This window comes from Saimiri boliviensis, chromosome 8, assembly GCF_048565385.1.
Source record: "Saimiri boliviensis isolate mSaiBol1 chromosome 8, mSaiBol1.pri, whole genome shotgun sequence".
In the NCBI taxonomy this organism is placed as follows: Eukaryota; Metazoa; Chordata; class Mammalia; order Primates; family Cebidae; genus Saimiri; species Saimiri boliviensis.
The window spans coordinates 72,926,215-73,062,097 of record NC_133456.1 but is presented as its reverse complement, the minus strand read 5'-3'; the positions used below and the strand labels follow the sequence as shown (position 1 = coordinate 73,062,097).

The 135,883-nt window shown below is 53.0% G+C and overlaps 8 protein-coding genes and 1 non-coding gene across 41 annotated transcripts in view; 2 read left to right on the top strand and 7 right to left on the bottom strand.

The window, feature by feature from the left end:
- Positions 1 to 22,534: 22,534 nt before the first annotated feature.
- CHRD (chordin) lies at positions 22,535 to 33,189 on the bottom strand. Of its 8 annotated transcripts, none has more exons than XM_039478720.2 (23): positions 32,662 to 33,189; positions 32,365 to 32,468; positions 31,790 to 31,919; positions 31,458 to 31,586; positions 31,267 to 31,366; positions 31,077 to 31,164; positions 30,575 to 30,716; positions 30,332 to 30,472; positions 30,168 to 30,250; positions 29,944 to 30,091; positions 29,677 to 29,783; positions 29,457 to 29,576; positions 28,738 to 28,894; positions 28,192 to 28,412; positions 27,319 to 27,432; positions 26,714 to 26,989; positions 26,534 to 26,627; positions 26,365 to 26,421; positions 25,995 to 26,098; positions 25,439 to 25,541; positions 23,605 to 23,759; positions 23,358 to 23,460; positions 22,535 to 23,007 (listed from the first exon to the last, which is right to left on the bottom strand). In XM_039478720.2, exons 1-23 carry the CDS (start codon positions 32,807 to 32,809, stop codon positions 22,952 to 22,954), a joined length of 2,880 nt encoding a protein of 959 aa, XP_039334654.1. In that variant the 5' UTR covers positions 32,810 to 33,189; the 3' UTR covers positions 22,535 to 22,951. The 8 variants fall into 8 exon arrangements, 7 of the variants coding, with proteins under 7 accessions (XP_039334654.1, XP_039334655.1, XP_039334652.1 ...); XM_039478721.2 differs by having other exon boundaries at positions 22,535 to 23,004; XM_039478718.2 differs by having other exon boundaries at positions 22,541 to 23,007; positions 30,168 to 30,472; positions 32,662 to 32,869.
- A 119-nt stretch (positions 33,190 to 33,308) lies between these two features.
- On the top strand, positions 33,309 to 41,149 carry THPO (thrombopoietin). The gene is given in 11 exon segments (XM_074404637.1): positions 33,309 to 34,894; positions 34,896 to 34,924; positions 34,926 to 34,994; positions 36,588 to 36,745; positions 36,973 to 37,100; positions 37,385 to 37,471; positions 40,014 to 40,181; positions 40,419 to 40,499; positions 40,615 to 40,732; positions 40,735 to 40,844; positions 40,846 to 41,149. Coding segments are annotated over 11 exon segments (1,317 nt in total). The 5' UTR covers positions 33,309 to 34,720; the 3' UTR covers positions 41,041 to 41,149.
- Positions 41,150 to 44,652: 3,503 nt separating this feature from the next.
- POLR2H (RNA polymerase II, I and III subunit H) lies at positions 44,653 to 50,774 on the bottom strand. The gene is made up of 5 exons (XM_003926970.4): positions 50,278 to 50,774; positions 48,617 to 48,700; positions 48,440 to 48,533; positions 46,553 to 46,636; positions 44,653 to 45,036 (listed from the first exon to the last, which is right to left on the bottom strand). Exons 1-5 carry the CDS (start codon positions 50,486 to 50,488, stop codon positions 44,919 to 44,921), a joined length of 591 nt encoding a protein of 196 aa, XP_003927019.1. The 5' UTR covers positions 50,489 to 50,774; the 3' UTR covers positions 44,653 to 44,918.
- A 564-nt stretch (positions 50,775 to 51,338) lies between these two features.
- On the top strand, positions 51,339 to 69,078 carry CLCN2 (chloride voltage-gated channel 2). Of its 4 annotated transcripts, none has more exons than XM_010337653.3 (25): positions 51,339 to 52,406; positions 54,652 to 54,808; positions 54,972 to 55,103; positions 55,559 to 55,687; positions 55,774 to 55,907; positions 56,011 to 56,088; positions 56,169 to 56,247; positions 56,379 to 56,504; positions 56,599 to 56,683; positions 56,769 to 56,870; positions 58,034 to 58,118; positions 58,247 to 58,402; positions 58,783 to 58,852; positions 59,091 to 59,201; positions 59,432 to 59,645; positions 59,944 to 60,077; positions 60,310 to 60,482; positions 60,584 to 60,698; positions 60,920 to 60,993; positions 61,264 to 61,314; positions 61,424 to 61,462; positions 61,638 to 61,742; positions 67,354 to 67,440; positions 67,555 to 67,665; positions 68,770 to 69,078. In XM_010337653.3, the coding sequence occupies exons 1-25, from the start codon at positions 52,341 to 52,343 to the stop codon at positions 69,076 to 69,078; spliced, it is 2,922 nt and encodes a 973-aa protein (XP_010335955.1). In that variant the 5' UTR covers positions 51,339 to 52,340. The 4 variants fall into 4 exon arrangements, with proteins under 4 accessions (XP_010335955.1, XP_010335954.1, XP_074260735.1 ...); XM_010337652.3 differs by having other exon boundaries at positions 61,261 to 61,314; XM_074404634.1 differs by lacking the exon at positions 68,770 to 69,078 and having other exon boundaries at positions 67,555 to 68,143.
- FAM131A (family with sequence similarity 131 member A) lies at positions 68,080 to 77,710 on the bottom strand. 8 transcript variants are annotated; one of them, XM_010337654.3, is made up of 9 exons: positions 77,500 to 77,710; positions 76,406 to 76,889; positions 76,260 to 76,320; positions 75,913 to 76,119; positions 75,106 to 75,248; positions 72,153 to 72,246; positions 71,720 to 71,902; positions 71,427 to 71,543; positions 68,080 to 69,836 (listed from the first exon to the last, which is right to left on the bottom strand). In XM_010337654.3, exons 4-9 carry the CDS (start codon positions 75,998 to 76,000, stop codon positions 69,361 to 69,363), a joined length of 1,101 nt encoding a protein of 366 aa, XP_010335956.1. In that variant the 5' UTR covers positions 76,001 to 76,119; positions 76,260 to 76,320; positions 76,406 to 76,889; positions 77,500 to 77,710; the 3' UTR covers positions 68,080 to 69,360. The 8 variants fall into 8 exon arrangements, with proteins under 8 accessions (XP_010335956.1, XP_074260736.1, XP_010335957.1 ...); XM_074404635.1 differs by having other exon boundaries at positions 76,713 to 76,889; XM_010337655.3 differs by lacking the exon at positions 76,406 to 76,889.
- A 560-nt stretch (positions 77,711 to 78,270) lies between these two features.
- EIF4G1 (eukaryotic translation initiation factor 4 gamma 1) lies at positions 78,271 to 100,069 on the bottom strand. Of its 10 annotated transcripts, none has more exons than XM_010337646.3 (34): positions 99,944 to 100,069; positions 99,071 to 99,127; positions 98,757 to 98,850; positions 98,385 to 98,471; positions 97,865 to 97,885; positions 97,105 to 97,281; positions 96,784 to 96,883; positions 94,430 to 94,542; positions 93,530 to 93,622; positions 93,259 to 93,325; positions 92,152 to 92,973; positions 91,803 to 91,891; positions 91,526 to 91,712; positions 91,315 to 91,448; positions 91,068 to 91,226; positions 90,715 to 90,903; positions 90,337 to 90,534; positions 89,977 to 90,123; positions 89,239 to 89,475; positions 89,003 to 89,107; positions 88,748 to 88,907; positions 88,436 to 88,536; positions 87,762 to 87,864; positions 87,412 to 87,514; positions 86,951 to 87,183; positions 86,708 to 86,826; positions 86,412 to 86,584; positions 85,703 to 85,828; positions 85,475 to 85,556; positions 83,125 to 83,223; positions 82,886 to 83,020; positions 82,685 to 82,766; positions 82,429 to 82,569; positions 78,271 to 78,898 (listed from the first exon to the last, which is right to left on the bottom strand). In XM_010337646.3, exons 3-34 carry the CDS (start codon positions 98,814 to 98,816, stop codon positions 78,717 to 78,719), a joined length of 4,824 nt encoding a protein of 1,607 aa, XP_010335948.3. In that variant the 5' UTR covers positions 98,817 to 98,850; positions 99,071 to 99,127; positions 99,944 to 100,069; the 3' UTR covers positions 78,271 to 78,716. The 10 variants fall into 10 exon arrangements, with proteins under 10 accessions (XP_010335948.3, XP_003926994.3, XP_074260731.1 ...); XM_003926945.4 differs by having other exon boundaries at positions 90,715 to 90,900; XM_074404630.1 differs by having other exon boundaries at positions 98,385 to 98,531; positions 99,944 to 100,068.
- On the bottom strand, positions 88,616 to 88,691 carry LOC120367662 (small nucleolar RNA SNORD66). The gene has a single exon (XR_005581986.1). It is a non-coding gene; the product is annotated as a small nucleolar RNA SNORD66 (small nucleolar RNA).
- A 6,157-nt stretch (positions 100,070 to 106,226) lies between the features above and the next one.
- PSMD2 (proteasome 26S subunit ubiquitin receptor, non-ATPase 2) lies at positions 106,227 to 117,055 on the bottom strand. The gene is made up of 21 exons (XM_039478711.2): positions 116,862 to 117,055; positions 116,355 to 116,411; positions 115,821 to 115,985; positions 114,613 to 114,734; positions 114,209 to 114,433; positions 113,754 to 113,912; positions 113,454 to 113,598; positions 113,215 to 113,275; positions 112,818 to 112,964; positions 112,540 to 112,646; positions 112,216 to 112,343; positions 111,890 to 111,977; positions 110,057 to 110,219; positions 109,832 to 109,933; positions 109,497 to 109,642; positions 108,843 to 108,926; positions 108,024 to 108,192; positions 107,842 to 107,936; positions 107,534 to 107,660; positions 106,683 to 106,801; positions 106,227 to 106,572 (listed from the first exon to the last, which is right to left on the bottom strand). The coding sequence occupies exons 1-21, from the start codon at positions 116,994 to 116,996 to the stop codon at positions 106,390 to 106,392; spliced, it is 2,727 nt and encodes a 908-aa protein (XP_039334645.1). The 5' UTR covers positions 116,997 to 117,055; the 3' UTR covers positions 106,227 to 106,389.
- A 7,680-nt stretch (positions 117,056 to 124,735) lies between these two features.
- ECE2 (endothelin converting enzyme 2) overlaps positions 124,736 to 135,883 on the bottom strand; it is an 18,568-nt gene continuing 7,420 nt past the window's right edge. For 6 of the 7 annotated variants that reach the window (XM_074404625.1, XM_003926958.3, XM_010337633.3 and 3 more), the window contains 12 exons: positions 134,066 to 134,254; positions 132,572 to 132,714; positions 132,091 to 132,205; positions 130,631 to 130,741; positions 129,465 to 129,563; positions 129,282 to 129,359; positions 128,337 to 128,440; positions 128,026 to 128,136; positions 127,833 to 127,900; positions 127,463 to 127,653; positions 127,254 to 127,349; positions 124,736 to 126,625 (listed from right to left, as the gene is read on the bottom strand). In XM_074404625.1, coding sequence (XP_074260726.1) covers positions 126,449 to 126,625; positions 127,254 to 127,349; positions 127,463 to 127,653; positions 127,833 to 127,900; positions 128,026 to 128,136; positions 128,337 to 128,440; positions 129,282 to 129,359; positions 129,465 to 129,563; positions 130,631 to 130,741; positions 132,091 to 132,205; positions 132,572 to 132,714; positions 134,066 to 134,254 — 1,482 coding nt within the window. In that variant the 3' untranslated portion in view covers positions 124,736 to 126,448. The remainder of the gene's footprint in view (positions 126,626 to 127,253; positions 127,350 to 127,462; positions 127,654 to 127,832; positions 127,901 to 128,025; positions 128,137 to 128,336; positions 128,441 to 129,281; positions 129,360 to 129,464; positions 129,564 to 130,630; positions 130,742 to 132,090; positions 132,206 to 132,571; positions 132,715 to 134,065; positions 134,255 to 135,883) is intronic. The other variant, XM_074404626.1, reaches the window with a different exon arrangement.

Below are 135,883 nucleotides of genomic sequence, written 5' to 3'. Positions count from 1 at the left end.
GAAGGTGGTAAAAAGCCAGTTCTATTTGGACCCCAGGAGCACAAATAGTTCAGGGATTAGTGGCACCCGGTCCTCTAAAAGCCAAGAAGAGGAGGCCGGTAGAGATGGAGCCAGCCACAGGAGGACTGGGGATTGGCCCCTCCCCGCACCTCAGCTTCTCCCACGCCTTCTACAGGCTTGGGTGTTTTTCTTCTAAAAATGTAAAATCGAGGATCTCTGAACTAGCACATCAAGCAGGGTGAGGGCAGGGCCACCACAGCAAAATGGGATCAAACAGGAGTTGCAGGTGGAGAACTGGACTATCCCCATCCCCACCTCTTCTGTGTCTTCTCCCCAGTACTGCCAGCCAGGTTCCTAACCCTGCCACAACCGGAAGAGCCATCTGCAGGAACCCAACTAGTCCATGAAGAAAGCCCTCAAGAATCTGATATCCAAACTCCGCATTAAGCAGCCCAGCCCAGCCCGGCCCAGACCATCCTGCAGCAAAGCTTGACACGGAGCATCCTCCCTTCATCCCCACATGCACACTCACATAAGCAGGAAAGCAATCAGCTCTGTGCCTGGAAAGCGGCTGCCCCTAGGAAGCAGTGAACTGGGGTGAGTGGGGGGAGCTGGAGAGGAAGGATGGGAAGAGGCTACTGTTTTTGGTAAAATGTCATTTTGAGTTACTTGACTCTTTACATGCAGCCAGATTTGGTGGCTCATGCCTGTAATTCTAGCACTTTGGGAGACCAAAGTAGGCGGATCACCTGAGGTCAGAAGTTTCAGACCAGCCTGGTCCATCTCTACTAAAAATACAAAAATTAGCCAGGTGCGGTGGCGGACGCCTGTAGTCCCAGCTACTAGGGAGGCTGAGGCAGGAGAATTACTTGAACCCGGAAGGCGGAGGTTACAGTGAGTCGAGACACCATTGCACTCCAGCCTGGGCAGCAGAGTGAGATCCTGTCTCAAAAAACAAAACAGCCAGGCGCAGTGGCTCACACCTGTAATCCCAGCACTTTGGGAGGCTGAGGCTGAGGCAAAACCTGTTTATATTGAAACAATACAGGCTTTTTGCTTCTGCAATTCCCTGACACCAAGTATTTAAGGCTGGTTCTATCAGGATTCCACACGGCATCATCTGCAGTGTAGCTCCTGAGGACTGGCTTCCATGGCTCTCTCAAAGGTGGTGATGGTGATTCCTTGATAATGATTACCAGTGCAAGGTCGGGAGTTCAAGACCAGCCTGACCAACATGGTAAAACCCCATTTCTACTAAAAATACAAAAATTAGCTGGGCATGGTGGCATTTGCCTGTAGTCCCAGCTACTCAGGAGGCTGAGGCAGGAGAATCGCTTGAACCTGGGAGGCGGAGGTTCCGGTGAACGGAGATTGTGCCACTGCACTCCAGCCTGGGCGACAGAGCAAGACTCCTTCTCAAAAAATAATGATAATACTAATAGCATGTACATAGGTACCTCCTATTTGTCCTATTTCTCCAGAGAACACTGGCAAATGCAAGCTCCAGATGAGGCAGGACTGGCTGGACATGGTGACGCAATGACTTTGGGGGGTAAAGAATGGGGGGAGCCAAGGACAAGACCCTGGCTTATAGCCTGACACCTGGCTGGGGCTGTTCACCTGGTCTCAAGAGACTGACCCATGTGCCTTTCCCAGCAGTCTCTTCCTCCTGACTTGGGACTTTTCCTCCCCAGCGCCAGGTCTCTTATGCCCTGCATACCTCTTATTCCCCGTGTCTACCTGGTGCGTGGGGCCAGGCTGGTGTGCAGGCACGGGATGCGGAGTCTTGATTCCCAAGGGCAGGCAGTAACCATTCCCTCAAGGCCAGGACGGATGGAACTTCCCACAGGGGTGACAGGTAGGAGGTCTGTGGTCTCTCAAGTACTTCCCAGGGCGAAAGCACTCGTAGGATTTGCAGGCCCTGGGCAGATACATTTTGTGGACTCCTGTAAAGAATTTCATTTTATAACACACTGCAAAAAGTCAAAGTCATGGGTCCACATGAGCAGTACGAATTGATTAAAGAGGTCCTTTTCTGTTTGTTTATTGTCCAGTCAATGAACATGAAGATTCTTCTTTTCCTGTTGAGTCCAGAAACCATCTCTTCACATTCGTTATTTTATTTATTTATTTATTTTTGAGGCAGAATCTTGCTCTGTTGCCCAGGCTGGAGTGCAATGGTGTGATCGTGGCTCACTGCAACCTCTGTCTCCCAAGTTCAAGCCATGCTTATCCCTCAGTCTTCCAAGCAGCTGGGATTCTAGACGTGCACCACCACACCCAGCTAATTTTTCTTTCTTTTTTTTTTTTTTTTTTTTTTTTTTTTTTGAGAATGACGCTCACTCTTGTTGCCCAGGCTGCAGTGCAGTGGCACAATTTCAGCTCACCACAACCTTCGCTTCCCAGGTTCAAGCGACTCTCCTGCCTCAGCCTCCCGAGTAGCTGTGATTACAGGCACGCACCACCATGCCTGGCTAATTTTGTATTTTTAATAGAGATGGGGTTTCTCCATACTGGTCAGGCTGGCCTCGAACTCCCAAATTCAGGTGATCCGCCCACCTCAGCCTCCCAAAGTGTTGGGATTACAGGCGTGAGCCACTGCACCTGGCTTTTTTTTTTTTTTTTTGAGATGAAGTCTTGCTCTGTCACCAGGCTGGAATGCAGTGATGTGATCTCAGCTCACTGCAACCTCCGTCTCCCAGGTTCAAGTGATTCTCCTGCCTCAGCCTCCCAAGTAGCTGGTACTACAAGTGCCCGCCACCACCCCCGGCTAAGTTTTTGTATTTTAGTAGAGATGGGGTTTCATCATGTTGGCCAGGATGATCTAGATCTCCTGACCTTGTGATCTGCCTGCCACAGCCTCCCAAGAAAGAAATCACCACACATGAGGAAGTGTCCAGACTCAACACCTCAGAGCGACAGTCAGAGAAAACAGAAAAATCAAGGTGCCCTGGGAGGCTACTCCTGAATCCTACAAACTCACCTCCCTCCTGGAAGGCAAAGATCTGAGGTTAATGAGGCAGGAGGTGGGGGGAGCAATGATCTAATGAGGAATCCACTCAGCCACATTCCCTTGGAATACTACTTTACTTCTGTGTACCTTGTTTTCCTCATCTGCAAAATAGGGATGGGATGGCAATGCTAACAACTTGCTACCATCAAGCCTCCTCCGGTCCTACAGGGGACCACGTGTATGTTACGCTCTCATCACAGTGCTCTCAGTTCAGGAGACTCAGTACATGGTCATGATGCTGATGATGGAGAAGGAGGCATGCCTCCCTGCAGAAGGCCGCGGAGTAAAACCCAGTGGCTTGAAGGGGAGGACCACCATTAGGAGCTCAAGCAATTCTGCTATGAAACACGTGCATCCACTTCCCCCTTTAAAAAGCTGAACGGGCCAGGTACGGTGGCTCACACCTGTAATCCCAGCACTTTGGGAGGCCAAGGCAGATGGATCACCTGAGGTCCAGAGTTCAAAACCAGCCTGACCAACATGACAAAACCCCATCTCTACTAAAATTAAAAAAAAAAAAAAATTAGCCGGGGGTGGTGATGCATGCTTGTAATCCCAGCTACTCAGGAGGCTGAGGCAGGAGAATCACCTGGATCCGGGAGGCGGAGGTTGCGGCGAGACGAGATCGCACCATTGCTCTCCAGCCTGGGCAGCAAGAGCGAAATTCTGTCTTTAAAAAAAAAAAAAAAAAAAAAAAATGCTGAACTGAACTAGGAGGACAGTGGGTCCCAGGAGTCTGGGGATAGATGACAAAGATCTCAAGGTGGTGATGACAGAGTGAGCATTGCCCCACAACCCAAGGACCAAGATGAGGGCAGGCTGTCATCTCCACATGCAGCAGGCACTGAGGACCAGGGTGACAGATGCTTGTCAGAGATGCAGGACATGGCCAGAGACTGATGGTCAGAGGTCACCAGCAAACAGCAGGACAGAGGCCCACGCAGGGCTTGGGGGACAGCGGCCGATAGAGCAAGGGATGGTGAAAGCAGCAACCGAGAAGAAGGACCTCCATTAGTCCGGGGCCCTGTTCTAGTTTCAATGAATTCTCCATCACTATTTCCACTCTCCAGACCTCGAGAGACCCACGCGCCTCAGCCTCCCAAAGCGCTGGGATTACAGGCGACCATGGCTTTTAAGCAGGGTATAGCAAAGTCACTGCCCCCTCCCTGGCTGGTTGCTCTGAGGGAGAGGTCTGCACCGAGGAAGGGCCAGTCACAGCCCTGCCCAGGCCTCTAACCCTGCCTGGATCCTATCCTTCACCTGCATCACAGTCTTCAGGGAGCTTTTGAAAAGTGTCGCTGCCTGGACCCCATCCCCAGAGATTCTAGTTTAGAAACAGAGCATCAGTGTCTTGTAAAAGCTCCCAGGCCAGAACCACTGCTCTCCATCTGTACCTCGCAGAGCTCACCAAAATCTACAGTGAAGCAGCTACAGCTTACTAGAGAGCGCTGTGGACTAGACAAGGCCCCATGAATCCTTCCTCAAAGGGACCTGGATCCTGGGCACTGAGTCTGTGGACCCTGGGACAGCTAACCTCCCCCACCTTAAAACTGAAATGACCCCTCAAATCCATGTCCCACAAGTTCCTGCCTTTGAATCCTGGCTCAGCCACTTACTAACAGTGTGTCTCTGCATACCTTACCTAATCGCTGTAAGCCTCAGTTTCCTCTTCTATAAAGTGGGAGCGATAGTACCTACCCCAGAGCATTATGAATTAAATTAAGAATGGAAAGTGGGGCAGAAGAATCGCTTGAACCCAGGAGGCAGAGGTTGTGATGAGCGGAGATCATGTCACGGCAGAGCCCAGGCTCATACCTATAATCTCAGCACTTTGGGAGGCTAAGGCAGGAGCCTGCAGTGAGCCATGATCACACCACTGCCCTCCAGCCTAGGTGACAAAGCATTACCCTGTCTCTAACAATAAATAAATAAGCAAATATAAAAATAAAGAAATTAAAAATTCATGTCACAGAATAAAGAGGCTTTACCCCACATACCCAGGTGGGTCATTCTCAGAGTAAATTTACGTTTATGTTTAAGAAGTACATTTTGTCGGCTGGGCCCAGTGGCTCGTACCTGTAATCTCAGCACTTTAGGAGGCTGAGGCAGGTGGATCATGAGGTCAGGAGTTCAAGACCAGCCTGGTCAATATGGTGAAACTCCATCTCTACAAAAAAAAAAAAAAAGAAAAGAAAAGAAATACCTTTTATAAGTCATAGTGTCTCACACCTGCAATCTCAACACTTTGGAAGGTCAAGGCAGGAGGATCACTTGAGTCCAAGAGTTCAAAACCAGCCTGGGCAACCTAGTGAGACCCCATCTTTACAAAAAAAATTAAAAATTAGCCAAGCCTGGTGGCATGTGCCTATAGACCCAGCTACTTGGGAGGCTGAGGTGGAAGGAGCGCTTGAGCCCAGCAGGTCGAGGCTGCAATGAGCTGTGGTCGTGCCTCTGCAGTCCAGCACGGGAGACAGAGTGAGACCCTGTCACCAGAAAAGGAAGCAGCACATTTTGGTAGCTCCCGACAGGATCCAGTGAAAAACACAGAGCACCTCGATAGACTATTCCTGTCACACACTTGAACCAGAATCCAATCAAGGCTGCATTTAACTTTCAGTTTACAGGGGACATGGAGGACGAAGGAACAGGTTAGACGACAGTGTGAGTAGGCAGCAAATATATCTAAGCAATGGATCATTCTCTAGAGACAAATCAGCCAGTTTCCCCAACAAATCACTGGTGTGGAACAAAGGGGGAGAAACGCTATCAGAATGAAAGGATTTGAGAACCATAATGAGAACAAAAGATGCAGTTTGACAGCCGAAGTCACTTTAAAAAATTCTAAAATGAAACAGAGAATTGCCGTATGATCCAGCAATTCCATTTCTGATATCTATCCAAAGAATTGAAAGCAGGGACTCAAACAGATACTTGTACACTAATGTTCATAGCAGCCTTATACACAAGAGCCAAAAGGCAGAAACAACCCAAATGTTCATCAACAGGTGAATGGAGACACAAAATGTGCACGCTACAGTCAGCCCTCTCTGTCTCCATGGATTTCCCACCCAGGGATTCAAGCCACCACAGATCAAAAATATTTGAAGACAGCTGAGTGCGGTGGCTCAGGCCTGTCATCCCAGCACTTTGGGAGGCCAAGGCGGGCAGATCAGTTGAGGTCGGGAGTACAAGACCAGCCTGGCCAACATAGTGAAATCCCATCTCTACTAAAAATACAAAAATTAAAAAATAAAATAAAATAAAATAAAAAATAAAAAATAAATAAAAAATAAAAAATAAAAACAAAAAAAAATACAAAAATTAGCCGGGTGTGGTGGCACATGCCTATAATCCCAGCTACTAGCTACTCAGGAGGCTGAGATAGGAGAATCATTTGAATATGGGAGGCAGAGGTTGCAGTGAGCCGAGATTGCACCACTGCATTCCAGCCTGGGCAACAGAGCGAGACTCCATGTCAAAAAGTATATATACACATACACACACACACACACACACACACATATATTTGCAGACTAAATAAAATTAAACAGTAACAATATAACAGTAAATAATGATACAACATAATTATTTATATAGTTTTATAGCATATTAGGTATTATAAGTAATCTATAGAGGAATTAAAGTTATATAGAGGATTATGTGTATGTTATATGCAAATACTGTGCCATTTTATATCAGTGACTTGAACATCCTTGGATTTTGACATCTACGGGGATCGTGGAACCAGTCCCTCATGGGTACTAAGGAATGATCGTACAGAAAATGGGATATTATTTAGCCTTAAAAAGGAATGGGATTTCGATGCATACTACTATACAAATGAACCTTGAAAACATTATGCCAAGTGGAGTAAACTCAACACAAATGACAAATATTGTATGATCCTACTTATATAAGGTGTCTAGGATAGAGAGTAAGCGAATGTATAAAGACAGAAAGTAGAATCAAGATTATAGAGGTTACCAGGGGCTGGAGGGGGTGGGGTGGGAAATTACTTTTTAATGAATACAGAGTTTCTGTTTGGGATGATGAAAATTCTAGAAATGGATAGTTGTGATGGCTGCACAGTATTGTTAAGGTACTTAATGCCACTGAATTATACACCTACCTAAATGTGGTTTAAAAGGTAAATGTTCTGTTACATATATTTTATCACAAAAGTGAAACTTCACTTAATTCATCTCTTGAAAAATATTAAAGGAGGCGGAACATGGTGGCTCACGCCTGTAATCTCAACACTTTGGGAGGCTGAGGTGGGCTGATCCCTGAGGTCAGGAGTTCCAGACCAGCCTGACCAACATGGAGAAACCCCATCTCTGCTAAAAATACAAAATTAGCCAGGTGTGGTGGCGCATGCCTGTAGTCTCAGCTACTCAGGAGGCTGAGGCAGGAGAACCTTTTGAACCCAGGTGGTGGACGTTGAGGTGAGCCGAGATCACACCACTGCTCTCCAGCCTGGGCAACAAGAACGAAACTCTGTCTCGAAGAGAGAGAGAGAGAGAGAGAGAGAGAGAGAGAGAAGAAAACTATTAAGCGAGAACTATAAACAGCCCAGAATGGCAGAATCTCTTTGCTCTCATTCTGCTCCCCTCTCAGTCACACATGCCTCTGCAGACTTCTCCTCCGTACCTGCCCGCCCCCTCCAGCCCTCCAGCCCTCACCCCTGCACCCCACCTCTCTTCTCTCACTCTTGATCAGGCACATTGATAGCCTCACTCCTAGCAAGAATGTTTCCTCTCTCGGGTGGGAAAGGAGGGTGGGGAAGAGGCTGACTCCAGAAGATTCCCTTTGAAAGGTAGAAAGGCTGTGGTCACGCCCACAGTAATAACTTTTGGCCCACGATGTAACAGAAGCTGGAGCACGGAGTCCCCTCCACCCAAGAGTGGCCTCACCCCGTCACAGGCATGGGGAGCACCTCACACCTCCCCAGTATTCTCACACTCATTGTCAGATTCAATTGCAGTGACAGCATTCGGTGCCAACTACACACCAAGCGGGCACATACATTTTCTACTATCCTTATGGCAATCATGCAGGCAGCCATTATTAAGATCATGTTGCAGGAAACTGAGGCTCAGGTATGGCAAATGATTTGCCAAAGTCACACAGCTAACAAGTCTCATTCTCAGTTCATACCACTCTCCTGAACTGCTGTCAGCTCAACACTGGTCATGTTCCCGGGAAGTTTTCACAAGTCGTAAACAGGTGACTGTGGTCAAGTAACCAAGTCACTAGCAAAGCACACTTCCCTGCCTCCCTTCTCCTCGAAGAACATCAGCCTGCAGAGGCCCACATCTACTCAGCTGAGCCTTCTTGGCAACCAAAATGAATACACACATTGCAAACTATTAAGGTAACCACAGCTATGTGGAGAGAAGGTGTCCGGCCTTGTAGCAGCTTTGGACTGATCTCAGGGGCAACCCCTCCTCCCTGGAAGTCACGTCTCAGGCTCTTTCTGTCTGTTGCCACCTCTTGGAAAATAAACAGGGAGCTGGAGCTGGGAGCTGCACCCTGCCACCTTTCATTTAGGGTGTCCAACCCACTTCTTCACCAAGGCACAGTCTCGAAGTACCTGCTTTGCCCTCAGCTGGATGGGGCTCAGCCTGTGGGGTTTCAGTGTCTTCATCCAGATGTGCAAACACAGCAGCCACCTGGCATCGTTTCTCTTTTTTCTTTTCTTTTTTTGAGACGGAGTCTCGTCCTGTCGCCCAGAATGCAATGGTGCCATCTCAGCTCACTGCAACCTCCACCTCCCGGTTTCCAGCAATTCTCCTGCCTCAGCCTCCCAAGTAGCTGGGATTACAGGCACGCGCCATCACGTCCTGTTAATTTTTGTATTTTCAGTAGCGACAGGGTCTCGCCATGTTGGCCAGGCTGGTCTCAGACTCCTGACCTCAAGTGATCTGCCTGCCTCAGCCTCCAAAAGTGTTGGGATTACAGGCATCAGCCACCATGCCCAGCCTGGTACCATTTCTCTTAAAACTCCAATAATCTATGGCAAAACTTACATGGGCGGTAACAGAGCTAAGCAGAGAAAGGAGATGTAAAACGACGAACATAAGGCAAACTCAACAGAACACACAGAAAGAAGAAAAACTCCAAAAGACTCTGCATTCTCCACAAAGAATTTGTCCTAGTTTGTTTTGTTGTTTGATTTTTTTAACCAAATTTTTTTGCTTCAAGGAAACATTTTTATAATTAAAAAGCATGATTCACTAAAAATACCATCCGAAATTTTGAAATAAATCATGGCATAATAATGTTCACGATAAAAAGAAGGGTAAAAAACTCAAAGGTAAATGAGGCTCATTCTGAATTGCAGTTCTAATTTTATTAAGTAATTAGATTTTCTTCAGTTTATGCTTTGGCTATTTTCTGAAAATTTTCCAGTGAAGAATCGTTATATCTATAATCAGACAAAAATTAAGTGTTATTATTTGTTTTTAGCCCTGACAGGGCATCTCCTCACTCACCTATTTTTGGAGGAGGGGAGGGGGAAAAAAAAAAACAACTACTTTTGGGCAGGTTGGTGGCTCACTCCTATAATCACAGTGCTTTGGGAGTCGGACGCAGTTGGATCACAAGGTCCAAATTTCAAGACCAGCCTGGCCAATATGGTGAAACCCCATCTCTACTAAAAAAGTACAAAAATTAGCCAGGCATGGTGGTGTGTGCCTACAGTCCCAGCTACTTGGGAGGCTGAGGCAGGAGAATTGCTTGAACACAGGAGGTGGAGGTTGCAGTGAGCCAAGATCACACCGCTGCACTCCAGCCTGAGTGACAAAGTGAGGCTCTGTCTCAAAAAGCAAAATAAAACGAAAAACAAATACTTTTGAAGGTCTTCCCTCATGCCATTTCCAGTGGTACCTCGACTGGAACCTATGAGAAAAAAAGTTCCTTCATAATGATGTCAGCTTTGCTTTAAAAAAAAAAAAAAAAAAAGTCTCTAAAACTCATGAAAAACACAGTTGATGTGAATCATATGTCTGAGTGGCAGAGTTCCCACTAGCTATGTGAACACACAGATGTGCAGGACAGAAATTCCTCCCCGCACAGCGACTATTCCTCTGTGGAGCTGTTGAAGGTAAATAGCGCAGCCCCATCCATGTTCCCGCTGGCTGCGAAGTCCCCATGCCCCCACCTCCTTACCCTTCAGCTATCCAGCCCTTTCTCTAACTCTCCCTCTGATCAAAAAGCAATGGGGTGCAGTGCAGTGGCTCACGCCTGTATTCCTAGCACTTTGGGAGGCCAAGGTGGGCGGATTGCCTGAGCTAAGGAGTTTGAGACCAGCCTGGGCAAGACGGTGCAACTCCATCTCTACTAAAATACAAAAAAATAGCCGGGCATGGGGCGGGCACCTGTGGTTCCAGCTACTCGGGAGGCTGAGGCAGAATTGTTTGAATCCCAGAGGCAGAGGTTGCAGTGAACCAAGATCATGCCACTGCACTCCAGCCTGTGTGATAGAGTGAGACTTCGTCTCCAAAAAAAAAAAAAAAAGGCAATGGTGGCCAGGCACGGTGGCTCATACCTGTAATCCCAGCACTTTGGGAGGCCAGTGCAGGCAGATAACTTGAGGTCAAGAGATCGAGACCAGCCCGGCCAACATGGCGAAACCCTGTCCCTACTCAAAAATACAAACCAGGATGGTGGCACGCATCTGTAATCCCACCTTACTTGGGAGGCAGAGGCAGGAGAATTGCTTGAACCCGGGAGGTGTGGTTCGCAATGAGCCAAGATTGTGCCACTGCACTCCAGCCTAGGTGACAGAGCCAGACTTTGTCTTATAAAAAAGAAAAAATAAATAAAATGGGATCTGACAATAATCATTCACATTTGTTGACTGATAGATTGTACTTTAACAGATGATCTTAACCAGTTATTAGCATTTTAAAGCTTTAATCTTCTAGTTGCAGAAAAAAAAGAAACTTCTGCTGAAGGGATTTCAGGCATCAGCCAGCAGGTGTGGTAATGTTTCTGCCAAAGGGAGGGGTGGTGGGGTCCTGAAAGAATTGTACATCTGGTGTAGATGTACTCGGACCTGGGTGGGGGTGTCAGAAGGAAGGGTGCTGGGCCTCTCCCCAGCTGAGCCCCTGTTCCCCTGGGAGGAAAAACGGGCTGGGCTGTTTCCAGCTGCTGTAGCTACTGGGGGAGAAAGAGGCATCCTTTGTCCTCCAGTATCTATAGCCCCCCTTCCGAGGCGGTCCACTGGGTATCTCCCCTCACCGCCTTTCCTTTGTTCCCCTTCTTTCACATTCGCCCTGTGCCTCAGAGCTTCCAGGAGCTTCTCTGTGTTTTCTGGCCCCGTGCTACTTTAGCTGGCACCCGGTGAGATTTTCACACTGCAGCCTCCCTTGTCTGCCAACCTGGAAACCAATTTGTGCTTCATGTGGCATTTTGGCCTCACATTTCCGACCACAAACTATGTGCTTAAATTGCACCTCTTCTTGAATGGAGATTTTAGGATGGGGTCCCTTCCTAGTCCTAAGTAGATCCCCCTCCCTTCTTCCCCTTTTTCAGACTGGCAAATCCCTGGGTGGGTTGTATCTTGTAAGCACACTCATGCAAGCATATCTGATGCATGAATGGATGTGACCTCATTGTACCAGGTAGGAGCTACGCTTTAACGCTCACTCCGGTCATGTTTCATCTTTACACAGTGTATCATTTAAATGTTAGATGAAACACCATGTCCTTTGAGATTTAAATAGAATTGAATCAAGACCTTGTCCTCCATTTTTGCAGCGCTCCAGTTCTCACCCCAATATCCCCAGGGACTCATTTTCTCAGAGTCCTCTGCTACTGTGATATCTACAGACCTGTTGATTTTACGTGAATCTCACCATTATGCCAGATTTCTTTCCTTCATTTCTCCTGACAAGGAACTTAGCCACGTTCACGAATTTTAAAAAAGTATTCTATATCCCTGTGGCTTTATTCCCACGTCACCTCATGGGGGCATTCTCTGACCACCCCTTTTAAAATTGCAACCAGATAAAAACTAAAACAAAAATAAATAAATAGCCGGGTGCGGTGGCTCAAGCCTGTAATCCCAGCACTTTGGGAGGCTGAGGCGGGTAGATCATGAGGTCAAGAGATCGAGACCATCCTGGTCAATATGGTGAAACCCCGTCTCTACTAAAAATACAAAAAAAGTAGCTGGGCATGGTGGCACATGCCTGTAATCCGAGCTACTCAGGAGGCTGAGGCAGGAGAATTGCCTGAACCCAGGAGGCGGAGGTTGCGGTGAGCCGAGATTGCGCCATTGCACTCCAGCCTGGGTAACAAGAGCAAAACTCCGTCTCAAAAAAATAAATAAATAAATAAATAAATAAATAAATAAATAAAAGATTTTTTTTTTTTTTTGAGACAGAGTCTCACTCTGTCACCTAGGAGTGCAGCAGCATGATCTCTGCTCACTGCAACCTCTGCCTCCCAGGTTTAAGCGATTCTCCTGCCTCAGCCTACCAAGTAGCTGGAATCACAGGCATGTGTGACCACGCTTGGCTAATTTTTGTATTTTTAGTAGAGATGGGGTTTCACCATGTTGGCCAGGCTGGTCTCGAATTCCTGACCTCAAATGATCCACTCACCTTGGCCTCCCAAAGTGCTGGGATTACAGGTGTGAGCCACCATGCCTGGCTGAAAAGAGATTTAAAAATAAAGCAAAAAAATAAATAAGCCGGGCGCGGTGGCTCAAGCCTGTAATCCCAGCACTTTGGGAGGCCGAGGCGGGTGGATCACGAGGTCGAGAGATCGAGACCATCCTGGTCAACATGGTGAAACCCCGTCTCTACTAAAAAAAAAATACAAAAAATTAGCTGGGCATGGCGGCGCGTGCCTGTAATCCCAGCTACTCAGGAGGCCGAGGCAGGAGAATTGCCTGAACCCAGGAGGCGGAGGTTGCGGTGAGCCGAGATCGTGCCATTGCACTCCAGCCTGGGTAACAAGAGCGACACTCTGTCTCAAAAATAAATAAATAAATAAATAAATAAATAAATAAATAAAACAAATAAAATAAAATTGCAACCAGCTCCTCTTCCTTTGGAATTCCAGTTCTCCTCCTATTCTGTTTTTTCCATAGCACTGTCTTCTTCCGGCACACGATGTAACTAACTTATTTATTATCTTTGTTGACTATCTTCCCTCACTAGACTATAAACTCCACATGGGCAGGCCTTTTTGTCGGTTTAATTCACTGCCAAATCCCCAGCACTTAAGACAGTGCCTGACAGAAGAAGATGCTCAATAAATATGAGTTGAGTGAATATACTTACTTACAGGGAGCTTTATAGCGTGGCGGATTTTGCTAGAAATGTCAGTGATGGGCCGTCCACATCCTTGTTACTCTTGTATGCCCTGCACCAGCAGAACACCTGGCAGCTTCTCAGCAAGGCAGGATCCCAGGACTCGCCCCAGACCTTCCAATCAGCATCTGCATTTCAACAAGACTCCCAGAGATTCACATGCACATTCATGTTTAAGAAGCACTGGTCAGGGAGCCAGGCGCGGTGGCTCAAGCCTGTAATCCCAGCACTTTGGGAGGCCGAGGCGGGTGGATCATGAGGTCGAGAGATCGAGACCATCCTGGTCAACACGGTGAAACCCCGTCTCTACTAAAAATACAAAAAAACTAGCTGGGCATGGTGGCACGTGCCTGTAATCCCAGCTACTCAGGAGGCTGAGGCAGGAGAATTGCCTGAGCCCAGGAGGCAGAGGTTGCGGTGAGCCGAGATCGCGCCATTGCACTCCAGCCTGGGTAACAAGAGCGAAATTCCGTCTCAAAAAAAAAAAAAAAAAAAAAAAAAGAAGCACTGGTCAGCTGGGCGCAGTGGCTTACAGCTGAAATCCCAGAACTTTGGGAGGCTGAGGCGGGCAGATCACGAGGTCAAGAGATCAAGACCATCCTGGTCAACACGGTAAAACCCCATCTCTACTAAAAATACAAAAATTACCCTGGCATGGTGGAATGTATCTATAGTCCCAGCTACTGGGGAAGCTGAGAAAGGAGAATTGCTTGAACCCGGGAGGCGGAGGTTGCAGTTAGCTGAGATTGCGCCACTGCACTCCAGCCTGGCAACAGTGTGAGACTCCGTCTCAAAAATAAATAAATAAATAAAATAAAAAGCACCGGTCTAGACCATGCACGCAATGGCTCACGCCTGAAGTCTTAGCATTTGGGGAGGCTGAAGTGGGAGGATTGCTTGAGGAATTCAAGACCAGCTTGGGCAACACAGTGAGACCTCCTCGTCTCTATTTCAAAAATAAAAATAATACAAGCCGGGCGCGGTGGCTCAAGCCTGTAATCCCAGCACTTTGGGAGGCTGAGGCAGGTTGATCACGAGGTCAAGAGATCGAGACCATCCCGGTCAACATAGTGAAACCCCGTCTCTACTAAAAATACAAAAAATTAGCTGGGCATGGTGGCGCGTGCCTGTAATCCCAGCTACTCAGGAGGCTGAGGCAGGAGAATTGCCTGAACCCAGGAGGCGGAGGTTGTGGTGAGCCAAGATCGCGCCATTGCACTCCAGCCTGGGTAACAAGAGCGAAACTCTGTCTCAAAATAAAAAAAAAAATAATAATAATAATAATAATACAAAGAAAAAATAAAGAGTAACACTGGTCTATATGACAGCAATGCAAACAACTTAAACTTGGCTCTTAGACATCCCTGTTTTTTTGTTTTTTTGGGTTTTTTGAGACGGAGTTTCGCTCACGTTGCCCAGGCTGGAGTGCAATGGTGCAATCTTGGCTCACCACAACCTCTGCCTCCCGGGTGCAAGCAATTCTCCTGCCTCAACCTCCCAAGTAGCTGGGATTACCGGAATGCGCCACCTCGCCCAGCTAATTTTGTATTTTTAGTAGAGACGGACTTTCTCCATGTTGGTTAGGCTGATCTCTAACTCCCAACCTCAGATGATCCGCCTGCCTCAGCTTCCCAAAGTGCTGGCATTACAGGCGTGAGCCACCGCGCCTGGCCAGACATTCCTGTTCTTAAAAGGTTTTTTTCTTATATGGAAGAAATTGGTAACAATGAGTATCTCCAGGGAGTGGATTTGGATGCCTGGGGGATGGCAATGGGAGGAGAAAACTGTTTCCTAGATATCACTTTGTACCTTTTACAGGCAATTATTAGCTATTTAAATGTGATTACATCGTAGCCTGGTGCGTTGGCTCACACCTGTAATCTCAGCACTTTGGGAGGCCAAGGCAGGTGGAAACTTGTTTCTACTAAAAATACAAAAATTAGCTGGGCGTGGTGATGCATGCCTGTAATCCAAGCTTCTCAAGAGGGTGAGGCAGGAGAATCGCTTGAATCCGGGAGGCAGAGGTTGCAGTGAGTGAAGATTGCGCCGCTGCACTCCAGCCTGGGCAGCAGAGGGAGACTTTGTCTCAAAAACAAACAAACAAACAAACAAACCAAGTGTACATTGACTGCTTATAAGATAAATAATACATAGTAAAAAGCTTCTGGCTACTTTTCAACGGGACAGTTCTCCCTGGCCTCTTTTCTGGCAGCCTCTCATCTTGCTGCTTACTATTTATCTCCCACCCCAATTCCCCCTCCAGACCAGCAGAAAGAAGAATACGTCTCTATGGCTACCTGCATAGAAGGCAGAAAAGACCACAGAAGGTTTGGGTTTAAAAGAACAAATTCTTGTGTTTTTTTTCCTTTGTTTTCTTCTTAAAAGACAAGTTATTTCCTTTTTCTATATTAGTGCTGAGGAGAATGCCCCTGGCTTCCCTCCCTCTTCCCTACCTTCCCTCAGAGTTGGGGCTGGCCAGGGACCCAGGCCACCATGTTAAAAGCTGCCAGGCCACCAGGAAGACTGGTAGCATCAGCCAGCCTTGCGCGCGATCTCCAAGGTGTTCTTGCCAGGAGTGTGGAAGGTCACAGCCATGGCCACCTGCTCCAGTCTCATGGGCATCTTTGCCAGGCAGGCTCATGAGGCCCGCCAGCTGCTGGGCTGGAAGCACATGTTCTAGATGGAGCTGTCTGCTTCCCAGGACCTCAACAGCAGCCTCTCTGTCCTGGCATGGAGAAGTACCCAGTGCGATGCCTGGCAGGCAGCTCCCTTCCACTGGCATTGGCTGCCTCTGTCTGTGCCCCTGCTTGTCCCATGGCACAAAGGAGAGGCTGAGGAATCTCTGCTCAGTAGGCCTGGCACCTCAGTGGAGCTAGGCGAACTCCAAAAGAGGTTGAGCCACAGTCTCCCTGTGAGAGGAAGGAAGAGCCACAGGGAGCCAGCCCAGCCAAGGCAGGTAGATGAGAAAAAACTGTGAATGACTCCTCCCGAGGAACGGCTGGGGCCCTGGCCAATCTCTGCTGCTCAAATGAGGCGAAGACAACCTCCAAGCCTGCTCAACACCCATCAGCTGAGAAGCATGGACTCCCCTGGGGGGCTCTAGCCAATTTCTAGAAAATTTGCCAGATTTTCTAAGCTTAGGAAAGATTTGTTTCAAACTTTCTACTTTTGTACCTCCGTGGCCATTTTCAATGCAAAAGGTCAGATTTCCCTTAAGTGTACTCCATAGCGTTCCCTGTTTGTGAAGGAGGAAGTATGCTCTGGCTCCTGAGCTATCGTACAAATACCCCATGCTGGGACGCCACAGCCGCCTCGCAGCTGAGGATCCAGGCAGGTGCTGCAGAAGGCACTGTAGGGGCCGAGCCTGGTGTAGGAGTGGAGTGGGGCCAAAGCTGGGCAATGAAGTTTTCACTAACTAAAACTTAGAATAATACTGTGATTTTTTTTTTTTTTTTTTTTTTTTTTTTTTTTTTTTTTTTTGAGGAGTCTTGCTCTGTCCCCAAGGCTGGAGTGCAATGGCGCAGTCTCAGCTCACAGCAACCCTCTGCCTCCCGGGTTCAAACAATTCTCCTGGCTCAGCCTCCTGAGTAGCTGGGATTACAGGAGCATGCCACCACACCCGGATAATTTTTGTATTTTTAGTAGAGATGGGGTTTCACTATGTTGGCCAGGCTGGTGTCAAACTCCTGACCTCAGGTGATCCACCGGCCTCAGCCTCCAAAGTACAAGGATTATAGGCATGAGCCACCACACCTGACCATCAGTGATTGTTTTTTTAAGAGTGGTTGGCTATCCAGCAGTTGGAATAACAGGTGAATTTTTCTTTCCGTCTCACACGTTTGTATATTACCATAATTGTTAAGAATGATTTACTTTTTTTTTTTTTTTTTTTTTTTTTGAGGCGGAGTTTCGCTCTTGTTACCCAGGCTGGAGTGTAATGGCGTGATCTTGGCTCACCGCAACCTCCGCCTCCTGGGCTCAGGCAATTCTCCTGCCTCAGCCTCCTAAGTAGCTGGGATTACAGGCACACGCCACCACGCCCAGCTAGTTTTTTTTGTTGTTGTTGTTTTTTTTTTGTATTTTTAGTAGAGACGGGGTTTCACCATGTTGACCAGGATGGTCTCGATCTCTCGACCTCGTGATCCACCCGCCTCAGCCTCCCAAACTGCTGGGATTACAGGCTTGAGCCACCGCGCCTGGCTAAGTCCTCCCCTTTTGTCATCCTAACAGTGTATTGCCAACATTCCATAATACCCTCTATGTAGGCATTCCGTACACACAGGCTTTTCCCTTCACACGTCGTCTCTGACTACCTGATATTCGACAAGTGAAACTGTCTCTTTCAGCACGCCCAGTGAAATCCTTCTTTGCCTTAATTTTATCACATAAGGAGACCGCTCCTTTCTGCCACTTTTGTTGTGTCCGAAGTGTTGCCAGAAAAAGGGGTCCCCATCCAGTCCGCAAGAGAGAGTTCTTGCATCTTGCACACAAAGGAATTCAAGGCAACTCGCAGAGTGCGGTAACGAGAAACATTGAAAGCTACTCAGTTTCAGCGCAGAGCGTCTTCGGAAAGCAAGAGGAGGAACGCCTCTTCTAAGGTTTTCTTTTTTCTTTTCTTTCCTTTTCTTTTTTTTTTTCTTTTGAGACAGAGTTTCCCTCTTGTCGCCCAGGCTAGAGTACAATGGTGTGGTCTCAGCTCACTGAAACTTCCCGGGTTCAAGCGATTCTCCTGCCTCAGCCTCCCGAGTAGCTGGAATCACAGGCATGTGCTTCCATGCCGCCTAATTTTTGTATTTTTAGTAATGATGGGGTTTCACCATGTTGGCCAGGCTGGTCTCAAACTCCTGACCTCAGGTGATCCACCTGCCTTGGCCTCCCAGGCATGACCCGTCACGCCCAGCCTAAGGTTTTCTTATATAAGGGTCTTACCTATGTAAAAGCTAAGCTATGCCTACATGTGGGGGGCCGACAGCATGACATTTATTATGTTGCTGATTTAAAGAAAACTACCCTTGGCATTTTAGTGCATAAGTACATCAAAGCCTGACTATAACGTCGTAAAAACATATATTGTTATGTGATACGGGGACATTTGGACATTCTGCTGTCATACGAGTTTCTCTTTGCAGACATTGTGAAGCTGTTTCCTCAGCTATAAACATATTATGACCATGGGTCGTGGCTGGCAAGGAACGTACCTGCTAGTTTTAAGATGAAGTTGACTTTATTTTTTATTTTGATTTAATTATTTTTTCTTTTCTGAGATGGAGGTTTTTTTTCTGTTTGTTTGTTTGGTTTTTTTTTTTTTTTTTTTTTTTTTTTGAGACGGAGTTTCGCTCTTGTTACCCAGGCTGGAGTGCAATGGCGCGATCTCGGCTCACCGCAACCTCCACCTCCTGGGTTCAGGCAATTCTCCTGCCTCAGCCTCCTGACTAGCTGGGATTACAGGCACGCACCACAATGCCCAGCTGATTTTTTGTATTTTTAGTAGAGACAGGGTTTCACCATGTTGGCCAGGATGGTCTCGATCTCCTGACCTCGTGATCCACCCGCCTCGGCCTCCCAAAGTGCTGGGATTACAGGCTTGAGCCACCACTCCTGGCCTCTGAGATGGAGTTTTGCTCCTGTTGCCCAGGCTGGAGTGCAATGGCGCAATCTTGGCTCATTGCAACCTCCACCTCCTGGGTTCTAGAGATTCTCTTGCCTCAGCCTCCCGAGTAGCTAGGATTACAGGCATGCACCACCACGCTCAGCTAATTTTTTGTATTTTTAGTAGAGATGAGATTTCATCAGGTTGGCCAGGCTGGTCTCAACTCCTGACCTCAGGTGATCCACCCATCTTAGCTCTCCCCACTCCCATGAGGTCCCTGGAACCCCATCTGTCTCTCTGCCCTGTGGCAACTTCACACATCCATGGCTGAGATTTGAAAACTATGGTTTGGGGGTTTCTTTGTTTTTTGTTTGTTTGTTTTTGTTTTGTTTTTTGCATTTTTGTTTGTTTGTTTTTGAGTCTTGCTCTGTCATCAGGCTGGAGTACAGCGGAGCGATCTCAGCTCACTGCAACCTCCACTTCCCGGGTTCAAGCGACTCTACTGCCTCAGCCTCCCAAGTAGCTGGGACTATAGGCACGCACCACCACACCTGGATAATTTTTTGTATTTTAGTAGAGACAGGGTTTCACCATGTTGGCCAGGATGGTCTCAAACTCCTGACCTCATGATCTGCCCACCTCAGTCTTCCAAAGTGCTGGGATTACAGGTGTGAGCCACAGCGTCCAACCCAAAAACTATCCTTCTTAAGTCATTGCACAGACTCTGCTCTGGTGATGTGGGCAAACGTGAGCTGATGGCTGTAGGCAGCACCACCACTGGGCGCCGTTCATTGCCTACCTTAGCACACTCTGGATTTGGTATATTACACGCAGGCAAAGAATGTCACTAGGGATTGCCTAGGGTCACACAAGGAGAATTTGGCAAAGTGGATCACTGTACATGAAGGAGTTTTTCTCCAAAAATGGTGTATCAGGACGACCCCATTTATCCAGCCAAGCAGGTATATATTCCCTTCTGTCTGGAGAAGCTCGGAGGTTGAGTCAAACCCTCTGCAATGTAGAAGGCCTGACTGACCCCGGGGTGAGAGATTGAATTTTGAATACCGCGGGTAATTGTTTTGACACACTGAAATAATCCACCCAGGAAAATGGGCCTCTGCTTGGATTCTGCTGCTGTTGTTTAGGGGTTTGGGTTTGGTTTGGTTTTTTTGGAAAGGGAAAGGGCTCTCTGACAGTTATGTGGTTGCCTGAAGGGGAATAAATGGGCCATTGAATGGATGGGAGCAGTGAATGGGGCATTGAATGGCTGGAAACAATGAATGATGTCCTTGAGGTCTCTGAACATCAGGCTTCCAAGAAGTCTGAAATGCAGTCCCTCATACACGGCTCAGGGCTGTCCTGGATCACTGTACCCCTTCCGCGGGGCTCGGGCAGGGCCTGGAGACTGGCTAGCTTTGGTTGAAACACAGGCTAGGATGGGAAAGGTGTTTCACGGGTTTTTGTGTAAAGAGGACAGGGCTCTGGCTGGACCCATCATCCTCTCGTTGGCTCACTCAGCTGACTCAGGCTCACTCAGCTGACTCAGGCTCATGCACTGAAGCCTGCTCTCAACCCCCTCTGCTGCCTGTGGCTCTGGCTCTGTGGAGCCCAGCGAGCCATCCTAGAGTGACTCACCTGCCTTTATCCTTCTTCCCTGGTCTCGTGAGCATCAGTGACAAACTCGGGTTAAATCCAAGGATCAAGGCTGGGCGCGGGGGCTCAAGCCTGTAATCCCAGCACTTTGGGAGGCTGAGGTGGGTGGATCACGAGGTCAAGAGATCGAGACCATCCTGGTCAACATGGTGAAACCCCGTCTCTACTAAAAATACAAAAAAAATTAGCTGGGCATGGTGGCGCGTGCCTGTAATCCCAGCTACTCAGGAGGCTGAGGCAGGAGAATTGCCTGAACCCAGGAGGCGGAGGTTGCGGTGAGCCGAGATCGCGCCATTGCACTCCAGCCTGGGTAACAAGAGTGAAACTCCGTCTCAAAAAAAAAAAAATAATAATAATCCAAGGATCACAATTTCTCTTTCCAACCCTTTTTCCCACCAGACCCTCACCGAGGACAACACTGTCCGCACACGTTTCTGGGCCAAACCTCCGTCACCCCGCCCCCCGTGCCTGACTCCTGCGCTTCACCCCGTGCTGAATACTGCCGCTTTCTCATCCCTATCTGGCCCTCATGATCCTCCTGTTAACAGCCGGGGCTCTGGCCCAAGTCTTTATCCCCATCTTTATCATCCCTGCATCCTCAGGCCAGCCCCTCCTCTCCCCTAAGCATTCTGCAGGATATCAATTGCCAAACACAACTGAAGCCGGTGGCCACCCTCCTCCCTTCGGTTCTCCTGCCTTCATTCCAAACCTGCTCCACAAATCCCGCTGCCTTTTGCTTCGAATACATGCCAGGCACCGAGCTGTGCGATGCACGTGTTCTGATTGAATCCTGTGAGGGGGATATTATGTTTTCTATGAAAAGGAAACAGGGGTTCGTGGAAGTTAAATAACTCAGCTAGTTAACAGCAGAACTGGAACTCAATGCTTCAATGGTCCATGACAGCAACTTTGTAACCATACACAGCATGCCTGACACTCTATAAGGAAGCTGTGATTTCCCTTCCCCCGCCCCACCAGATCATAACATCCCAGATTCATTTTAGCCCGCATCATTTATATGAAAGATGGATCTGCAGCTACACACGTTCGTTAGATTTCTGTTCTGATGCCCTCGTTTCCTAGAGCTTGTAAAAATGCCTGGGTCCTGATGGTAGGAATAAGGGAGGGGAGAGAAGAGGGTAACAGGGCAGGAAGGTCTTGTCTTACTCTCTACATAATTTGGTCTCAAAGTAATCTCAGCCAAAAGCTGGACCAGAGCTGATGCCAATCTACTCTGACCCAAGTTTGCCCCAGAACTGGTCCAGAACATGTGTTTCTAGGAAAGTGTTTGCCTCATTTTAGACAAAGAAGACAGAGGCTGGGCTAGGCATAGTGGCCTATGCCTATAATCCCGACATTTTGGGAGGTCAAGACAGGAGAATCACTTGAGGCCAGGAGTTCAAGACCAGCCTGGACAACATAGTGAGAGCCCATTGCTGAGAAGGAAGGAAGGAAGGAAAGAGGGAAGGAGGGAAAAAGGGAAGGAGAGAGGGAGGGAGGGAGGACAAAGGAGCAAAGGTATTGGGCTTCCCATGGGAGAATGCAAGCAGGTCGTCCATGCCACCCCTTCCCCAGCTCAGGCCCCATCCTCTTGGTCATGAGGGAGGGGAGGAAAAGAGGGAGGGAGGGGCTGGTGATGCTTTTGTTTCTCTCTTTGAAGCAACTTCAAACATGAAGTCTGCAAACATGCCAGCCATGTGGGAGACTACACTTGAGTCAAAATCCCGCTTCTACTTCCCCAAATTCTTGAGGCTCTAGACCATCTCCAGGACCATCCCCAGCCCGCCACAGAACCCAGGTATGCTGGCCAACCCCAGCGCTATCCTCCGCCTCTCCAGGTCTCTTTCAGCTCACCAAGGCTCAGGGTTCCTCTCTCTCAGCTCCTACTCCTGCCCCTTCTCCACCGGGCCCCACTCAGGTTCCTGGACGCAAAGAGCCAAACTCATGCCCAAAGACTGAAAAAAGAAACATTTTAATAAATACAAAACTCTCCAATAATGACTCTGCTCAGCTCAGGGGCAGCAGGAGTGGAGTGTCGGGGGCCCTTCGTGCTGAGTGAGGATAAATTAAAAATCCTAACAAGCCAGTGACATTATGTACAGAAGGAAAGGGGTGGGGCTTCCAAGACAGAGGCCGAGGGTGGCAGGGCAGGAGCTGGAGTGGTCACGGCCTCCGTCTGGCCCAGCTGCCCCACAAGGGGCAGCTCCTTGTGGAGCTGTGGTTCCCAGAGGTAGCGGGGGTAGGAGAAGAGGCAGGACAGAGGAGCAAAGGCACTGGGCTTCCCATGGGAGAATGCAGGAAGGTCCTCGACGCCACCCCTTCCCCAGCTCAGGCCCCAGCCTCTTGGTCATGTGGCCTTCCGGCTGCTCCCTAAGAGCCTTCAGCTTCTTTCTCCAGCTCTGGAACAGTCCTGGTCTCTGGGGCTGCTGGAGACAGAAGGGAGGGAATGTTGGAGGAGGGGAGAGGGAGTGGAAAGGCACAGAGAGGCATGGAGAGCAGGGCAAAGCCTCCCTGCCCTGGTCCCGGAAAGGCAGTGCACACAGCTGGGGCACCTTCATCTCATTGCTTAATCCCTCTGAGCTTCAGAAATCCCATTTGTAAAGAAAAGGTAAGAAATAACAATTCCAGCAGGTAGCTGTGAGGGTGGATTGGAACGGCACTTGTGAGGCAGGCTGCCCTGCTCCTGCACGCAAGGAGTGCTCCTTTCCCTGACCAGGAGTCTCATGGGCAGTCAGCCCTCGGCTCATAGCTGCCGACCCTGGACTCCTTCACTTACGCCGCCGGAGGGCCGTGCAGTGGGAACAGCATCGACTCTCCTTCCCCGAGCCGCAGGACACTGGCAGTGAACAGTCATCCCGCTCACAGTGAGGCACCCCTGCCTGGTACAGGACAGAGCAGACACTGAGGGTCCCCCAGAGGCACTGGGACACAGTGGCCTTCAGCCTCTTCAGGGACCTCCCTGGGAAGGTCTCCCTACTCCAGACCAGGCCTCCAGTACCCACAAGCCTCTGCTCCCCACTTACCCCACATCTGCAGGTGATACAGCTCATCTCTCCAAAAGGGGGCACTGATGGGTGCCAGCTCTGGCTCTCTGGGAACCACTGCCCAGCAAAACGGCAGCCCCGGGGCCCATCAGCCTGCATGGGGTCCCCCAGCTGAAGGTGGGCCCCTGACCCCACTGTTGAGAGGAAAAGAGAAAGAGTCAGCCCAGGCAGGCCAACCAGGTTTTATGAGTATTCTCTTGGAATCCCCAGTATCTAGCAGTTTCTGGCACTTAGTAGATGATAAATTTGGATGGGTGGGTGGACAGATGGATGGATGGATGGATGCATTGATGGGTGGATGGATAGAGGGGTGGATGGATAGATGAATGGATGGATGGATGGATGTGGATGGATGGATGGAGGGATAGATGGATGCATCAGTGAATGGATGGATGCGTGGAAGCATGGATGGATGGATGGATGGATGGATGGATGGATGGATAGATGAATGGAAGGATGGATGGATGTGGATGGATGGATGGATGGAGGGATAGATGGATGCATCAATGAATGGATGGATGCGTGGAAGCATGGATGGATGGATGGATGGATGGATGGATGGATGGATGCATCCATGAGTGGATAGATGGATGGTTGGATGGATGGATGGATATATGGATGCATCAATGGATGGATGGATGAATGGAAGGCTGGATGGATGGGTGGGTGGATGGATAGATGGATGCATCCATGGGTGGGTGGGTGGGTGGATGGATGGATAGATGCATCGATGGGTGGATGGGATAGATGGATGGATGGATGGATGGATGGATGCATCAATGGATGGTTAGATGAATGGATGGATGGATGCATCAATGGGGGATGGATGGATGGATGGATGCATCAATGGGTAGATGGATGGTTGCACTGATAGGTGGATAGATGGATGGGTGGATGGATAGATGAATGGATGGATGCATTGATGGGTGGGTGGATGGATGGATGGGTGGATGGAAAGATGAATGAATGGATGGATACATCAATGCGTGGATGGACGGATGCATCAATGGGTGGATGGATGGATGCATTGATGGGTGGATAGATGGATGGGTGGATGGATAGATGAATGGATGGATGCATCGATGGGTGGATGGATGGATGGATGATAGATGGATGGATGGATCGATCAATGGATGGATGGGTGGATGGATGGATGGATGCATCAATGGGTGGATGGATGGGTGCATCGATGGGTGGATAGATGGATAGATGGATGGATGCATCAGTGAGTGGGTGGATGGATGGATGCATTGATGGGTAGATGGGTGGATGAATAGATGGATGCATCGATGGGTGGATGGATGAATGAATGGATGGATGGATGCATCGAAGGGTAGATGAATAGATGAATGAATGGATGGATGGATGCATCAATGGGTGGATGGATGGATGCGTTGATGGGTGGATAGATGGATGAGTGGATGGATAGATGAATGGATGAATGGATGGATGCATCAATGGGTAGCTGGATGGATGCACTGATGGGTGGATAGATAGATGGGTAGATGGATAGATGAATGGATGGATGGATGCATCAATGGGTGGGTGGTTGGGTGGATGGATGGATGGATGGATGGATGGATGGATGGATAGATGGATGAATGAATGGAGAAGGAATCAGAACCCATCATTCCCACTGTATATGAATTCCCAGAGTATATGACACTCTTCCCACTGCATTCAGAGTGCTGGCTCCAGGCTAGGCACAGAGCAGTGCTCAGTAAATACACAACTAGCGAGCACCCTCCCCTCACCCAGAACAAGGCCTGCCTCAACCCAAAGGTGAGGCTCAGTGCCCAGCCACCTCTCTCACCTGGACACTGTTTGCAGCAGTCGGTGGGGTTGACACGGACAGGCTGGGCACAGGCCAGCCGGGGACACTGTACCTTCTCACAGTGTACCTCTCCAGTGCCCCCCTGTAAGGATCCATTGAGCAAAGAGTGTCAGGAAGCAGGGCACATAAGCTTCCTGCCTGCTCCCTCTCCTGTTCCACACCTCAGTGTAGTCTCTCTGTGGCCTTTCACTCAGAGGCCCAGGCTTGCTTTATAGACCTAAACTCTGCTCCTCATCGGAACCCTGCAAGGTAGCTGCCATCACATCTGCTTACAGGAGAGGAAAGTGAGGCTCAGGGACAGAGGATGCCTAGGGTCACTGGAGCTAGTTAGCTGGCATAGCCAGAATCCACACCCAGGTCAGCCCCATCCCTTTTCCCACGGGAAGCCAACTCTCAAAGCGCCAGGGCCTTTTCTCATGTTGTTTTGATCCTTGAGCCCTCCTCACCAAGGATGGGCCTTCCTCACCTGGCAGCCCCTCCCCATCTCTGCAGACCCCGCTGGGTTATGGCACCAGAGGAGATTGGGTGGCCATACCTTGCAGGTGCAGACAGCACACTTAATTAAGCCAAAGGGGGGCACAACAGGGTGCCACCGCGTACCCGCTGCCCGCCAGCTCCGGTCACCATCAAAATAGCAGCCTGGTGGGGAACAGGGCCCAGCAGCCATTAGTATGAGCTCATCAGCTTGGCCCACAACCAAGGCTTGGGCCTCAGGCCACCCCCACATGAGCCTAAGCCAAGGGCCCACTTGGGGGCCAGTCACAGTAATGAGTCCCGTCAGGCGTCGCTTGGAACCTGTGCCCCTCAGGCCACCCCCTACATACTCTCCCCTTCTTGTCCCCCTCCTGGTTCAACCTAATGGTTCCTCTGAGGCCCCCACCCCTGCACGCACCCTTCCAGCTCACCCTCTCCCGGGTCCCGACTCCTCGGCAGCCCTGGCAGGTCTCCGACATCTTGTTTCTCTGTGGAGCCAAAGAAATGGTGAAAGCAGAGGGTGACCACCCTCCTTCCCTGCCCAGAGGACTGATCTGCGCTGGGCAGACTACTCCCTCCACGCCCCTGCAGGAAACTCACCAGGGCACACAGGGCAGCAGCGGTCGGGAGCCTGCACTGGGTGTGGACAGCTGGGCGGTGGGCACACCACCGGGTCACAGATCACCGTTCGTCTCTGCAGAGAGGGGCGGAGGCACTGATGGGGGTGCCCAGGCCCCTTGCCCCACATCCCAGGACCCAGTGTGCCCTTCCAGGACCTACCTGGCAGGTGCAGAGTGAGCAGAGCGGGTCATAGTTGGGTGCCCAGCGAGCCCCGTGGGGGCGCTGCTGCCCCTCGAAGAAGCATGTGTTGGAGTCTCGGGGACGCCCAGGACCACCAGGTTTGGCAGGCGCTAGGGCTGGGGGACCAGGCACCGCGGGCAGTGCAGCAGCGGCTGCATCTGGAGCCCCCGGTGCCCGCACCCCCTCCGCCCCGGTCACCTCCACAGCCGCCTCCAAGCGCAGGCCGCCCACCTCGCATTGGTTGGCAATGTGCACCTGGGAGAAGAGGCCCATTGAGGCAGCGCCAGGGCTCCCCCTCGCGTCTTCACCGGCACCAGCAGTGGCCAGACAGCAGGAGACACCTCTGACCCCTGAGTACTGCGGCGGCCCAGGAGGATGCCCTTAGCTCCACAGCCATCTTGGCTGCCAGGATAGGGTGCTGCACTGCCAGCCTCCTCAAGTCGCTTGTCTGTCTTCATCTTCCCCACCAGCCGGCGGGTGTGATACGACCACCCCCAGGACTCAGAGACAGCAAGTGACTAGTGCAAGGGCACACAGTGCTCCCCAACTGCGCGCCCTCCCCGCTGCCCCCGCTGCCCACCTACCTGCCCTTGGAGCTCCCCTCTGGGGCTGCCCTTGGTGGTGATCAGCAGGGAGGCTGTGCCTTGTGCCAGCTGCCGCAGCAGCTCCGGCTCCAGATCCTTCACCACGCCCTGGGCCTGCAGGCAAAGAGGATAATGGTTGGAAACAGGGCGCTTTAGGACTGAGCCCATTGTCTCCAATTCACAGATGAAGAAACAGATCCAGGGAGGGTAAATAAAGTCTGCAGGGTAGCAAAGCCCATTGGCAATAGAGTGGAGTCAGAAGCCAGGTCTCTCTGCCTCCAAGTCCATGAGAACTCACCCACTTGAAGGGGCTTAGTCCAACCCACCTACCCCTCTGAGGTCAAGGACATTACATATTATCCAAGACATCCCGCCAAAGAGAGACATAGAAAGGACAATGAATAATGAAAAGCCGAGTCAGGGTCATGCCCAGGTCTATGTGACTCCTAGGCCCATGCCAGCTCTTTTTTTTTGATGGAGTTTTGCTCTTGTCACCCAGGCTGGAGTGCAATGGTGCAATCTCAGCTCACTGCAACCTCCGCCTCTCAGGTTCAAGTGATTCTCTTGCCTCAGCCTCCCAAGTAGCTGGAATTACAGGCGCATGCCACCACACCCAGCTCATTTTGTATTTTTAGTAGAGATGGGGTTTCTCCATGTTGGTCAGGCTGGTCTTGAACTTCCGACCTCAGGTGATCCGCCTGCCTTGGCCTCCCAAAGTGCTGGGATTACAGCCATGAGCCACCGTGCCCAGTCCATGCCAGCTCTTCTATACCAGGCTGACTGCTTTCTGCTTTGCCCCACCACAGGCCCACAGAGCCCTTCAAACTAAAATGCAGAAATGTTCCAAGCTGCTGCCTACCATCCCATCCTTACCTCTGGGCCATAGAATCCCTTCAGCAGCCGCCGGGGCCCTGGTGTTCCAGGAGGCCCAAGGAGGTGGGCAGTGACAGTGCCTTGTTCTGAGCCACCAAGTCCAGCCAGCAGCACTTCATAGTGCAGGTGACAGTGGGTATCCAGGGAGAGCCAGGCGTGCCCTGCTGCCTGGCTCTTCACAGGGGGTAGCACCAGGGCTCCTGCTAGGGGCACGGGGAGCACTGGGTCCAGACAGAGAAGAGATGACAGGTGAGAAGGTGGCCTCGGGCAAGGCCTCAAACCCAGCATTCCCCAGCTCCCTAGCACAGATTCCATGAGCTGGAAGACACTGGCCACAGGTCCAGAGCCTGGGGTGCAGCAAGTTTTAGACCCTTGCACCTCAGCAACAGGAAGAGTCTGCCAGCAGTGCCACCCTATATGTCCCCACCTTCAGATGGCAACCAGAGCTTAGGCACAAAGAAAGATACACCAGGCTCTGGCTATCTGCCACCATCCCTCGAATCTCCTAGGAAACCAAAGGGCAGACAGACCTCTAAGGGCACTCACTATCCTGGCGGGCGCTATGCCCACTGTAGGGCAGGGCAGCCACGTGCCCCCGAAGCTCTCCGTCCGGGAAGTCCTTGGTGCCCACGTTCAGGAAGAGCTCGTTCTGCAGCAGCATATGAGCCCCTCGGGCACCCAATCCAGGGCAGATACCCACGGCCTTGGGGGTAGGGAGGAACAGGCCTTCCTCAGTCTCACACGAGCCTTGGCCCGCTTTGTGCCCCCGCCCCACCCATACACGCTGCCGCACACCAGAAACACAGGAGAAGCACCTGGCAGGTCCAGTTTCAAGGACTCCCCTGCCACTTCCTAGCTATGTGACAACCTTGGAGAGTTACTTAACTTCTCCAAGCCTTCACTTCCTCATCTACAAAACGGGGATTGTAAAAGCCAAAATACGTAAGGCCAGCAGTGCAGCGACCAGCACGTGGAAAGGCCCTGTGAGCACGCGCTGCTGTTGCATTTACTACTGCGTGGTCTACGGCACGGTTCTCCAGGTCTGACGCCTCCCACCTGGTCGTGAGCTTGCTGAGCACAGGGGCCACGTCCGATTTCCTTTGTACTTTAGTCCCTAGACTAGGGCTCACTAAAAATGTGAAATGAATGAATGAGTGAGAGAGTGGGAGAACCATGAATGCGTGGATGACACTAAGCACCCCCGCCCATCCCACCTGGCTTCCTAGAGCTCATGCACTGGACCCTGGAGCGCCCGGAGCCCTCACCGTGTGCCCTCCGGTCTGGAGTCCAGCCATGTGGCACAGCACGGTGCGCTGATTCCTCCGCTGAGGCTTGGTCTCCAGTGTGATGGCCACCACCTCGCTGCTGGTCCCTACCACTTGCACCTGATAGGCAAGGTTGAGGAGGGCAAAGTGGAGAGGGAGTAAGGGCCTGGGGCCTGTCCTGCTGCCCCTCCCACCATCTTCTGTAGCCCCTGACACTTACCTGGTAGATCAGGGAGCCATTTCCTAGCAGCGTGAGGCTGGCTGAGCCGGCAGCACCCGTCTGGACTGGGACCAGGGCATCAGCCCCACAAAGGACACTTTGCAAGGCTACGGAGGGGCAAGAGACAGTTGAGGCTAGGCTTACTCCATGGCTGCTTACACCCCCAGTCCTCAGGATCACTCCCATGCCCACTTTGGCCCCTCCCTGGCATGTGTCTGTGCCTCTCAGTTGTACACGCCCAGGGCACCAGGCCCCACCCTGCCTCACCGTCGCAGCTCTTCCTGGCAGCAATGTGCCCGCTGATGCGCAGCCCTGGCCTGCCTGCCCTCTCCAGGGCCATCTGCAGCTCCCCCAGCACCAACCAGTCCATCTCCTGGACTGTCAGGGTGGGCAGTACCTCAGCAAAGCCTGGGTCCTGGGGACAGAGCAGGGTTGATGGGCAATAGCAAGAGGCCAAAGCAAGTGGTGGCCAGAGCCAGGTCCCCACTCACCTGGGCTGAGACATTGGCCTGAAGCTCTCGCAGTAGCTGCCCCTGGTGTAGAATCTGGAGCCTCAAGGGAACCTGGGTTCGTCCTGCAAGGCCGCATATGTGGGCCTTTCTGAGACAGGTGCTCTCCCTAACCTTCTCACGTGTTTTGCCCCCATCCCACTTACCCCCACTCCTGGGTTCCAGCAGCCCTCGGAAGAGCAGCAAAAAATGCAAGGAGTCCTCTGTGTCACTGAGAGTGAGCAGAGTGATGCCCCCTACGCCCTGCTGTGGGGGGCCTTCTACAGTGAGGATGGCACTGAAGGTCTCTGGGGAAGGGAGGATGACGAGAGCCTGTCAGAAACCTCCCTCCCCTTTCCTGGGGACAGAGAAGACTCAGAGCTCCACACCCGGGGCTCTGTGCTCCCTACCTGCAGCCAGAGCTCGGTGCCGGAGGAGAGGCCCCCAGACCTCCCCTGAAGGGTGAGTGAGTGTCACAAGTGCCACATGCAGCTGTTCCGCCCTAAGGAGCCGCAGAGACAACCGAGGCACTGCCCGCCACACCCCACAGACCTGGAGCAGAGACAAGAGGGCCCTCTGCTCAGACACTGTGCAGGCTAGGCCAGTTAGCAGGCCCAGGCCTGGTGAAAAAGGAACATGGGAAGGAGCCTCCAGGGTGCCCTAGGAAGCTTAGGAAAGAACCCTGGAGCCAGATGCTTGGGTTCCAGTTCTGGCTGCATCACTTACTAGCTGTGTACTTCAACGAATCCCACCCTCCTACTGAGCCTCAGTACCCCCGTCTGTAAAATGGGCATCATCTTGTCAGTGCCTTCCTCCCACTGGGTTGTGGCGAGGACCACAGGAGGCAATGCGGAGCATGCTCTCGGCACAGCGCCCAGACTAGACCAGTGCTCACAAATGGCATCATCTCACCAGGCCATCTTGGGTGGGGGCTGCAGGGTGCTCAAACAGGACACTGCCGTTGGAGTCTGAGAAGCGGACCCTGGTGGGGCGGTCCAGCCTGGGAATGAGAGGTCGGGTGAGGCCCGTCAGAGCCGAAAGCAGCTCCTCCCAGCTCTCCCGGTTTCCCTCCCGGCCGGCAGCTGACCCCCTCCTTGCTCACCGCCTGTAGGAGATGGAGAAGCGGAGGCTAGAGCGCAGCAGCGAGACTCGGGCTCGTGCTACCGCCTGCGACCTTGGCCCTGTCAGCAGCGCCACGAAGTCTGGGACCGGAGGAAGATGACCTGAGCACTGTCAAACGCTGCTTTGGTGGCCCAACCTCAACCACAACCCCAATGTCCGCCAGCCCCCTACCTGTGTGGCCGTCACCACGGGCCCGCTCCTCAGTGCCTGGCTCTCCGCGGTCGCTGTAACTGCGATGCTCCGGGTCCCGCGGATACTCGAAGGACAGGCCGCTGGGCTGCCGCTCCGAACTGCTGCGCTCTGCGGAGAGGTGAAGGGGGGGTTCGGGGGTTGGAGGGGGAAGTCGGGGGATGGAGGGGGGTTCAGGGGGTGGGGCGAGAGGGGAACATGGCTTCAGCGGGCCCGTGGTAAAGGCCAGTCTACCGCCCCATCCAAGTGGCCTGGGACCTAGTACCTAGGTACCGAGGCGCGCAGCCCTCCCCGCAGGGCGAAGCAAGCTTTACCCTGGGGGCAGGTCTGGCAGCAGTGTCCCGGCAGCTGGCGCGGCTGCCCACAGGCCAGGGTCGGGCATTCTGGTTTGATGTTCTTGCAGCTGACCCTGCCAGGGCCCCTGGTACGGCGACCCCACTGAGGCTGCTCCCGGAAAAGGCGGGAAAACCAAGTGAGTGCAAGAGGCCAGCTGGTGAGACCCCCGGGCAAGGATGTCCCGCAGAGTCCGCCAGCTCTGCCACTTGCAAGCTTCGTGACCGTGCACAAGCTGCTTCACCTCTCTGGGCCTCATGGTCCCTGTCTGGAAAATGGGAATAATAATACTGCCTATCTAGGAAATCTGCCAGCGGAGTTAGGTGAGCAGGGAAAGAAAGGCAGTTGGCACAGAGCCTCGCGCAGGGTGGGCGATCAGTCACAGTCAGCACCTAAGACTTGAAGGGGCCAATTCCCCTTCCTCCACCAGAAACCGCCCCCCAACCTCTGCCGACTCGCCTCCTCCTCAGCAGCTCCGAATCCACTCCCACGCCCCGCGCACCCCGGGGCTCCCCAGCCGCCCGCCAGGGCCAGGCTGGCTGCGGGGTGCACTCACCGCCTCGCAGGCGCACAGCACGCAGCGCATCACCCCGAAGGGCTCCCCCAGGTCCGGGTGCCACGTCTCGTCCAAGGCATAGACCTTCCCGCCGAAGGAGCAGCCTGCGGGGACGGGCTTGGCTGGCGGCCGCTGCCCGGCTCGCTCCGTGTGCCGCCCCGGGGGCTGCCCACGGGTCCCGGGTCCCGGGCGCCGCGCCCCTCGGCCCCCGCCCACCCTCCGGGCCGCCCGCCGCGCCGAGCCACCTGCGCCCCGAGCCCGACTTCCCGCCCGCGCCTCCCCCGGGCGCCCACCTACCTGCCGCTCCCCGGACGGGCAGCGGCTCCTTCTCGGAACGAATGGGCAGCGCGGGGGCATCGGGCCCCGCGCCGCGGGCTGGCTGGGAGCCGAGCAGCAGCAGCCCGAGGAGCAGCAGCGGGGCCGGCGGGCCCGGGAGGCTCGGCATGACGCGAACGGGACAGCTGGGGAGGCGGGAGGGAGGAGGGCGCGAGCGGGCGGAGGGAGGGAGGCGGAGGGCGGAGGGCGGAGGGCGGAGGGCCGGGCCGGGGGCGGTGCGGCGGGAGGGGGCCGGGGCCGGGGCCGGGGCCGGGGCAGTGCCGCGAGGGGCTCGTCGGGCGGCCGCAGAGTCGGCGCCGGGCCGGGCGGGGCGGGAGGAGCGGCCGGGAGGAGCACGGGCAGGCGGGCGGGGGCTGACCCGGGCCGTACGCGGCTCTACTGCCCCGGGCGCCGGCTCCGGCCCGTTTTATGCCTCGCGCCCGACGCCCCGGCCGGGGGCCTCCTTCTCAGCAAACGGGGCGGCGGCGGCGGCTCGGCGAGGGGCCGGACTGAGCCCGGGGGGTCCGGCCCAGCGGCGGCGGCCCGGATCGCGGGTGGGGGAGGGGAGGGAGGGGCTGGGACCGGGCAGGGGAGGAGGGAGGGGCCGGGGAGGGGGAGGGGAGGGACCAGGGGGCGTGAAGAGGGGGAGGAGAGGCGGGCCCAGAGGTCCCCCCCACCGCCGGCGGCCACGGGGCGGCTGGACCAGGAGGAGGTCGGTGGCCAGCCCAGGACGGGAGACTCTGGCCAGGGAGGGACAGAGGCTAGGCCTGAGGCCTGGACGGCTCAGTGAGCGAGGACCCGCTTCCGTTCTGCCCGCCCGAAGGATGAAGACTTGCCCTTACAGATGACAGTGTACAGGAAAGCTCCGTCAACTGATCTCCCCCCTGCCTGGGCCCACAGCACCCCTCAGACCCCACGCAAGCCTCTCTCACTGCCTAGCCTGCCTCCCTACTTCCTCTCTGAGGCCGCCCCTCATTCTGCTGTTACCCCCTTTCTGTGGAGTGACAGTGTCTCCCTCTCATTGTAACCAATCCTCAGACCCATTCCAATGTCCCCTCTTGTTTTCTTACCCCCTTCCTTCACCCAAGGGACCCTCTGCCTCTCCAGCCCACTCCCAACCTCCTTTATCTTGGTTCCGTGGTGGCGCCTGCCTCCCTGTCCCTCCCACCCACACACACCCAACCATCCTGCCAGGCGTCCCAGCACCCTCCTTCCTAATCTTGGGAGACATCTCGTCTGGCTGAGCGGGAAAATTCCAGGATCTAGGCCACACTTCTCAGCAGGCATGCCCATCCTTGGCGAGGAGGAACTGGAGAGAGCCTGAGGAAGTTCCGGGGGGTGGGGGATGATGGGAACAAGGTCAGGCCAGGAAGCCCCTGAGGACAGAGACTGTGGAGAGACTGGGACTGGGAAGAACGCAAAGGAGCTGGAGCGAGGGCCAAAGGAAAAGGGGGGCCAGCAGGGAGGTATTTGCCGGGGGAGGTCCAGCAGCTGTCTTTCCTAAGACAGGGCCACATGGGCCTGGTTATTCCTCTTGTCACGTGTGGAATGGTAGGAGATGGAAGGGAGACAGAACAAGCCAAGGAGGGCCCTGGGCAGTGGTCTGTGTGTGTAGCCATCCAAGCCACTGGACCCCAGCACCTAGGCCAAGGCTTAACCAGTGCACACACACAGTTGCCCCACGTCTGCCAGTCCTATTGACCCATCCAAATCCTTTCCCCATAACACCAGCCCATAACAGGAGATTTCTCTCTTATAGGCGATATCCATATTCCCTCTTGGAAAGGGGGAATGACAAGACAGGACTCCCTAGGGGGTTACAGAAAGAAAAGCAGAAAAAGCACGCATCCCGTTGCATTTCAGCAGCAGGTGTAATGTCCAGATAGCCAAGAATTGAAAAGTGCCCCAATCTAAAACAAGATCTCTGTGCCTCTCCCCCAGTGACACAAATGACCTGCCAGATTCCTCCTGGGGGAGGGGGGGAAAAAAACCTCTGCTCCTGTCCCTTTCCAGGTCCCAGGTTGCCCATCTCCAGGAAAAGATGGATCCCCCTATCCAGACCTTCTCTGTGGTGTATGTGGGTGGAGGAGTGGACCCTGGTCCAGGCAAGGGCCCCAGCGAAGAGAAGGCGTCACTTCCGGGGGCCTTCGCCAGTGTCTGGTGGCTCCCTCCTCTGATTGGGCAGAGGTGGCCCAGGCAGGCGTGTGACCTGCTGCCGTTGGAGGGGCTGTACCCCACCGCCACATCCTCCTACCCATCTGCTCCCCAGAGTGCGGCCTACTGTGCACCTGGGTCCTTGAGCCCCTCTCCACCTGGTGAGTGGCAAGCAGCCTGTGGGGTTATGTGAGGGTAGGAAGGACAGCAAAGAGAAATGGGCTCCCAGCTGGGGGAGGGGCAAGCAAACTGGAACCTAAAGGCACTGACCTTTGTCGAGAAGAGTGTAGCCTTCCCAGAATGGGAGGAGCAGGGCAGAGCAGGGGTAGGGGGTGGGGTGCTGGTTTCTGAGGGACTGATCACTTACTTGGTGGAATACAGCACAGCCCTGGCTGGCCCTAAGGAAAGGCAACAAGAGCCCAGGGAGAAAATAAGTGAGGAAGGTACACTTAAGGCTTAGCGAACACAGCACTAAGGTGGACACAGCCCCAGTCCCCATTCCTAGCTGGTCATTCCTTGCTAGCCTAAGGTTCTGAATCCCGGGGTGGGGAAGCTGGGCCGGGCAAGCCAGGGAGCAAGGAGAGGGTAATGGGAGGGGGGCCCATGCATGTTGACAGACCTACAGGAAATCCCAATATTGAATCAGGTGCAGGCCTCTTTGCACAACTTGTGAAAGGAGGAGGAAGCCATGTGGGGGGTCCTGTGAAGGAACCGGAAGGGGTCTGCTGAGGGGGCAGGGAGGCGGGTGCGAACTAGGAAACAGATATGTTGGGGGGCGCCTAAGGCAAGGTCTGCCCCTAAGGTGGGATCACCAGCAGGTGCCCGTTCCTGGGCAGGTGGCCTCAGGAAGGAAGTCCCAGGACTGTCGTTAGCCCATCTCTTGGCCTCAGATAATAGAGTCTTTCAGGACTTAGAGTGCAAAGAAAAGCTCCAGAAGCTTTTATGTGGAGGAGTAGAAAGGGAAAGAAAGAGGGGTTAATTTCTCCCATACCACCTTTTAATCCTGACATCTAGTGGTCCCAGGTACAGCTCTGTGCAGTTCCCCGCCCCAACCCCGTGCCCCACCGCAGAAGTTACCCGTCAACACATTGTACATGTTTGCCAGTTCCTCGCCCAGGCCCGATATCCCATTTCCACTCCCTTCTCCCTGCCGAAGCCACAATGCTTCATTCTCTAGCCCCATCCCAGATTTTCTCTGACCTAACAACCCAGGTTGCTCAGCATTTAAGGCCAATTAAGATGTGTGTATACATACCATGTCCTGCTGTTCTCAGCAGGGGTAGGTGGCACCAAATCCTCGTCAGATTCACTGAGGAGCCCGGAGTTTCATTCTTGTTGCCCAGGCTGGAGTGCAATGGCACCATCTCGGCTCACTGCAACTTCCACCTCCCAGGTACAAGCAATTCTCCTGTCTCAGCCTCCCAAGTAGCTCGGATTACAGGCATGCACCACCATGCCCGGCTAATTTTTTTGTATCTAGTAGAGACAGGGTTGCACCATGTTAGTCAGGCTGGTCTGGAACTCCTGACCTCAGGTGATCTACCTGCCTCGGCCTCCCACAGTGCTGGGATTACAGGCGTGCACCGCCGCACCCGGCCCACCATATGCTTTCATCACAGGAAAATGTGAGAGAAGTCAGAGTTTCGGCAGTTCCAGGCTGGCCAGCATCTCAAGCCTCCCAAGCATCTGTTCCCCCTTGCGGGCAATCTCTTCCTGAAACTCAGTTAAATGGTCACTCTTCTTGCTGCTTGCAGGATAGAGTCCTCTTCCTCGGCCCACATTCGCCCCACCCTACTCTGCCCAGAAGTGTAAGAGTCCAAGCCGCCTCCATGGCCCCAGGAAGGATTTGGGGGAGAGGCCCCAAACAGGGAGCCATGCCAGCCAGACACCCTGGCCAGAATGGAGCTGACTGGTAAGACCACACTTGAGGGGCTAGGGCCAGATGGAAACATGGGAGGAAGGGAGAGAGAAAAGAGACACGCAGCAGGGGCGGGGAGCGAGGGACTCAGTCTCCCAAAAATCAGGGGTCTGAGAAGTGGAGTCCCTGGATTTCAGGTCTGGGTCCTGAATGGGAACTCCCGAAATACCAGCTGACAGTGATTTCCTCCTTATCTTCCAACCTCACCTCTCCTCATGTAGAACTGCTCTTCGTGCTCATGCTTCTCCTAACTGCAAGGCTAACTCTGTCCAGCCCGGCTCCTCCCGCCTGTGACCCCCGAGTCCTCAGTAAACTGCTTCGTGACTCCCGTGTCCTTCACAGCAGACTGGTGAGAACTCCCAACATAATCCCCTTTATCCACGTAAGTGGTAAGACACCCTCACTCCCCGGAAGACACCATCACCTCCTAACTCCTTGACCCAATGACTATTCTTCCCATATTGTCACCACCTACTGATCACACTCCCTGACAAGGATTATACTTTGCAACAGAGCCCTCATTTAAAAGCTCTCGTCTAGACATAGTAGTCGTGGAGGACTGTCCTGCTCACTAGGCTCCCATATCCCTCTCTATTTCAGCTTCCTTCTTCCCCCGCCCATCTTTTTCAACAGAGCCAGTGCCCAGACGTTAGCCCTTTGCCCACACCTGTCCTGCTGCCTACTGTGGACTTTAGCTTGGGAGAGTGGAAAACCCAGACAGTAAGAAAGCCGTCCCTAACCTTGGCTTCCCTGAGTCCTGACTTCAGTCTCCTGCTGCTTCCCATGGATTCTCCAAAACTCTTGAGCTTTTTAAAAACAGCTCACCTTCAGCTTGGCCACCCTAACCCAATCTACATTCACCTATGATGATACCCTGTGGATAAGATGAGGGCTTGCAGGTTCAATATGTTAATGGATTTAAAGCTGAACACCTTGAAAAGCTGGAGAGAAATCTCTCACGGCCATGACTTTGACCTATTCCCGTTCAATCTTCTTCACTTGTCATGAAGAAGCAAGACTCCTCTGTCATCCACAGATGACACAAAGCTGGGAAGTACCACTGCAATAACAAAAGACTGAATCAAGCTTCCAGCCACTGAAAGACTAGGTCAAAAACAAGGCGAGATAACAGAGATGTAAAATTCTACATGTGTACATTAATGAGTCAAGTCCTATTCCAGCTTTCAGGCCACAATGCCCTGCTTCCATCATTTAAACTTCTGGCCCTAGCACTTCCTGTGAAAAGGATCTCGGAGCATTGACCCCCAACTTATCATGTAACATTATCAAAGCAGTTATTCTTTTTTTTTTTTTTTTGAGATGGAGTTTCGCTCTTGTTACCCAGGCTGGAGTACAATGGCGCGATCTCAGCTCACCGCAACCTCCGCCTCCTGGGTTTGGGCAATTCTCCTGCCTCAGCCTCCTGAGTAGCTCGGATTACAGGCACGTGCCACCATGCCCAGCTAATTTTTTGTATTTTTAGTAGAGACGGGGTTTCACCCTGTTGACCATGGTCTCGATCTCTTGACCTCGTGATCCACCTGCCTCAGCCTCCCAAAGTACCGGGATTACAGGCTTGAGCCACCGCGCCCGGCCCCAAAGCAGCTATTCTTAAAGCTACTGATTCTTGTCTGTTTGATGGTTAGCATCCCCATTGTGGAAATGCTTCTAGAGAACTCTGAGTGGACTACACTTAAATATACTGGCCTGAACACTGGACATCCCCCTGAAGACACATGCTAATTTATTAAGAGGAAACATATTTTTTTTTTTTTTTTGAGGCGGAGTTTCACTCTTGTTACCCAGGCTGGAGTGCAATGGCGCGATCTCGGCTCACCGCAACCTCCGCCTCCTGGGTTCAGGCAGTTCTCCTGCCTCAGCCTCCTGAGTAGCTGGGATTACAGGCACACGCCACCATGCCCAGCTAATTTTTTGTATTTTTAGTAGAGACGGGGTTTCACCATGTTGACCAGGATGGTCTCGATCTCTTGACCTTGTGATCCACCCGCCTCGGCCTCCCAAAGTGCTGGGATTACAGGCTTGAGCCACCGCGCCCGGCCAAGAGGAAACATATTAAACTAACATGTGTCCAGAAAGAAGCAGCCTGAACAGTAAGACTAGAAACATGTTTTATGAGGAATAGTTTAAAAACTAAAATCTATCCTCAGAGCCCTACATCCTTTCTTCTCAGGACTGGGTCAGGGGAGAAGGGCAGGTCCTACATGTCCCTTGTAATCCTTTCTTTTCTATTTTTCTTTTTTTTTTTTTTTGAGACAGAGTCTCGCTCTGTTGCCCAGGCTGGAGTGCAGTGGTGCAATCTCGGTTTACTGCAACCTCCACCTCCCAGGTTCAAATGATTCTCCTGCCTCAACCTCCCGAGTAGCTGGGATGACAGGCATGCACCACCACGCCTAGCTAATTTTGTATTTTTAGTAGAGATGGGGTTTCTCCATGTTGGTCAGGCTGGTCTCAAACTCCCGACCTTAGGTCATTCGCCCGCCTTGGCCTCCCAAAGTGCTGCGATTACAGGCATGAGCCACCGTGCCCAGCCAGTCCTTTCTTTTCATCTTTATGATCATTATGATAGTGTCTCAGATCTACATTTAGAGTTTTATCATTATTATTATTATTTGAGATGGAGTCTCACTGTATCCTCCAGGCTGGAGTGCAATGGCGCAATCTTGGCTTACTGCAGCCTCTGCCTCCTGGGTTCAAGTGATTCTCCTGCCTCAGCCTCCCGAGTAACTGGGATTACAGGTGCCTGCCACCACACCCAGCCGTTTGTATTTTTAGTAGAAATGGGTTTTCACCATGTTGGCAGGGCTGGTCTAAAACTTCTGACCTCAGGTGATCCACCCACCTCGGCCTCCCAAAGTGCTGGGATTATAGGCGTGAACCACCATGCCCGGCCTTCATTCAGTTTAAAAATCATTTGGTCCTAAGGTTTTGCAGCAGAAAAAGTAGATTTGCAGCACTAGAACCAAGAGGTAAAAGCTATAACAGGGCAGATTTCAGCAACGTAAGAAAACAAGGATCTCTTCTCAATGAAGTCCACTGGATCCGCGGACGCTGGAGTTTTTGAAGCAGAGGCTGCTGACCAACTGTCGGGAGACTGTGAAGGAATTCCTGCTCTGGGTGGGACCCTGGTCCGGTCCAGGTCTCAGCCCGTATGATTCACTCTGCTGGCTACTCCTACAGGCCCCCACCCACTGTTAATGTGCGCTTTGAAGCAGTACACTTCTCTCTTCCATCTCTTTCTCAGGAGCAGACCAAGGCACAGGACATTCTGGGAGCTGTGACCCTCCTGCTGGAGGGAGTGCTGGCAGCACGGGGACAACTAGGACCCACTTGCCTCTCATCCCTCCTGGGGCAGCTTTCCGGACAGGTCCGTCTCCTCCTTGGGGCCCTCCAGGGCCTCCTTGGAACCCAGGTAAGTCCCCAGTCAAGGCATCTGTAGAAAATATTCCTTTCTGACTCAGTTCCCCTAGAAGGCCTGAGGGAAGAAGCAGTCTTCCAGGGAGCTCAAGGCCAGAGGAGGTGGTCTCCTGAGAGTGCTCCCTGCCAGCCACAACTCCTGGGTGCTGCTATCCTGCCTTTCCTACTGAAGACAAGGGAAGCCTGAGATCAGGCCCTGGTCTCTGGCCTCAGGGCCATCCTCTGCCCTCAGCTTCCTCCACAGGGAAGGACCACAGCTCACAAGGATCCCAATGACATCTTCCTGAGCTTCCAACACCTGCTCCGAGGAAAGGTGCGTTTCCTGCTGTTTGTAGGACGGCCCACTCTCTGTGCAGGCGGGCCCCACCCACCACAGCTGTCCCAAGCAGAACCTCTCCGGTCCTCACACTGAACGAGCTCCCACACAGGACTTCTGGATTGTTGGAGACAAACTTCACTGCCTCGGCCAGAACTACTGGCTCTGGGCTCCTGAAGCAGCAGCCGGGATTCAGAGCCAGGATTCCTGGTCTGCTGAACTAAACTTCCAGTCCCTGGGCCAAATCCCCAGGTACCTGAACAGGACACACCAGCTCTTGAATGGAACTCGTGGACTCTTTCCTGGACCCTCACGCAGGACCCTGGGAGCCCTGGACCTTTCCCCCAAGAACATCAGATACAGGCTCCCTGCCACCCAACCTCCAGCCTAGATTTTCTCCTTCCCTAACCCATCCCACTACTGGGCAGCACACATTCTTCCCTCTTTCACCCACCTTGCCCACCCCTGTGACCCAGCTCCACCCCCTGCCTTCCTGACCCTTCTGCTCCTATGCCCGCCCCTACCAGCCCTATTCTAAACACATTCCACACCCACTCCCGGAATCTGTCTCAGGAAGGGTAAGGTTCTCAGGCACTGCTGACGTCAGCATTGTCTCATATACAGCTCCCTTCCCCGTGGGGAGCCCCTGGGGGGACAACTGGAAGAGATTCCTACTTCTCCTGAAGACTGAAGCCCTGGAAAAGGGGATACACGGGACTGAAAAAGGATCATTTTTCATTGTACATTAGAAACCTTCAGATTTTTTGTTTGTTTGTTTTTTAGATGGAGTTTCACTCTGTCACCCAGGCTGGAGCACAATGGCACAGTCTCTGCTCACTGCAACCTCCACTTCCCAGGTTCAAGCGATTCTCCTGCCTCAGCCTCCCGAGTAGCTGGGACTATAGGCATGCGCTACCATGCGTGGGTAATGTTTATATTTTTGATAGAGACAGGGTTTCACTGTTGGCCAGGCTGGTCTCAAACTCCTGACCTGAGGTGATTAACCTTCCAAAGTGCTGGGATTACAGGCAGGAGCCAGCACACCTGGCCTCAGAAGCTATTTTTTAGAGCTATCAACAATATCCATCAGAGCAGCTAGATCTTTGATCTGTTTTCTGCAGAAATTTGCAACTCACTGCTTCTCTATATGCTCTTTTTCTATGATAATTCTGCAAAGGCCTGGGCTGAGCTGGCATTTGAACAGAGGGAGGGACTAACTTTGCGTCAAAAAACAGAGAAAGGGTCGTTTCCTCTGCTTCAAGTCCAAGGCCTTCCAACACCCCCATCCCTTTACTATCATTCTTGGTGGGACTCTGATCCCATGTTCTTAACAGACCTTTACTCTGGAGAAATGAATAGGCTATCTCTCAGAAAGCCTGTCCCTATACAATAGACAAAAGTGAGCCTGTATAAGGAATAAATGAGAGCACCCGAACGCTCCCTAAAAAGCAAGGGAAAGATGTTCTTCAAGGGTGGCAATAGATCTCCCTCACCCTCCCGCCCCCAACAAAAAAGCTAACAGGAAGCCTTGGAGAGCCTGACACCCCAGGTGAGGCCGCGCAGACAGTTCAGTAAAGACAGGACCTGGATATGCCAGCTGAGCAAACAGCCAGAGCTTTGGCAGCTCAGCAGGAGGCTTTGCCAGGCATGGACGCCTGCCTCCCTCCTGTGGAGGTCAGGGGAAGTGCAGGAAGTGGCATGAGTCAGGCTCCTTGAGCTCCAGCAGCAGGAGAACAAGCCCAAGCCCACTGCAAGTGGAAGGCTCACTTCCCAGTTCCCGCAAATGCACCTAAAAAGCAGCCCTGCGTGAGGACCAGGAACTCCGCCAGGGTCTCTCTACGAAAGGAGTCAGGCTCACCGGGCTTCGCAAATAAGGGCTGCCTTGGTGCTCAGGAAAAGGAGGCTTATGTCGCACAGAAACACACACTCCATTGCAAAAGTCAACCTGCTGCCTCCAGAGGTTCCTGCAGGAAAACTAGTGGAAGCTTCTTCCTCTCCCCCACCCCAGAGGAAGGAGAGGCTACCACAGAGGTAGAGGAGCCAGGAACCCAGAGACCCAAACACTGCCACAAATACCCCAGGGTCACCAAAGGCATTCCGAAGCAGTGGAATGAAAGGCAATGTGCCAGGAACCTGTGTACCTTACCTTTCGTAACTTTTACACAACTCTGTAAGGCAGGTATTAACTTTTCTATTTTAGAGATGAGGAAACTGAGGCTCAGAGAAGCCAGGTGAGTTAACAGTGGTGTCACAGCCTGCGGGCAAGAGAAGAGGCACCCTAGTCTGACCTCACTCCAGGGTCCATACTCTCCCCAATTTGTTATACTGTCCTGTATGTCATTGAATCATTCTATTTACTGGGAAAGACATCCAAGTCCTTAGGGAGTAGATACATCTGAGGAGAAAACCAACGTTTTTGGTGGAGGTGACCAATTTAGACATCTCCCCATGTCCTACTCTCCCTTCAAGGACAGAATAGTTTCCACAGAGAAGGAATCAACAGATGCACAGAGCTCAAAAATGTCCAAGTCTCAAATGGTGTCAGTTTCTACATGGGAGAGAATTAGCTCATCCACACTACAAAATCTAGAATGTAGTCAAGGGAACGTTAAGTGGAAACTGTAACTTACTGACATAGGGAGCTAGGGTAAATGTAACCATCAAATGAAACACTTCACAGCACACGGAAGTGCCAGCCCCTGGGACAGGATACACCAACGGCACCAGACAATGAAGGGTTCTTAGCACAGACGAATGACAGACAGGAATGGCAAACTGCAAATATTGCCGAAACTTCCAGGCACCTAGTATTGGCATTTCACTCACTCCAGTTGTGGGCCAATGCAAATCACTCGTGGGCTTCTCCAGTATGAACTTACCCGCCCCTATTACATACAAATCTAATCCATTCCCAAATCAGTCTGGTTGGTCCCATCCCTTCTTCCCACTAACACAAAAAACCCTTACAACCAGAACACTCCTATCCCTATTCAATAAGAGAACTGTCATCCCAGTTCTCTTCCTTCTGCCACCCCAGGACCGCCAGGACGGTCTGTGATAACCTACACACTATTACAGGGAATCCGTTTATCTCACTCTAATTTAAATATGTCCTTCTCCAACCCCACAAAAAAAAAACAAACCCATCTCACAGAAAGGTTCCAGGATTTCATAAAAATTCATCCCAACCCCCAGTACATCTACTCCCTCTGTTCTACCCAAAATAAGGTCAAAGAAACACCTCTTCCTCCTCCCTGCTGAGGCCATTCATTTTCAACCCATTTCCCTAAATACTGTTTCTAACACCTCATGTAAAGACTTGAAAATGATGGGGAAGGAAATACCCCAGGTATCCCAGCAGGGGGACCAGCTCCCAGGCAAAGCCAGATCAGACAACTGTTTAATACACGTGGAGAACCTTTTCAGTTGTTAGCCCTAAACTTCCTAGGGGAAAACAGAATCCCACATGCTTTCCTAGAGACCTCTAATGCCAAGCAGAAGAGCCAGCTCACATGCTGGAGTCCTTATCATCATAGCCATTTCCTAATACTTTTTCTTCCCCAACTCCTAAGTTGGTGACTGTAGTCGGGCTGCTGCATCGTCCTGGCACTGGCCCTGCCTCTGGCCTGCCAACTTCATTGGTATTGCTGCCCTGTCCACTTCCACTTACCCTCCCTCCCAGGTCACCACTGGAATGCGGAGCAGAGAGCCAGCTCCTCCACCCGCCTCCAGAAGCACCAAGTCCTCTCCTCTGACTCTTCAGTCATCCCCCATGCTGTAGCTAAAAGCCTCTACCAAAGCTTCCACAAAAATAATGAACATTTCTAGACTATGCAAGTGACTCATTCAAGTCAACGTGTACTGACTCTCTAAGAGACTGGAAGTGTTGGAAGGACACGAGCAGGGCTCCTTGCCCATTCAAACTTCTCTGCCAAATGGGTGGTATCTTCTGGGCCTGGGGTGCCCTCAGGAGCCAAAAGCACAACACTCCCTCTCCCAAACAGAAAACCACATTGGAGGATAAACGTTGGGAACAGTCAGCCAGGAGACTGGGATAACCCTGAAACCAGATACCAAAAGGCTGGAATAGATCCTACAATGGCAAGTGATCAGCTGGCTATGGGCCAGAAACAGTACACCACAGACAAACTGGAGAAAATGATTTTACAGTAAACGAACTTTTTACAAAAAGGGGAGGGGCAGTCTGAAAAAGTAACGTTTGATTTAAAAATCATATACACCAAGCGTCCGATTGATTTTAAGCTCTCCCACTGTGTCTTTCACAGGCGAGTGAGTTTCTAACTGATGCAGGCCAGTTAACGATGCAGCCACAGTGGACAGGGAGCAGCTACAACTCAGGCTGGAACGATGCCCAGGACCTGCGTGAGTGGCAGCAAGGCCGGCTTCAGGCGAGGTTCAGAAGGCCAGCTTCTTCATCAGCAGATACACTCTGGAATCCACCTCAAATCCATGCAGGTTGTTGGCATCCCCCTGCAGCCTCATGAGCAGGCCCCCATAGGACACGTAGGCAGAGCTGAAACAGAAGGCCCCATGCCGTGAGTCTGGAGCAGCTACCACTCAGCAGCTCTCCACCTCAGCTGAACAGAGAGAAGAGCATCTTTCTCCTGTTTTGTAACCCGGAACCAAAATTCTGACAAAGATGAATGCACAGATATGTGCAAGGCATTGTTCTGTTTTTCTTTGGGACAGAGTTTCTCTCTTGTTGACCAGGCTGGAGTGCAACGGTGCGATCTTGGCTCACCGCAACCTCCGCCTCTTGGTTTCAAGCGATTCTTCTGCCTCAGCCTCCCGAGTAGCTGGGATTACAGGCGTACACCACCACACCTGGCTAATTTTGTATTTTTAGTAGAGACGGGGTTTCTCCAGGTTGGTCAGGCTGCTCTCAAACTCCCAAACTCAGGTGATCCACCTGCCTCTGCCTCCCAGAGTGCTTGGATTACAGGGATCAGCCACTGCGCCCAGCCAGCATTGTTCTTTTTATTGGCAAAGGCGAAAAACACCTATATGCCCCAAATCAGGGGAATGGGATCCACTTACTGAAATGTTATCTAACTATTATTATGTTTAAGAAAGCTTTACACTAACATCGGGAAACATTTTCTTTTCTTTTTCTTTTCTTTTTTTTTTTTTTTGAGACAGAGTCTCTCACTGTCTCCCAGGCTGGGGTGCAATGGTGCAAGATCTCAGCTCACTGCAACCTCCGCCTCCTGGGTTCAAGCAACTCTCCTGCCTCAGCCTCCCGAGTATCTGGATTACAGGTGTCCGCCACCATGCCTGGCTAATTTTTTGTATTTTTTTTTAGTAGAGACGGGATTTCACTATGTTGGCCAGGCTGGTCTCAAACTCCTGACCTGGTGATCCACCCACCTCGGCCTCGCAAAGTGCTGGAATTACAGGCGTGAGCCACCGCGCCCGGCCAAAACATGTTTTACATAATGTTAAGCAAAAAGAGCAGAAGAAAAGGTAATAAACACCACAGTCTCAAAGGAAAAAAGTAGACGTTAAGAACACTAGGATATAAAATTAATTAATTAATTAATTTTAAAAATAAAGAAAGAAAAAAAGAACACTAGGATATGCAAAAAAGTCTATGTAAAAGGTTCCCTCTGGGTATGGAATTACAGGTTTTTATTCTTCTTCACATTACTCTTCCGCATTTCAAATTACTTACAAACAGCACATATTGTTTTAATAAGATTTTAAGGAAAAGACACACACACACACACACACACACACACACACAGCCTAATAGTATAATCACGTAATGCTGCATTTGGTTCCCAGGGAAGCAAGTCTCCTCTGTTCTTTAACAGTGAGATGACCGGTTCTCTTCTGGACCACTGGGCCAGGAGGGCCTGACAAAGGGCAGTCTACAATTCAGACTGGAAACTGCTCCCAGAACCGTTTCTTTCTAGTTCCCACCTACGCCTGAGGTGCCTGAGGAGAAGGACCCAATGGAGGAAGCAGGAGCATAACTCAGTCTCAGAACAGGGAGGGGGAAACAATCCTTACAGGATCATGTAACTTACAGGCGTGTCGCCGCTTCAGTAGAAGTTTCATCTCCCTCAATCCTGTATACTTTCCCATACATTACATACTCAAATTGGTCGGCCCTATGGAGCAAGAGTAGCAAAGTTATTCTTAACAGTAATTAACAATATAAAAGATGCCATTTGAGCCGGGCGCGGTGGCTCAAGCCTGTAATCCCAGCACTTTGGGAGGCTGAGACGGGTGGATCACGAGGTCAAGAGATCGAGACCATCCTGGTCAACATGGTGAAACCCCGTCTCTACTAAAAATACAAAAAATTAGCTGGGCATGGTGGTGCGTGCCTGTAATCCCAGCTACTCAGGAGGCTGAGGCAGGAGAATTGCCTGAACCCAGGAGGCGGAGGTTGCGGTGAGCCGAGATCGCGCCATTGCACTCCAGCCTGGGTAACAAGAGCGAAACTCCGTCTCAAAAAAAAAAAATAAATAAAAATAAAAATAAAAGATGCCATTTGAAAATGGTAACTGGTAACTCAATGCCAGCATCAGCATTTTAACAACAGGCACATTACAAACATGATGCCATTTAGTCCTCACAGCAACTCCGTGAGCTGGGTATGACCATCTCTAGTTTACCGATGAGGCAACAGGCTGAAGGAGATTAAGGTTACTCAGCAAAAGTGATAGAGCTCAGAAATGAACTCGAGCGGAGTGCCAAAGCCTTTCCATCATACCAAGCTCCCTCCCAAGACACAAGACCCACAGAGCGGTCATCTCCTCAGCCTTCAAAAGGCTACAACTCACAAGCATGTAAGCAATGTTATAAATACTTGGTTCTTTGAAATTTTTTATCTTTTTTTTTTTTTTGAGACAGGGTCTTGCTCTGTTGCCGAGGGTGGAATGCAGTAGGATGATCATGGCTCACTGCAGCCTCAACCTCCCTGGCTCAGGCAATCCTCCCACCTTGGCTTCCCAGGTAGCTGGAACTATAGGCATGTGTCACCATGGTGAGTTTTTTTTTTTTTTTTTTTTTTTTTTTTCTTTTTGTAGCAGTGAGGTTTCACTATGTTGCTCAGGTTGGTCTTGAACTCCTGGAGTCAAGCAATCCTCCTGCCTCAGCCTCCCAAAGTGCTTGAATTACATGTGTGAGCCATAGTACCTGGTCTGTTTGAATTCTTTTTTTTTTTTTTTTTTTTTTTTTGAGACAGAGTTTCGCTCTTGTTACCCAGGCTGGAGTGCAATGGCGCGATCTAGGCTCACCGCAACCTCTGCCTCCTGGGTTCAGGCAATTCTCCTGCCTCAGCCTGCTGAGTAGCTGGGATTATAGGCACGTGCCACCATGCCCAGCTAATTTTTTTGTATTTTAGTAGAGACGGGGTTTCACCATGTTGACCAGGATGGTCTCGATCTCTTGACCTCGTGATCCACCCGCCTTGGCCTCCCAAAGTGCTGGGATTACAGGCGTGAGCCACCGCGCCTGGCTGTTTGAATTCTTAAGTGCAGAAATTTCCTTAAGGTTACTCAGATTCTGCTAATCATTATTTATTCCAGGAATTAAAGAAGAGTCTTTCTCTTTTTTTTTTGGAGACAGTCTCGTTCTGTTGCCCAGCCTGGAACGCAGTGGTCCAATCTCTGCTCACTGCAACCTCTGCTTCCTGGGTTCAAGCAATTCTCCTGCCTCAGCTTCCCAAGTAGCTGGGATTATGTAGGTGCCCACCACCATGCCCAGTTAATTTTTTGTATTTCAGTAGAGACGTGGTTTCACCATGTTGCCCAGGCTGGTCTCGAACTCCTGACCTCATGATCCACCTCCCAAAGTGCTGGGATTACAGGCGTGAGCCACTGTGCCCGACCAGAAGAGTCTTTCTTATCACTTATCTACTTAGTCCTCAGGGCATATTTCAAGTATTACCTTCTCCACTCCCTCACCTGGAAGGCCTGTCATCTGTGGGGTTATATTCACCATCATCCAGGGTACCATCTTCATACAAGGTACTAGCGATGACCAACCGGAACTTGTCACCTGAAAATAACAGCAATATCAGAGAGTGAAGAATAGCTGAAGAAGCAAAAAGCCTCTTCTTATTGTCTGTGTTCAATACTTACCCAAGTCTACAGGGTAAATTTGAATATTTACATCTAAGATGAGATCCATCTTGAATGATTCACTCTCACAGTGCAGCCGAGACACTGGGGAGAAGGAGAAAAAGAGTAACAGAGGTACTGCCAGGCCCAGGGCAGATCCTACAGTGTGGGATTGTACGCAACAGAATACTCAAATCTAACCCAGCCTACATCCACTGGTCTCTCATCTGCTCTCAGAAACGCAGGCTGGCTCCATCAGACCCAGAAATGCAAGGAGGAAATGAGGAGAAAAACTGTGGCACGTGAACGTAACCCCCAGAAAACAACCAAAGATACTCCAGCAGCATAATATCCAGGTTCTAGGCCTGCCTGGATGGCTGAGAACCTGACTCTGGGCAAGTTATTAAATCATCCAAAGTTTTCCTCTTTCTGTGCTAGGCACTGTGCTGAAGGGGTTATCAAGATGTATAATAACTGGCATCCATCTTGAAAAACATCTGAGTCTCCAGGCAAAGAAAGACACACCAAAGAGAAAATTATTGATCAATGACAAAGAAATGTAGGCCAGGCGCAGTGGCTCACACCTGTCATCCCAACACTTTGGGAGGTCAACGCAAGTGGATCACTGGAGGTCAAGAGTTGGAGACCAGCCTGGCCAACATGGTGAAACCCCATCTCTATCAAAAATACAAAAACTAGCTGGGTGTGGTGGCAGGCACGTGTAATCCCAGCTACTTGGGAGGCTGAGGCAGAATTGCTTGAACCCAGAAGGCAGAGTGCAGTGAGCCGAGATCACATCACTGCACTCCAGTCAGTGTGGGTGACAAAGTGAGACTCCATCTCAAAAAAGAAAAGAAAAAGGAGTCCTCATGAGGTGGGTGGTGCCTTCTCCGTTTTTCTCTGAAAGTTTGAGTAACTCACCCAAGGCTGCACAGCAAGTAATATAACTTCAGAGTCTATATTCTTGTATCGCTCTCAGAATCTTTAGCGCTTTGCAAAGTCTTCTCTGAGTTAGAGTTAATTGCTTAGTATATACTGTTTTTTTTGTTTTGTTTTGTTTTGTTTTGTTTTTGATGGGAGTCTAGCTCTGCCACCCAGGCTGGAGTGTCATGGCCTGATCTTGGCTCACCACAACTTCAGCCTCCCGGGTTCAAGCGATTCTCCTGCCTCAGCCTACCGAGTAGCCGGGAGTAGCTGGGATTACAGGCGCGCCGCCACCATACCCGGCTTATTTTTGTATTTTTAGCAGAGACAGGGTTTCACCATGATGGTCAGGCAGGTCTCGAACTCCTGACCTCAAGTGATCCACCCGCCTCAGCCTCCCAAAGTCCTGGGATTACAGGTGTGAGTCACCATGCCCGGCCGAGGTCTCTTGAGAATAAGTAAGGCAAAGTGTGTATGAGCCGCACAAGACACTGTCTAGCACAGAGTAGGCAGCGATTATAAAGATGCCCAAGAGTTTGCCATCACTATGACAAAAGGCTATCCAGACACCCGGCACGGCATGCGTGAAGTCAGAGAGCTCCGGAGTCTCCGTTTTCTCATTCACAAAGTGTTTCCTGAGGGAGGTCCCTACATCAGGACCTGCGGGTAGGAGCAGGCCACAAGAGCTGGGTGGGCATGGGGCCCAGGGACATGTCCGCGAGGTTAGCCTCTTCCTCCAAACCTCGTACCTTACTTACCTCGGTCAAACTTCTTGCCCTCTGGGTCAATATCCTTCACATCGAAAATATCCTCAAACAGGATGCCGGCCATCGCAAGTGGGCCACGAGAGCAGCAGAAGGGGTGAACGCGCGACCACGGCTGGGAGTACGCGCACCCCCTCGCGTGGAGAAGAGGGGAGACGAGCAAAAGCACCTCCAGAAAGGCGGCAGCTAGACAAGAGTGGCGCATGCGCACAAACAAGCGGTAACGCGACCACTTCCGCCACTGCCTCCCTCTCGGGGCTACTTAACTTCCTCCCCGAAAGATTGCTTCCGAGACGCTTCGGCATTGAGGGCGGGTCTCACGGCCAGGTGGCTCCGCCCAGGGCGGGGAAACAATAGGTCCGACCTCCCGCGGCTACAGGGCGGGTTCTCCTGCTACGCTGAGGCTCTACTGCGCGCTCTTCAGAGTCTGGGTCCACAAGATTGGAATGCGTGGCCCAGGCAGGGACCTTGATCCTTGGCCCAGAGTGGCCAGGACCGAGCCCTATCCCGCCGGTCCTCGTGCCCGCTGAGGGCACAGTCCGCGCCGAGGGCAGGTGGAGCAGAACCCCGCCCCAGAGGTGCCCAGCCCCTCCAGGAGGCACCGAGGACGCCCGGGCCGGCCTGGGCCGGCTGGGCCCGTCTGGATGTAACCCGAGCCGGATCCGTCCAGTTTGGGAATTTGCCATGACGTCGCTATGGAGAAGTGGAAAGCCTGCATGGTCCCCTCCCCTCGTACTGCACCCCACGACGCTGCCCTCTTCCCGCAGGCCCTGCTCTTCCCGCGCACCGCCCCTTCAGCCTGGCTCCCGCCCCCTAGGCACTCCCGCTCCAGCTTGGTATTGCGCGTTCCCCTTTACTGGACACGGATTCCCTCTGTACCCCTTCGGCCTAGCACTGCCCTCTCCCTTGGATACCAGCTCTTCCCTCGCACTGGCCCTTCCTCCTGGGTGGCGGCTTCTCTCCCAGGACCCCCCTCCCCGGGCACTGCCCCCGCCCCCCGAGCCCCGCCTCTGCCTCCCAAATGGCCCTTCCTCCTGGTACTGGCTCTCCCGCACCCTGTCCGCGTCCTGGGCGCCGCCCTCGCTCCTCTCGCACTATCGCTCCGCTGCCCGTCCATCCTGCACGCGCTCCGCCCTCTTTTCTATCCTTCCCCGGCCCCTGACAGAGAACCCCGAGCACCCGCAGACGGTTCCCCGAAAGCGGAGGGACGGCAGCAGCGACTCGGGTTCCTCCTTGGGCCCAGCCAGGGAGAAGCGACCTCTGCTCCCCACGTGGGCCCGCGTCCCGGGCGTGGACTCCCAGCCCCTGGAGCTCCCCTCCTCCGGCCCACCCCTTCCGGGGCCCTTCCAACCTCCACCCCCGCACACCCCGCAGGCCGGGTTGCTCCAGGTGCACCTCCCCGGGGGAGCCCCGGGAAAGGAAGGAGTGAGGAAGCCGGCCCCGATCCGCTCCGGATCCTCCCAGCTTCGCTGCTCACCCCTGACAGGCCTGTCAGAGCCGCTCGCCCCTTCGGACGGGGAATGGGGAGGCGGCTCCTAACGGGCTGACCCGGAGGCGTCCGATGTAGACCGCTCCGCACCCCCAGCCCCGAGCCCTGCGGACCTCGGGCATCTGCAGCCCCTCCTGCCCGGACGCAGGGAACCGCCAACCCCGCCCGGCCCCTCCACGTGCCCGCGGACCCGCCCCTGCCCTGCCCCGGGCGCCCCTCTCCTGCCCCGGCCTCCGCAGGGAGCCGGCGCGGGCTCCCGTCTGCTCAGCGCCCCCTGCCGCCTCTCGGGAGGCCCCGCGCGGACCCCGGCCGGGCTGGGCCGGCGCCTCCGGATGGGCCGGCGGGCGGGCGGAGCAGCGCAGAGGGCACCGCCCTCGGCCCGCCCGCCGAGGAGGGGACAGGAGCCGGAGGCTGCGCCTGCGGCGCCCGCCCGGGGCCCGCCGCACTCTGCTCTCGGCCTCCCGGGCTGCGGGGACTGGACGGCCGCCGGCGCGGACTCTGCGGGCCGGAAGCCGAGCAGAGGGCAGAGCCGGAGCCGCCGAGGGAGGCGAGAGGGCAGTGCAGGGAGATGGCGTCGGCCGCGGCAGCGGAGGAGGGGATGGAGCCGCGGGCGCTGCAATACGAGCAGACCCTGGTAAGTGAAGCCGAGCCCAGCCCGAGGAGTGCGGTCCGGGACCGCTGCCCCAGGTTACCCTCGGCAGCGCGAGGACCAGGGGCCTACCCGAATCCCGTCCCAGCCTTTTGAGCTGGGGAAACTGAGGCTCGGAAGTCCGAGGCTGCGGGGCCGAAGGGATGGAAAGCTGGATGCTGGCTTCTCGCTGAGGCTGAGGGCCTGCAGAGGACAAGGACACCAGGTATTTGTCCCAGGTGCCCTTCCCTTCACCCCCCAACACACACGTTTTCTTTGCCTCTCCCCCCACCACCTGGGCCCAAGTCTCAGCACCCACTGCCCCTTCCGCGGCACCATTCACACCATTGAACTTTCTGCACCCCACTGTCTCTGCCACCCAAGACATTCCCTGTGTCCCTGGCATGCGCCTGGCACCGCGCTAAGCATAGAATCCAGTGTGTAGAAAGAGGGTCAGCCCCAGCCCCTACCTCTGAGGGCTTCACACCCATCGTTGGCAGGAGACCTTCTGTTGACTCTGGAAAAAGGTGGCTTGCCACTCCGGGGGACAGGAGCTTTAGGGAGGGTGGGTGAAGCAGGAATGAGTGTGGGAATTGGGACCTTTGTCCATGCTGATGCGGGGTAGCCAGCCCCCACCCACCCCAGGGTGTGTCACTTGACCCCATTAGAAGCAGGGGTCCTGGGCTCTGAGCCGACTCATTGCCCCCATTGTTACTTGGTATTTGAGAAGCCACGTGACCCCCCCCCCCAATGTCACTGAGGTGGAAGACCCAACCCTAGAGAAAGGAAGGGCCCCTACCAGCTTGGGCTGGAATTTGCCCAGGAAGGTGGCAGGGAGGGAACGTCTTGGGGAAGAGAGGCTCTAACTGAGTCTGGGAGGTGCCCAGTTAGGAGAGAGTAGCTGGATGAATCAGGATGGCAGGGAGAGGTGGGAGTAGGTAAAGGTAAAGGAACCATTCCTTGGGATGGGGTAGGAGAGACTTGTCAGTCTGCCCAGACCAGGATAGCAGCATGGTCAAGTAAGCCAGGTACCTGGCCTCTGACATGGTGCCTCTGTTGCACCGGCCAGCCCTCCATCTCCGTCCCTTCCAGCAGTCTCTGGAATGAGCTCTCAGGGGCCAGCTCTGTCCCGGGCACTCTGTGCTCCAGCCTCCCCTGTCCCGTCCCGTCCTTTGTCTTCCCCACTCTCACCTCCCTCCTCCTACACTGTGCCTGCCTTTCCACACTCTCCGCGCTTCGCCTCCTCCTCCGACTTCTTCCACTGTCATTCCCTTTTTTCTCTTGCCCGTCCCTTCGCCTTGCTCTTTTCCTTTCTGCTCCCTAGTTCCCTCTCTTCTCTCTGCTTTCCCTTTCCTCACTCTATCTCTTACCCGCTCTATCTTTCCCTCCCTCCCCCCCATCCCAGCCCCAACAGGAGCCCTTTGTGTCCCGAAGCTCTGCGGGTGGCAGCCGGAATCTACTCCTCCCCGCCCCCAACACACGCCCAGCTTGGCAGGTCTAGCCCTGGTTCAGGCGACTCTCCCGTCCCATCACCCCAGCATCCACAGTCGCAGCCCAGCCATCCGAAGCCTCCACTGTCCCCCAGCCCACTGCTGGGCTCAGTGCAGGTCCAGAGTGGGGCTGAGGCCACCAAGACCTCTCCACCCACCCCGGGAGAGAGGCTTTCCACTCCTAGCTGGGCTGGCAGGCCGGGGGGGTGGCGGTTGAGAATGGGGACAAGGGGATTAGGGTGGCTGGGAGGGGTGCAGCTGAGTTCATCACAGGCCAGAGGCCCAGGAGGAACGTGATAAGGATTGGGGCCTCGCCTGCTCCGGGGCCCAACTCAGCTGCCCCGAGCTCCACGAGGCTCTTATTGTTGCCCATGTGCCCTTGATCACCCCCTATTCCCTGACCTTCCCGCCTCCCACTTTTAGACTGTGCCATAGGTTTTTCCAACTTTTCCTCCTCTGGGGCCTTCCCTCTCACTCCTCCTCAGTGCTCCCGCCCCAGGCCTGTGAGAAGAGGACCGATTATACTGCCACCCCCAGAGCTGTGTCCCCGTACCTTGGCTGTCGCCATCACTGTGGCCAGGACAGCCCCCACAGTCTGCAATGTGCATTGTTCCCACACCTCGGGCCAGAATCGGAGCTGTGCCTCGGGGAGGGATACCCAGCGTGGGGGCTGGGAGAGGGGAGTGGAGGCTCTAAGAACCCTCCCTGCATCCCCACTCGGCCCATGACCTCGAGCGCCCCCCTCCCCACTGTTGCTCCAGATGTATGGCCGGTACACTCAGGATCTCGGGGCCTTTGCCAAAGAGGAAGCTGCTCGGATTCGCCTGGGAGGGCCTGAGCCCTGGAAGGGTCCCCCTTCCCCTCGGGCTGCCCCAGAGCTCTTGGAATATGGACGGAGCCGTTGCGCCCGATGCCGCAGTGAGAACTGGGTTGGGGCAGGGAACCTGGCTGTGCTGTGTTGTCCTGAGGGGACCAGAGGCCATTAGAGCTGCTGATGGGGGATGGGGCAGTTGAGGGGGCAGGAAAGGGGGTAGGAGCACTCTGGTGCCAACCTCCTGCTTCTTCCCTTACCTGCGCCCAGTCTGTTCTGTCCGCTGCCACAAGTTCCTAGTATCCAGGGTTGGTGAAGACTGGATCTTCCTGGTCCTGCTGGGGCTCCTCATGGCACTGGTCAGCTGGGCCATGGACTATGCCATTGCTGCCTGTCTACAAGGTGAGGGCAAGAGCTGGCGGGGGAGGACTGGGAAGAACCCTCCTGCTTCAATGCCATACTCGTCTAGACATGGAGGAAGGCATCTTGGCTTCTTGGCCACTGACCACTTTGCCCAGCCAGTCTGACTGCCCAGATTCGGGCATAATCTCGGCCACTCCCATAGGGCACAGCTTCTTGGCTTTGTCCCAGTGAATGCTCTGAGGGACCCTTTCCTTCCGCCGTGCACAGACTCTGTGTGGTATTCCATCAGTGTGGTCCAGTGACCAGGCTGTAGGGGTGCCCTGGGGGTCCAGCAGGTCCTCTTCCCACAGCCCAGCAGTAGGGGTGCCCTGGGGGTCCAGCAGGTCCTCTTCCCACAGCCCAGCAGTGGGGGTTCCCTGGGGGTCCAGCAGGTCCTCTTCCCACAGCCCAGCAGTGGGGGTGCCCTGGGGGTCCAGCAGGTCCTCTTCCCACAGCCCAGCAGTGGATGTCGCGGGGCTTGAATGCCAGCATCTTGCTCCAGTACCTGGCCTGGGTTACCTACCCTGTCGTCCTCATCACTTTCTCAGCTGGATTCACACAGATCCTGGCCCCTCAGGCTGTCGGTACATTCAAAGAGAAGGGGAGGGCAGAGGCGGGACCCCTGAAATGGGCACATCAAATGCCTCTCCTGAGACTGCTCCCTCCCTAGGCTCTGGCATCCCTGAGATGAAGACCATCCTCCGAGGAGTGGTGCTGAAAGAATACCTCACGCTCAAGACCTTTGTCGCTAAGGTCATCGGGCTGACCTGCGCCCTGGGCAGCGGGATGCCACTTGGCAAAGAGGTCAGTGCAGGCTGGGGAATGAAGGAGCTCCTCCTGGCAGAAGAGAAGGCAGGCCAAGGTCAGGGCGGTCCCCTCCCGACTCACCGCCTGCCCCTCCCCGCAGGGCCCTTTTGTGCATATCGCAAGCATGTGTGCCGCCCTTCTCAGCAAGTTCCTCTCCCTCTTTGGGGGTATCTATGAGGTAAGGGGCACCCTGGGGACAGTGGAGGGCAGAGGCTGCTGAGCCCACGGCTGACCCCCTCTTGCCACCACTCTCGCCAGAATGAATCCCGGAACACAGAGATGCTGGCTGCCGCCTGTGCCGTGGGGGTGGGCTGCTGCTTTGCGGCACCGATTGGAGGTAGGAGGGGTCCCAGGTCAGCCCAGCCCCATAACCCTGCCCTTGGCCTCTCCTCCTCTGCCCCTCTCATCTGGGTCTGAGGCCACAGGCCAGACCCAGGACTCAAGTGGCGGCCTCCCTCCTCCTCACAGGCGTCCTCTTCAGCATCGAGGTCACCTCCACCTTCTTCGCGGTGCGGAACTACTGGCGGGGCTTCTTCGCGGCCACCTTCAGTGCCTTCATCTTCCGGGTCTTGGCAGTCTGGAACCGGGATGAAGGTGGGGCACCCGGGGGCTGAGGGCAGCCTGAGATGGTGCCAGGCCAGGGGTCCAGGAGGCTAGGCCTGCCTCCCTCTGCCTCTCTTCCCTGTAGAGACCATCACGGCCCTCTTCAAAACCCGGTTCCGGCTCGACTTCCCCTTTGACCTGCAGGAGCTGCCGGCCTTTGCTGTCATTGGGTGAGGAGCTGAGGGGCTGGGGGTGTCGGAGAGGAGGAGGTTTCCAGAGGAGGCGCATTCACACGGGTGCCTCTCCCCTTTCCAGTATTGCTAGTGGCTTCGGTGGAGCCCTCTTTGTCTACCTGAACCGGAAGATTGTCCAGGTGATGCGGAAGCAGAAAACCATCAATCGCTTCCTCATGAGGAAGTGAGTGGCTCTCAGCTCCTCTCCAGGTTGCTTTGGGTTGTATGGGGGCTGCGTGGAGGCCAGGGGACAGTGACGGCGAGACAGCCGCCCAGTCAGAACAGGCACTCCACTGAGAAATCAGCCAGCAGTGTTGACTGAACACTTTTGTGTTCACATGAATTGCCTGAAAATTGGCACTTTTAAGTTTCTAGTCAGGTCCTCTGGCCTGGCCTATATGGGAGTGCTCTCTGGAGAGCGTTTGAGCCTCAGTTTCCCCCCATGACCCATGGGGATGGATGAGGTTTTTTTTTTTCTTTTTTTTTCTTTGAGACAGAGTCTTACTCTGTTGCCCAGACTGGAGTGCAACGGCATGATCTCGGCTCACTGCAACCTCTGCCTCCTGGGTTCAAGCAATTCTTCTGCCTCAGCCTCCTGAGTAGGTGGGATTGCAGGCATGCACCACCATACCAGCTAATTTTGTATTTTTCGTAGAGACGGGGTTTCTCCATGTTGGTCAGGCTGGTCTCGAACTCCCAGCCTCAGGTGATCCACACGCCTCGGCCTGCCGAAGTGCTAGGATTACAGGCGTGAGCGACCATGCCCACCTGAGATTTTTTTATCTTCAGAACACAGCTCTCTCAGTGTAACCCTGAGGATTGGGAGTGGGGAGGCCTGAGACATGACTTCCCTTGGGACTGACGTCCTTCAGAGAGAGGGCAACCAGCTGAACCTGCTCCCTGCAACCTCTGGTCAACTTCACGAGTGACCCCAGCTTCCCCCAACACTGGCCTTCACCCTAAGTCACTGCAGAGAGACAGGCAGAGGCAGAAACTTCCCCACCCCCTCACACGACGCGCCCTTCAGATGGGCTTCTGAGGGTGGAGGGTGGAATAACAACTCAGGGGGCCCTGGGAGGGCTCGGGAGATGGGCCTGCTGCTGCTGCCCACCTACAGAGTCCGGGGTCAAGAGAAAGGCCTGTGGGTCAGACCCCTGCTCTTAGAATAACCGCAGTCCACTATGACCCTCGGGGCCGTCATACCATAGACAGCAAAGGGGGCCTCCTCTCAGGACCGAGAGCTTTCATGAAAGAGCCAAGGCTGTGCTCTGACCTCAGCCCTGAGATATGCGAGGGCGCCCAGCCCGTGGCCACCCACGACTGACGCTGTGAAATCTACAACTCTAGACGCCTGCTCTTCCCGGCTCTGGTGACCCTGCTCATCTCCACGCTGACCTTCCCCCCGGGCTTTGGGCAGTTCATGGCCGGACAGGTAACCGAAGCCAGAACAGAGGCTCGTGCTTTCCCTTGGAAGACATTCCCTCCGAGGCCAACAGCCCCAGCATGACTGTGGGATCCCATGGGCCTCTTCCCCGGCCTGAGGCACCCTGTTCACTCTAGCTGTCACAGAAAGAGACGCTGGTCACCCTGTTTGACAATCGGACATGGGTCCGCCAAGGCCTGGTGGAGGAGCTAGAACCACCCAGCACCTCACAGGCCTGGAGCCCGCCACGTGCCAACGTCTTCCTCACCCTGGTCATCTTCATTCTCATGAAGGTGGGCTCCCCGTGTGTGCACTGCTAACCTTTACATCGCTTGCCTTTCGAAGCACTTGCCATGCAGTGCTCCCTCCTGGAAGCCTCTCCACAGTGCCATGGGAAAGGCACTATTACCCTGTTTGAAAGGTGGGGAGTCGAAGCACAAGGGTGAAGTCGCTGGCCCAAAGTCACCCAGCTAGAGGGCAGAGCAGTGATCTGAACCCTAGTCATCTGCTTCCAGAGTCCGTCCCTTCCCTTCACCTGGGAGGCCTGGGGGTTCCGGGGTATCTGGGAGGGTCAGCCTACCTGAACAGTGAAGCAGCCTTCTCCTGGGTGGAACTGGGGGCTGCCTGCGGCCAGGTGGAGCCTCTTCGCCTCTGACCCACCCCCTGCCTGCAGTTCTGGATGTCAGCCCTGGCCACCACCATCCCAGTCCCCTGTGGGGCCTTCATGCCTGTCTTTGTCATTGGTAAGTTCTAAGCTGTCTGCTCTCCTGGCCTGCGCTCCGCCCCCACCCCGCCCGCGACCATCCTGCTGCCCAAGAGTGGGTTTTTGGTTCAGCCCTAGCCCGAACCCCGACGCTGCAGGACTGTGCCCTGCACTGAATGACCCGCCGGCCCCTCCCTCACCCTCTGACCTTCTCTCTTCCTAGTGCCCCCGCCCTCCCCCTCCACTGCCTCTTTCTCTTCCCACCCCCCTCCCTGAAGGAGCAGCATTTGGGCGTCTGGTGGGTGAAAGTATGGCCGCCTGGTTCCCAGATGGAATTCACACAGACAGCAGCACCTACCGGATTGTGCCTGGGGGCTATGCGGTGGTCGGTGAGTGCCTCAGATCCAGTCGACCTTGGAAGACCCCCTACCCTCGCCCTGGCCACAGGATGAGACTCTGGTGCCCCCTGCTGGCAGAAACCCGGCTTCTCTCAGATACACAGGCCCGGTCGCAGGACTGTACTGGGCAGCCCTGAGGGACCCACTCAGGACCTGCCCTGGTTGCAGAGGGTCTTCTGGAGCCTGGGCACCCTGAGGAGACTGAGTGTGACCGTCCGCAGGGGCGGCTGCATTGGCAGGAGCGGTGACGCACACCGTGTCCACGGCTGTGATCGTGTTCGAGCTCACAGGCCAGATCGCTCACATACTGCCGGTCATGATCGCCGTCATCCTGGCCAACGCCGTGGCCCAGAGCCTACAGCCCTCCCTCTACGACAGCATCATCCGAATCAAGAAACTGCCCTACCTGCCTGAGCTGGGCTGGGGCCGCCACCAGTACGGAGGGCTGGGAGCTAAGGGGATAGTGGGTGAGGGGCAGAGGGTACCCTAGGTCCCTACATCCACCTCCAGCAAGGGCCTGAGCCATGAAGCTGGGAGATGAGCCGCCCTCGTCCACACACCAAGAGGCTGTAGCTGGCCCCTGCTGTTCAGAAAGAAGGGTGGGAGCACCCCTTGGCCCTTAGCCCTGTCCCCATGGTTGGGCTGTGGGGCCTTCCTTGTGGCCCTGGGATGGTAGTGTTCTGGGAATGCTCCCCATGTGGACCATAAACCAGGCGCCCCTCTCGGCCCCCAGGCAGTACCGGGTGCGAGTGGAGGACATCATGGTGCGGGATGTGCCCCACGTGGCCCTCAGCTGCACCTTCCGGGACCTGCGGTTGGCACTGCACAGGACCAAGGGCCGAATGCTGGCCCTAGTGGAGTCTCCTGGTGAGGCCAGGAGGGGGCCCAGGTGCTAGGGGCATCTCCCAGGGTTGAAGCTTCGGGAAGGGGCAGGGAGCTCAGGAGCAGTCTCCTTGGTTCCAAAGGGAACAGGCCAGCACTTGCCAGGTGGGGGCTTCCCTCTGGGTGTGGGCTGTATGCAGGGCCCTGCTCTGAGTGTGTGAGAAGGCAGGGGCTGAGGGGCTCCCTCTCACTGAGTCCTTCCACCTGTTCCATCCAGAGTCCATGATTCTGCTGGGCTCCATCGAGCGCTCACAGGTGGTGGCATTGCTGGGGGCCCAGCTGAGCCCAGCCCGCCGGCGGCAGTACATGCGGGAGCGCAGAGCCGCCCAGACCTCCCCACCGTCTGATCAGGAGGGTGCCCCTAGCCCTGAGGCTTCTGTCTGCTTCCAGGTGAGAGAAAAAGCCATGAACACCTCCCACATGTCATTCTGGGGACTGACTAGGGGGGTGGTCTGGGACCATGGCCCACCGGCCCCTTCCCATCCATGCAGGTGAACACAGAAGACTCAGGCTTCCCAGCAGCCCGGGGGGAGACCCACAAGCCCCTAAAGCCTGCACTCAAGAGAGGGCCCAGTGTCACCAGAAACCTTGGAGAGAGTCCCACAGGTGAGCCCATCTCTCCTCTGTCCACAGAGCCTGAGCCGAGCTGCTGAGATCCATTAGAGTCCCTGGCCAGCCCCGTCGCTGGGGTACATCCCAGCTGGAAGAGGCTGGCCACGTGGGCTAGGGCTGGAACTAGGGTACCTTTCCCCCAACTTCTTTACCTTTCCTGGTCCTCTCCCCAAAAGATGACATTGCCCCCTGGGGCCTTATGTTTGGGAACACAGGGAGCACAGAATCGGGAGGCATCGCCCTCCGGAGCCTCTTCTGTGGCAGTCCACCCCCGGAGGCTGCTTCGGAGGTGAGTGGCTGGGCCTCTCCTCCCAGCTTGCTTTTGCCCCTGCTCCCTCTCCAATTCAGAGACCACCCTGCAGAGCCTGCCTCCATTCTCCCTGCTGTCATTAACCCTGCAGAGCCTGCCTCCATTGTCCTTGCCCTTTGGCCCTCCCTGCTGTCGGCTCGGGCCCTGCACTGTGCCCTTCCCCTGGGCTCACCACTTCCCCTCACCTCCCTCTCCCTGTAACTCCAACTCCTCATCTGTCTGGTTTGGTTCTGACAAAAATTGGAGAAGTTGGAATCCTGTGAGAAGCGCAAGTCGAAGCGGGTCCGAATCTCCCTGGCAGTAAGTGTGCCCGCTCTTCCAGCAGCTCGGGAGCACCGGGCAGGGAGGCAGGGTCTAGCTGGATAAACTCCAGAGCCCCTAGCTGCCAGCCTCCCTCCCTCTCTCCTAGAGCGACTTGGACCTGGAAGGCGAGATGAGCCCAGAAGAGGTAAGGTGCCACTGGACTCTGGACCCTGTTTCTTCCTGGGTGTGTTCAGTCATCGTCTTGGCTGCTGTCCCCATGGGAGGGACCATGTCGTTGGAAAAAGGGCAGGCAGCTTGCAGGGAGGTGGAGGTCAGCTACAGGCACTATCTCCCTAACCCGCCTAGTCTCTTCCCCTCAGATTCTGGAGTGGGAGGAGCAGCAACTAGATGAACCTGTCAACTTCAGTGACTGCAAAATTGATCCTGCTCCCTTCCAGCTGGTGGAGCGGACCTCTTTGCACAAGGTAGGGCCAGCAGCCTGGCCCAGGGCTGGTCTGGGCTCTCAGGAGGACACAGTGGGGATCTTGGTCCCCCTACAAGTTTTGGACTCAGGCCAGTGGGGAAGGAGGGAGGAGAAGGGAGTTGGCTCAGAGCTGAGATGTTTTTTAGACATACTGCTTGGATGATGGGAGGCTGAGAGCAGCCTCCTCCTGCTCTGTGGTGAAGCCAGGCATCATTTTTCTTCTGCTCAGCCTTGCCCTTGAGGGAACTCTGGACCAAAGAAGTAACAAAGACAGGGCTTAAGCTGGGTGGAAGCCAGAAGGCCAGGCCAGGGCCAGAGCTAGGCAGGAGGCCACCAGAGCCCAAGGTTGATACACCCACGTGGGAAAAAATGGGTGAGAAACAGGCAGGATAAGAAAATCCAATATACAAGCTAACAAACATCCAAGTAGGGGTGGGGAGACTGCAGAGGAGAGATAAACAAAGATGAGAAGCACCCAGTGGGGGACCTGGAATGTCAGGCCGCAGAACGTCTGACTGACTGTGGGCCACAGGGAAACTGGTAGGGACGCAGGAAGATGGCTCAGCAGAACTGCAAAGCGGCCGCAGAGGTGGGCAGAGGAGCTGAGTAGGCTGCTGGTGGTAGGCGAGGCAGACACCAGGAGCTCTCTGCTTCCAGAACTCCCAAGGAGGGCAGCCCGCATGGCTGGGCATCTTCAGGCCACCCAGCAAGCTGGCAAAATGGCTCTTGGGACCAGCAGAAGCCAAGGGGTGTTTTAGCTAAATTTTTGTACAAGCCTTGAAGCACTGGGGGCTTGGGGGAGGGGACAGGAAGCCGATAGATGTGCCCAAAACCTGCATGTTGGGTATTTAGTTCACACACAAGCTGTGCCTAAGAGCCAGATAGCAAGGATAAGCAGAGACTGAGGCAGGAAGCACAGGGGACAAAAGAGAAACGAAAAGGCGAAAGGTACTAAAGGAACGTGAAGTCCTCGGATGAGTGGCAGACTGCGTGCAGTCGCAAGAAAAAAGGGAGTCAGCGTGGCAGAGCTTCCGTTTACAGGCTTTCCTCCCGAAACCTCTGAGGCTTTTCCACAGTGATCTTCCTTACTCCTCACGTCATGATGGTGACCATGCTGCCATTTTTCGAGTGCTTGCTATGTGCCAGACACTGTGCTAAGCTCTTCAAGTGTTTAATCATCACAGCCACACTATTAGCAAGTTTTTATAGATGAGGAAATGGAGATTCAGAGATGTTGAACAAGTCACACAAGGACACACAGCTAATAAGTAGCAGACTGGCCAGGCGCGGTGGTGCATGCCTGTAATCCCAGCACTGCGGGAGGCCAAGGCAAGTGGATCTCCTGCGGTCAGGAGTTTGCGACCAGCCTGGCCAACATGGTAAAACCCTGTCTCTACTAAAAATACAAAAAATTAGCCAGGCGTGGTGGTAGGCACCTGTAATCCCAGCTACTCAGGAGGCTGAGGCAGGAGAATTCGCTTGAACATGGGAGGTGGAGGTTGCAGTGAGTGGAGTTCATGCCATTGCTCTCCAGCCTCGATGAGAAGAGCAAAACTCCATCTCAAAAAATAATAATAAGTAGCAGAACTGAGCCTGGAATCCAAGATGGTCTGACTCAAAAGCCTGTGGCCTTAACCATATTAATACATAGGGAAACTGAGGCATGCAGTGGGAGGGGGGTGGGTCCTGTGCCTAAGTCAGCATAGCAGAGTCTGGCCCAGAGCCCAGATTTCCTGGCCCTGCTCCCAGGATTCTTCCAGAAGGCCATGTTGTCCCTCTCCCTGCCAGTTCACTATTCCCAGGCCCAAGAAGTATGGGCCCTCCAATGGGCTCCGTGATAGCTAATTAAATTAAATGAAAAAGAACAAAGTAGATATTTGTTACAAACTTAAAAATCAGAGGAAGAGAAGAAGCCTTTGAGGAACCAACTAACAAAAGTACAAAGAACTAGAAGTGATAAGAACATGAACGATCAGCATTCAGAGTGTCCCTACAGGCCTGAGGAATCAATAGGTAGTCGCCCGATTCAGTTCAGGAGGGAACATTCGGATAAGGGAGAGAATACAGTGGAGAATACTCCAGAACTGTGCATCTGGAAATCACTGCAGCAGCTAGGAAGTAACTCACTCAGAGCCACCTGTGGAGAAGCAATGGTAAAGGCCGCAGCGGGGGCCAGGGCGAGGGCCAGGCCGCCTGAATCCAAACCCCGACTCTGCCGCATGCTAGCTTGCTGTGTGCCTTGCTAAGTTTCTGAGCCTCTCTGTGCTTCCTTTCCCTATCTCTGAATTTCGGATCACACCTCACTGGGTTTTCTAAGAATTAAAGGACTTGAAACACGTGAAGCACCTACAGTAGCGCCTAGCACACAGGAAATATTTGATGTATGTTAGGAATTACTGTCACTACTCCTACTACTCACACTGAGATGAATTTTAAAAGATAGCGTGTGCTGGGCATGGTGGCGCACCTGTAGTCCTGGCTACTTGGGAGGCTGAGGTAGGAGGACTGTATGAGCCCAGGAGTTCAAGTCCAACCTGAGCAACATAGCAACACTGTCTTCTAACAATTTTTTTGTTTTGTTTTGAGACGGAGTCTCGCTCTATCCACCAGGCTAGAGTGCAGTGGCGTGATCTCTGCTCACTGAGACCTCCACCTCCCAGGTTCAAGGGATTCTCCTGCCTCAGTCTCCCGAGTAGCTGGGATTACAGGAGCATGCCACCAAATCCAGCTAATTTTTTTGTGTTTTTAGTAGAGACAGGGATTTACTATGTTGGCCAGGCTGATCTCGAACCCCTGATCTCAAGTGATCCACTTGCCTCGGCCTCCCAAAGTGCTGGGATTACAGGCATGAGCCACTGTGCGTGGCCAAAAAAATTTTTTTTAACTAAAATTAAAATACTGTAATGAGGCTGGGTGTGATTACTCACACCTGTAATCCCAGCACTTTGGGAGGCTGAGGTAAGCAGAGCATGACATCAAGACTTCAAGACCAACCTGCCCAACATGGTGAAACCCTGTCTCCACAAAAAATACAATTAGCTGGGCATGATGGCACATGCTTGTGTTCCCAGCTACTCAGGAGGCTGAGGCAGAAGGATCACTTGAATTCAAGAGGCAGAGTTTGCAGTGAGACAAGATTGTGCCACTGCACTCCAGCCTGGGTGACAGAGTGAGACTTTGTCTCAAAAAAAAAAAAAAAAATACTGTAATGAGAGAAGAGCTGAAATGTGGAAGAAATGAATGTTTTCAGAAAAAGATAAGGGATTGTGAAGCTGGAAGCTGGTGTGCACAGTGGACTCTGAGACCATAAAGACGGGCTGGGGTTGGCTTAGGAAGGGTCTCATGAGTCATTCTGGGGAGTCTGGCCTGTAGGCAAGTTTGACGAAGTGCACAGGATAAGAAGGGCCAGACTGGAGGGAGGGGAGCCAGAGAGGGGGAGAGCCCGTGAGGCTGCTGCAGCCCCGGTCTTTGTGAGGAAGGTGGGGCTACAGTCGGGCATGGCCAGGCTGTTTAGGGAGTGAATTGGTAAGGCTTGGTGACCACCAGGGGCAAGTGGTTAGCAAACCTGAAAGGCATATCGCCTGCCAGAAGCTCACCTGATTAGGACTGTGGAGAAAAAGAAAATTCAAGGGAACTATTTAATGGGCTCCTTGGGAGAAGAAGAGAGGGGTTATTTGACCAGAAGGAGACAAGGCTAAGAGATTATTAAAACAGGAAACCTGGACTGGGCGCGGTGGCTCAAGCCTGTAATCCCAGCACTTTGGGAGGCCGAGGCGGGTGGATCATGAGGTCAAGAGATCGAGACCATCCTGGTCAACATGGTGAAACCCTGTCTCTACTAAAAATACAAAAAATTAGCTGGGCGTGGTGGCGCGTGCCTGTAATCCCAGCTACTCAGGAGGCTGAGGCAGAAGAATTGCCTGAACCCAGGAAGCAGAGGTTGCGGTGAGCCGAGATCGCGCCATTGCACTCCAGCCTTGGTAACAAGAGCGAAACCCCGTCTCAAAAAAAAAAAAAAAAACAGGAAACCTTATAATAAAAACGTTTCCCTCTTAAGTCAGACAAAGAAATTAAGCTAACTTGTAGCATGTAGGACTCAAGTTAGACAAGAGGAGGAATTGCTAAGTGTTACCCGTATTGCAGGAACACAGATTTTTTTTTTTTTTTTTTTTTTTTTTTTTCAGAGACAGGGTCTCACTCTGTCACCCAGGCTGGAGTGCAATGGCATGATCATGGCTCACTGCAGCCTCTGCCTTCTGGGCTCAGGCGATCTTCCCAATTCAGACCCCCAAGTAGCTGGGACAATAGGCACCCACCATGTCTGCTTTCTGTAGACACAGGGTTTTACATATTGCCCAGGCTAGTCTCAAAGTCCTGGGCGTAAGCGATCCGCCCACCTCGGCCTCCCAGAGTGCTAGGATTACAGGCATGAGCCACGGCGCCTAGAAAGCTTATTCTAAAATTGAACTTCTCGCCCCTCTAAGTATTGTCATGCCATGGGTGGAGAAATTTAGGAAAGTTCTGGAAATCCCTCCCTGAAGAATTTCAAATGTGTAAGAACATTTAAAAAGTATTCAGGCAATTTAAATGAGTTTTGAGTAATTGATAGATAAGAAGCTGTTATTACTGCTCATCTTGATCCAAACATTAAGCCAGGAGGCTTACAAGTAAACTCAGAACAGTGAGATAAATGATAGGCCAAAAATTCCAGGAACTGCTGAGTCAGGAGAGTGTTTTTCAAGACATCTGGCCCCAAGAAAATCTACTTAAAGCACAAGGAGAACTGGCTGACAGTTTCTGAAGCCTTCGTGGTTATATCTGAAAGCTTAGGGGAAGGCTCACAGCAAGTAAAGCATGGGAGGATGGGGTGCCTGTGATCCTCCTGGACTGCAAGCTGCATCTCAGCAGAACTTGGGACGCTGCTTGGACCCCAGAAAAGGCAGACTGTGAGAGGCATAGCATGTGTCAGACCAAGACCGGGATGCCAGAGCAGGGGAGAGCCCCGCACCTGGCCACTGAGCTGGGAGGGCACCTGAGAAGCAGCAGAGCGAGAGGCACAGCGTTCAGGCCCGGGGACCTTCGGGTGGGCGTGGACTCTCCCTTCTGGGTATATCTGCAACTAAACAGGAGTGGGGGTGTGAGGAAAGTGCCTGGGGCTGCATAGCCACTCCTGATGATCCACCCAGGAACAAGTCACTTCTCTGTGGAGCCCCATGCTGCTTCTAATGTTGAGCTCTCAGGAGAGCACTGAAATGAAATGATGATGTAAGACCTAGCCCGGAGCCTAGCACATCACTAGACTTCGCGTGTGAGCAGTTGTTCTGTCCTGCATCCCCCTTTCTGACACGGGACTAAGAATTATCCCCCCATCCTGTTTCTCCATGTGAGCAGCATTAGGGTTTGGAGTATCAAGCTTCTGAGGCCTGGACACAGAAACATTCTCGTTATTATTAGAGTTGTTACTGTTTTCCCTCCAGCAGTCTGGTTTCCTTCCCTCCTGATGTGTGGCACCCCTTCTATGCCATGCCAACCTTGTCCTGACCCCCTGTGGCCTGTCATTTAGAGCTGCCCCTTGTCCATCAAATCCAACCTGTTTTCTCCCCACACTGCAGACTCACACCATCTTCTCACTGCTGGGAGTGGACCATGCTTATGTCACCAGTATTGGGAGACTCATTGGAATCGTTACTCTAAAGGAGGTGAGATGATGGTGGCCTACGGAAGCTGAGGTCCGGCTCACCTTGGGAGAGAGGCGGGGAGGAGTCTGAGCCGAGAGCTCTGGGTCCAGACATCTGTCCCTCTCACCTTTCCAGCTCCGGAAGGCCATCGAGGGCTCCGTCACGGCACAGGGTGTGAAGGTCCGGCCGCCCCTCGCCAGCTTCCGAGACAGTGCCACCAGCAGCAGTGACACGGAGACCACTGAGGTGCATGCACTCTGGGGGCCCCACTCCCGTCATGGCCTCCCCCGGGAGGGCAGCCCTTCTGACAGCGACGACAAATGCCAATGAAGCCCTCATGGGTGGCCTAGGATGGTGCTAGCCAGGCCATCAGCCCAGAATCTGCGTCTCTCATCCCTTCTGCCTTGGGAAGTTAGGGGGCAGCTACAGCCGGAGGCTGCACCCCATCCCCCTCCAGATCTGGGGTGCCAGCTTCTCCCAGCTCATCCTGCCTGGAATCTGACCCAGTGCCCACCTGCAGCAAGTTTTCCAGGGCCAGGAAGATCGGCCCTGCCCTGGCAGGATGGGGTTTGGGTCACTTGATCCCTGTTCCCCCTTTGAGGGGAAAGGGGTAGAACCAAGATGGGTTTATAACTGGAACCTCCAATGACCAGATGTATATAGAGATTTACAAAGATTTTTATATTAATTTAATAAAACAAATTATTAAATAGAACAAAATAAACACCTAATGAGCCACTTATATATAGAATGCGTGTGCCCGCTGGCTCTCGTTCTTACCTTGGGCCCTCTTACCTGACAAAGCCTACAAGGCACCACCCCACAGCCATGAAAAGCTAGAGTCCAGTGACCTTGGAATGCAGGATCTGCCAGAGTCTCCACTGTGTGCTTACGAACAGCCTGGCTGGGGCGGGGCCCTGGCCTTTCATTCAGACAAGAAAGGCTCTACCCTCTTCCCTCCCCAAGGAGAAACACTCCCCCATGGCTGCCACTCACTGGCACAATTCCTGCCCCTCAGCAGGCATCAGCTGACAACTCCCAGCCACCCCTGTGGCCCTCTTGTGGCCCTCTCTAGAAGAACATGGAAGTCCCAGCTCTGTGGCAACCAGAGCCAGTCTTTCTTCCACCTCTCGCCTGCTCGCTCGGAGAACTCTGCGTGAACATGGGCAGCCCGGCTGGCTGGGAGGCTCCAGGATACTGCCCGCACATCCGAGAAGGGGTTGGGAAAGGGCCCAGGCCCCACTAGGGGGCCAGGAAAAGGGTGGCCGGTACATGCTTTCATCATTCCAAAGCCTCCCAGAGAAGAGAAGATCCGACTGAAAGAACAGACCAAAAACCTTCTGTCTTTAGGAAAAAAGAGGAAGATTTAGAGACGCTGGAGAGGTGAAGCACAGCACGAGCCCAGCTGGGCAGGGGCCTGGGGGATGGCTCAGCCAGAGGCTCCGGCAGGGCAGGAGCCAGCCCCCCAGGAGGGTGAGTCTATCAAGCACTGCACATGGACTCGGAGGTGAGGAGAAAAGCAGAGAAGAAAGAGGCGTAGGGAGGGTGGGGGGTGGCTGGGCCCCCTCCCTCCGCACCCCCACACAGCCCAGTCACAACCACCCCCTTAGCGGTTCACATCATCCGAGGAGGAAATGTGCGTGTGGCATTTGGATTTAAGAACATGAACATCACTGCCTGCCACAGCTCTAGCCATGCCCCCGAGGCCCCGGGCAACCCCCGGCAAGCCCAGGAGTGAGGGCAGGACATGCGCCCCCAGCCCAGCCCAGCCCCTGCGCCCTCTCCAGACACTTTCATGCAAAACACACAACGGAGAAGCGAGCGCTCCCAGGAGCCCTCGAGGCTGCGGAGCTCTGCTGGGAGCCTGGAGCCCACACGTGGGCACAGAGGCTCAGCCCCTAGCAGCAGCCAGGGGATGCATGCCACCAGGCACGAGGCGGGTCACTGTTCCTCCGGCTCTGCCTCGTCCTCATCTAAGGACACCACCCCGGAAGAGGCCACATCAGAGGCTTGCCGCTGCCGCTCCCAACTGCCTGCTAGTGGTGGGCAGAGCGGCTGGCAGTCCTTGCAGGGGGCTGGCTCCTCCTCCGCGGGGGAAAGGCAGGACTCCGTGAGGGGTGAGTTGTAGAGGGAGTCCTGGGCCTCCAAGGGGCCCAGGCTGCGGAAGGCACTTTCCCGGCTGGGGGGCAGTTTGGCGAGAAGCAGCTCATCGCCCAGCAGCTGGGAGGCCAGGCGGGCCGGGGAGCCCAACAACCCATCCTCCAGGCTGCACAGGCTAGAGCACAGGGTGTCTGGGGACACGGTCTGCGAGCAGTCGCTCTCAGGCTCCACGGAGCCCTGGCGCACAGGCCGGGAGAACCGGTGGCCGGTGAACAGGTCCTGGAGGTGCGGCCCCAGGGGCAGCTGCCCAGCGAGGTCTGTGAGGGAGCAGAAAAGAAGACAGGCTTGCTAGCTCCATTTCCGTCGTCCACATTCCCCCTGCTCCATCCCTGGCATAGCTCTGGGGTAGTGGACAGGTGCTGGGTAACCTTGGACCAGCCACAACTTTCTGAGACCTCGGTTTCCTTAATGGTGAGTTGGAGATTCTAACACTATGAGAACAGGAGTCCGGCACACAGTGAACAAGAAATGCAGGGCGGCTGCAGTTGGTCGTACAGGTGCCGACTGCACCGCGGGGCCCGTCCGAGGCAGTGAGAGGCGGCAAAGTCCAGCCCATACTCTGCTCACCCAGCGGCATGCCCTGGCCTGCCAGAGACAGGGGTGCCTTTTTCTAATTTGCACAAAGATGCCACACGGGCTAGTAGCAACCTTGGATAAACATTAGTTATTATCATCACCCCAGGGGTCAAAGCAGGCCTGGAACTCAATCAAACAGAAATGCCTGTGGTTTACGGTTCCATCTCGCCTTCAGACATTCACCTCAGCCCTCCAGACCACAGCTGCAGTCTCCAACCTGTTCTCATGTATTGCCTGCCTTGGAGAACTTGCTAATTCACTGCAGAGGTAGGGGCTGGTAGAGGTAATCTTCAAAGGCAAAGAGGTTGTGGGGAATGGTGGCCTGTGAGACTTGAGCCCAGAAGCTACAGAGAAAGTCAGCCACGTGGTCTAGGGAGTGAAAGATGAAAGGAGGGCCGAACACAGCTGCAGAGCCCTGCGGGGTCCCCTCTGCAAGCACGGTCCAGAGCAAGGCCCACAGGCTGGAATGCAAGGATGCTGAGTTGGAGCCAGCTCGGCCCCGTGGGTGTTCCAGGCCCAGCATGCCTTCCTGTTGACCGGGGGCTGCGGCTCCTCTGCCCTGCCACAGCCAGCCAGAAGGCGGCCTCAGGGAGGAAGAGGCAAAGGACCTGCAAAGCCTCCCTGAGACGTCACTGCACAGAAGGTGTCCTTGAGGTCTTTGGGCTTTTGTTTTGTTTTTTGTTGTTTTTTTTGTTTGTTTGTTTTTTTGAGACTGAGCCTTACTCTGTCGCCCAGGCTGGAATGCAGTGGCGCAATCTCAGCTCACTGCAACCTCTGCCTCTCGGGTTCAAGTGATTCTTCTGCCTCCGCCTCCCCAGTAGCTGGGAATTACAGGCGTGTGCCACCACACCCAGCTAATTTTTGTATTTTTAATAGAGACGGGGTTTCACCATTTCAGCCAGGCTGGTCTTGAACTCCTGACCTTGTGATCCACCTGCCTAGGCCTCCCAAAGTGCTGGGATTACAGGTGTGAGCCAGCCACCACGCCTGGCTTTTTTTCCCCCTTTTTCTGAGGACTGCAAGGCACAAGCATGCAGACAGGCAGAGAAGCCTCAGCACCTGCAGGAAAGGAACTAACGCATTTCCGCCTGCTCATCTCCCATCCGTGAGTGTGGATAACCTTCCCGTCCCTAGAGTATCCAGGCCTCCCCGGTCCGAGTGTGCGTCTCTCTCCCTTCCCCTCCCACAGGCTGAGGATGTGTGTATGGCTCTGAATGACCCCAAGGGCTATCAGGCAGGTCCTCCACAGCACTAGCACAGGCTGCCCTCACCTGAGTCAGTTCCCCCAGCAAAGTCCTCATCATAGGAGTCATCAGTGGAGTCCTCGCCGTCCACCGAAGACCATGCCCGGAGCTTGGCTTCTGCGATGGCAAACTGCTCAGCTACTCCTGTCGTGGGGACGGAACGCATTAGCAGAGAAGCAGAACTAAGTCTAGGGCTCGGCTTGGAGACAGGAGAGAGGAGAAACGGTACGAAAAGACTCCGACCCCCACGTCAGACCCGAGGAGACAAAAGAAATCTGCCCTGTGACCACTGTGACGCTTATCCCCTTTCTGCCATCCACCTGCTGCAAAGCGAGCCTCTTGTTCGCCCTCGCTGAGGTCCGAATAGGAGGAAAAGGCCGACTCCAGGGCAGCAGGCGAGTCACTCGGCTTGCTCCAGCCCTTCCACTCAATCAGGTGAGCCACTCGGCCCTGGGCCATGGCGGTGGGCTTGGTCACGTGGTCCTTCACCACCTGGGAAATACCTGGAGACAGGAGAGTGGAGAAGCCTGGTAAGGGAACAGGCCAGGGCACACCTGGGCAGGGAGGTGGAAGGGTGGCAGTAGTTAGGATGCATGTGAACCTTTAGGTGGGGGAAGGGGGTGGGATTCATCTAAGCAAGGGAGGAGAGGGGAGACCCCAGCACGTGCTCACAGGAAACAGTTCCGGAGGGAATGCACGAAAGGGAGGAGAAAGGACAGAGAAGCCAGATACATGGGAGCGGGGGCTGCGTACCATGCAGGGAGGACCTGGCCAGCGCAGCGATCTCCTGGATAGTTAGGGCTCTCCGGGACTTGGGCAGCATCGCGACTGTGTCTCCAACATTCACCTTGGGTGACACCATTAGAAGGTCAGTGCCGCTCTGACAACAATGAGCTTCCCTCTAACATGCCCATACCCAGCCAAGGCACGAGGAGGAGATGGGATGAGGAGGGAGCAGCACCTACGTCCCAGTGGCTACAGGGAAATGTAAGATGAGAAGAAGCTAGGGCAGGTGAATTCTGTCCTCCTAGAAAGCAATGGAGATTCAGACAGGCCCCAGGAAGCAAAACTTCAGCTAATCCTCCACCTTCCCGGCACCCAGAGGAGACAGAGGCAGGGCAGGAAATGAAGAACCACAAGTGGAACCTCTGGGGAGAGGGAAGAGGAGGGAGGAGAAGAGTGTGGCACCCAGGGCTTTAAGAGTCCCCTCCCCTCACCCCCCCCCCCGCCCCGCCACCCACTCCTCCTGGTCTTCCAACCCACATTCCAGCTGTTCTGGCAAACTCCATAAGATGGAAATCAAACGCCAACACCTTCTCCGCATGTCTGGCCCTGCTTCCTGGGCTCTTTCCTTTGCATCCCCCACCGTTCTCCCATCCAGCCTGGCTCCAAGCCTCAGCATTACCATCGACTGTCCCCTAGGCTTCACTTGCCCACATCTGTTGATAAGTCCTAATGATTCCACCTGCAAAATCCCGGCTCCTACCCCATCCTTTCTACCCCTACTCCACTGCCCTTTCTCAGGCCCTCAATGCCTCCTGCCCACGTCAGCAGAAATGGTGTCCCCCAGCCACCTCCACTCCCATGCTATCTTCTCAGGCCAAAGTGTAGTGAGTGGTGCTCGGTCTCCCCGGGACTACTGTGATGGCTGGCTCTCATCCTTCCAGTTTGGGCTGAAATATCACCTCGTCAGAGTAGCTTTCCTGGCCCCTCTATGGGTGGTCTGTCCTCCCTCTTTTGTCTCTAAGAAATCACTCTCTGTCAGTGTCCCCCATTTGTGGCCTTTAATCACAGAGTGATAATGATCTCTTTGGCATTTCCCGTTTCTTGTTGGTCTCCCTCACTTGTCTTTGGCCCGGTCTTTGGCTGGTGGGGAATTTAGTCTGTTTTAGTCACTGTAGTGCCCAGTGTTTAGCATATCACCTAATACAGAATAATCTCTTTAAAATGCATAGCCTGGATGAATCAGTTAAGATATAATGTCAGGCCGGGTGCGGTGGCTCAAGCCTGTAATCCCAGCACTTTGGGAGGCCGAGGTGGGTGGATCACAAGGTTGAGAGATCGAGACCATTCTTGTCAATATGGTGAAACCCCGTCTCTACTAAAAATACAAAAAATTAGCTGGGCATGGTGGCACGTGCCTATAATCCCAGCTACTCAGGAGGCTGAGGCAGGAGAATGGCCTGAACCCAGGAGGCGGAGGTTGCGGTGAGCCAAGATCGCGCCATTGCACTCCAGCCTGGGTAACAAGAGCAAAACTCTGTCTCAAAAAAAAAAAAAAAAAAAAAAAAAAAAAGATATAATGTCAACAGTTTTCCTGGAGTGCAGACGGGCTACTTGTCTCTAAAATCCTGTCTTGGCTCCCCCCACTGTCCAGTGAGGCTAGTGCAGGCATCACGCCCAGGCCCTGAAGGACCTCACTCTGTGATGCCCCTGCCTCCTTCCAAGCCTCCTTGGAATGCACTGCTGATCTCCTCTGCCCAATCAAACCCCCTTCTCAGGCCGGGCGTGGTGGCTTACACCTGTAATCCCAGCACTTTGGGCGGCCAAGGCAGGTGGATCACCTGAGGTGGGGAGTTCAGGACAAGCCTGACCAACATGGAGAAACCCCATCTCTACCAAAAATGCAAAAATTAGCTGGGTGTGGTGGCAGGCACCTGTAATCCCAGCTACTCAGGAAGCTGAGGCAGGAGAACTGCTTGAACCCGGGAGACAGAGATTACAGTGAGCTAAGATTGCGCCATTGCACTCCAGCCTGGGCAACAAGAGCAAAACTTGTCTCAAAACAAACCAAAACAAAACCCTTCTCTACCAGTCTCTGTCAGCAGGCAGCCCACCTGCCTCCAGGAAAAGGAACCCAGCTTTCCTCTGGGCCAAGAATGCCATCCTTACCTGAAAAAAAATGCTTGCCATCACTTAAGGCCTCTCTCAAATGTGGCTTGCTAGTAATTTTCAGCCCACAGCCTCTCTCTCTTCTCTGCCCCACCCCACCCCCATCATTGCCCTTGTCTGTCTCCTGAGGGAGCTCGGGATGGCCAGGCCTAAGTGGGATGCACCAAGTTGCTAACTCCACCCTGCACCTGGCTCAGCGCTCCCTGACAAGCCCCAGCAAATGTTTCCATCACTGAAGGAACTGGGAGGCACACTCCCCTCCCCGGCATTGCTCGGCTCTCCACTATCACGTTCCTGTCCCTCGCAAGGACAGCCAACACTGCCCCTTGACCCGAGGCCCACCCTCGCTCCCTCCTCTTGGGTACCTGGCTGACAGGGCCCTGGGGTGGCGCTGGCAGCCTCCTGCCAGGCCCAGGGGGAGGAGCACCTGCTGGGTGTTTCTGGCTGGCTCTCCCTCCCTCGCCTCGCTCCCCACAGCCGCCGCCATCCGTGCCCGGCGCTCCGCGCAGCTGCGGCCCAGGCCCAGAGAAAAGGTGTATGTCTCCCTGGCAACCCATCACCATGCAACAGGGTCTCCCGGGATACGGCCCGGGATGCGCTGACGTCAGCGCCGAAGGCGCGAGCTCGCCGCCCGCTGGCACAGCGCCTAGCGGAGCAGACCGGCACGGGGGCGGCCTCCCGGCCCGCCGCCGGATAGCGCCTCCGCTCTCCGGAAAAGGGAGCCAGAAGCAGGCTGGCCAGGCGGGGGTGGGGGCTGCAGATCCCCTTTATATGGATGCCGTCCTCCTTCCCCCCACCACCAGGGGCCCAGCACCTCTGGCAAGTCCTGGCTGTCCACCGAGGAAGGGCGGGAGGACCGGCTCCAGCCTCGGAGGGTCCGAGCAGATCCCAAGGAGGAGAGAGAGAGACCCCGAGGAAGTTCAATCCACTCCACAGCCCACGCAGGGTCCGAGGACACTGAGGGGAAGGGGAAAGGCTTTTCAGCTGTGCTCCTACTTCTGCCAAGATCCCCATTTTCATCCGGTATTGCCATTTCATTTCTCAGCCCCCCCACCCCCACCTTCCAGAAGCTCAGCGCCCACCAGGTGCTCTCCTCATTTCTAAAAGCCCCTATCTCACACATCGCTGGCCCTCCAGCCCCTGGGGCCACTTTGGGGCAGCCCACTGGCCACCTTCCTGCTCTGGATAAATGTTGCTGTCAGAACCCTGCGGTGAAACCAAACGATGATAATAAATTCTGACTCTCCCCATTTCCCAGCCTACCCATTTCTCTTGGAAAGCAACTGAGTTCCGCCATCGCTGTCCCCCACCGCCGCCACCCTGGACCCTCTGCAGATGTGCTGCCTTCCTCTCTCTTCTGCTTTCTTTCCTCTCAGCAGCCTCGGCTGGCCCACAGCTCTTCACTCTTCTTCTCTGACAAACTCAGGATATTTTTTCTGATTTTCACCCCTGTCCCCTGAAGCCGATTCCTGATGCCCTGTCTGGCCCCGGCCTGGTTCTCGCTGCTTCAACCTGGCTCTCAATATCTAAGCCAGAGTGATTTTCCTTTTCCACCTAAGTAAGCCCCTACTGCTCAGCTTCCCATCATCTCCCAGACCACATCCATGATCCCTGGTCTCACCTCTGCGACTTGTCTGACAAGTCCATCGTCCTCCAGGCCCTTCACGCTGCCACAGAAACATTTTGCCCAGCACAGAAATCATAGGCATGCTGGCTGTGTTGATGCAGAGAACCAAAAGCCTAGAACCGCTCCAGGCTCTGCTCCCAGTTCTATTCCTGTTTTGGCTCCGGATGCTGAGCCAGTCCCCTCCCCATTTGGAACCTGCGCCTAGTCACATAAGGAGAACATTCCTGCCTCATGGCTCTGAGGAGGTGGGAGTACCAGGACTCAGCCAAGCTCTCTGGGGCTCAGGGAGCTGAGGCCCATCCCCTAGACAGTGCCAACAGGCAATGTACATCACAACTGACCTTTAGCTGGAGCAGCCGTCTCTGTCCCTGAGCCTCAGCCAGCTGGTGGTCCCCAGAAATGCTACCAACCAGAAGGAAGACAGGTTACAGGCCATCCCTGGCCCCAGCTGGTACCTAACCAGGGCTCTGAGGTCAGCCAAACTCACCCCTGACTAGAGGAGGTGATGGCTTCCTGAACTCCAAGCCTTGGCAGGGCCAGAGGGATCAGAGCAGTCAGCTGCTCCTCAGCTTCAAAAGCCACGAGGTTAACTTAGGACTACGAATCCCAGAATTCCTCAAGGGAAGTACAAATCTCAGCCACTCTTAGCTCCAAAGAACATCAAGTACCAACCACACCAAGGCCTGTGTGACTGACCACCTTCCCTGAAGGCCCAGGACCCATCCCAAACCCAGCCCTGCCTGACCCGAGGCTTGGAGAAATCCACGACACCACAGTAAAGGAAGCTGGCCAACCTCAGATGCACAGGACTCGGGCCAGGCCCGGTGCTCACAGCCACCCACGAAAACCCAGGCCCAAGCAGGGGTCAGCACTGCGGGAAGGAAGCCCTGATGGTCGGCCTCTGGGATCCTCTTTCCCTCCACAAAGTAGGGTGATTTGCTTTTGCTGATGGGGGCAGGAAATTACAGCAACTGTAATAAAGTGAGAGGTGATTCAATGTTCACAGGTGCCCCAAACGGAGCCTCAGCACCCCTGCGCCAACTGACTCCGAAACGGGGAGTAAATGTCCGACAGAAATTCTGTGGGAGGGTGCTTGGCCGGGGTTGAAAGGCTACCGCTTTAAGATGGGGACACGGCTGGGAGAAGCAGGTTCCCAGCACAGGGCCACTCCCAGGACAGTGAAGGCACAGGTGTAGGCGGAGGGGAGTGTGTGGGCGCTCAAGGCCGGTCGCCGCGGGCTGGAGTGGTGGGGGCATCGGGCGGCCCAGCCCCTCCCCGGGCTGTGCGTCACCGGACACCCCGAGCAGTAGGCACACGGCTGCCGGCGGCGAAACCACGCGTCTGCCCCGCAAAACCCCGAAGCAGGCAGGCCGTGGGAGCGCACCGGAGTCAGTCTGGCCCCTTCCCCGCTCATTCCCGCTCCCTCCTGCTGCCTGGCCCGCCTCCCGGTGCAGGCTCCTCCCTCTCCCGACACCGGCCCCCCTCCTCAAGGCCCCCCCCACCCGCGGCCCGCGCACCGCGCACCGCGCACCGGCGGCCGCAGCCAGACTCCCTAGCCCGTGCTCGGCCTCCGCCTCTTACCCTGACCCGCCGGGCTCCGAGAGCCGATACAGCCCATGGCCGGGCACCCAGGCACACTAGCCTGCGCTCGGGGCGCGGGCCATCGCCTTGCAGAGGGTCGGGTCGCGGCCACCACTGGGGAGGGGAGAGCCCGTGAGAGGGGAGGGGGTGGGAGCCGCGCGTCCGCCGCCGCTCCCCGGAGAGGGAACCGGACCGGTGACGTCAGCGCGGGGGCGTGGCCACGCGTCACCACCCGGAGTGGGCGGGGCGCAGCAACGTCACAGCCACGCAGGGGAGGCCTGGGCCGGGTTCGAAAACGCCGGTCCTCTTCTCCCGGACCGACCGGCACCTGAAGGCAGGAGCGGCGGAACACTTCCTAAGGCAACCCCGTAACACTACACGGGGCCAGAAAATCCACCTCGATGCATCCAGCCCCTTCATTTTACAGACGACACCTTGAATCCATAAAGGGATTTTCCAGCTATGAACAGCCCGAAACCCAAGAGCCTTCTCCGCACAGGAGATTGAAGCATTCTGGTGGGAGGGCAAAAGCCCAGCAAGAATGCCTGTCACCAATCTTTCCTCTCCTGACCTGGAGGGCACCCATCAAGCCCACCTGAGGGCCCAGCCCTCTGGGAAATCTCAGACCCCTGCAATCATGGCCAGGGCAACAGGCAGGAGGGGTGCCAGGTTACAGGGAATACGGCGCCAATGCCAGCTCTGGGAAGGAGGATCCCCCACCTATACCCACCTTCTCTAGAGGGAGCAGGTCATAAAGCAGAGGCAGTGAGCTTAATTGAATTCATGTTTAATAATTACAGGCACCGTGCCCCCCCCTTCCCCCTGCCCAGGCAGCAGCAGGGGTGGTGCAGGGGCTGGGGCATATGCCCCCAGCAGCGAGGACGGCAGTCCCGAGAGTGATTTTCAGAAAATAAAAAAAAGGACCCCAGGGGCAGGCGTTGGTGCCCCTCCCCCCCCAAGACACACCAAATTTCAAGACTTTATATATAATATATCTCTGTGCCCCAGGGGGAGGAGAGGGACACCTGGCAGCGTCCTGGAGGGGGGCCCCAGGCAGCCCCAAGCCATCCTGCCTCTTCAGCCACTTTATTAGTTCAGACACATCGCACTACAGGCACCCACTGCCACCGCCGCTGCTGCCGCCCCCCTGCAGTCCAGGCGGCTAGCTGGGCCATCTGTGTGTCCGTGGGGCTCCAAGTCCCCGGCCCCATCAGCCCTCAGTTGTGGTCAGACTCTTCCTCTGCCTCACGGAGCCACTTGAAGAAGGCCGTGACAGATTTCAGGGCCACACCCTTGCCCTGCTGCTCAGCGGGGTCCTTGCTACTCTCCCAACTGTAGAAGGCGTCCTCCTTCACCACGTCCTCGTCATACAGGGCGTCAAAGAACATCCGCAGCAGGTCTGCAGGCAGGCAGGATGGCAGTTAGAGGTGACTGGCCACTGCCACCCCAACCCACCCCCAGGGACCCCTCCCAGGCTCCACCGTTCACACGAGGCCCTGACACACCATCTTGACGTGCGCCTGACCATTCCAGAGTGACTAGGCCTCGGCTGGACAGGATGCTAATATAATCTGAGACTGCTGCACAGCAGTGAGTCACCTGGCCATTGGAAAAACCTTACAAACTAGCTCAGCCTCACCTCAGCAACTTTTTTTTTTTTTTTTTTTGGAGGCGGAGTTTCACTCATGTTGCTCTGGCTGGAGGACAATGGCACGATCACCCCAACCTCCTCCTCCGGGATCAAGCGATTCTCCTGCCTCAGTTGGAGATTATAGGCATGCACCACCACACTCGGCTATTTTTGCATTTTTAGTAGAGACGGGGTTTCTCCATGTTGGTCGGACTGGTCTTGAACTCCTGACCTCAGGTGAGCCGCCCACCTCGGCCTCCCAAAGTGCTGGGATTACAGCTGTGAGCCACCGCGCCCGGCCCCCATGATGTATTTAATGGAGAAAACTACACTCAGAATTGGTACTCCTAAATTTAGGAAACTGCTAAAATCCTGTATGTATCATATGTAAACTCCTATATTACCCTACGTGTAACCTGAAAATCATTCACTGCCCCCAAACAGATCCTGACAACTCCTGATCTCAATTTCCCTTCCTTCCCCACATATCTCCTGAACATACACACCCTCTCTTTGGCCTTGAGACTTTTGTGGATGCTATCCTTTGCCAGAAACTTCCTTCCTCTTGTCACCTTCCTTCAGGACTCAACTCAAGCATCACCTGTTTGGACCCTCTTTCGCCCCAACCACTAGCTGCTGGGTGGCCTTCCAAGCACGTGTCCTATGACCCTCGAAACACAACCTACATAGTGCCCTCGTGGCACTGTCAGTCTTTCCAGACCAAACCCTCCACTTCTAAAAGCAAAGGGAGGCCGAGAAAGTGAAGTGAAAATCCAGGATAAGCCATCTCTGAGATGCTGCAAGCTAGAATGTTCTGCAGGGCATGGCCAGCCTCGGCACGGCCGCCCGCTACCCCCACCCAACAGCAATGGGCCACAGCAGAGCAGACCCTTCACTTATCCCATCCTTACACTCCAACTCCCGCGCATACCCTCCCAGCGACCCCATCCAATTGATTACACACTCTGCTCTGTATTTTCAAGCCCAAGTTTCTCCCACCTAACAAAAAGCCGTTTTCAACCACTATCTTACAGCTAATAAAAGATTTTGTCTACATTTGATGTTTTCCCTTCTTCCTGTCTCAGACAAGTATTTCTCAGTCCCTTCCAATCCAGAATCTGTCCCCTGCCCCACTAAGTACTGATTTGCCTGGGTGGCCTCTATGATTTGATATTCCGGAAACCCTTCATTTCCAGGCCTGCTCCTGCCAACACTCACAGCATCATCTAGCATCATCAGCCACATCCCTCTCCTCGAATTTCTGTCCTTGATTCATAGGGGCCTGTCCTCCTTTGATCCTTATCGCTGTGTCCACTCCACCTCCTCGGGGCTGTACCTCAGGCCCTTGTCCCTCCCGCTCAGGCAAGCCCGCATCCTCCTCTGACTCCCACGAGTCACCCTGTGCCGGCAACTCACAAAGCTGCCTCCTGCCCTGATCTCTTCTTTTCCGAAAGGACAGATACTCCAGCTGTCGAGCTGACATCTTGATTCCCTTACTCAGGGACCACAACTCAACTTGATCCAGCGTTCCCTAACCCAGCAAATGACATACTATGTTCTTTAAACCCACCATGACTTAAAACCATCCTGGGAGTCATCCACGACTTCTAACCTCTCATGGCCCCTACCCAGGCCAGTGCACTAAAAGCTGCCAACTCCATTTCCTAAGTGTCTCCTGATCTGCCCTCTCTTCTCCACTGTCACCAGCAAGGCTGAGCCTCCGGTGTTAACAGTGCCACACTCCCTTACCCCATTCCAACCATCTTCCCTCCATGGCCAGGATGATCTAAAAACTAAAATCCAATTCCTGGCCGGGCGCGGTGGCTCAAGCCTGTAATCTCAGCACTTTGGGAGGCTGAGGCGGGTGGATCACTTGAGGTCAGGAGTTCGAGACCATCCTGGTCAACATGGTGAAACCCCGTCTCTACTAAAAATACAAAAAATTAGCTGGGCATGGTGGCATGTGCCTGTAATCCCAGCCACTCAGGAGGCTGAGGCAGGAGAATTGCCTGAACCCAGGAGGCGGAGGTTGCGGTGAGCCGAGATCGCGCCATTGCACTCCAGCCTGGGTAACAAGAGTGAAACTCGGTCTCAAAAAAAAAAAAAAAAAAAAAAAAAAAAAAAAAAAAAATCCAATTCCTTTATGCCTTGCTTAAAATCCCACAAGGGCAGCCAGGCATGGTGGCTCATGCCTGTAGTCCCAGCACTTCGGGAGGCCAAGGTGTGTGGATCACGAGGTCAGGAGTTTGAGATCAGCCTGGCCAACGTGGTGAAATGCCATCCCTACTAAAAATATAAAAATTAGCCAGGCATGGTGGCAGGCTCCTGTAGTCCCAGCTGTTTGGGAGGCTAAGGCAGGAGAATTGCTTTTCCCTGGGAGGTGGAGATTACAGTAAGCCAAGATTACGTCACTGCACTACGGACTGGGTGACAGAGTAAGACTCCATCTCAAAAAAAAAACAACAAAAGAAAGAAAAAGAAAAAAGAAAATTCTTGCCCTTAGGCTAAAGCCAAGGCCAAGGCTTATACCGGCCCGGGATGGTCAGGCCCGCATCCCTCTCTTCAGCCCCGCCTTGCCTCACTCGTGACTGGTGGCTCTGCTCTCCCACCCTGGCCTCTCTTCAACAGCTCTTTTCCTACCTTAAGTAGAAAGCACACACACAGTGCCTTCGTTTCAAGCATTCTCCCCCACCCCTCCCATTTGTCGTGGAGCAAATTCCCACTCATGACCCCTCTGGCCAGGTGTCCACCCTCTGAGAGCACACGTCTTCCAGGCTCAGTGCTCACGTCAGTGCCACCGCCATGCCGGCACAGGAAGCTGCTCGGCTTCCTCTGTGGGCATGCCAGTACCCTGACGCACACCTATGTGCTGGACACACAGCCTGAGTCACGGTCACCTAGACCTTGGCCTCCTAGTGTGGAAAACAGGGATCCATCCACCCTAAACATCTGTGAGGACTACATGAGGCAAGGGAAGCAAAGCATTTCAGCCCTGTGCCAGGCAGGAGGGGCACAGTACTGGGAGGACGCTGTCATTTATCACCTCTCCACTGCTGGCATCAAACACATGGCTAGGCACAAAACAGGCAGTCGATGACCCTTCAAGGCGGTGTCTAACTCCTTCCTCTTGGAGACACCACCACGAACGCAGGCGGAAGGAATGAAACCCTGAGGGTACTTTACTCCTCGATGACTCCTACCGTTCTTGGGTTGAGATCCTTCCATGAAGGGTCCATGACTATGCCCTGCTATCTGACAGTCCCTCCACCCCACCCCTGTCCCCGTGGCCTGGCTCTTACTGGGAGGCTGTTCTAAGGTCACTACAAGGGCCTGGAGGGCGTAGAGTGCCTGCAGCTCCTTCTGCTCATCACACAGGTATTTCTGCAGCAGTTTCGCTCGGGCTTTCAGCACTGCAACGTCCACTCGGAGGGGAGTCTCAACTACAGGAAGAAGACAGGAATGAGTGGAGTCGTGCAAGAGGAGGCCAAGACTGACACCCACCTCCCTCCACCTGTCAGGTCCGCCCTTGCCCCCCATCTCCCTGGTTCCTCTTACAAATAATTGCAGAATAGCAGACAGCCGTCATGAGGGCTCGAACTAGCGTGTTGGATGCTATCTGCTGCTCACTCAGGTTGGCCTGTGTGAGAGAAACAAATGAACCCCCAGTTCGGAATTGCGCCCTTCGTCTTCATCCCTGCTGCCCCCGCCCCACCCTAAGAACTTCGTCTCCTTTATCGACATGCAGGAGAAACCTACCTCTATCCAGTCCAACACCCGCTGGTTACTGCTGCCCTCCTTCAGCAGCTTCTCTAGCTGTCTGCTCAGCTCCTCGGAGGGGAGTGCCCTCTGGCCAGGGGCTTCTGACTCCTGGCCCAGGGTATACTCCACCTTCTGCAATGGAAAAGACCCACAGGTAGAAGGCAAGGTTGCCAGTGTCAGACAAGAAAGCCTGGCCAGCCTCAAAGGCTAGAATTAACCCAACGACAGCCCCAAACCTGTTCAGCGACGAATGCACCAATGTCCTGGCCTTCAGGTAGAAACTCCTTCCAGCTAAGCCCAGCTTCTCGCCACAGCGCCCCCACCTTTTTAGGACCCTGTGAAACACAAGACCAACCCAACTTAGCAATGCTCGCTCTCTCTCCAAGGAGCCAACAGCCCTACCACATTAATCCAACAAGTATTTACCAAAAGCCTACTAGGTGCCTGCCGGGCGTTAAGGATGCTATCGAACTACTAACAGGCACAGCCCTTCCATTCCTACAGTCTAGTGCAGGGCAGGCATCAGTCACGTAACCACCCAAATAAGAACTTGTTGGCCGGGCATGGTGGCTCGCACCTGTGATCCCAGCACTCTGGGAGGCCAAGGCAGGTGGATCACCTGTCTTGAGGTCAGGAGTTGGGAGACCAGCCTGGCCAACATGGTTGAAACTGTCTCTATTAAAAATACAAAAATTAGCTGGCCGTCGTGGTGGATACCTGCAGTCCCAGCTACTCAGAAGGCTTTGGCAGGAGAATCACTTGAACCCAAGGGGCAGAGATTGCAGTGAGCCGAGATCGCACCACTGCACTCCAGCCTGGGCAACAGAGTGAGACTCTGTCTCAAAAATAAAAATAATAAATAAATAAAACAAATGAGAACTTGTCCACCACAGTGCTGACACTAGGATAGGAAAAATGACCTAAGGGCCTCTAGGAAGGGACAACATCTAACAAGTATGCTTGTTTCCCAAATCCAGATAATCTTAAGACACAGATACGCCCCATCCCCAACATGATAGAAAATCCTCATTAATCCAGCAGTCTGAGCGTGTTTTCTGTAAGGGGCAAGAGACTATGAAGACATCACTCTTTTCTCTATAATAGATAGAATGATGGCACTGGCCTTTAGCAAGATCACTGCAGTTCAGATTTTAAATATGCCCATTTTTTCACATTTTAACTAAAAGTTGTCTTACAGCTAATATACACCTTTTTTTTTTTTTTTTTTTTTTGAGATGGAGTCTTGCTCTGTCACACAGGATGGAATGCAGTGGCCCGATCTTGGCTCACTGCAACCTCCCCATCACAGAGTTCAAGTGATTCTCCTGCCTCAAGCCTCCCAAGTAGCTGGGACTACAGGCACGCAGTACCATGCCCCAGCTAATTTTTTTGCATTTTTAGTAGACAGGGTTTCTGCATCTTGATCAGGCTAGTCTCAAACTCCTGACTTCAGGTGAGCCGTCCTCCTCAGCCTCAGCCTCCCAGTGTTGAGATTACAGGTATGAGCCACTGCGCTGGACTGCATTTTAAAAAATATGACCGCAAGTCTTTTCTTTGAGACAGAGGCTCGCTCTGTTGCCCAGACTAGAGTGCAGTGGCATAATCCCGAGTAGCTGGATCACAGGCCCACACCACCATGCCTGGCTAGTCTTGTATTTTGAGTAGAGACGGGGTTTCACCATGTTGGCCAGACTGGTCTTGAACTCCTGACCTCAGGTGATCCACCCGCCATGGCCTCCCAAAGTGCTGGGATTATGGCACCTGGCCCAGTCTTTTCTTTCTTAACAGTGCATAAAGGATGACTTATAATCTATGGCACATTGGAGTCAATGAAATACACAAATAGTTCAATATGCTTATTTGTTGTTTAAAAAAAAACAACTTGTTCCGGTACACATCTGTCTAAAAGAATTAAATGATGTTGACATAACAATTCCTTTAAATTTCAAGTATGTTACTCCAGGTTCCAGATGGCTGAACCCTTAAAACTGCACGCACTCACAACCTCTCACTACCACTAAGAACTACCCTCAACCTGCCTTTCCCCAACTTTTTGCCTTTACGCTGGCTAGTTACCAATTAACTTTCACATAGCCGCTTCAACACCCTTTGAGGAAAGCCTCCTGTCATGAATACTGTCAAATACTCCTTTGCAACCCCACAGTATTTAAGATACTCCACTCTATTTCAGCTATTCTACTTCACACTTTGCTTCACACTGTTGTTTTTATCGTGCTGTCGTTTCTTCCTTTTTCTCTACCAACTTGTTTCTTGTGTTGTATTCACCGTGGTATCCCTAGTGCTTAGTATATGAGAAATGATCAAAGAAACCCTACTTGAATGAATGAAGAAATGAATGCATCTGTCACGGGCCTAGGGTCTTAGCCATTCTCCTCCAGTCTTGGCCAGAACGCAAGACAGACAGGCGCTGGTGTGCGGAGACGGCCCACCCCAGTAGTTCCTCTCCCATCACCATCACTCCACTCTACCAACGGCTCTACCAACGGACCATGACGCCTCAGGGCCACGGCAAACAGCCAAAACCACACTGCGGGAGGCATCTCTGGACTCCTGGCCCTCACTCACCATGCTCTTGCACAGGAGGCCCAGGATCTCCAGCAACAGGGAAGCAGCTTTGCCCAGCGGTCTCAGAGGCTTTGTAATTTCCCTACAAGAAAGGCCCAATGTTGACAGCCTCCACAGTTGTCTCGCCACTACTCGTCTCCCTCCAGACCAGGGTGTCCGACCCAGCATACTTCCCCACCACCTTTCCTCTGATCTTTACCTGCCCTGAATTCCACCCAGGGGGCTTACCTCAACAGCTCCCCCATGGGCACCCCACCTTCCTGCAGAATGGGTGTTACCAGTTCCGCTAGGTAGAGCCACACGTGGGGGATGTCAATTTCCATGTCCTCAGCCAATTCCAGGATTTCATACAGCCTGCAAAGGGAATTCAGTCAGGGCATTCTAGGCCAGGTCCCCACTCTCCTTCTGGGGCAACATGGCATGGCTAAGCCATCAACTATGGAGACCCCAGGAACAGTTTCTATACATGGGAACAGTTATCTCAAGCTACGGCCACCTTTGTGTCCTTAGATGGTTTTCACCCCACTTAACCTCCCAAAGTTATGCTGACCAGGATGGTCAAGGAACCTGTACTTTCTTTTTTTTTTTTTGGAGACGGAGTTTTGCTCTTGTCACCCAGGCTGGAGTGCAATGGCGCAATCTCACTCACTGCAACCTCAGCCTCCCAAGTAGCTGGGACTACGGGCGCTTGCCAACACACCCGACTAATTTTTGGTATTTTTAGTAGAGATGCAATTTCACCATGGTGGCCAGGCTGTCTCGAACTCCTGACCTCAAGTGATCCACACACCCTGGCCTCCCAAAGTGCTGGGATTCCAGGCATGAGCCACCACACCTGGCCAAGGAACTTTTGCCCTTATGCAAGGTTACAAGGGTCCCTAAAAGGAGGTCAAAAATTCTGGGTCTAAAGAAGTAGGAGGTGCAGAGTTGATCATACCCTTGGTAGTATTGAGCAGTGGACAGGTGTCCAGCACAGAGCAGCTGGTGCAGCAGCTGCCCCATGTGCTCACGAGCAATGGCACTGCGCTCCAGCGTAGACTCGACACCATGCCGTACAAAGATGAAGAGCAGCGAGGGTGAGGCCAGCTCCTGCACACACTGTACTGCCTCCTGGGGGTGCAGGGCACAGCAGGAAGAGAGCAGTCACTGTCTGGCCCGATCCTGCACCCCTATGCCTGCCAGTATGATCCCTCCCTGCCCACTCCTCAATCACAGACCGTTCCCACTGCCTACCTTCATGTCATTGAGATGGAGGTATTCCTCTATGATGGCCTTGGATTTCTTCTCTAACTCCTCCTCAGAGAGTGCTGCCTTCGGGGGGTTCGCTGGGGGTAGGGTAGCTTCTCGCTTCACTGTGGAAGGAGAAAACAGATGAGAGAGACTTTTCAGTCTTCCCAGCAAACAAGATTCAGAGCTCTCAAAAAGCTGGTCCCGAGGCAGCCACCTTTCCCTTCCATTCCCCTCCCAGGCTCTCACCGGCATCCCGCCCACGGTCCCGATCCTCTGTGAGGCTAGCTGCCTTGCGCAGCCCCTCAGGCTGGGAGGACCGTTCTCTACTCCGCTCCTCCACTTCCTTGCTGAAGCTCCGCTTGGTAGCAGGTGTCCGCGCACGATCAAGCCGGTCCCCACGGTCCCCTCCCCGTTCACTCCGATCTAGGCGGTCTCCCCGGTCCCCAGCTTTCTCGCCTCGTTCCCGGCTCAAGCTACTCCTGGAAGACAAGCAACATTTTTACTCCCTTGGACTGCCCAGGCACTCATATAATTACACAATATGCTGAGCAACTGCTGGGCCTTCTTCTTGGCGTAACGAATGTGCCCCAATCGAACCCAAGGGCTCTAAGCAGGACAGGCATGAAGAATTTCCATCCTACAGCAACAACCAGAACCTAATCACGGGACACCCAGTGTGAAAAACGAAGACATCGAGGAAACCTTACCTCTGCACCACACGCCTATTATCTGTGCTTTCTGTGGGTACTGCTTGTTGAAGGGCTGAGAAGCGATTCAAGGTACTAGTAGCTGGGCGAGCAGCCTCTGATGCTGGGGATGCAAAAAACCCGTATTAAAATCTTTCTCTCCCTTCCTGCATTTTATCCACTATTTGCCAGTTTAGGAAACTTGGTCCTAGTCCCAAAAGTAAAGCAATTCAATCCCTGGAACAATACAAGCCTCCTCTACTGCCTGCATTGCCTAACCACCTCATACTGAAGGCCTCCCTTACAGGAAAGGCTCTGTCCTCAAGGGAGCTCTGACGGACAACCACCCAGCTCCTGACACTGCCTCATACCTGCGTCTGAGGGCTTGGCTCCGGAGCCGCCGCTGCTGCCCTTGCCCCAGCTCAGTCGCCCTCCAGGTGCAAAGAGCTGGTTGTTAGAATCGATAGAGCCAGGCTGAAAGAGAAAAGGGGAGTAGAGTGATAGGTCTAACCTAGCCGAATCCCTTAGCCAGTACCACTATACGCAGCCCAACAGGGAGTGAATGGCCCAGAGCAGGGGTCAGAAAATCTCTTTCAGTAAACGGCCAATCTCTATTGCAACGACTCAATTCTGCCACAGTAGCACGAAACCAGCAGTAGATGACAAAGAAATGGCTGTGACTATATTCCAATAAAACTTCATGGACACGGACATTTTAAATTTTACTTAATTTCCACAACATAAATTACCATTCACTTTTTGATTTTTCACTTTAAAATATAAAAACCAAGACTGGGTCCTGGCATACATGAATGGGTTGGATCGGGTGGGTCGGTGGGTGTGGGGGTGTGTGTGCGCGCGCGCCAAACACTGGCCCAGACGAATGGGAAATCCACCCTCCCTCTACAGCTGGCAGTCCTGTCGCTAGCAATCCAACCAGTTAGTCTAAAAGGAAACATTCAGCTGTCAATTTGTCAACCTCAGAAAAGTGAGAGGACTAAGATCTAAACCTGAGCTGAATCACCGCCTCCCACACACACCGTACCTTGGTGATCTTGGTGAGTCGTGAGGTGTCAATGGGGCGGCTGCCTTTGCTGATGGGAACTGTGTTCCAGCCACCATCATCCACAAGTGGAAGTCCACGGCCTGACACAAAAAGAGGGGCATACTGGAATAACGAGGAAATCCTAGCAGCCCCTTCCCCTGGGGCCACCCCCAGCCTCCCTTCCTCAGATCCTCAGTTCCATCATGGGGTCTCAGTGGCCCAGACACGTGGCACTAACAGGAAGTCATCAGAGGAAAGTATAAGCTCCCAGTCCCTTCACTGTTCCCTTCCCAATCCCAGCCTGGAACTCACTGATGGGCGGGCCTGGGGGGCCACCCCGACGCTTGTCGCTGCCCTTGGCCATGAGCTGCTGCACTTTGATGTGCTCCCGGTGCTCTTCCATCTCAGCCTCCTTGTGGATCTGGTCAATGGTCTTGGGACCCTGATCCCCTCGGCGTGGCACCCAATTGCTCTGTGGAGACAGAGAGCCAGTCACGATGATGTCAGGGAAGGCCAGTCAAGGCGGTGTCAGAAGCCGGAGGTGGAAGACTGGCGGGGAACACATACCCCTCGCAGGTCCAGCACGTCCTGCAGCATAAAGCGGATGCGGGACGACGTCTTCTTTTCTTTAATGATTTTCTCCATCTGATTGAAATACTGATCCATTCGGGGCTAGGGAGGAGCAAAGGCATCAGGCCAGGAACTCCTCGTCTCACCTGCCACTGCAGGCCCCCAGCCCCATCACTACGGCTCAGTGAGCCCCACACGTTTCAGCCCATCCCGCGAGATGCAAGGACCCGTACCTTGGCTTTTTCAAAGTCCAGGTCTTTGCCAATAGTGGTGAGCAGACGGCAAAGGCACTCGAGGGACTCTTCGTCGTGGTTCTTAAGCAGTTTGACCACACAGTCATGCATTATGGCCTCTGTTAACATCTTCAGCTTGAACAACTCTCCAATAAACTTGATATTCCCTAAAGAGCGCCGCCGGGCTATGTCCCGAGCCTCTTCCAGCTCTTCCTTCAGACGTCCTCGTTCCTCTGCCTGCCATTCATGGGACAGGGATTATGTCAAGAAGAGAGCCAGCCACTGGGCTAAAACTCTTTTCTACTCTCTGGATATCCAAACCCCCTACCCCGGGGCAGGGGGGCCGGGCGCGGTAGCTCATGCCTGTAACCTCATCACTTTGGGAGGCCAAGGCAGGTGGATCACTTGAGACCAGCCTGGCCAACATGGTGAAAGCCCATCTCCACTAAAAACAAAAAAATTAGCCAGGCGTGGTGGTGTGCGCCTGTAATCCCAGCTACTTGGGAGGTTGAGGGAGAAGAATCGCTTGAACCTGGAAGGTGGAAGCTGCAGTGAGCCAAGATCACACCACTGCACTCCAGTGCGGGTGACAGAGCAAGACTGTCTCAAAAACGAAGAAAAAAAACGTCCTGACAGAGCAGCTCCCAAGACACCACCACCTCCATTCCAAACTCCGCAGCTGAGCAGCGCCTGCATGAGGGAAGGTGAGTGGGCGGGACCCGCAGCGGGTTTTCTCACCGTAGCAGCTTCATCCATCTCCTTTTGCTTCTTCTCAAAAACCTCATCATCATCTTTGTCTTTCTCAAACTCCTTCTGACATCGATTCAACAACAGCTTTCGGAAGTTCACAGTCACTGTTGGCTTTTCTGTAGTGGGCACTTTCAGCTGTAGGTGAGAGAAAATGTCACACTCAGACGAGTCCAGGGCAGGGAAGGCCCTCTAATAGTCTTTAACTACCTGACCCTGGAAGGTCTCAGGCCCCAGCTCTGCCTCCTTCCAGCTGGAGGAGGCCCAAGTTGGAGGGAACCAAGAAGCTGGACTCGAGGGAAGAGACATGAGCAACCAGACCACGAGATTTCGAACCCAGTGGACACTAACCGCCATGAGGCAGCGGCACATGTTGGCATAGGCCACAGAGAAGTTGGGCTCAGAAATGGCCTTCTCAAAAATGAGGTCAATGACCCCTTTGAGGCGTTCCTCGGTGTCGATGGCCAGCTGGGTCACTTGTTTCATCAGCTGCTGGAACATCTGGGGTGTCAGCTTATTCAGGATGGAGCGCACCCTGCGGAATAGGTCCTGGAGGGAGAAGAGACACAAGTTCCAGTGAGGGCCTCAGCACAGGCCGTTGGGAGGAACCGCAGAGGGTAGCAGGGACTTAGGCATGACAGATGCTGGTGATAAAGAGAAGCAAAGAGGACACAGATGGCAGACTTGGAGAAGAAACGGAGAGAGACGGAGAGCAGGCCTCGCCAGTACCTGGGTTTTGCTGCCATCAGCATCCTCTTCCCCTCGATCCTTATCAGCCGCCGTCCGCTTACTGCTGGGTTTCCAGGCTTTCTCTGCTTTGTTTAGTTTTATATCTTCAGTCATTAACACTGTGGCAATGATCTTGCGCGGTTCCTTTCGGGCGCCCTGCTGAGAGCGCCGGGGTCCCAGGCCAGCCTGCTAAGCAAGGGATGAAGACAAGAGGGACATGGAACTAGTCAGCGCAACATGTGACACCAATACTACACACCTCCAGGGCCAACCTCTCCCTGCCAGCACTGAACACAAGGGAGTCATCCACCCCCACTCCTTGCCCACCTGCCCCTTTACCCAGCCCCACTCACCGGCCCTCGGGGCAGCTCCCCACCTGGCCCACCCCTTGGGGGCCCACGGGTGCTAAGGGCTGGCCGGCCAAGGTTGGCAAAGGATGGAGTGAAGTCTGGACCACAGTTTATGCCTTGTAGTCTAGCAGGATCCAGTGGCCGCAGTGGTGTTTTATTGGCCTGCAAGAGGACAGGAAAAGGTCTCAGAAGCAGGCTCCTCCCCGGTCCATCCAGCGCAAACTTACCCTCCCCGACTCAAGCCACCGACCTTGTCCAGCACCACATCACTGATATGGGGCAGACCCTCTGGCTTCTGCATACTGGCAAAGATGAACTGAAAACCAAGCAGGAACTCACGGTCGTAACGTTTTTTCTCCTCCAGGTTTAGAGGCTTCCACTGATCTGCAAAGAAAACAGAATGAAGCATCATCCTGTTCCAGTAAGAAAGCTCACCATTCTCAAGCCTTTCTTCAGCATACCTGACTTATATTCATACTTCTGTTCCCCAGGCTGGATGTTCTCAGCATTATGAATTTTGTCTTCCTTTGAGTCCCAGGTCTCGTCTGCTTCCTCGGGACGTGGGGGCACACTGCTGCCCTCAGACTCCGGGCCTGGATTGCTGCCTGCGGGAGGCTGATTTTCCACCTCTGGTACTGCAGGGTTCGCCTAGAACAGAACATTCAGTTTAGGCTGCGGAATGACCACTGTTCCACACCTCAACTCAGTGCTCTTCCCTTGCCCCTTCTGCTCCCTTACCTCCTTGAAGGCATCCAGAAGGTCTCCCACAGCCTCCTTCTTATTTAGCTCCTTAATTTTTCGTCTCCTCTTTGGCACAGATACTGCCACTAATTTAAAAAAATAAATAAAAGCATGGGTCTGTGCCAAGGTTTTAAGGAGCATCCTTAATCCCTGGGAAATAAAAAGTAGCCAAAGCACAACACCCCCTTCCATCCCCCTCTTTAGGTGTGAAAGTCCTGAATTCAATTCTTAGACTCCACTGCAGGCCTCCTATGACCCAAAAGCACAGCAAAAATGGGAGTCATCAAGGAGGGCGAGGAACCACGTCCCCTAGCTGGCCTACCACTCCCGACCAACCACACCTTACCTTGGGTGGCTGCTGCCGCCTCCAAATTCTGGGACAAGTTGGCTGGGACAGGGGTACTTTCTTGGGGGAGCAGTTCCTCTCCTCCCTTCTCACTCTCAGCTTCTCCTGCTTCTCCTTCTTCCTCCTCTTCTTCCTCTTCCTCCATTTCCTCCTCCGGAGCTGGGGAAGTAGCTGAAGGAGCCACAGCAGGAGTGGCAGAGGGGACGGTGGGCGGCACCACTGATACTGTGACTTCCTTGGCCTGCTCCTCTGGCTCACTGACTGGGCTTAAGTCCACAGCTGGTGGCGAGGGGGCTCCGTTGAGCAGTTCCTCAGGTTGGGCAGTTGGAGCGATGGGCACAGGGGATTCGGAGGGGCAAGCTGGGGGAGGGGCAAGCTCTGGGCTTGACTCCACCTCTGGTTCCAGATCTTCAGATGGGACCACGCCATTAGGCTCATGACTTTCCACTGTGTGAGATGCCAGAGGGTTGGGAGCCTGGAGAGGACTGGAAGAGAACTCAGATTCTGGAACTGGTTTGCTAAGCGTCACTTCTACTTCCAGTATGGGTTCGGCGAGAGGAGTGGGTTCTGGAGAGAGGCAGTATGGCTCCCCAGTTTCACAGGAGACGGGGGCTGATTCCTCTACAGACATTTGTATCATCCCCGTTGTCACAGTATCCCCAGGAAGAGAGAGGACTGCGAGATTAGGCTCAGACCCCGGTTCCAAGATTGGGGATGGCGACGGGGTCGGAGAAGGTGATGAAGGCTGGGATTCTGAAGGGCTGTGCTCTGGGCCAGGCAGCCCTGGCCGGTCAACAATGATTGCTCCCTGTGACCGGTCATCTGCACCACAGGAAAGAAGAATGAGTGACTACAGGCAAGTCCTTCACTGCGGCTGTTCCCAACCTCCCAGCCAAGGCATTCCCAACTTAACACCCCCCCATCATCCTCTCCCACCTAAGCTATACTTCCATTTTCATCCAAAACCCAATTCACCCTCAAAATCCCACGACCTGAAATCTAAGGCATTGTTCTCTGGTACCCAGTTGAAGACACTCAACCACCCCAGCATTTAAACTGTCAACATTCCTTTTCCCCATAAAAGCTCCGTCCCACCCTCTTACTTACCTGGCCGGACAATGACAGCAACCTGGGGCGTCTCCCCATTAGCTTGAGGCTCCAGACCGCCTCCCGTCTGCAGGACACAAAGGGTTACCAAGTTTGCACTGAAGAGTCCCACAACCCTTCTTTACCAGAGCCATTTCTACTTTAGCTCTGCCTAGAAATCCAGGAAAGCAGGGAAATCAATCCCTTAGTTGAAAGAAAAGATCAAGGGACTTGGGAGTCCAGGACAGAACAGACATCCCAGCCAGGGTATCACTTAGAAAGCAGACAGTACCTGGGGAGGGGTGGGCGTGGAGGCAGTGCGGGCCCCAGACATGATCTCCTCTGTGATATCCTTTCCTCCTTGGTTTGGATCTCGAATTCGGATCTGGGGAAAGAAAGCTATGGGATGAGTGGGAAGCAGGAGGAGCCCACCTCTCCACCCTGCCCCACTCTTAAGACTCTGGGCCAACTCCCCACCCCCCACTGGGAAGCAGGTGGGTGGGTGCCAGAAAGCCCGTGAGTTCCACTTTCAGCCCATCTGGCTGCTCTTGTAGTCCCTGCCCTGGCTCCCACCCTTCAGAGACCCTTGACCTCACAGAGCAGCCCTGTACATCACAATGCCCCTCCCTCCCTCATCCCTACCCCACTGGCAGTCCCCAAGTCAGGGACTGCATGCCCTGGGGCCCAGGACCCCCACCTAGCACCCAATCGGCTCACTTGTGGCTAGTGTGCCTGATCTCTGGGGGCAGGGCCCAGATCCAGTAGGTGGAGCCAGGGTGACTCAGCGGCTTCCCCAGCTCTGGCACCCTATTCTGGGCACCACGCCCAGGGCTTGAGGACTGAGCAGAGGCGGAGGCCTTGAGAGCTTCCAGGACTAGGGTGGGTGGGGGCTGGGGCCACAGAAAACAAACCATTTCCAAGGCAAGCCACCAGAAACCCAAAACCGAGCATAGTTCTTCCAACCCCCAGCACCCAGGTCTCGCAGGAACTTCCTCACTAGCGACTTCAGTCTTCCCATGACCTGCTTCTATGGTGAAATCTTAGAATCTCACAAAGAACCCAAGCACTCCAGACCCCATTCTCGGCCCACTCCCAGGTCCTTTCTCCTCAAGTCACTGTGCAAATGTCCCAGTAGCACCTGACCTTGATTTTCCCCTTCCCAGATGTCCCAGAGCCCCTTGCTGCTACTCACCGTCTTCCGCTCCCTCTTGGGAGCAATCTGGGGTGGCTGGTTCATCAAAACTGGGGCGGGGGCCACACCAGTGGGAAACTGCTGCACCCCTTGGGCTGGATAATAGGCGCCAGCTTGGGGGAGGGGGAACAGAGAAAAACGGAGGTAGCGTCAGGGCCCAAGCATACACTAATGCCTGCTTGAACACCTCCAACCTCAGAACCTCTCATCACCAACAGCCGGCCCCTGGCCCTGCCCTGCCCTCCTCCCCCAGGGAATTAGGTGTCTGTCAAAGCTGGGGAACCAGTCTGAACTGCATTTACAAGAATTCCTAACACTGACACACATACATACACACACACACCCCCCTTGCAGGCAGGCACTCTTTCCCCACCACACGCCAGCGACCAGGAGGATTTATGTCTGTCCTTCTACCGTACGAGGTACTCTGGTGGGTTGTACACACACTCTGAACCTGAAACAGAACCAGGTCTGTGGCTGGGAATGAAACAGGTGTGCCAACCCTGTTCCATTCTGCTTCAGTGTAGTTCCTGTCTCCAGCCCTTTACCAAGGGGCAAAGAAACAAGGTAACATTATGAACTAGGGTCAGGATGAAGAATTAATTCCTTAAAGCAAATTACCTCTAAAGTGGGGTGTGTCTTTTTTTTCCCTTAAAAACCATCCTGGTCAACGTGGTGAAACCCCGTCTCTACTAAAAATACAAAAAATTAGCTGGGCATGGTGGCGCGTGCCTGTAGTCCCAGCTACTCAGGAGGCTGAGGCAGGAGAATTGCCTGAACCCAGGAGGCGGAGGTTGCAGTGAGCCAAGACAGCACCATTGCACTCCAGCCTGGGCAACAAGAGCAAAACTCCATCTCAAAAAAAAAAAAAAAAAAAAAAAAAAAAAAAAAAAATTTTTTTCTTGAAAGAGTCTCACTCTGTCGCCCAGGTTGGAGACCAGTGGTATGATCTCAGCTCACTGCAACCTCCACTTCCCATGTTCTTGCAATTCTCCTGCCTCAGCCTCCCGAGTAGCAGGGACTACAGGTGCATTCCACCACACCCAGCTAATTTTTTGCATTTTAGTAGAGATGGGGTTTCACCATGTTGCCCAAGCTGGTCTCGAACTCCTGAGCTCAGGCAATCCACCCGCCTCAGCCTCCTAGAATGCTGGGATTATAGGGGACAGCCACCTCACCCGGCCAAAAAAAATTTTAAGGCTGGAATACAGTGGCACAGTCTTGGCTCACTGCAACCTCCCCCTCCTGGGTTCAAGCGATTCTCTTCTCTCAGCCTCCTGAATAAGAACTGGGATTAAAGGAGTGCACCACCACGCCCAGCTTATTTTTTTATTTAGTAGAGACAGGGGCTGGGCGTGGTGGCTCACGCCTGTAATCCTAGCACTTTAGGAGGCTGAGGCAGGCAGATTACTTGAAGCCAAGAGTTCAAGATCAGCCTGGCCAACATGGTGAAACCCCAGCTCTACTAAAAATACAAAAATTAGCTGGGTGGGGCGGTGCACACCTGTGCCACTACACGGCAGCCTGAGTGACAGAGCAAGACTCTGTCTCCAGAAAAAAAAAAAAAATCATAAAATTTAGTAGAGACGGGGTTTCACAATGTTGGCCAGGCTGGTTTCAAACTCCTGACCTCAGATGATCCGCCTGCCTCGGCCTCCCAATGTGCTGGGATTACAGGTTTGAGCCAGCACACCGGGTCCCCGCCTTAAATTTTAAAATAGAGACAGGGTCTCACTGTTTCCCAGGCTGATCTCGAACTCCTGGCCTCAAGCAACCCTCTTGCCTCCCAAAGTGCTAGGATTATAGGCAAGATCCCTCGTCCAGCCAGAATGCATTCTTCCATTTCATCCCTCAGTTCCACTCGGACAAGCAGAGTGCTTTATTTGTTTACATTTTGCATACATGTAAACAAAAACATACATGTATGAGGGATTCATACTCAAAATTTTTCCTGATAGGTGATCAAAAAACTTGGAAGCCACCGCCATAAAGAACAGACTAATCCTTTCCCAGAATGTAAATAAAAGATAGCTACAAAAACCCCCCAATCTGCGTTACATGGGCTGTCACCCACGGAAGCAGTGTCACAGAAGAGCCCACTAACAGCCCTGAGGCTGGCGCCTGGTCCTGCATTCCCTGTGGGGAAGACTCTAACTCTCTCGGCAACAGAATCAGATTTTCTCCCCACAATCAACACCAGTTAAATATTAAGTACCAATCCCTAATACCTATTAACCTTATCATTTTTAGACCAAAAGCCAAGCCTCAGAAGGGGCTTCTGCTTTAGAACCCAGTAGATGAGGTTGGATGCTCCCTTGGACTGGTTCTCACCTCTTACTGCCTCCCCTGCTTACCATAGGTCCCAAATTCTGTCGGGCTTGCACCTGGATAGAAGCCTGGGGCTCCCGGCTGCACAGGGTACTGCTGTGTCGGGACAACATACGTGGAACGGCCCTGGTCGGGGTGGGTGGGGAGAGAAGGAGTGGAGGGAGCTGTGAGTACCAAATCAGACTCCAGGAAAGAACACAGGTCAAGACAAGCCAAGCCAAGCCAACTTTGGGCAGTGACCAGAAGGAAGTCCCACATCTGGAAAAGGGATGGAACTGGAGGGTCAGGGTGAGGGAAGTGAGGGTGTGAGGGTCTGTGGATTCCAGCCTCCAAGCCTCCAGCCTCACCTGTCCGGGGATGTAGTAGGCCCCCTGGGAGGCTGGGTAGGAGATCTGGGAAGGGATCATCATTACTTGGGATCCAGCAGGGTAGACATGGGCAGCTGGGCCAGGGCGGGCAGGGGCTGCACTCTGCACTCGGGAGGCTGCACTGCTCGGGGGCTGGGCCCGGCTAGGGTAGAAGTGCTGTCAGGAGGGAGGAAAGCAGTTGGCATCGTAAAGAGGAGGAAACGGACAGAAAACAGCCACTCCACAGTGACTCTGTGGCCTGGAAAGAAGTACTGTGGGCTTCAGAACGTGGAGACAAATCCTTCCAAGACCACTTGACTAAATGGCTAAGCAGTTTCTCATACGCACACACACCGTCCACATTCAGATGTACGCTTTGCATTCTGCATAAACTTGACTCACTGCCACGCGTACTCGTGTCGCCTCTACCAAACTAGCCCTCCGCAGAGGCTTCCTAGCACCCAGATGCATCGTGCCCGAGTAAGGCATGTTTCGGGCAACATACCTCCAGCATGCACTGCTCCCCATAAGGCAATGAGGAGCTACCCGTTACATGCAACAGCCTCCCCGTCCCCAGATACACTACTCGCTCTTCAAGATGTAGCCCCTAACATGCATCACTCAGCCTCCAACTGAGAGAACCTGGACACCAAACAAGTTACCGCCCTGACGACCCCCATTCCCTGTGTCTAGCCCCTGACGAGGGTGGAGGGTAAGGATGAGACCAGGAGATGGTCCAGGGTTAGGAAAGGGGTATTACCTGCAGAGACCTGAATCCTCCCTGAGAGCACATGGGGACAGGAAAGAAGAGAATTATCCCCCAGGTGATGGTGGGGGGGAGGGAATAAAGGCAACAGAACAGGACAAGAATCTTCCCACTTAGTAAGGAAGAAGCTGGGGAACAGAGAAAGGCAAGGACCAGCTGGAGTGTTTACCTCACCACAGTCCAAAGAGAAAGCAGAGAGGAATAGAGCAATGGCATCCTCCAGCAAAAGGAGCAAAAACAGGAGAGCGAGAGCTGGCAGCAGGGCCCAAAGCACTGTCCCCAATTCTCAGAGGCACCAGGATCCCGGTAATGCCACCCTCATTGACCACATACTATCCAAGGGGCCAGCCACCATAAGTAATCCACAGGGCAAGGCGCAGAGCCGCATGAAAGAACACAGAACCAGGGCCAGGGCCAGGTACGCGGCCTCCAGGGTCCATCCTAGGCCTAAACTGGCCAAAGCCTTCCAATGCTCCCACCCAGGCCCCCTACTCCCCTCCCCACAGCCCCTCACCTGGCGGGGCTGAGAAGGCGTGTTCATTTGTGTCGCTTGTGGCGTACTGAACACCACCGGCGCTGTCTGCCCCGGGGGAAACGCTGGCTGAAGGGGGGAGACCAGAGTTCAGCAAGAGGGGCAGCCCAGGTGGAGCAGAAACCCAAGCTGGTGAAATAATGGGAGATCTGGGGCTAGAGCCTCAACAATCCACATACCCCCTCCCCGTGACAGCCCCCGGGGACAGCCCAGAGGCCCTGTCTCAATTTGGCAGCAGGCGGCTGCACTTTGCCCTGACACAGATGGGGGTAGGAAAATCCTGAGGCTGGAACCTGTTCCTGCCCGACTGCCTGGCCTCCCCACCCCCACCCCCGCTAATGCCTCCCTAATTACCTGTGGGAGTCCGGGGGATGGGGCGGGTGGGGGGCCTGTGGACTGTGGAGCTTTGTTCATTTCATTTGGTGCCACATCAGGGTCCCCCCAGCACCTGTTGGGAAAGAGTGGCGCTCAGGAAGAGGAAGGGACCCCAGCTTAAGGCAAATGGGGCAGCGGAAGGGCTGATGCAAGGGCTGGGTCCCATACGGAGCCCCAGAGATGCCAAGAAGGTGAAGAAGCAGAAAAGATACAGCCTGTCCCCACCAACATGCTGTCACACCCGAATCACTTCCAACCACCCCCTGGCCTACTGAAACAGTCCCCTCACTCACCCCCTCGGTTAAGAATAAGTCCACGGTGCGGCCTACAGGTTCTGGGCATCCGAGAGCCTGGGGTTGGGAGGTGAGGGGTATCAACCTGGCTCCGCGGGGCCCAAGACCAACCAGACCGGAAATTCCAGGTCTCGCTGGCACCAGGCTCCCGGATCACGAACGGAGCTAGCTGCTTCGGCCGTGGTGTCCCCACCCCCCACCCGGGGACACCGGGTTCAGGCCTGGCCCAGGGGCACACAAGGTACGTCTGCGGCCGGGTAACCCGCACTGGGCCAGAAGCGAGGCCTGCCGCCGCCCAGGAGTGTAGGCCAGGAAGGGCGGGAGTCAGGCCCTAAAAGGCCAGCCGGGCGGCGGCGGTGGAGGAGCCGGCTTCAGGCAAGTGAGGGTCGGCCGGGAGGGCGGGCGGGGCCGGGGGCTCCTCCCTGCCCGCCACCACCGCCTCCCTCCCCTGCGCCCTCCCTGCGCAGCGCGGGCCAGTGCCAAAGAACAACGTGTCACTTCCCGGCGGCCCGGCCGCGAAGGGGGGAGGGGGCGGCGGGTCGGGAGCCTCGGTGCCTGCGCCCGTGGGCCGCCGGGCCTCCTCGGGTCAGGCCGAGGTGGCATTTCGCGGCGACGAACCCGGCACCCTGCCAGCCCGCGGGGCCCGCATAGTCGGGCCCTCCGCTCCCCACCCCCACCCAGCAGCCAAGCCGGGCCGGGCTAAGCACACGTGGGCCGGGGATCGGGGCCCTGGCGGGCCGGGGCCCGGGCTCGGGCCGCGGTGCCAGGGCGCCGGGGCGGCGGCGCAGGGTGGCCGGTCCCGGCCCGGATGGCGGCGGATGCGGGGGGGAGGGGGTGGGGGGGCCGGGTCGGGCCCGGACATGGCGGCTTTACCTTCAGTCTCCTTCAGTCCGCGCGGCCGAGCCCCACGCAGCCGCACAGACGTAGTCCACAACCATTTCCGGCTCCCCGCACAGATCCCGCTCGGCGGCCACCGCTTCTCCGCAGGCGCAGCCGGCGCCCCCACGTGACCGGCGCAGAGGGTGGAGCCCCGCCCGGCGCCCTGCGCCGCGAAGCACATGGGATTTGCCCCGCCCCGTCACATGACAGCCACAGCCCGCCCCCGTGTCCCCTCCCGAACTTTGAAACTCCCAGACCGACTCCCCTCTGCGCCTCCCTCTGTTCCGCGGTTCTTTAGTTCATTCATACTTTAAGCAATCATTTATTGAGTGCATACTAAGTAAGAGGCGAAGTGCTGGTTGGGGGCTGAGAATACTGAAATTAAAGACTGGGTCCTGGCTAAGTAAATGGTGATAGAATACGGATTATGCAGGCTGTGAAAAGAATGTAGGACATCGAAAAGCCTATAACAAAAGAAATTGAAAGGATAAAAACATTATAAGTAGGCAAGTAGTATGAGATTTGTAGTTTAAAAAGATCATAGGTGGGCGTGGTGCTCACGCCTGTAATCCCAGCACTCTGGGAGGCCGAGGCCGGCGAATCGCCTGAGGTAAGGAGTTCGAGACCAACCTGGCCAACATGGTGAATCCCCGTCTCTACTGAAAATACAAAAATTAGCCGGGTATGGTGGTGGGCGCCTGTAATCCCAGCTACTCGGGAGGCCGAGGCAGGAGAATCAGTTGAATCCAGGAGGCGGAGGTTGCAGGGAGCCGAGACCGCGCCATTGCACTCCAGCCTGGGCAACAAGAGTGAAACTCTGTCTCAAAAATAAAAATAAAAAATGGCCGGGTGCGGTGGCTCACGCCTATAATTCCAACACTTTGTAAGGACGAGGCCGGCGGATCACCTGAGGCCAGGAGTTTGAGACTAGCTTGGCCAACATGGCAAAGGAAACCCCATTTTTACCAAAAACACAAAAATTAGCTGGGTGTGGTGGCGCATGCCTTCAGTCCCAGCTATTTGGGAAGCTGAAGCAGGAGAGAATCGCTTGAATCTGAGAGGCGGAGGTTGCAGTGAGCTGCGATGACACCACTGCTCTTCAGCCTGGGAGGCAGAGCAAGACTCCGTCTCAAAAAACATAAATAAGGCCAGGCGTGGTGGCTTGCGCCTATAATCCTACACTTTGGGAGACAGACGGGGGTAGATTGCCAGAACTCAGGAGTTCAAGACCAGCCTGGGCACCATGGTGAAACCTCATCTCTACTAAAATACCAAAAATTAGCCGGATGGTGGGCCCCTGTAGTCCCAGCCACTCTGGGGCCTGAGGCAGGAGAATTGCTTGAATCCGGGAGGCGGAGGTTGCAGTGAGCCGAGATGATGCCATTGCTCTTCAGCCTGGGAGACAGAGTGAGACTCCGTCTTTAAAAGAAAAATAAATAAAAACAAAAAACGACCAGGCATGGTGGTTTACGCCTGTAATCCCAGCACTTTGGGGGGCCCAGGCAGTGATTCATGAGGTCAGGAGTTCAAGTTGGGGAGGTGGGGGAAGGTCCGGCCGGACATGGTGGCTTCACATCCTGGCCAAGATGGTGAAACCCCATCTCTACTAAAAATATGAAATTTTTTACGCAGTGGCTAACACCTGTAATCCAAGCACTTTGGGAGGCCAAGGCAGGCGGGTCACCTGAGGTCAGGAATTTGAGACCAGTCTGACCAACATGGTGAAACCCTGTCTGTACTAAAGATACAAAAAAATTAGCCAGGTATGGTGGCTCATGTCTGTGGCCCAGCTACTCAGGAGGCTGAGGCAGAATCACTTGAACCTGGGTGGCGGAGGTTGCAGAGAGCTGAGATTGTGCCACTGCACTCCAGCCTGGTGACAGAGTGAGACTCTGTCTCAAACAAAAAATAATAAAAATAATAAAAGTAAAAAATAGGGCTCTGTCTCAAACAAAAAATAATAAAAATAATAAAAGTAAAAAATAGGGCTAGGCACAGTGACTCACACCTATAATTTCAGCTTTGGGAGGCCGAAGCAGGTAGATCACCTGAGCTCAGGAATTCAAGACCATCTTGGCCAACACAGTGAAACCCCATCTCTACTATAAATACAAAAATCAGCCAGGTATGGTGGCACACATGCGTAATCTCAGTTAGTGGAGAGGCTGAGGCAACAGAATCGCTTGAACCTAGGATGTGGAGGCTGTGGCGAGCCAAGATCGTGACTGCACCCCAGCTTGGGTGACAGAGTGAGACTCTGTTTCAAATAAATAATGAAAAAGATCAGACACTTCCACAGAGGGGCAAAAGCATAAGGATGGGAAGAATAAGGACAGAAGAGAGGTAATCCTAAAACTGACAGCCAAAAGATCTTGGAGGCCAGAAGGGATCATCATCCTAGAGCCAAACTCACAGGTCAGATAGCTTGGGTTTTCATCCAAACTCTGATACTTACTACCTGGCCAGAATTTGTCATCTTTCCCTACTCAATGGAGTCCCCCAAACATATTGTTGCTTACATAATGGATAGAGCCCAATCTGAAAATCTAGGATTCATCCTACATTCCTTTTTCATCCACACTATGTCTAATAAGACACCAGGTCCTATTGGTATTTGGATCAAAATCAAGTCCTATTGATTTTATCTTTTAAAAAATCATTCTTCTACCCTTCCCCATGTCCCCACTTCAACTGCCCTAGTTCAAGCATTCATTTCCCTTGCCTGCTCTCCCGTCAGTCCTCGGGGTGAGCTTTCTCATCCAGATAGCTGATCATGTCACTTTTCTGCTTTCAATGGGCCCCATTGAGAGATACTGTCAAATTCTTAGCACAACAAAGCGCTTGTAAACCTGGTCTAAGCCTGAATTTCTAGCTGTATCTCCTACCACACTTTTCCCTGGCCCCTATACACTTAGCCAAACCAAATTATTGGTAAGTTTCTGAAAATAGCTTTTCCTCCTTTTTGCCATTGCTACTCCCTTAGCTATATTCTGCCCTCTTTTTCCTCTGCACAAGCTTACCTTCCTCTAAGTATAAGCTTCCTCAAGGAAGTCTCCCCTGACTGCCCCAGGCACTCGGGATCCATCTCACCGATCCCAGGGTACCTTGTTCACACTCTGGTACAGGATCGATCACAATTGTTTTCATCACTGAATTCAACTTTTTGAGCATAGGATTTTTTTTTTTTTCTGTATTTGCATCCCCATAAATTGGACTAATGTCTGATGTAGAGTAAGGCTCCACAGTTGTTCACTGCTGAATGAAGTACTAAAATATGTAAGTAAATGTGAAGTTAAATGCCACTATGAAACTTTTTGAGACAGTCTCGCTCTGTTGCCATGCTGGAGTGCAGTGGCATGATCCCAGCTCACTGCAACCTCCACTTCCCAGGTTCAAGCGATTCTCCTGCCTCAGCCTCCAGAGTAGCTGGGACTACAGGCATGTGCCCCCACCCCTAGCTAACTTGTATTTTTTGGAGTTTTACCATGTTGGCCAGGATGGTCTTGATCTTTTGACCTTGTGATCCACCCGCCTTAGCCTCCCAAAGTGCTAGGATTACAGGCGTGAGCCACTGCACCCAGCCGAAACTGTCTTATTCTAAAGCACAATCACCAAAATCACAATTTGGGAGAGAATTATCTTTTTTAGTTTACAAATCACTTTTTAACATTATTATCACTGGAAATCAGGTAAGGCAACTACTATATCCACACTATATAATAACAGAGGCTCATCACACATGCTAACTTGAAGATATGGCAGTCACAGTAAAGGGACTCAACAGGTCCACCAACTCCTTAGTCCTGTTCAACCTTATACAAGCTGCCAAGATGACTCAATCCAAAATTGCTGATGTCTCGTGCCTGTAATCCCAGCTACCTGAGAGGCTGAGGTGGGAGGATCACTTCAGCCTATAGAAGTTGAAGGCTACAGTAAGCTATGGTCATGCCACTGCACTCCAGCGTGGGCCACAAAGTGAAACTTTATCTCCAAAAAATGTTTAGTAATAAAACAACTGAGCCAGGAGTGGTGGCTCATGCCTGTCATCCCAGCACTTTGGGAGGCCGAGGCAGGCAGATCATGAGGTCAGGAGATTAAGACCACCCTGGCCAACATGGTGAAACCCTGTCTCTACTAAAAATACAAAAATTAGCAATGCATGGTGGTGCGCACCTATAATCCCAGCTACTCCGGAGACTGACACAGGAGAATCGCTGGAGCCCAGGAGGCGGAAGCTGCAGTGAGCCGAGATCATGCCACTGCACTCCAGCCTGGGTGACAAAGTGAGACTCTCAAAAAAATGAAAAAAACTGGCCAGACACACTGGCTCATGCCTGTGATTCCAACACTTTGGGAGGCTCGGGCAGAAGGATCCCTTGAGGTCAGATCAAGACCAGCCTGGGCAACACAGCAAGACCCCTCACCTCTACAGAAATAAAAATAGGCCAGGCGTGGTGGCTCATGCCTATAGTCCTAGTTACTACTTGGGAGATTGAGTCAGGAGGATCACTTGAGTATAGGAGTTTGAGGCTTCAGTGAGCTATGACTTTGCCACTGCTCTTCCGACTGAGTGATAAAGACCATTTCTAATTAAAAAAAAAAAAAAAGTTATTTGTGGTGGTACATGCCTGTAGCCCTACCTACTCAGGAGCCTGAGGGTCAAGCCTTCTTGAATCCACTTTCTACAAGGACATCCCAGAAGTACATGTTAACATCATCAAATCCCTCAAATAGCAGCCTCCCAAGAGGGACAGGGGTTGCAGGAGGTAAATTTGTCCCTTTCATTCAGTAGCAAATAAGTCAAATTAGAAAAGTATGAGGCTGGCCGGGTGTGGTGGCTCACGCCTGTAATCTCAGCACTTTGGGAGGCCGAGGCAGGCGGATCACCCGAGGTCAGGAGTTCAAGACCACCAACATGGTGAAACCCTGTCTTTAAAAAAAAAAAAAGTGTTGAGGCTGCCCACTCTTGGCCATCTTTAGCCCAAGGTCAGGAGGTAACAGGCTTGAAGAGGGTGTATTGGTGGTGAAGGGTAAGAATGGGAGTCATTTACATGATCCACAAGCCCCCCTGAAAAGTTGTTTGGAAGAGTTTATGTAAAAAGATCCGACCGGGTGCAGCAGATCATGCCTGTAATCCAAGCACTTTGGGAGGCCAAGGCAGGTGGATCGCCTGAGGTTGGGAGTTTGAAACCAGCCTGACCAACACTGGGAAACCCCATCTCTACTAAAAATACAAAATTAGCTGGGCGTGGTGGTGGTTGCCTGTAATCCTGGCTACTTGGGAGGCTGAGGCAGGAGAATCTCTTGAACCTGGGAGGCAGAGGTTGCAGTTAGCTGAGACCGAGCCATTGGACTCCAGCCTGGGCAACAAGAGTGAAACTCCACCTCAAAAAAAAAAAAAAAAAAAGAAAAACAAAGATCGAAGATCCATTGGCTGGGTGCGGTGGCTCACGCCTGTAATCCCAGCACTTTGGGAGGCCGAAGCAGGTGGATCACCTGAGGTCAGGAGTTCAAGACCAGCGTGGCCAACGTGGTGAAACCCCGCCTCTATTAAAAATACAAAAATTGGCCGGGCGCGGTGGCTCAAGCTTGTAATCCCAGCACTTTGGGAGGCCGAGGCGGGTGGATCACAAGGTCGAGAGATCGAGACCATCCTGGTCAACTTGGTGAAACCCCGTCTCTACTAAAAATACAAAAAATTAGCTGGGCATGGTGGCGTGTGCCTGTAATCCCAGCTACTCAGGAGGCTGAGGCAGGAGAATTGCCTGAACCCAGGAGGCGGAGGTTGCGGTGAGCCAAGATCGCGCCATTGCACTCCAGCCTGGGTAACAAGAGCGAAACTCCGTCTCAAAAAAAAAAAAAAAAAAAAAAAAAAAAAAAAATACAAAAATTAGCAGGGCATGATGGCACAACCTGTAATCCCAGCTACTTGGAAGGCTGAGGCAGGAGAATGGCTTGAACCCAAGAGGCAAAGGTTGCAGTAAGCCAAAATTGTGCCACTGCACTCCAGCCTGGGTGACAAGAGCAAGAAGCTGGCTTAAAAAAAAAAAGAAGAAGAAAAGATCCATTACATTTACAGGTTTCTCAAGAGTTCTAAGAAAATGAAACAGAGGATGAGTAGAAAGGAGGGGCTCAGTTCTTTCCATTCAGGAGGGGAAGGGGGTCAGTTCTTTGTATCCAGGGCAACCTCCTGCTAACCTAGACTCAGAGTTGCTCCAAACAATGCCCTCTCTAGTTTAGACTCCAGCTATGACACCCCAGAAAACAGACATGAAGAGACCTTGGGGATAAAGGTCTTTATTGAACAACGTTATCTCGCTCAGTAACAAAAGAGTAGGAGGTAACAATTCCCCCAGAAGTCTGCAGCTGTGTCTACCCTCGACAACAGGATGCATGGCCTGCTGATACATCAGCTGTAGTTCAGAGCCCCTGGTGGTCACTTAGAGATCATAATTGGGGTTCTTCCGAAGGATAACAAAACCTTCCAGAATGGGGGTAACAGGAAGAAATTCCTCGGTGGCCAATTCTGCCCGTTCCCCGTGGGCCAGCAACACTGGGGTTGTATGTGTCTGGAACCCTGTGATGGTCTTGGGCTTACCAGCCTGCCCCACCACATCCACTGCCTGTAGGGTGAGAAAATTGAAAAGGATGGAAGAGTAGCAACCACCCACTGTCCACGCCAGTTTCAGCAAAGCAAGTGTATGTACATTCTCCCGTCTACTCAACCTCTCACCTGGCCCACACGGACAGACACGGGCAATGGCCGCAGCTCCTCATCAAATGTAACCAGCATTCGGGGCTGCATGGCAGCCACCAGCCCATACAATACATAGTGTGATTTGCCTAGAATAACTGAGGGAAGCAGACAGGACAAAAAGTTAAGAGACGAAAGGGCAGGCCTGGCCAGAATACTGAGAGTCCACCCCAGCCTTAGCCCTTTTTTCTTTTTTTTTTGAGACGGGAATTTCGCTCGTTACCCAGGCTGGAGTGCAATGGCGCGATCTCGGCTCACCGCAACCTCCGCCTCCTGGGTTCAGGCAATTCTCCTGCCTCAGCCTCCTGAGTAGCTGGGATTATAGGCACGCGCCACCATGCCCAGATAATTTTTTGTATTTTTAGTAGAGACGGGGTTTCACCATGTTGACCAGGTTGGTCTCGATCTCTTGACCTCGTGATCCACCCGCCTTGGCCTCCCAAAGTGCTGGGATTCCAGGCTTGAGCCACCACGCCCGGCCTAGCCTTGGCCCTTTAACTGCTCGGTCATACGACTGAGCCCATACTCCTCCCCTCATGTGCCCTCCTACTAACCAGAGATGCCCCCGCCTCACTTTGCTTACAGCCTTTAGACTTGAAAATTGTGTTTCCCCAGTTACTTAGGAGCAGATGCTGGGACACATCATCCTCCAATCTCTTTGGGCCAGATCAAAAGTGTGTGAGATGAAGATCTCATGTCACCAGCCCAAAGAACCTCAGGAACCTAGGAGTGGTACAGAGCTAACTTTGAACCTAAACTGCCAAAGTGGGCCTGGAAAGGGTGGAGTCAGCACTACATGCTGTGACATAAAACTTCTGACAGGAACTCACTGTTTCGAACATCCAGGAAAGAGACGAGCACAGTGAGCAGCCCAGCCACAGCCACTTGACTCATAAGCTGCCGGTCACTGTGGTAGGGGCAGAGGGTAAGTGTGCCCTTCCCTAAATGTGTCAGGCCCTGAAACAAACAGAGGGAAGTAGAGGTGAGGAGTCATCACTGACGAGGTATCACCTAATCCAGCGAAACAGAAATCTGGCACTTGGTCACATTTTTCCTCCTGGGCCAACATTCCATGTCCCTCCTTCCATCACCGGATACCTCCCCGGCACGCTCTGAGAAGAACAGTTCTACTCTTTACCTGTGCTAAGCGCACCATGAAGAGGTTGTTGGGGTCCTTGGCATGATACTGAGCTAACTGGCGCAGCATCGCAGCCAGACGGGCATTGTTGGTACCTGAAAATGTTAAGCATTACAGAGGTGAAAAAAGGGACCTGGAAAATCTTCCCCGCTGCTTATGATCTTCTTCTGCCTGATACTCACCACTGCCCACCATGCCCATGGCAAAAATGGAGTTATAAGAAACTTCCGGATCAGCATCATGAGAGAATTTGCTTAGGGTATCCAGGATGTTGAGTCGTGGGTTTGAAACGGAGATGAGGGCCAGTGCTAAAGGTACAGCCCTCCGGAGTGTAGGCTCCCCATATCTCAGCTGATGATCCAAGAAAGGACAACAGTAAGGGGGAAGGCAGTAAAACAGGTGCCATTACAGAATGGACTGGTGGGTAAAAGGGGGCCTTAGCATCTAAAGAAAAGGTACCACAGGCAGGGCATAGTGGCTCACGCCTGTAATCCCAGCACTCTGGGAAGCTGAGGCGGGCAGATCATGAGGTCAAGAGATCAAGACCATCCTGGCCAACATGGTGAAAACCCTATCTCTACTAAAAATACAAAAATTGCCAGGCACGGTGATTCACACTGTAATCCCAGCACTTTGGGAGGCTGAGGCAGGTGGATCACAAGGTCAGGAGTTCAAGACCAGCCTGGCCAAGATAGTGAAACCAGGTCTCTACTAAAAATACAAAAATTAGCGGGGTACAGTGGTGGGTGCCTATAATCCCAACTACTCGGGAGGCTGAGTCAGAGAATTGCTTGAACTCAGGAGGTGGAGGTTGTGGTGAGCCCAGATCATGCCACTACACTCCGGCCTGGGCAACATAGCAAGACTCGTCTCAAAAAAACAAACAAACAAACAAACAAACCACCTCTCCACCACCAAGAAAACCCATCAGAAAAGTCTTCGCTGAGGAACACCAGGCCACCAGACCCAGTATATTCCAATCTTCTTCATGCTGTACTCACCAAATGGCCAAAGGTTCGTAGTGCCATCTCTGCACCAATCTCCTCCCCCATAGCAATAAGGGCAATCCCCAGAACAGCCACTCCCTGCAATTGAAGAGGCAGCAGAACCCACTAAGCTCAAGGGAATAAAAAGCAGTCACCCTTGACTCAAGTCCCATCTGAAAATAAAAAGCCATCCTGTGGGGAACACCCTCACGCCTTACGTACAGTCTCATGCTATTTCTTTTTTTTTTTTTTTTTGGAGACAGAGTTTTGCTCTTGTTACCCAGGCTGGAGTGCAATGGCGCAATCTCGGCTCACCGCAACCTCCGCCTCCTGGATTCAGGCAATTCTCCTACCTCAGCCTCCTGAGTAGCTGGGATTACAGGCACGCACCACCACCATGCCCAGCTGATTTTTTTGTATTTTTAGTAGAGACGGGGTTTCACCATGTTGACCAGGATGGTCTCGATCTCTTGACCTCGTGATCCACCCGCCTCGGCCTCCCAAAGTGCTGGGATTACAGGCTTGAGCCACCGTGCCCGGCCAGTCTCATGCTATTTCAATACATGGCGATACCCAGAGGGGCTCTAGGGCAAAAACCAAAGCCAGCTCCCCCGCATGCTTCTCCCTCCTCACAGCCTCACTCTGAACGTGCCCAGCTGCCCATGTGACCTGATGTGCTCCCATGTCGGCAGGGGCTTCCTTTTTGTCCTTGTCCTTCTTTTCCTTCTTGTCTTTGTCCTCCTCCTTCTCTTTGGAGTCAAAGTGTTCGCTACAAATGTGGAGCAGCTGCTGCACCTTCAGCACATTCCCAGAGCCTGCGGCAGGGTGGCGAGGGAGAATGAATAGACATGAGAAATTACAAGGAAAAGCTTTGGAAAACAGTAGACTAAAGTATCTACAGCAGATCAGAATGAATGAGAAAGGAAGAACAACCTAAAAGTAAGGACCAAGAAAGAAGTGAGGAGTCACTGGGGCGCACAAGACAGCCTCATAAAGACACAGACCTGCATACGCACACACATCCACCAGTGTGTTGGCAAAACTGCGAAATGGCTCTGACACAACCTCCAGTGCAGCCAGGATTGCCTCAATGGCCTCACCCTTCCCTACACGACAGATTAAAGGGGTTAGAGGATACTTGCCTCCATCCAGCACAGCCGGACACATAAACCCTCCCTGTTGTATCCAGTTACCATCAGTCCTTTGCCCAAACTGAAACATCTCCTCACCCAGGTGGTTGAGACCCAGTCCAAGTGGAAGCCAACGAGCATAAGTGTCCTTGAGCTCAGTCTCTGACTTCTCCATGATGGTCTGAAGGATGGTAGAAGTTACATCTCCATTGCAGGACCCCACTGCTATCATTCCACAGGCTAGAGCTGTCACACCTGCCACCTAGAGGTAGGAAACCAAATTACACATAAGAAGTTACTAAAACACTTTTACGTCTTGATTCAAGATAGCCTATTCCTACAGTCCACTGCAAGATGTTCTCCTAATATTAGGTTACAATCCCTTTCTGATGGCAGATCAAAAAAACAATAGTAGCCATTATTCATTGAGTACCGAATATATGCCAGCCATTACACCAACTGTTTCACTTATTATTGACATTTAATCTTCATCACCTCAGGGTCACAGGTCCTGAGGTTATCCCCCACCTTTTTTTTAAAAAAAAACAGAGTCTCACTCTGTCACCAGGCTGGAGTGCAATGGCACAATCTCAGCTCACTGCAACTTCCACCTCCCAGGTTCAAGCGATTCTCCTGCCTCAGCCTCCAGAATAGCTGGGACTACAGGCGAGCACCACCATGCACAGCTAATTTTTGTATTTTTAGTAGAGATGGAGTTTCACCATGTTGGCCAGGATGGTCTCGATCTCTTGACCTCATGATCTGCCTGCCTCGGCCTCCCAAAGTGTTGGGATTACAGGCATCAGCCAGCGCGCCTGGCCGTTATCTCATTCATTCATTCATTCATTCATTTATTTATTGTGAGACTGAATCTCCCTCTGTTGCCCAGGCTAGAGTACAATGGTGCAATCTTAACTCACTGCAACCTCTGCCTTCCAGATTCAAGAGATTCTCACGCCTCAGCCTCCCCAGTAGGGGATTACAGGTGCGCGCCACCACACCTGGCTAATGTTTTCTATTTTTAGTAGAGACGGGGTTTCACCATGTCAGTCAGGCTGGTCTGGAACTCCTGACCTTGTGATCCGCCCACCTCAGCCTCCCAAAGTGCTGAGATTTCAGGCATGAGCCACTGCATCCAGCCTTATCCCCTTTTATTAATGAGAAAAATGTGGCCTAAAGAGATTGAATTACTTGTTCACAATCATACCATTACATAAACAGAGATGGCAAGATTTGAACCCAGTCTTTCTGACTCTAAAACCTACGCCACTAGCCGCCATACTGTACTTAAGGCTAGACAATGACTAAAGTACCGAGGAGCATCATCAGCCCCAGGCTGCATTAAGTTACACTTCACTCTAGTCCAAGGAGTCTCTCAGAGATCCCAAGGGAAAGAACTCAATACTAAAATTTAACTCTTTTTTTTTTTTTTTAAAGACAGGTTCTCACTCTGTCACCCAGGCTGGAGTGCAGTGGTGTGTTGTCAGCTCACCATAACCTCCACCTCCAGGTTCAAGCAAAAATCTCCCACCTCAGCCTCCCTAGTAGCTGGGACTACAAGCAAGCATCACCACACCTGGCTAATTTTTTTCTGTATTTTTGGTAGAGATGGGGTTTCACTATGTTGCCCAGGTTCGTCTCGAACTCCTCAGCTCAAGTGATCTGCCTGCCTCAGCCTCCCAAAGTGCTGGGATTACAGGCATGAGCCACCGCACCTGGCCTAAAATGTTAACTCTTCAGCCTTAAAACCACCAGAGGCTCAGAATCTCAGATCAAGGGTTCACTGAGGTGACAGCCCCTGACACACACAAACAGGCATGTACACGTATGCACACATGCACATGCATACTTCTTTTTCATTATTTATCACAGAGAGTAGGACTCAAAAGCACCTTCTCTACTTACTCTAAACACTCCATAGCCTCTACTCACCTCCATACTAGACTTTGAATCTCCCATCACAGGCAGCAGCAGTGTTAGGACATCTTCACGATTTGAACCAGCATAGGCCAAGCCTAGCCTGCAAAAGCCATGGAGAGGCGGTCCCATGGATACAGCAAGGATATGCAAGTATACACCAAGAAGAGAACAAAAAGAGGACTGGTCATTCATTCACCATCTCAACAAACATTCACCAAGAGCCAAATACCCAGTAGGCACAGTGATAGCCCTTAGCAATATAGGTGAAAAGGGCCCAGTTCCTGTTCTCCAGAGGGCACAGGCTGAGCACTACCAGAAAGACAAGCGAGGAACCTTACCCAAAGATGGAACCAAGTCTCATGGTGTTGCTGTTGTGGAGAACATAGTCTGAGAGCAGTGCCAGAGCAGGGTCACACTCATTCCGGACCCCAGAGTTCACTATGCCACAGGCAAGAAGAGCTCCTGACTACAAAGAGCAAACAGATTCTTCACTCAGGTTACTCTACCTTCCTCACCACAAAGGATGCAACATGGGCCTCACTGCAGCACCCGCCTTAATTGGAGATAAAAACTGGGCAGACCTCATCAGTGAGAGAGAGGCACTGCTAGGCACCAGAATACGGAAGGGGGAGTCCCCATGAGCGGGCTGTATCCAGACCAACCTTGATATAGTCCTCAGAGGAGTACAGGTACTTGTCAATCTGGGTGAGGCCACCATCCACATCCCACAGCAGAATCATGCCAAGGGATGCAGCTGCACTCAACATTCCTATACCAAGGAAGAATCTATTAGCCTGAAAATGGCCCTATCCTGAGGATCCTGTTATTATAAGAGCTCTCCCAAGAAATGCATGGTGGATCTCTTGTTGGATTATGGCTCCAAGAGGACAAAAGGAGCGATCAAAGCAAAACAAAGGACAAAACGGGAACAGACTTATACCGTGGTCCTTGTTCTTGTAAAGCCATTTGTTGCCATCATCTGTTAGCAGCTTGTCTTGGCCAAAAGCTGCATTCACAAAGCCATTCACAAAAGAGGAGGCCAGGTTCATGCGGGCAGAGTCCACCTGAGAGCCACTGCCTCCAAACCCTGCAAAGGAGGGAAAGGAAATGTAAGGAAAGAAGATTTCAGGTAGGACAAGAAGGAAACATAGTGTGGCAGCTGGTCTCTGGTTCTCAGCTAGTCCCTCAGTACCCTCTAACTATATCCCCACCAGTGACCCCAAAAAAGGTTCATGGAAATTCTGAGCTCAATAGGAGAAGCATGTTGGCCAAGCCATCACTCCCAATATTAGGGGCCTAACTACAATCCCCCAATTCTCATACACAGGGCTACTCACTGTTGTTCTCTAGGTGAGTTTTGTATATGTCGTCGGGCACCTTGGGCTCCATAATGTCCAGCTGAAAAGAAGTCAGAGGGTCACAACTGCTCCCCTAGAACTCCCCCAGCTGTCCCTTCTGCTATCCTACTGAATGGCAATTCTAATCAAGGAGAGTCTAGTCAGAGGTAGAGTCAGGGAGGTAAAACAGAAGGCAGAATTACAACCAAAAGGCCTCAGTGAAAAATGAGCAGTCTCACCTCCCGAGCTAAGGCCAAGAAGTTGCTGTTGAGCTGTACATTGGACATGATCTCTGTCAGGTCCTCATACTCCTCTACATCTTCACTCAGCTCCAGGAACACCCCATGCCGGCCTAGCATGAATGCCATCTGTTTCTGTACTACCCTGTGGAGAGAGCCCGCACATCTGCTCACTACTGCCCACTAAGGGCACAGGAAAACGCCCTCAAGCCCTTATCGGAAACTGTAACTCCCAGCTCTTCATGCAAATTCCCTAATCGTAGGCTTATCTCTTCCTTTGCCAGCTTCTTCCCTACATACACGTCCTTGCAGGAGGTGAAGATGTCTTCTACCAACTCCATGTCATTGAGCATCAGTGCCAATCTCAGAGCTTCAGGGAAGCGGCTGAACTTTCGGAACACACCCAGGGCACAACGCAGTAGTGCTGAGTTCTCAGGCTCAGGCACGTAATTCACACAACTACAAAAGTAAAATAATAAGGAATTCAGAAAGTCCCACACACTCATTTTCCCCATTGAATTCACTTACCCAAAATAAACAGTGAATAAGTACTATACACCAGGCACTGTGCTAGATGTTAGAACTACTAAGACGACACAAAGTCTCTGTCCTCAAGAAACTCACAGACATCAACAGATTAACTACAGTGTGAGCCTATGCTTGAGGAAATGCTCTGGCAAAATAGAGGCGGCGCAGTTGAGAGACAGGTGCTGAGGAGGGCACACCTGCCACCCATCCCTACCGTGTTCACTCACCTGGTGAGATAAAGGCAGACCTTTGCGTATGCATTCTCATCAATGTCCTTCTCCAGCATGTCCACCTGCTCAATTTCCATAAGCAGGTCGCAGGCCTCATGCTCTGCATTGTGGGCCATGTTATAGGGGACGATTTCCTTCACCAGAGTGAGCAGTGGCTCCCGCTGTACCTTCTCCGCATCATCCAGCTCCTGCCACTCCTTAGCCACTTCTCCTGCCAGATGCCTACAGATACACCCAGACCATTAAGTACAGCTTCAGGGGACGCACTTCTCTGTGGGTCAAGAAATGCAGTGTCTGGGAAACTCAATACACAGATACTCCAAGATAGATAGTAATCTGAATTCTAAATTATCTTAGAGACTCAGAGCCCCCTTCAGACGCCCAAGAAGAAAAGATCTTACCTGACATACTCATGACCCCATGATGCCAATTCCTCCTGGGAGCCCACTAGCCGATACTTGAGGCACTCGCGTTCCCCACTCATGGTCATGGCCAAAACAGAGATGATGTCAGCAGCAAAACGCTATAAAGAAAACATTCCTTTGAAGTCAAACACAGCAGTCCAGCATTAGGGGTGCATGCATTATGGAATCAAGATCATTGTCTCCCAAATTAACTATGTATATAGTACTAAAAATTTAACATGTTATATAAGCCAAACCTCACAAAAACCAAGGTTGGTGTTGCTATCTGCATTTTTTTTTTTTTTTGAGATAGAGTTTCGCTCTTGTCACCTAGGCTGGAGTACAATGGCGTGCTCTTGGCTCAATGGAACCGCTGCCTGCCAGTTCAAGTGATTGTCCTGCCTCAGCCTCCTGCGTAGCTGGGATTACAGGTGCCTGCCACTAAGTCTGGCTAATTTTTTTTTTTTTTTTTTTTTTTAGTGTATTTTTAGTAGAGACGGGATTTCACCATGTTGGCCAGGCTGGTCTTTAACTCCTGACCTCAGGCGATCTGCCCACCGCGGCCTCCCAAAGTGTTGGGGTTACAGGTGTGAGCCATAGTGCCCGGCCGCTACCTCCCTTTTAAATGAACACAGCTGAAGGGTGATAAACAAGGGATAATGTGGAGAAAAAGGAGTGCTCTTAATTTTAGTTTAATTACAATGATAAACTATTAAAAGGTTTTAAGCAGAAAGGACCCACAACCAAGAAAGATCAGGACAGGTGCTACGTGACAGACAGACTGTGTAGGAGAGAAGGACAAAGGCAAGAGCGCCAGTTAAGAGGCGCTGCTACAGCCCATCCGAAAACTGAACATCTCCAGGATTAGGGCTGTCCCAGCAGGCAGTGCAGTGACTGAATGTGGAGCATATTTTAGAGATGAATGTACATGAGAGAGAAGAAGAGAGAAAAATCAAGGTTAAACCTAAGTTAAAAATAACCCATGCTAATGAAACCCTAAAGTCCAACACAAATGACAGAGACAGTGTCTTCTGAGAAGTTGATCCTCCTCTCAGCTCTTTTGTGGACGTTTTGACTATGATGAACTCCGCTCAAATAGATCGGGCCTTCGGTCTATCAGGCTTCCTGTGACTCGCAATGAGCTCCACGGTCTGGGTAAAAAGAATTCCTAAACGAGGCCTCCACCAGGTTTGAAACAGTTTTACCTTATTCTCCCCAGGGGCCATGTTCTCATAGATTTCCTTTAGTTTGCCATAGTGTGGACGCAGAAATTTGAGAGGCTTGGGCACTGAAGTCATGGAAGTCGTAGAAGAACGAATCTGTCTTCGCAATTCCTCCAGCGCTGGTCGATACAGGGATGTGTCCTTCTCCTGATCAAAAGATGATAGGGCTCAGACGAAAAGGAGTCACACCCCTCCAAGGCGTAATACAGAGATATTTAACAAATCCCCCAAGGAAATAGCTGTGTCTTATTCACTCATCTGTGATTCCCTAACTCCCTGCACCCTGCCTGGCACAGAAACAAATCACCCAAGTTAAGAGTTAGGAACTCTGCTTCTCCCACAAAAAAAGCTGCAAAACTGTACAAATATCCTTTTGTAATTCTCCTGCCTCCCAACATCATCGTCAACACTCGCCCTAAAATACAGCCCACCGCACACAGGAGTTGCCTCAAAACGGAATAAAACAGGTGGGAAAGATCCAAACGTGCACCGAGTCATGTTAACATCGTGACTCACCCCCAGCCGTTCCACGAGCATCTCCAGTTCATCTTGAAGCTGTTTATCCTCCTCGGACTGGAGGATTCGGAGAAACAAGCTCATGAAGAGAAGGAATCCCAAAGACGTCCTCCTCCCACTTACCCGGGGCAGGTGGAGAAGCAGCCTGCCTCCTTAGGAGGGGCCAGGTGGACAAGGAAACAGAGTAGGAATGGGACGCCGTGGTTGGAAATCAGCCTGGGTTCTGAACCAGGCTCTACCTGAATGCCACTCTAGGAAACAGAGGTGACAATGACCCGCCCGAGCCCACCTCACGCGGCAGTGGTGAGGGTTGGTGGGGACGGCAGAGGTGACAGCGCGGAACGGAGAATGAGGAGCAGAGAGGCAGAGTGCCGGGAGTCCCGGGGGTCGCCCCAACAGCCCTCTCCCTGGCGCGGTGGGGCCGTTGGGAGTCGGGGCTAAGGCCTGCGGAGCCGCCGTGACTCAGCCCCGCGGCCTCCTCTGCCGGCTCTCCGGGCCGCGCCTCACCAGCTCCTGCTCTTTGTCCTTGTCCCCGGCATCCCGCCGCTCCTTGCCGCTCGGCTTCTCGTCCGCGCCGCCGGGGGCCGTCGCCGGGGACTGCTGGGGCTGTACCGGCGCCTTGTCCCGACCTCCTTCCTCCATCTCCGCCGCTACTGCCCGCCCGCTGCGCGCGCACCCGTTCACACCTCCCTTTTTCCCAGACGACCTCGCGCGCGTCCGCCGCGGCGCCCCTCCTCCTCCAAAGCCCGCCTGCGACCGGAAACGCCGGGGCTCGCGACCCACCCACCCCCGCGGCCTGAGAGCCCCGCCCTCGGACCCCGCCCCCGGAGGCCGGCGAAGACTAACACTCCCAGTGTCCCCCGCGCGGTAGGCGCCACCCGGCCCCCCCCTCCTCGCCGGAGTTTCCCGAAAGCCGCGGGACTTCGCCTTGCCGGGTTTGGGTACGCTGGCTGCTGCGGATGGGCGGTCTGCGATCCCAGACGCCGAGTTTTTCTCGGCAGTAGGTTTTGCTCATAACGGTGTAAATAGAACCCACAGTGACCCTCCAGTTGGCTGCGTGGCGCGACAGACAAACTAGATTTCTTGAAATCCGGGACGCTTGATAGCCGCCTGTTTAAACTCTGTGTTAACTGTCTAGCCCACACCACTGGGGAATATTAACTTCATTTGGTGGTGGTGTTATTGAGACGGAGTCTGGCCCTGTCACCCAGGCTGGAGCCCAGTGGCGCGATCTCAGCTCACTGCAGCCTCCGCCTACCGGGTTCAAGCGATTTTCCTGCCTCAGCCTTCCGAGTAGCTGGGATTGCAGGTGCCCACCACCACGCCCCGCTAATTTTTGTATTTTTAGTAGAAACGGGGTTTCACTATGTTGGCTAGGCTGGTCTCGAACTCCTGACTTCAAGTGATCCGCCTGCTTTGGCCTCCCAAAGTGCTGGAATTACAGGCGTGAGCCATCGCGCCCGGCCTATTAACCTCATTTGATATTCCTCCCCAGTTGAAGGAGAGTACACTGCTATTCCCGTGGCTACCATTTAAAATCCTTTGGGGAGCCAGATGGAGTAGAAGCCGATCAATAAAGTCCTGTGCTCCTCGCCAAATTCTGGAGCTAAAAGCGGAACAATACAAGGTCTTCTTACTCTATCTTCTCGTCTTTCCCTGTGAAGCCTTAGAAGGGGTGTGACTGATGCGCTTTATATCAGTACTGCTTTTGAGATTGGTAAGGTTATGTCCATTTTACAGAGGAGTAAATACTACTTTATCAAGTAGTAATATCAGGATTTAATGTATTATTTATTTTTTTGAGCCGGAGTTTTGCTCTTGTTGCCCCGGGTGGAGTGCAGTGGCAGGATCTCGGCTCACTGCAACCTCTGCCTCCTGGGTTCAGGTGATTATCCTGCTTCAGCCTCCCGAGTAGCTGGGCTTAGAGGCGTGCACCACCACACCCGGCTAAGTTTCGTATTTTTGGTAGAGATGGGGTTTCACCATCTGGCCAGTCTGGCCTTGAACCCCTGACCTCAGGTGATCCTCCCGCCTCTGCCTCCCAAAGTGCTGAGATTACAGGCGTGAGCCCCGCGCCCAGCCCCATGTCTTCCTTCTTTCAGATCCCAGATTTTGTGCCATGTCCCAGTAACACCCCAACCAGTACCTTAGAGGAGGGGAGGTGATGTGGCTTTAATAAAGCTCAGGAGACTCCAGTTGAAGCGTAAATGAATAGGCGTACTATGTTTCAACACTTTTGTAGACTTGAAATGTTTTGAAATAAAACGTTGGGGATAAAAGAACACAAGCTTTAGAGACAGATCTGGTGTTTACAACCAAATTCTGCCGTTCACCAGCCATGAGGCTTGGGCAAGCTACCTAACTTCCTTCAGCCTGGTTTCTGTTTCTGTAAAATGTGAATCATAAAGTATCTCTTTGGTAAGTTGTTATGAAAAAGAAATGAGCCGAAGTATTTAAAGTGGCCAGGTAGGTGCCTGGCAGAAAGCAGGCAGCTGTCATTTTATTTTCCAATTACCTCAAGTCTGCAGAGTGAGTTAAATATTCTTGTCCCCGCCGGGCGCGGTGGCTCAAGCCTGTAATCCCAGCACTTTGGGAGGCCGAGGCGGGTGGATCACAAGGTCGAGAGATCGAGACCATCCTGTTCAACATGGTGAAACCCCGTCTCTACTAAAAATACAAAAAATTAGCTGGGCATGATGGTGCGTGCCTGTAATCCCAGCTACTCAGGAGGCTGAGGCAGGAGAATTGCCTGAGCCCAGGAGGCGGAGGTTGCGGTGAGCCGAGATCGCGCCATTGCACTCCAGCCTGGGTAACAAGAGCGAAACTCCGTCTCGGAAAAAAAAAAAAAAAAAGAAAAAAATATTCTTGTCCCCTTCTCTCCGAGCACTCAAGCTTCCAAGCTGATCTTGCCAAATGCAAATGTCTGGCTGTTCTTTCCTTTTCCCTTTCTTTCCTTTTCTTTTCTCTTCTTTTCTTTTTATTGAGATGGAGTCTCACTCTGTCCCCAGGCTGGAATGCAGTGGCAAGATCTCAGTTCACCGCAACCACTGCCTCCTGGGTTCAAGTGATTCTCCTGCCTCAGCCTCCTGAGTAGCTGGGATAACAGGCACCCACGCTGGATAATTTTTTGTATTTTTAGTAGAGACGGGGTTTCGCCACATTGGCCAGGCTGGTCTCAAACTTCTGACCTCAAGTGATCTGCCACCTTGGCCTCTCAAAGTGCTGGGATTACAGGTGTGAACGACTGTACCCAGTGTGGCCTTATTTTCAAGGCCCCTTGGTAACATTGCTGTCCTGCTCAAGCTTCATTTGAGCCTGTTTTTCCAGGAAAACTCCTTTCTACCATGTCACCAAACTCCCAACATTGTGGCCAAACTGCTCTCCAATCTGGGGGAACCCATTACCTGAGGCTTCCTTCCTGCTTCCTTACATTACATCCATAAGCCTGCCATGCTGCTCCCCAAACATGGCCTAAGCTGTAGCACTACATTATCTGCTGGACGGCTCACACATCAGAGAACTGTTCAGCCCGAAGCCATCACTTACATAACACGAGGCGTGCTCCCGGCAGCACACAGCATTGCACTGTCTTCACTGGCTTGCTTCTTTCTTCGTGTGATATTCTTCAAACAGCCAGATTGAAGTAAGTGCTGTGGCCCTTCTTACTTTTTTTTTTTTTTTTTTTTTTTTTTTGAGACGGAGTTTTCGCTCTTGTTACCCAGGCTGGAGTGCAATGGCGCGATCTCGGCTCACCGCAACCTCCGCCTCCTGGGTTCAGGCAATTCTCCTGCCTCAGCCTCCTGAGTAGCTGGGATTACAGGCACGCGCCACCACGCCCAGCTAGTTTTTTGTATTTTTAGTAGAGACGGGGTTTCACCATGTTGACCAGGATGGTCTCGATCTCTCGACCTCGTGATCCACCCGCCTCGGCCTCCCAAAGTGCTGGGATTACAGCGCCCGGCACTTTTTTTTTTGAGACAGTTTCTCTCGTTGCCCAGGCTGGAGTGCAGTGGCACGATCTCGGCTCACTGCAACTTCCGCCTCTAGGGTTCAAGCAATTCTCCTGCCTCATCCTCCCGAGTAGTTTGGATTACAGGCATGCGCCACCGCGCCCGGCTAATTTTGTATTTTTAGTAGAGATGGGGTTTCTTCACGTTGGTCAGGCTGGTCTTGAACTCCCAACTTCAGGTGATCCACCACTTTGGCCTCCCAAAGTGCTGGGATTACAGGTGTGAGCCACTGCGCCCAGCCTTCTTTTTTTTTTTTTTTTTAAGATGGAGTCTCACTCTGTCACCCAGACTGGAGTGCAGTGGCAAGATCTCAGCTCACTGTAACCTCTATCTCCCGGGTTCAAGCGATTCTTCTGCCTCAGCTTCATGAGTAGCTGGGATTACAGGCACACACCACCATGCCCAGCTAATTTTTGTATTTTTAGTAGAGATGGGGTTTCAACATGTTGGTCAAGCTGGTCTCAAACTCCTGACCTTGTGATCCACCCACTTCAGCTTCCCAAAGTGCTGGGATTTATATTGTGCCCAGCCCCCTTCTTACTCTTAATTCCCAGGACTGACAGCAGACTTTTTTTGTTTTTCTTCCTTTCTTTCTTTTCTTTTTTCTTTTTCTTTCTTTCTTCCTTTCTCTCTCTCTCTCTCTCTCTCTCTCTCTTTCTTTTTCTTTCTTTTTTCAGAGTTTCCATCTCGTTGCCCAAGCTGGAGTGTAATGATTCGAGCTCAGCTTACTGCAACCTCCACCTCCTGGGTTCAAGCGATTCTCCTGCCTCAGACTCCCGAGTCGCTGGGATTATAGGCACGTCACCATGCCTTGCTAATTTATTGTATTTTTAGTAGAAACAGGGTTTCACCATGTTAGCCAGGCTGGTCTTGAACTTCTGACCTCAGGTGATCCACCCACATCGGCCTCCCAAAGTGCTGGGATTATAGGCATGAGCCACCGTGCCTGGTCTTTCTTTCCTTTCATACCTAGTCCCACAGAATATTTTACAGTTCTCGCTTTTCATACCTGCTGTTACTACCACCCTTCTACAGACTCATAATCCCTACCATATCTCTTTCACTTATGCCCTTTTGATCGTTCTAAACATTTCGCCATTTCTGAACAGGCCTTGCCCCTTCAAGTTGATTGGCCGTTTCACATTGTTGTTCTTTCTGTATGAAATGCCTTTCACTGTTTTCAGCTAATAAATTCTCCCATCCTGTGAGCTCCAGCTCAATGCCACCTGTCCAGGAAGCTTTTCCTACCGTACCTTTAGGTCATTCATTTCTTCTTTGTGGTCCCACCATGCTAGCACATACCTCTCCCTCCCTAGACTCTGAGCCCCTGAAAGACAGAAGGACAAGAACTGTGTCTTTTTTTTTTTTTTTTTTTTTTTTTGATACAGAGTGTCCCTCTGTCAGCCAGGCTGGAGTACAGTGGCACAATCTCGCTCGGCTCGCTGCAATCACTGCCTCCTGGGTTCAGGTGATTTTCCTGCCTCAGCCTCCCAAGTAGCTGGGACTACAGGTGCACGCCACCATACCCCACTAATTTTTGGATTTTTAGTAGAGACAGGGTTTCACCATGTTAGCCAGGCTGGTCTTGAACTCCTGACCTCAAGTGATCTGCCTGCCTCTGCCTCCCAAAGTACTGGAATTACAGGCATGAGCCACTGCACCCAGCCTAGAACTGTGTCTTATTTATCTTTGTACTCCTAGCCTCCAACCTAGTGCCTGGCTTGTGGTAGGCTTTGACAAACATTTGCAGAATGCATGCATGCATGAATGAATGAATGAATGGCTTTGCATTCATCTTCAGGTCATCTTTGTGTATAATAACAACCCCCTGGGGGCTGTCTTTAGGGGCCAGAACTGGGCATTGGCAAATCATCAGGTTTCTCCATTTGTGAACCATGATAGATCCAATAAAACTGCTTTTTTAATAAAAAAAGAAAATTAGGACCTCCAATCCTGGAGAAAGCTGTGCTTGTTTTTATGGGTGACTCTTCCACTCGGACATTTCCAGAGTGCTATGAAGTGTGTGAGATCATACTTCTCAGGCCAGGCATGTTGGTTCATGCCTGTAATCCCAGCACTTTGGGAGGCTGAGATGGGTGGATCACCTGAGGTTGGAAGTTCAAGACCAGCCTGACCAATATGAAGAAACCCAGTCTCCACTAAAAATACAAAATGAGCTGGGCTTGATGGCACATGCCTATATTTCCAGCTACTTGGGAGGCTGAGGCAAGAGAATCGCTTGAACATGGGAGGTGGAGGTTGTGGTGAGCCAAGGTCACGCCATTGCACTCCAGCCTGAGCAACTAGAGCAAAACTCCATCTCAAAAAAAAAAAAAAAAAAAAAAAAAAAAAAAAAAAAAATCATACTTCTCGGCATTTGTTAGCTTGTTGTGGATGGGAATCAGACTCCCCAATGAGAGTAGGGATGGCCTAGCACTTTACCCAGAATTCCTTTCCTGTGTCCACTGAGGGGCACCAACCGTTATTTCCCTTTCTTCCTTGACACACCAGAGCACATCACATATGCATACTCAGCCTGACAGGACTAAGGGTAAAGGTTACATCTCTTACCTGATGTTCACCTTGCCTTGCCTCTGGAACCAAGCACCTGCAGAGTGTTCAACAAACAGGTGCTACCTGACTTGATTTCAGCTCTGTGTGTGCTTAGGTTTCCTGCAGCTGTCTGGTGGTCACATGTGCCTTGCCGAAGGGATCTGGATTGTACCTGCTGGTGATGGGCCCACCCGGAAGTCTCATGAAATTGTCCAGATGACAGATGTCTGTGTTTGAGTCTAAATTCTGTTGTGTCAGAAAACTGATGGTGATTAAGAGCATCTGAGTTCCAAATTTAACTTTAATGCAGTCTGTCTTGAGTCCCAAATATCACATTGGGAGTTATGTGATCTTTTCCCTTAGTTTCTCCATTTGTAAAATAAAGACAGTGATAGAACCTCCTTGCAAATTGTTGTGTGCATTTAATGCGATGATATGTTTTAAGTGTTTAGCACAAGGCTAAGCAAAATCAGGACTCAGTAAATTAAGACTAGTCATCATCATCATCATTATTTGACACTTTGACCTTTTTGCAATATGAGGTTTTAATAGCCCACTGGCCAGCCTGTCAGAATCCTAAACTGGCCTCTGAAATTAGGTGTCAGGGAAAGGGCAAGGCTTTACCTGCCAAGCCTCTCTCCTTAGTCACTATGCTGTCTGACATTATAGATCTCATCTAAATGTCACAAGTCACTTTTTACTATCTCTTTGGGTTCTGGAGTTTGCTAAGCCCATGGATTCACTTTTTAGAGCGTTAAAACAGAAATGCTTCTCAGAGATCATCTCATCTAATTCACTTGCTTTACAGACTGCAGAAGACACTGAGACTTCAAGACCTAGTATCACACAGCTCGAGGGAGGCAGAGCTGGAGCCAGACCAGGCCTGCAGATGGGTGGCCCTCCTCTTTCCAATGCATGTGGCCATTTAACCTGAAGCCATGCTCTTAGAAACTCAGGCTGTGCTTTCTCTGGGTCATGGAGTCCCCAGGACACTCTCCTCCTTTCTGAGCAGTCAGCTACTTTCTTCCTTTCCTGAGCAGCCAGCACTTTTGAGGTCACCTGTCAGAGACCCAAACACATCTCTTTATGGAGACAAATTGTGGGACACACACTAGTGCCATTCACTGAGGGGCCAAGGACCCAGAAGCAATCCCAACCAGAGCTTCACCCTTCCCCTTCCAGACTGAACAAACCCACCTCTACTTGCACCTTGGAAAGCACTGAGTTTTAAAAAGAATTGAGATTGAGGCCAGGTACGGTGGCTCATGCCTATAATCTCAGAACTTTGGGAGGCCAAGGTGGGCGGATCACTTGAGGCCAGGAGTTTGAGACCATCCTGGCCAACATGGTGAAACCCGTCTGTACTAAAAATACAAAAGTTAGCTGGGCGTGGCGGCGCGCACCTGTAATCCCAGCTACTCAGGAGGCTGAGGCAGAAGAATCGCTTGAACCCAGGATGCAGAGGTTGCACCAATGCACTCAGCCTGGGCGACAGAGCGAGACTCCCATCTCGAAAATAAAAAATACAGATAATTGAGATTGGACTCTTTCCACTGTTTTGCTGTGGTTCTCATTTCATAGGTGAGGAAACGGAGGCTCACAGAGGTTAGAGAACAGGCTGAGGCTCACAAAACGATCAGAGCCTCCATTTCTGTCGGGATCTCTTTGACTGCAGTGAAGTAGTTAGGGTTAGATCTGTAAAATGGAGACTAGAGTACTTGTAAAGCACGGTTGCTGTGAGCATTTGGTGAACTCATGAAGGTGAAAGTACCAGTAGAAGACGAGTCACCTAAGGGAAGAAGAAACTTCTCATTCATCTTTTCTTTCTTTCTTTTTTTTTTTTTTTTTTTTTTTTAAGAGATGAGGTCTTGCTATGTTGCCTAGGCTGGATTTGAACTTCTGAGCTCAAGTGGTCCTCCCACCTCAGCCTCCTGAGTAGCTGAGACTAAAGGCGCACCATCTCACCTACCTTATTCATTTTTCTTTTTTTTTTATCACCAGTGCCGGACACATTGTTGATAAATCAATATATTTTTAAAAACAAGCCTATGAATATATAAATTAATAAATGGATGAATGAATAAAGAAATGAGCCACCTAGCACAGGAGCCTGGAACACAAGAGGTATTCAATCAATGCTCCTCTTCCCTCCCTCACTCTGGAGGGTAGGGGCCATATGGGCAGTCTCTGTGCCTGGCACTTGGTAGGCCTGATGAATGTGTATAGGTGGAATGACCGACTCTCGGGAGCTCTGAGCCTTTGAGGTCAGGAGGAAATGTCTGTCTTTTCAGCTACAAGCAGAAGCCAGGGCTCTGAGCTCTGGGAGTCAGGCAGTGACGTGCTACCTTGGCTAGGGCTTACTGTCACTGCAGGGCAAGGGCCACCCATTGTCCAAGCCCACCCTGGCGTAGTAGTTACCCAGGCTCAGTGTGAGGCTCAGCTGCGTGCCCCAGTGGAGGGAAGCGGCAAATCCTTCCAGCTGCCGCGCTGTAGAACAGCTGGGGATGGGGCTTCGGGCACCAGTTAGCAGACAATATAATCTGCCCAGCCCGACTCAACTTCCTTCCATTCCTCCATCTCGCCTCTCTTTCTCTGTCTTCTCTGGGCTTCAAATCTCAGTGCCCTGTATCTGCTGAGTGAGTGTTGAGAAGAGTGGTTGGCATACAGTAGTTGCTTTGTAGACACTGGTGGAGTCAGTGAATGGATGCATGGAAACAGGACTGAAGGAAGAGACGGGCTGATGGATGCATGTCTATTTATTGGCACAGGGTCCTATAGGGCCAAGACCACACCCTCCACACCCTCTTTTCTGTAAAAATAAACTCTGTTCTTCCTTCTCTCTGCTCTGTCTGCTTTCCTGCTCGGTCCAGGGAGACTCAGTCACCTGCTAAGGCTTGAACCCTAAGACACAGGAACCAGAACCCCCTACACATATGCACTTCCCCTCTCAGCCCAGGGAAACAGGGAGCAGCCGGGGGCTTTCAGAGGCCCTTGGGCTTCCACTAGGAGCCATCAGTGAAGGTCAGCAGTGGTATTGGGAGCAGGGGCATGAGGAGCACAGGGTGGGGTGGGGGCAGCCCCTGGAAGTGGGGAGCTGAGTCCACCCCTAAGTGTGCATGAGCGAGCCTGGGGAGGAGCCCGGGAGGTCCACCACCCAGGCCTGCATGTCAGAGTGGGGCAGGCACGGCAGGCCCGGTGGCCGCCAGGCTGAGTGAGCTTGGGGCCAGAGGAGGCAGACTCCTTTCTGTGGGAACTGGCCTCCCCGCCCAAACCTCTTCCAGGCAGGGTGACGTGGAAAGATGTCACAGTGAATGGTGGGGGCTCTGCTGGAGGCAGGGGCACCCCCAAAGCAGAGGCACAACGTGGTGACTGAGAAGGGACCGCACTCGTGTCACCGTGTCACCGGTGGTGAGGAGGGATTAAACCCCGCCCAGTTTGCATGTGCTTCCTTTCAACCCAGGAGCAAACGGCCTCGTCGGGAGAGCTGCCCTGGGTCCGGGGACAACCGGCCATTTCTCCCCTGGTCCAGGTCTACCACACCTCGCACAGCTGCCCCGGGTTCATGGGGGAGCCGACGGGGCAGCTGAAGTGCTGCAGGAAGTCGCGGGAGTTGGAGAGGGTGCCCAGCACGCGGAAGCGGGCAGGGCTGTGGGGGTCAGTCACCAGCCCCTCGTGAGAGCTCTCTGGTGTGCGGACCGAGCACCACACCTGCAGGCCAGGACAGACGTGGGGGCACATGGGGTCCAGTGTGCAGCCGGGCCTGAGGGTCGGCTACAGCCATCCCAGAGGCACAAAACCACCACCGCTGCCGCCCCTCCAAGCACCTTTCAAAACTGCCCTGGACACCAGGTTGCCTGGCGCAGACTCGGTAAGGGGAAAACGGTAGCCCCGGAAGCTGCCGGCGGTGGCTCCCCGGCGGTGGCTCCCCAGCGGAGACTCTGCCTGCATCCTTGCTAAGCCACTTACTCTATCCCTGGGCTGCGTCCCAAGCTTTAGTTTCCTACATGACTCCCTCACGGGAACAGCATGAGGATCAACGTCTGCCCCCTTTGCCACCCTTTGCCCCGCCCTGTACCCCCTCACGCACGACAGCCCTGCCCTTTGTGCTATGCAAAATCCTACCAAGGCGTTCTCCTGCTCAGGCCTCTTCAGGCTGCCTTCGCGGCCCTGGCCGGCCAGGAGGCTCCGGGCACAGGCCTTCCCAGCCCCATTCCCCAGCCCCTTTGATGCGTGCCCCACTAATGACATACTCACAAGGGTATGACATGCCCTAATGACATACTCAGAAGGGAGCAGGACAAAGGGGCAGACCCCAGGCTTTCCGGCAGGGCAATACCTGGGCAAATCCCACGAAGAAGAGCTGGTGGTTGGTGAGCCCCACGGCTGGCAGCTGCAGCTCCTCCCCATGCTTTCTCAGCCACGCTTCATAAGCCTGGGGACAGAACGGGGGGGCAGCGAGTCCGTCTAGGCCTGGCCCCTCCACCCGGCAGCCTTTCACCCCAGGCCGGCCGGCCTCAGCCGCTGGAGGGCTGGCGGGCCACTCACGTTGTAGGCAGCCTTCAGCCCCCCGTTGTCGGCGATGTTCTCCCCCAGCGTCTGGCGGCCGTTGAGCCTCTCGCCATTGACCTGGTATTGGTTGTACTGCTCCTCCATGCAGGCCGTGTGGTTGCGGAAGGCGGCCAGTGACTCATTCTGCCACCAGGGCCGCAGGTTCCCTTCTTTGTCATACTCGCGCCCTGAGGAGAACTCAGCTTCGCACCCCACCAAGACCAGAGCGCATCCCTTTGGGGCAGCAGCGCCCCACCCAGCCCTGGGCCATGGGCTACAGGGCCCTTGGGGGCTGCATCAATGTCCCAAGCCCTTGCACGAGTCACTGGGAATTCTAGGCTGGTGGGGACGATGCCATGGGCCCTACCTTGGTCATCAAAGGCATGTGTCAGCTCGTGACCCATGACCACACCGATGCCACCAAAGTTCAGGGCCCTGGCAGGTGAGGAATGGCAAGTGAGGCCATGGCGGGGGCACTTCTGAATCCCACCTCCAGCCCTGCTCCCAGCTCAGCCACAGGCCCAGGCCCCAGCACCCAGCCCCTCCTGCTTCAGACACACTTGGGGTGGTTGCGGGCATAGAAGGGGGCCTGCAGGATGCCTGCGGGGAAGACCATCTCGTTCTTAGTTGGAAGGTAGTAGGCGTTCACTGTCTGGGGGGTCATGCTCCACCTGGCGGAGGGAGAGGGAGATGCTGAGGCTCCCCACTCCCCCGACACTGCTCCCCTCCCAGCAGCCCTGCCCGACCTCCTGCAAGGGCTTGGGGCCTCCGGGCCTGGGACCAGTCTTGCCACCCTTTCCCCCATTGTGGGAAACCTTCCCCCAGCCCTCCTGCCACCTCAAGTGTCAACGCCCACCCCACTCATTCTCACTGGTCTCGGCTGGGAGGTTTGCGGAGCTGGTCAGCCATCACCTTAGCAGAGAAGTTGTACAAATTCAACATGTTTTGGAAGAAAGAATCTTCAGAAACTTCGTACTATGGGGAAAATGGGAAGTAGAAAGCAAGGAAGAGAATCCACTGGAGAAGACAACAGCCCCAGTTTGGCTACTCAGCACCTCTCCAAACTTCAGCGTCCTCAACTGTAAAATACCTAGTAAACTATAACTGGCAATATTTAAAGGGCATTTATGTCACAGGTGCTGGTTTTTGTTTTTGTTTTGAGACAGAGTCTTGCTCTGTCGCCAGGCTGGAGTGCAGTGGCGTAATCTCCGCTCACTGCAACCTCCACCTCCCGAGTTCAAGCGATTCTCCTGCCTTAGCCTCCCAAGTACCTGGGGCTACAGGCGTGCGCCACCACACCCAGCTAATTTTTGCATTTTTTGTAGAGACGAGGTTTCATCATGTTGGCGAGGATGGTCTCGATCTCTTGACCACGTGATCTGCCTGCCTTGACCTCCCAAAGTGCTGGGATTACAGGCGTGAGCCACTGCACTCGGCCTTACAATTGCTGTTTTTTTTTTACATACTGCCTTCATTTATCTCACAACCCTATGAGGTAGGGACTAGCAGGACCCCTATTTTACAGAAAATGAAACCAAGGCCTAGAGAGGTTTTCTTGAAGATTACAAAGTTAGGGCTAGAAACAGGATTTGATTAGGCTTGACTCCAAATCTCTGCTCGTTAACACTGTATTTCACTGCTGTTTGACCTGCAGCCTGACACACAGTCAATACTTAAAACAATGCTGGTTACCTCCCTCTGCCTCTAACAGAAACCAACACGCACCTGTTTCCCAGTGCTTGAGCCCGGATTACTAAACGCAGGGAACAGTGCCCCCTACAGGGATAAAGCAGTACTGATGAGCACAGGTACTCACCCCATCATAAACATCATCCAGCTCTTTGGGCTCCAGGATGAAGTCTGGGAAACCAATCATATCATAGATGGTGTCTGCCTGAAGAGACCAGGTTAAGAGTTTGTTTCCTTCCCCAGCTTCCTAGCAACACTGTATCCTTCAACCCCACCTCAAGATGGCGCCCCAACTATAGCCACCACTCACTTTCTCCTTGGCTGCCTGGCGGGTCTTCTCATCCATCCAAACCAGCTGTCCCAGTGCCTCCTCAAATGCAGCCCGGATTTCGCTTATCATCCCCTCTGCCTGGGAGGGAGGAGACACAAGTCAGCCTCCTCCTGCACTGAATTCATCCTTGCCCCCCATCCACCCTGGTGCCCCGCCCCTGTCCCTCCAGGGGAAATGGGAATGCCTAGACTCATGAAATATGGCTGGGCACCTGGAGAGGGTGAGAAGAAACCCATTTGTAAAGGTACTGGGATTGTGGCTGGCTTTTTTCCTAATTAAATAAATATTTTAATTGACAATAAGTTCATCAAATTAAAATTAATATTATAATTTAGTTTTGTGCAATGATTTTTTTTGGGGGGGGGCATGGAGTCTGGCTCTGTTGCCAGGATAGAGTGCAGAGGCACCATCTTGGCTCACTGCAACCTCCACCTCCCGGTTTCAAGCGATTCTCCTGCCTCAGTCTCCAAGTAGGTGAGATTACAGGCACCTGCCACCATGCCCAACTAATTCTTGTATTTTTAGTAGAGATGGGGTTTCACCATGTTGGCCAGGCTGGTCTTGAACTCCTGACCTCAGGTGATCTGCCCACCTCAACCTCCCAAAGTACTGGAATTACAGGCATGAGCCACTACACCTAGCCTAGTGCAATGATTTTTATCTGATTACAAAAAGAGGCATTCACAGAAAATTTGGTAAATCGAGAATTGAATAAGAAAACAGACTACTTATAAATCACTCATTCACAGATAAGTCCTTTGAACTTTTTTTTTTTTTGAGATGGAGTTTCACTCTTGTTACCCAGGCTGGAGTGCAATGGCGTGATCTCGGCTCACCGCAACTGCTGCCTCCTGGGTTCAGGCAATTCTCCTGCCTCAGCCTCCTGAGTAGCTGGGATTACAGGCACGCACCACCATGCCCAGCTAATTTTTTGTATGTTTAGTAGAGACAGGGTTTCACCATGTTGGCCAGCCTGGTCTTGAACTCCTGACCTACTGATTCACCTGCCTCAGCCTCCCAAAGTGCTGTGATTACAGATATGAGCTGCACCAGGCCCCAGTTGCTTTTCTCTATGTCCGTACATATATGAACAGTTAATTTTAAATAAAACAGCGCACAGTGTTGAAAGTATCTCGTAGACTCACAATTTCTTTGCTTTGCCGGTCGAATGTGGCCTTCACGAAGAGGGAGCCCAAAGCAAAGCCAAGGGCGTCATCTGTGTGGGAGATGCAGGTCTGCCACCGTGGCACACACGACTGTGAAGAGACAAAGAGCCAGGCCCCAGGGATGGCTGTGTTCTCCAGTCAGAGGGCCTTTCCCGACTCTGGGGCTAAGCAGCCCTTCTCAGTTCTAGACAACAGAGTCCTGGGTTTGCTCACTGCCACATTTGTCTTTTTTTTTTTTTTTTTTTTGAGACAGGGTCTTGCTCTGGAGTGCAGTGGTGCAATCACTGCTCACTGAAGCCTCTGCCCCCAGACTCAAGCAATCTTCCTACCTCAGCCTCCCAAGTATCTGGGACCGCAGGTGCATGCCACCACGCCAGCTATTTTTGTTTGTATTTTTAGTAGTGATGGGGTTTCACCATGTTTCCCAGGCTGGTCTCGAACTCTTGAGCTCTAGTGATCTGCCGCCTTGGCCTCCCAAAATGCTGGGATTAAAGGCATGAGCCACCGTGTCCAGCCTGCAGTTGCCTCTTAACTGGACACCCTGACTCCATTCTCATCCTCCCTTCCCTGCAGCTCCCTCCATCTTCCATTTAGCCACCAGAAAGGTCATCTCATGCATAACCTAACTGTGTTTCTCCTCTCCATGGCTGCTCCCATGGACCCCCTTCTGTGAAGGAATCAAGGCCGAACTTCTTGCCACAACACTCAGGTCCCTTCACGAGTGCCCCATGCCCACCTTGCCAAACCCCACTCGTGAAGGGACAACCCCACCTCTCAGTCGCCCTCTTCTCAAGCTCATGCCAGAACACTGTAAAGCCACCATGTTCCTTTTGACCTCTAGGAATTTGCACATGTTGCTCCTTCTCTCTGGAATGCCCTTCTCCCCCGCTTTCCTGGCAAACTCATCCATCACATGGCACTCTTCAGAGAAGGCTTTTCTGATGCCCTTCCCCCCCAGGTGAAATGTGCAGTCTCACCTCTGTCTTGTTGTGCAACGGTCTTTCACTCAACGTGAGCACTTACCACCACAAAGTAGAATGTGCTTGTTTGCATGTCCACTCCCCACACTTAATGGGGAATCTTGAAACGGAATAAGGCACTGATTTATTATATCTTCTCCATTCTCATCATCTAAGATGAGTGCCTATACATACCATGTGCTATGCAGGTGCTTCCCTTACATTCATTCTCCTAATTATCTTCCCTACAACCCCCCAAGTTATTCCTGTTCTACAGAGCAGGAAATAAAGCATCAGAGAGGCTAGGTGACATGCCCAAGGTCCTATAGGCTAGAAAATGAATGAGTTGTGATTGGAACCCGATTCAGCTTCATTCCAAATTCTACGCTCCATACTATGCACCTGTGCATCATGAGGCAGTGACGTGTGCAGCATCGGCTGGACTGGGTCAGAATGGGGAGGCAAAGTCAGAGAGCCCACCTTCTTAGTGCCGTACAGGGTCTCCAGCAGCTTCTCTTGTGCAGACTCAAAGCGTCGGTCCAGGCTCGAGGTTGTCTTTTGCACCAGGTTCCAGATCAGGTAATTGTTCAGGATGCTGGCACCCAGACCAGAAAATAAGAAAAGGGCAGGTGGGGTGCTCTTCCCACGCCCCACACCAGCCCCCCCAGGAACACACAGGCTGCAGGAGTCCCAAAGGGCATGTGTGGAAACTGAGCTGTTCCAGGGTCCCTCGTTTGCCCCAGGGCCACACACCTGCCTGTAGAGGTCAGGTTGGAGAGAGGTGTGGGAATAGCACCCCAAAACCCTAGCGCAGAGGAAAAGCCCAGAGACATTCTAATTCGATGCTTGGAAGGCTCACAGAATTACCAAATGTTGTTCTGTCTGGCTGTGCCAGTCTGCTGTGCCCAGCCTAGGTAGAGACCTCCACGGAACCCACCCTAACCTTGGGCTCCCCCCACACCTGGGTTCCGTGCGGTTGATGAGCTCTGACACCTGCTGCAAATAATCCATCCCATACACCACCACGGGCTCAGAGTCACTCAGCTCCAACGGCGACAGCAAGAAAGACAGAAACTCAAGCCAGTCCATGGAGGGCGCTAGAGCCTGAGAGAAAAAAAATCTCAGGCCTCGCCTGACTCGCTTCCAGCAGAACCTCCCCCAGTGTATGCTGTAGCCTGGGAGCCCTTCCCATTGCCATAGCAACAATGCTGGCTGTGCAGTGACTCCTTCTTGTCATGTACCCTTTTCCAGGCCTGGATACCTCCAATCGGGGAGCCCAGCCACTTATTACACAAGGAAAACCACCACGTGTGCTGTTCAGCTGGGGCCTAGATATTCAAATATTTTCCTAACAATTGATAAAATGCCACTCCCCTGACACCCCCTACCTACTGGCTTCTCCTCCAGAACCGCATCCCATCCCAACTTTTCCATAATCCAACACCTAAAGTGTTAATGGCCTGGCACGGTACAGGCCCCCCAGTAGAAACTTCCATTCTATTCTTTTTTTTTTTTTTTTTTTTTTGAAACAGAGATTCGCTCTTGTCGCCCAAGCTGGAGTGCCGTGGCGTGATCTCAGCTCACTGCAACCTCTGCCTTCCAGGTTCAACTGATTCTCCTGCCTTCCGGGTTCAACTGATTCTCCTGCCTCAGCCTCCCAAGTAGCTGGGATTACAGGCATGTGCCACAATGCCCAACTAATTTTTGTATTTTTGGTAGAGATGAGGTTTCACTATGTTAGCCAGGGTGGTCTCAAACTCCTGACCTCAGGTGATCCACCTGTCTCGGCCTCCCAAAGTTCTGGGATTACAGGCGTCAGCCACCACACCCAGCCTATTCTGACTGTTTTGTGGACATCTCATATAAGCTATTATACTTTTTTTTTTTTTTTTTGAGACAGAGTTTCGCTCTTGTTACCCAGGCTGGAGTGCAATGGCGCGATCTCGGCTCACCGCAACCTCCGCCTCCTGGGTTCAGGCAATTCTCCTGCCTCAGCCTCCTGAGTAGCTGGGATTACAGGCACGTGCCACCATGCCCAGCTAATTTTTTTGTATTTTTAGTAGAGACGGGGTTTCACCATGTTGACCAGGTTGGTCTTGATCTCTCGACCTCGTGATCCACCCGCCTCAGCCTCCCAAAGTGCTGGGATTACAGGCTTGAGCCACCGCGTCCGGCAGCTATTATACATCTTTAACACAATCCCTCCATGCATGCCCCGGCAACAAGAAAGGGGCCAAAGGATGGCCATTTAGGCCAAAACGAGAGGTGGCCTAAATGGATACCATTTTTCTTCCCAGGAAAGCAACAGTGCAACTGGGAAGCACAGAAAAGTGAGGGAATGAGGAAAGGGCTGGCTGCCAGGGGAACACGGCATGGACGGAAGCTGGGTGGTCCGTGTTGGGGCTGGCCCCTCTCACATGTCTCCAGTCCCCTGCCTGCCCCCTGCCTGCCCCACCTGCAGCTCTGAAATGCTCATCTTGTGATAGATCTTCTCCTCGTCGCGCCGCTCGTCCTGGGGCACCGTGATGTTGGCCAGTTGTATCTCCAGCTCCAGCACCTGCTGCATCTGCTCCCTTGTGGAGGCGGGCCGCCCGCCCAGCAGCACCCCCAGCTCCTCCATGTAGTCCAGATAGGCAGTAAGCACCTGTCAACGCCCGGGTGATCCTCAGAGCCCAGGAACAAGTCTTGCCCAAGGCTGAGATCTGTTCTCACCACCACCTCTGCTCACTATTTCTTCCCTTCACGCTTCTTCTGGAAGCCTTCCTGGATGACCTGTTTCATTTCTGACATACAGCTTACTGCCATCGGCTAGGTATTGTTTACTTACTTCTGTGCTTGTTTATCACCTATTTCCCCAGGGAGAAGGTGAGCTCCAGCAGAGCACCGTGCCAAGTTACAGTAGCTTACTCGCCACTGTGTCTCTAGGGCCTAGGACAGAGGAAGTGCTCTGCAAATGTTTGTCTGGCGGATGAGCCTCTTCTCATACTGCTTTGCCTTCTTGTTTCCTAGATCTCTGCTAGTTGTCCCAGCCCCTCAATGACCATGTGCCTTCACGGAACAGCTGATTGGACCTCACAGGGAATCGGGGCCATGGTGTCCTCAGGTCTCTTCTACCTGTCATCCTGCCATGCCTCAAGCTTGCTGCTTTCTCCACTACCTGCTGGTCTCCCAGGGAGAGAAAAACATGGAAAACAAATATTTAGGCCGGGCGTGGTGTGTTGAGAGCGAATTCTGACGTGTGTGATAAATCACATTGTTTGCTGAGGGCGGCGGCAAGGAAAAGCTAGTCGGCCCCTCAGAGCAGAAAACTGCGTAAGATGTTCTAAAACAGTAACCAATATGAAAATGTCTCACACCAGATGAATTAGTTCTTTGAACACAGGATATGTGACACTACCTCAGTTGTTCCCTCGTAAAGAGTGCTTTCTAGTTTATCTTTAAAATACAGTGAACATACACTAGCTGCCTGGTTAGTTTACCTTTAAGCTGTGAAAGAACACAGAGCATCTGCTTGTTACACCTGTCACTGGAATGTGAAGAATAAATATGCCCAGAGTCTGCTCTGGGCTTTCAGCTAGCAATGCTGTCAGCCCCCTGATCACCCACCTTTACTTTCTATCTCTGTGTCTGTTTCTTAATTCCTTCAGCGCCGCCTGGGTTGGGGTCTCTGAGGCCAAGCTGGTCTCGGCAGCAGTGGCTCACACCTGTAATCCCAGCACTTTGGGAGGCCGAGGCAGGTGGATCACCTGAAGTTGGGAGTTCGACACCAGCCTGACCAACATGGAGAAACCCTGTCTCTACCAAAAATACAAAATTAGCCAGACATGGTGGCACATGCCTGTAATCCCAGCTACTCAAGAGGCTGAGGCAGGAGGATCACTTGAACCCAGCAGGCAGAGGTTGTGGTGAGCTGAGATCATGCCATTGCATTCCAGCCTGGGCAACAAAAGCAAAATTGCATCTCAAAACAAAAACAAAAAATGAAATATTTAGTGACCACTTCTGTAGACATGCATCAGACTCTCTGTTAGAGGCTTTCCACACAGTGTATCTTTTCCTCGTCACACAGCAACTTCATGAAGTGGAGATGAGTCCCTTTTCACACCCCAGGGGACACGCTTGGGAAGGTGACATGGCTTGGCTTCCATCGCAAACCAGCAGATGGCAGAGTGAGAATGTGGCCCAGGCCTGATGACCCCACGGCCAAGATAGCCCTGGCCCTGCATGGGTCTGGTACAAACTCATGCGGCCTCATCCCAACTGGCCCTGAGGC

Bases quoted from the DNA above. Each gene is read 5' to 3' on its own strand.
- CHRD (XM_039478718.2), bottom strand. From the start codon at position 32,809: ATGCCGAGCCTCCCGGGCCCGCCGGCCCCGCTGCTGCTCCTCGGGCTG. The intron at 28,413-28,737 runs GTGAGTGCCCTT...GTCTGGACCCAG, and splicing joins GCATAGCGCCCGCCAGGATA to TGCTCCCCGTGCCCCTAGCA. The intron at 23,760-25,438 runs GTGAGAGAGGTG...TCCTCTCAACAG, and splicing joins CTGCTGCAAACAGTGTCCAG to TGGGGTCAGGGGCCCACCTT.
- POLR2H (XM_003926970.4), bottom strand. From the start codon at position 50,488: ATGCGCCACTCTTGTCTAGCTGCCGCCTTTCTGGAGGTGCTTTTGCTC. The intron at 48,701-50,277 runs GTAAGTAAGGTA...CCTTCTCCCCAG, and splicing joins GGGCAAGAAGTTTGACCGAG to TGTCTCGGCTGCACTGTGAG. The intron at 46,637-48,439 runs GTGAGGGAGTGG...CTTGCTCCATAG, and splicing joins ACAGATGACAGGCCTTCCAG to GGCCGACCAATTTGAGTATG.
- CLCN2 (XM_010337652.3), top strand. From the start codon at position 52,341: ATGGCGTCGGCCGCGGCAGCGGAGGAGGGGATGGAGCCGCGGGCGCTG. The intron at 56,248-56,378 runs GTAGGAGGGGTC...TCCTCCTCACAG, and splicing joins CTTTGCGGCACCGATTGGAG to GCGTCCTCTTCAGCATCGAG. The intron at 58,853-59,090 runs GTAAGTTCTAAG...CCCTCCCTGAAG, and splicing joins CATGCCTGTCTTTGTCATTG to GAGCAGCATTTGGGCGTCTG.
- FAM131A (XM_010337654.3), bottom strand. From the start codon at position 76,000: ATGCCTATGATTTCTGTGCTGGGCAAAATGTTTCTGTGGCAGCGTGAA. The intron at 75,249-75,912 runs GTGAGACCAGGG...CCTTCCCCTCAG, and splicing joins TTGTCAGACAAGTCGCAGAG to TGTCCTCGGACCCTGCGTGG. The intron at 71,903-72,152 runs GTACGCAGCCCC...TCCTGTCTCCAG, and splicing joins GGCCAGGTCCTCCCTGCATG to GTATTTCCCAGGTGGTGAAG.
- EIF4G1 (XM_010337646.3), bottom strand. From the start codon at position 98,816: ATGAACAAAGCTCCACAGTCCACAGGCCCCCCACCCGCCCCATCCCCC. The intron at 90,535-90,714 runs GTACTGGCGAGG...TTCTCCCTCCAG, and splicing joins CTGATGGCAGCAAAACCCAG to GACCTATTCCGCAGGGTGCG. The intron at 85,829-86,411 runs GTATGATCAACT...TTCCCTTTGCAG, and splicing joins ACTGCTCAATACTACCAAGG to GCTGTATGAAATCCTGGAAT.
- PSMD2 (XM_039478711.2), bottom strand. From the start codon at position 116,996: ATGGAGGAAGGAGGTCGGGACAAGGCGCCGGTACAGCCCCAGCAGTCC. The intron at 114,735-115,820 runs GTAAAACTGTTT...TTTTCTTTATAG, and splicing joins TGGCCCCTGGGGAGAATAAG to CGTTTTGCTGCTGACATCAT. The intron at 113,276-113,453 runs GTGAGACTGCTC...ACTTCTTTTCAG, and splicing joins TCTTGGCCTTAGCTCGGGAG to CTGGACATTATGGAGCCCAA.